Source organism: Carcharodon carcharias, chromosome 6 (genome assembly GCF_017639515.1).
Source record: "Carcharodon carcharias isolate sCarCar2 chromosome 6, sCarCar2.pri, whole genome shotgun sequence".
Classification (NCBI taxonomy): Eukaryota; Metazoa; Chordata; class Chondrichthyes; order Lamniformes; family Lamnidae; genus Carcharodon; species Carcharodon carcharias.
The window spans coordinates 139270388-139381942 of record NC_054472.1 but is presented as its reverse complement, the minus strand read 5'-3'; the positions used below and the strand labels follow the sequence as shown (position 1 = coordinate 139381942).

The window sequence follows — 111555 nt, the reverse complement described above, 5'->3', positions numbered from 1 at the left end:
AACTGATCTGAGTGGTGAAGGCCCAGGTTTCAGCTTCCCACAGAAACTCTGAACAACTCTCAACAGCTTGTGGATGGGCCAGGAAAGATGTGGCAACTTGCTCCACAAGTGGAACATGAGGAATAGCTTTAATTGTGACGGTGGCCATCCGAGTCAGACCATCGTCCAAATACTGAACTTCTTTCCCGAGAGACCCAATCCTGGTGGCATCACAACCATTCACAGTGTCAGCTGAAGCTATTGAATGGATTGTTAACCTCAGCATTAAATTGTAACTCCTTCCCCTGCCATACAAATAATAATAATGTATTGGGGATCTTGATTTTTCATCATAGAATTAATGACTTAGATGAAGGATGACAGTTATGTATCTAAGTTTGCAGATAACACTAAGTTAGGAGGCACAGTTTTACAGATGGGAGTAAGAAATTACAGAGGGACATTGACAGACTAAATGAGTGGACTAAACTGCAGTGAAGTATGAGGTTATTCACTTACGAAAAATAAATTGGAATATTTTCTAAATGGAGAGAGACTTTCAGCTGTGGAGGAACAAACAGATTTAGGTATTTGTATACACAAATCATTAAAAGATAGTGCACAGATTGAAAAAGTATCAAAAAAGCTACTGAAATGTTGTTTTATCTGAAATGGACTGGGATACATAGGGAAGAAAAGTGATGCTTCAGTTGTACAGAGATTTGGTCAGACTCCATTTGGAGTATTGCATTCAGCTTTGGGCACTGCACCTCAGAAAAGATAAACAGGCCTTGGAGATGATACACTGGAGATTCATCAGAATTATACCAGAGATTAAGGGGTTAAATTGTGAAGTTAGATTGCATAAACTTGGTTTGCATTTCCTTGAGTTTAAAAGATTGAGGGGTGATCTAATCGAGGTACTGAAATGCTAAAGGTGTACAAAGACAGACAGAGAAACAATTTCCTCTGGTATAAGAATCCAGAGTCAGAAGAGGGCATAATCTTTAATTTGCTAGGATTTTTAGCAGTGAAATCATGAAGCACTTCTTCCCCAGATAAAGGATAGTGGGAATTTTGGAACTCTATCTTTCAAACATTATGGATGTTGGGCCAATAGAAATGCTCAAGATATTTGTTTAATAAGGAAGTCAAGCAAGAGCGAATAAATTTAGTTTAAGTAAAAACAACCATGATCTATTTGTAATTGAATGGCAAAACAGTCTTGAAAGGATAAATAGCCTAACCCTATCCCAGATACTATCGCCTACACCTTACTATTTTTTCAACTCAGCAGGATTAACTTTCTTACCTACATCAGCCAAAATCCCTCTTAAATGCCTTATCATCATATTCATTTATTTTAATCCACACCATAGAGAGTGTTCTTTGACAAACATGTCATTGAAATAAAAATGTATTTTACAATATAACAAACATAACACAAGCTATAAAAGATATTTCCTAAACCCTCTAATACTCTGGCCTGATTTTAAAAAGCATCTTAAGTGGGTACTCTGCTCTACTTTACTACTGTTTCACCACCAAATGAGACACCAACTTGCAGTTATATTGCACTATATAAAAAAATCAAAAGGATAATTTTTGAGATTTTTTTTCTGCTCATCAAGGTGAGGAATGCTCTGCTGAGGAATGGAACGCTTTCCAGTTGAAGCATCTGGTGGTAGCATCAAGTATTCTCGGGTGAGGTATAGCACAGCCAGGTGAAGAGTAGTCATATTAGACTCAGAACATTAACTCCGTTTCTCTCTCCACAGATGCTGTCAGGCCTGCTGAGTATTTCCAGCACTTTGGTTTTTTTATTGCAGAATATAGCTGTCTCTACACTTTCACTGGCAAAAGATTACTCTCTGCTGTACCAGCGTGTCTCTTTTCCTCCGCTTTCCATACTAGGCATCCTGCGGCCTTTTTGAGTGAGATTACCAATTAGTATCAAAGTTGCTTTGTGTTGAAGGCTTTGAGACTGCACAAACTCATTTATAATGGTCATTAAAGCTATTCATCCCTTCAGTCTGGGCTAGACTTCAACATTGATCCTCAAGGTTAGTGTCTAACCTACTGAAGCATCTCTTTCCACTCAAAAGTTATTTTCTTTTTCAAAGTGAATGTGGTATTTTCCTTCCCTATTTTCCACTGTTACGTTTTTCTCTTCTCAGTAAAGGTGCTGAAATGGAAAAGCCAAATCACTTGCTTCCCACCTTTGTGACTATGGTAGTATTCTCCCCAATACGGGTCTGATAAGTTGAGTTAAAAGCTAGACCACAAAAAGGACATCAACGAGCAGCAAAATACATCACCAGCATTGTCTAAGTAATCTTGAAGTGCAGATGCCTCATTCTAGCTCATCTTGGTTTTTTCCCCTCATCTGATGTTCTGGAAGATGGTTCATGACAGCAGGAGTGTGAGACAATGTGTGAACAATCTTCTATCTCATTATATCACTCTTTAGAAATCAAGATTTTCTTGCAATTTAAAATTAAAAATATGTGGTGCCTAATAATTTGATACAAAATAAAATTCATTCGTAATATACAAGATCAAAGAACAGTTAGTAGTACATGTGGACTGCATGGATGTTAAACAAGACTGTTCTAAAAGATGTTCCCCTTTCAACTTACCAAGCTAGTTATTAAAAGAAACACTAACTTAGTCATACTTAATAACAATTTTTAGTAAGGCCTCAAGGATTCAACGCAAAAGTCCTGTTTCTCTGGGTATCCATAAACAAAAACAGTGAAGTAAATTACCCACTGTAATACTTTAAAAAAATGTTTACAACTGATATAAAAGTTGCTAAGCTTTGGGCAGAGCTCAGGCATGTAGACTAAATGTGCACAATGCTCGAGTATGCTTAAGCTCCACCTAGAGTGCAGTGGTTTTTAAGACCATGTGTAGCTCAGTAGGGTTTGTTCCTTATCCAAACAAGTAAATTCAATACTCTTCTGCAGCTGAATTAATAGATGTGGATTAACTTATTTCAACCTATTGCAAGTTTCTGTTTCAGTCCTCCATTCTGAACAACAATACTTGAGGGTGATTTCAAAAAGCAAGATTTGCCCTCTTTTCGTTTCAGACTAATTTGTAAAAAATAAGTTAAAAAACAACTGTTATTTATATGCTTTTAAAAGTTCCTTTTTAAAAGTCCATCTGTAAAATGAGACATTGCTTCAACACATTAAATATATGCAACACGAATGAGGGTGATGATTGGAAAGGTTTCAATCTTCATTAGTACTGAAATGATATCAGTGTATTGACTCTGTACATGCGATATGACCTATTCCAGTAAACACGAGTGAAATAGTTGACATATGGAGAATAGTCCAGTTTAATCTCATGGCAAAATCGTCCATACAGGGAAAACGCATAGTTTGCATCACTGTCTCCTTCACCATAAAGTATCTGGAAAAGGAAAATAAAATAAAATTGTAGTTGCTAACACAGAGAAAATATTCACATCAAAACACTCAGAAACAGTGGCTTTCACATTCTTAAGCACAGGAGCTTACTAAAGCATTTCACTTGCAAATTATTTACAGTACAGGAAAATTAAGCCCAATGAAGTCTGTAACGGTATTTTTCTCTATGAGCCAAGACCAAAACCAATCTACCACACACTCCTCCTGTTATTTAGATACACTAGAAGGGCAATTTCATTTCAAACAATTATTTGATTCCCTTAGAAATGCTATGAAATCTGTTCTGACAATTTGTGGCAGAGTTCCACACTCTAATCACCCCATGTGTAAATTTTGTTTCTAACCCCTTGAGGTTGTTTACAATTATCTTAACTCCTTCCTGCCCATTCATTGCTATCTGATCTTCTATCGTCACTCTTCAAAATTTTGAAGGATGCTTTTTGGTTAGCTTTTGTCCTCAGCGAAAGTGGAAAAGTGCTAGCTTCTCAAGTTTTTTGAAAACTCTAACCCATCATCCTAAATGATAGTTTAGTGTATCTATGAGTATATTTTTCATTGCTCCTGATAATGGGGCGTCCAAAACATACACAATAATCCAGATGATGTCCAATTTAAGTTCTTGTGCAAGTTCAACACTACTTCCTTGCTTTTTAACTCCATGGTGGGAATTCTCTAACCTTAGTGGAATGACGGGACTGTTTTTGGGTTGGGAACTTGACTCATTGATTTGTGTGCCTGGCCAATTCGGTTTCCCAGAGCAAGCTAATTTTCATCCCACCTCCAGGCTCCCTGACCGATTAGGGAGGACAGGTGGAATAACGCCTTCATTCTGTCAAAGGAAGGGTTTCTAATTAAAGGGATCCTGTCATGGGTTACAGTGGATCAAATAAGCATGGATTCCTAAGCCTGCAGCAACCACAGGAATGGAGGTGAGTCCTTGGAAGGCCACTGCCCAGGTCTCTCACTCTTCTTTGCTGCGGGATCTGAGGAGCTGCAATGAGGTGAGCTCACATGAACACAGGGGGAAGAGGATAATCTCCCCAACAAAGCAGGCCTGGGTGGAAGTGACCGAGGAAGTCAGCAGCAGAAGTATGGTCCCAGATCCAACCTGCAGACAGCACACCAAGAGGATCTGGGACCTCAGGAGGGCAGGACAGGTGAGAGGTGTCAAGCCCACACTGAATTTCTCAGCATTATCCTGCACAGCATTCAAGTCAACATGCCTTGAAGCACCACTCATTTCTCTCTGCAGACACCCAACATCCCCATCTGAACAGACAAAACACACTCACCCAATTTCCCTCTTGCACACATGCCTCCCAGTCACCCTGCATAAATTGTGTCCTTTCTTCCTTTCTACACAAACCTTCACTAGCACTCACATGCCTTCCTTACTTGCAAGAGAGATCATTTGGCGAGAGACAGAGATGAGTGACAACCTAGCAAGAGACTAATGATATCAAGGGATATGGGGATAATGGGGAAAAATGGCATAGAGGTAGATGATCAACTACGATCTGTTTGAATGGTGGAGCAGGCTTGATGGGCTGAATGGCCTATTCCTGCTCCTATGTTCAGAAAGGAGTGCCAGGATAAAGCTGGCAACTACAGACCAGTCAGTCTGACTTCAGTGGTAGGGAAACTTCTGGAAACTATTTTTTTTTTATTCATTCATGGGATATAGGCTTTGCTGACTGGGCCAGCATTTATTGCCATCCCTAATTGCCCTTGGGAAGGTGGTGATGAGCTTCCTTCTTGAATTGCTGCAGTCCATGTGGTATAGGTATACCCACAGTGCTGTTAGGAAGGGGGTTCCAGGATTTTGACCCAGCGAAAATGAATTAACAGTGATATATTTCCAAGTCAGGGTGGTGAGTGACTTGGAAGGGAACTTCCAGGTGGTGGTGTTCCCATCTATATGGTGCCCTTGTCCTTCTAGATGGTAGTGGCCTTGGGTTTGGAAGGTGCTGTTGAAGGAGCCTTGGTGAATTCCTGCAGTGCATCTTGTGGATAGCACATACTGCTGTTACTGTGTGTCGGTGGAGGAGAGAGTGAATGTTTGTAGATGTGGTGCCAATCAAGCAGGTTATTTACCCTGGATGGTGTCAAGTTTCTTGAGTGTTGTGGGAGCTACACTCATCCAGGGAGTGGGGAGTATTCCATCACACTCCTGACTTGTGCCGGTGGGTTACTCGTCGCACAATTCCTAGTCTCTGATGTGCTCTTGTAGTCACAGTATTTATAGAGCTAGTTCAGTTCAGTTTCTGGTCAATTTCTGGTAATGCCCAGGCTGTTGGTAGTGGGGGATTCAGTGATGCCATTGAACAGCAAGGAGCGATGCTTGGATTCTCTCTTGTTGGAGATGATCATTGCCTGACACTTACGTGGCACGAATGCTTCTTGCCACTTGTCAGCCCAAGCCTGGGGATATTGTCAAGGTATTGCTGCATTTGGACATGGACTGCTTCAGTATCTGAGGTGTCGCGAATGGTTCTGAACATTGTGCAATCATCAGTGAACATCCCCATTCTGACCTTATGATGGAAGGAAGGTAATTGATGAAGTAGCTGAAGATAGTTGGATCAAGGACCTTACCCTGAGGAACTCCTGCTTTGATGTCCAGGAGTTGAGATGACTGACCTCCAACAACCACAACCATCTTCCTTTGTGCTAGGTCTGACTCCAACCAGCGGAGAGTTTTCCCCCCCGATTCCCATTGACTCCAGTTTTGCTAGGGCTCCTTGATGCCACACTTTATCAAATGTGGCCTTTATGTCAAGGGCAGTCACTCTCACCTGACCTTGGGAGTTCAGCTCTTTTGTCCATGTTTGAAGCAAGGCTGTAATGAGGTCAGGAGCTGAGTGGCTTTGGCAGAAACCAAACTGGGCATCAATGAGCAGGTTATTGCTAAGCAAGTGCCACTTGATAGCACCGTTGATTACCCATTACTTTATTGATGATGGAGAGTAGACTGATGGGGCGGTAATTGGCCGGGTTCCATTTGTCCTGCTGTTTGTGTACAAGACATACCTGGGCAATTTTCCACATAGCCACTTGGCTAGGGGCACTGCAAGTTCTGCAGGACAGGTCTTCAGTCCTATTGCCAGAATATTGTCAGGGCCCAAAGCCTTTGTACTATCCAGTGCTTTCAGCTGTATCTTGATATCACATGGAGTGCATGGAATTGGCTGAAGACTGGCATCTGTGATGCTGGGGACCTCCAGAGCAGGCAGAGATGGATTGTTCACTCGTCACTTCTGGCTGAAGATTGTAGCAAATGCTTCAGCCTTATCTTTTGCACTGATGTGATGGGCTCCTCCGTCATTGAGGATGGAGATATTTGTGGAGTCTCCTCCTCCAGTGAGTTGTTTAATTATCCACCACCAGTCACGAATGGATGTGGCAGGACTGCAGAGCTTAGATCTGATCCGTTCGTTGTGGGATTGCTTAGCTCTGTCTATCACTTGCTGCTTTTGTTGTTTGGCATGCAAGTAGTTATGAGTTATAGCTTCACCAGGTTGACACCTCATTTTTAGGCATGCCTGATGCTGCCAATGGCCCACAGTACCTCATGGATGCCCAGCCTTGAGTTGCTAGATCTGTTTGAAATCTATCCCATTTAGCACAGTTGTAGTGCTACACAACACGGTGGAGGGTATCCTCAATGTGAAGGCGGGACTTCATCTCCACAATGACAGTGTGGTGGTCACTCCTACTGATACTGTCATGGACAGATGCATCTGTGCAGGCAGGTTGGTGAGGATGAGGTCAAATGTGTTTTTCCCTCTTGTTGGTTCCCTCACCACCTGCTGCAGACCCAGTCTAGCAGTTATGTCATTTGGGACTCGGTCAGTCGTGGTGCTACCAAGCCACTCTTGGTGATGGACATTGAAGTCCCCCACCCACAGTAGATTCTGCGACCTTGCCACCTTCAGTGCTTCCTCCACGTGGTATTCAACATGGAGGAGCACTGATTCATCAGCTGGGGGAGGCCCTCTGCTGGGCCCGTCCAGCCAGTGGGACAGGTGGCGTCTGGGACATTGTCTGTAAGATATGATTCCATGCGGACGACTATGTCAGGCTGTTTCTTGACTCGTCTGTGAGACAGCTCTCCTAATTTTGGCACTAGCCCTTAGATGTTAGTAAGGAGGACTTTGCAGGGTCAACAGGGTTGAGATTGCCATTTTGTTCTTTCCAGTGACTAGGTCGATGCCAAGTGGTCTGTTGTGATTTGGTTTGCTGTTGAAGCGGTTTGTTACAACTGAGTGTCATTGCTGTGGGTCTGGAGTCACATATAGGCCAGGTAATGATGGCAGATTTCCTTCCCTAAAGGGCATTCTTAAACCAGATGGGTTTTTACAACAATCGACTTTTAATTCCAGACTTCTTTTGAACCCGGGTCCCCAGAGCATTACCCCGGGGATTACTCTGGATTACTAGTCCCAGCAACATTACCACTACGCCATCGCCTCCTGGGACAAAATCAATAGTCACTTAGACAAAAGCAGGATAATTACAGAAAACCAACATGGATTCATTAAGGGAATTCATGTTTAACTAACTTGGAGTTTTTTTGTGGAGGTAACAGAGAAGGTTGATAAGGGCAATGCTGTTGATGTGGTGTATATGGATTTTCAAAAGGCATTTGATATAGTGCCACACAACAGACTTGTGAGCAGGATTCTGGCTCACAATGAAACGGAAATAGACACTTGGTTAAGAAATTGGCTGAGTGACAGGAAACAGACAGTGGTGATGAATAGTGGTGTTTCAGATTGGAGGGTGGTTTGTGGTGGAGTTCCCCAGGGATCAGCATTGGGATCCTTGCTCTTCCTAATGTCTATTAATGGCTTAGACTATGGTGTTCAGGGCACGATTTCAAAATTTGCAGATGTTATGAAGATTGGAAACATTGTCGCTTGTGATGAGGATAGTTTTGAACTTCAAAAAGGACAAAGACAGGATTGGGCAGACAAGTGGCAGATGAAGCTCAATGCAGAGAAGTATGAGGTGGTTCATTTTGGCAGGAAGAATATGGTGAGACAGTATAAAATACAGGGAGAAAAGGAGTTGCAGGAACAGAGGGACCTCAATGTATTTGTACATAAGTCACTGAAGATGGCAAGGCATGTTGAGAGAGCAGTTAATAAAGCCTTTAGTATACTAAGCTTCATTAATAAGGGCATTGAGTACAAGAGTAAGGAGGTCATGTTGAACCTGTATAAGAGGAAGCAGGGGCTTAGTGGTATTGTCACTCACTGGTATTACAGAGACCCAGGGTAATGCTCTGGGGACCCAGGTTCGATTCCCACCATGAATTCAATAAAAATCTGGAATTATAGTCTGATGATGACCATGAAATCACTGCCGAGCCCACATGAATGAATAACTTGCCATTTCAATACCCCACCTTGTCTCATGCCCACATGTCCGTCTTTGGCCTGCTGCAATGTTCCAGTGAAGCTCAACGCAAACTGGAGGAACAGCACCTCATCTTCCGACTAGGCACTTTACAGGCTTCAGGACATCATAATGAGTTCAACAATTTTACATCGTGAACTTTCTCCTCCATCCCCATCCTCTTTCTGATCCCCCTTTTTCCAATAATTTATAATTTAAAAAAAAATTATTTTCCACCTATTTTTAAATTTATTTCAATCTATTATTTTATCTCCACCTTTTAGCCCATTTCGATCCCTTGCCCCCATCCCACCCCCACAAGGGCCATCTGCCACTGGCTTGTCCTGGTTGCTACCCCTAATCTCCCCATTAGCACATTCCTTAGATATCACCACCACCATCAACACCCCTTTGTTCTTTTGTCAATGACATCTTTGGCAATCTCTTCTTTGCCTCCACTTATCACTGGCCCCCTACCCAGCTCTACCTGTCCCATCCCCCCCTCTACCAGCTTATATTTCACCTCATTTCTCGATTTCCTTAGTTCTGATGAAGAGTCATATGGACTTGAAATGTCAACTGTATTCCTCTCCGCAGCTGCGGTCAGGCCTGCTGAGTTTTTCCAGGTATTTTTGTTTTTGTGAATGAATAACTACTTCGGCCTCATCTTGAGTACTACGTCTAGTTCTGGGTGCCATATTTGAGGAAGGATGTGAAGGCATTGGAGAGAGTACAGAGGATCTTCACAAGAATGATTCCAAGGACAAAAAGCTGTAGCAATGAGGACTGAGTGGAGAGGTTATGACTGTTTTCCTTAATAGAGGTATTCAAGATCCTGAGGAGTATGGACAGGGTAAAGAGTGAGGAACTGATCTCACTCAAGAGACCACCAAGAACTAGTGGGCACAAATTCAAATAATTGGCAAAAGGAAGAAAGTGATGTGAGGAAACATTTTTTCACCCAGACTTGGAGTCTGGAACGAATTTCCTGAGAGGGTGGTGGAGGCAGGTTCATTCGGATTTCAAAACGGAATTGAAAAGAAAGAACGTGCAAGGCTATGGGGATAAGGCAGGGGAGTGGGACTAGGTAGAATGCTCTATCAGAGAGCCAGTGCAAAATCGATGGGCCAAATGGCCTCCTTCCACATTGTAAAGATTCTGTGATTCTGAGTGGCGAGGGTTGTTCTCCAGTGGCAATAAGTGCTGACCTGTTCGCTGGGAAGGAGGTCTTAGTCCAGGAGTTCCAGATGTCAACAGCAATGAGAGTCTGCACCTCCAGAGGCACAGGTACTCAGACATGTCAACAGAGCTGATCCTCTCTCTGCCTGTAGACCTGTTTTGCGGGGTCTTGCCTCTTTAAGCTCTCTGCCCTGAGGAAGGACATGTGGTTGAGGAAAAAGCAGCTGGTGCTGCTGCTGGTATTGCTCCTGTTAGGGCTGGAGCTGTGGGCGTGGACTCTGCACTTGCTGCTCAATAAAGTGGAAGGCAGAGCTATGTCAGATGATCCCATGCCATGGTGAAGACTGGCAGCAGGAAAATGCGGCTGAAGCAGAGTAAAGTGCTAGACAGGGTGTGGTGCTTTCCAAGATGTTGGCAGGCAGCTATCAAGCAGTGAAAGGAAGTGACGGAAGAAGTGATTTGAAAAGCAGCTTCTCAATGATCACGGCTGCAGCTCTTCTGTTTAACTAATCAGCTTGTCAGTTTCACTGAAGAAGTTCTTCCCACTGTGCACTTGCTTAGTGGCTCCAGTAAAGCACAGAAACAGCATGGAAGCCATTTGCTGTTGGGAAAGGAGGAATTCATGGTTAAAAATACTCTTAATTGCCTTTTTAAATCACCTCACCTTTCCTACCAGACCATGGGCATTTCCCCCTGGACTTGCAGACCATCTGGAGAAAGTCACAAGACAGCGGGATCAGATTGGGTCAACTGCAAGCTGCAAGACCCACTTCCACAAGGCTGAAAATTCTGCCCTTTGTCTGCAGCTACAAATCAAGGATTCCATTTGGCTTTTTTAGCCTTGTCTACTTAAACTGCCATTTTTACAACCTGTGTGTCTGCAGACACAGGCCCCCTGTTCTTCTACCCCACTTAAAATCTTGGCATTTAAGCTGCATTTACTTGACATTTTTTATACAGTGAAATGTGCCCACAGCCTGTCTGCCAATCCTGCAATCCTATTTATTTTGCAAGCTTTCAATTTCGCAGCAATTTGCCTTACTCATCAATTTAGTGTCATCAGAAAACATTGACATCGATCACTCAATTCTTAAATCTGACCATTTACGTACAGAGTAGGTAAGAGTATTTCCAACAAAGACCACTGTGCAATACCACTGTAATGATGACCATGGACCATGAAACCAATGTCGATTGTTGTGGTTTGCTAATAATACGCTTTAGGGAAGGAAATCTGTCGTCCTTACCTGGTCTGGCCTACATGTGACTCCAGACCCACAGCAATGTGGTTGACTCTTAACTGCCTTCTGAAATGGCCTAGCAAGCCACTCAGTTGAAACAAACCACTACAAAGTCACTAAAAAGAAATGAAACCGGACGGGCCACCTAGGCACCGGAAACAACAATGGAAATCGCAGCCCTGTCAACACTGCAAAGTCCTCCTTACTAGCATCTGGGGGCTAGTGCCAAAATTGGGAGAGCTGTCTCACAGGCTAGCCAAGCAACAACCTGACCATAGTCATCCTCACGGAATCATGCCTCACAATGTCCCAGGATCCACCATCACCATCCCTGGGTATGTCCTGTCCCACCGGCAGGACAGACCCACCAGAGGTGGGGGCACAGTGGTACACAATCGGGAGGGAGTTGCTCTGGGAGTCCTCAACATCGACTCCAGACCCCATGAAGTCTAATGGCATCAGGTCAAACATGGGCAGGAAAACCTGCTAATTATCACATACCGCCCTCCCTCAGCTGATGAATCAGTGCTCTTTCATGTTGAACATCACTTGGAGGAAGCACCGAAGGTGGAAAGTGTGCAGAATGCACTCCAGGTGGGGAACTTCAACGTCCATCACCAAGAGTGGCTCGGTAACACCACTACTGACCGAGCTGGCCGAGTCCTAAATGACATAGCTGCTAGACTGGGTCTGCAGCAGGTGGTGAGGGAACCAACAAGAGGGAAAAACATACTTTATCTCACCAACCTGCCTGCTGCAGATGCATCCGTCCATGACAGTATCAGTCATTGTGGAGATGAAGTCCTGATTTCACATTGAGGATACCCCTCCTTTGTGTTATGTGGCACTATCACCGTGCTAAATGGGAGAGATTTCGAACAGATCTAGCAACTCAAGACTGGGCATCCATGAGGCGCTGTGGGCGATCAGCAGCAGCAGAATTGTACTCAAACACAATCTGTAACCTCATGAGGCAGCATATCTCCCACTCTACCATTACCATCAAGCCAGGGGATCCCTGGTTCAATGAAGAGTGCAGGAGGGCATGCCAGGAGCAGCATCAGACAAACCTAAAAATGAGGTGTCAACCTGGTGACACTATAACACGGGACTACTTGCGTGCCAAACAACATAAACAGCAAGTGATAGAAAGAGCTAAGCGATTCCACAACGAACGGATCAGATCTAAGCTCTGCAGTCCTGCCACATCCATTCGTGAATGGTGATGGACAATTAAACAACCCATTGGAGGAGGAGGCACCACAAATATCTCCATCCTCAATGATGGAGGAGCCCATCACATCAGTGCAAAAGATAAGACTGAAGCATTTGCTACAATCTTCAGCCAGAAGTGCTAAGCGGATGATCCATCTTGGCCTCCTCCAGAAGTCCCCAGCATCACAGATGCCAGTCTTCAGCCAATTCGATTCACTTCATGTGATATCAAGAAACGGCTGAAGCATGGATAGCGCAAAGGCTTTGGGCCCTGACAATATCACGACAATAGTACTGAAGACTTGTGCTCCAGAACTTGCCGTGCCCCTAGTCAAGCTGTTTCAGTACAACTACAACATTGGTATCTACCCGGCTATGTGGAAAATTGCCTAGGTATGTCCTGTACACAAAAAGCAGGACAAATCCAACCCGGCCAATCAGTCTTCTCTCCATCATCAGTAAAGTAATGGAATGGGTCATCAGTGCGGCACTTGCTTAGCAATAATTTGCTCACTGACGCCCAGTTTGATTTCCGCCAGGGCCACTCAGCTCCTGGACTCATTACAGCCTTGGTTCAAACATGGACAAAAGAGCTGAACTCCCGAGGTGAGGTGAGAGTGACTACCCTTGACATCAAGGCAGCATTTGACCGAGTGTGGCATCAAGGAGCCCTAGAAAACTGAAGTCGGGGGGAAAACTCTCCGCTGGTTGGAGTCATACCTAGCACAAAGGATAATGGATGCGATTGTTGGAGGTCAGTCATCCATCCCAGGACATCACTGGAGGAGTTCCTCAGTGTAGTTTCTTAGGCCCCACCATCTTCAGCTGCTTCATCAATGACCTTCCTTCCATCATAAGGTCAGAAGTGGGGATATTTGCTGATGATTGCACAATGTTCAGCACCGTTCGCGACTCCTCAGATATTAAAGCAGTCCATGTCCAAATGCAGCAAGACCTGGACAAAATCCAGGCTTGGGCTGACGAGTGACAAGTAACATTTGTATCACCCAAGTGTCAGGCAATGACCATCTCCAACAAGAAAGAATCCAACCATCATCCCTTGATGGTCAGTGGCATTACCATCACTGAATCCTCGATTACCAACATCCTGGGGGTTACCATTGACCAAAAACTGAACTGGACTAGCCATATAAGCCTGTGGCTACAAGAGCAGGTTAGAGGCTAGGAATCGTGTGATGAGCAACTCACCTGCTGACTCCCCGAAGCCTGTCCACCATTTACAAGGCACAAGTCAGGAGTGTGATGGAATACTCCCCACTTGCTTGGATGAGTGCAGATCCCACAACAATGAAGAAGCTGGACACCGTCCAGGACAAAGCAGTCCGCTTGATTGGCACCGCATCCACAAACATTCACTCCCTCCACCACTGGTGCACAGTAGCAGCAGTGTACCATCTACAAGGTGCACTGCAGGAATTCGTCAAGGCTCCTTAGACGGCACCTACCAAACCCACAACCACAACCACTACCACCTAGAAGGACAACGGCAGCAGATAGATGGGAACACTGCAACCTGGAAGTTCCCCTCCAATCACTCACAATCCTGACTTGGAAATATATTGCCGTTCCTTCATTGTCAGTGGGTCAAAATCCTAGAACTCCCTTCCTAACAGCACTGTGGGTGTACCTATACCACATGGACTGCAGTGGTTTAAGAGGGCAGCTCACCACCACCTTCTCAAGGGCAACTAGGGATGGGCAATAAGTGCTGGCCCAGCCAGCGAAGCCCACATCCTGCAACTGAATAAAAAAAACTCATCTCATTCTTCCAATCCAAGAAATTTCCCACACGTTTTGCTTTCCATCTTCCAACTAATTGGTGCCTTTATACAAAAGTACCTGATTTACGCAGGATAACTATTTTTGCAACTGCTGATTAGACTCACTTTGAAATGATTAGCTCCAGATGCACAACCCTCCTCATGTGATAAAAGGCTTACATTATATTTGTCAGAAATACTACACAACAAATGCAATGCTACTTTCAGACAGCAGGGCTGTGATTCACCTTCTCTTCCACTTCGACAAGAAGAGAAAGTATATATTCAATGCTAAAAGGGACATTACAGGTTTAGTTTTTTAAACTGGTATTTAAAATGCAGTACTTAATAAAAAATGAATTAAAATGTTAACAAAGCATTAGCATTTATTTCTAGCTGTATAGAATTCAAGCACAGAGAAATTCTGTTAAATTTGTACAGGATCCTGGTCAGGTTTAGGCTACTGTGTAGAGTTCTGGTCTCCATACTATAAAAAAAGACAGAGAAGCATTGGAGGAAGTTCAGAAAATGTTTACAATGATGATACCAGAACTGAGAGATTACAGCTATCAGGAAATACTGAACAGCCTGAGGCTCTTTTCATCTCGAAAATAGAAGACTCAGAGGTGGAGAGAATATTTCCACTTGTCGGGGAATCCTAAACTATGGGGCATAAATACAGAGTAATTACTAATGAACCACTAAGGAAATAAGGAGAAATTTCTTCACTAAGAGAGTGGTTAGAATGTGGAATGTACTACCACAGAAAATGTTTGAAACAAATAGTTTAGGTCAGTAGATAGACAACTACATGAGAGAAAAGGAATAGAAAGATCTGCTGAGAGACTGAGACAAGGCAGATAGAATGGGAGGAGACGCATGGAGCATTAACAACAGCACAGACTCGTTTGGCCAAGTGGCTTGTTTCTGTGCTGTATATTCTATATACCCATTAATAATGCAGAAACAAAAAAGATATGTGATTGGAGTGCCTCAAGGCTACATAGAAAAGCTTTTACTATCCATCATACAATTATTAGCATTGTAGTATTTGCTTAACATCCAAAAGTCTTCAAAAATCTTTGATGTGATGTGATTGGCCACATGAACTGAAAACTGTGAAGAATGCCTAGTCACTGAATTTTCTACCACTAGATTGTTGTAAAAACACAACTGGTTCACTGATGACCTTTAGGGAGGGAAAGTTGCTGCTCTTACACAGTCTGGCTTACATGTGACTCCAGATCCACAGCAATCTGATTGACTCTCATCTGCCCCCTAAAATGGTTTGGTAATCCACTTAGTTAGGGGCAATTAGGGATGAATAATAAATGCTGGCCTCGTCACAAATGCCCACATGCCATAAATGAATACATTTTTAAAAGTTAGATAGGGAATTTTGTACATTGTAAAACAAAGAATTATATCTTGTGGGATTACATTCTTATGCAATGGCAATCAAAGTCAGAACTGAAACTATTTTCCACCATAAAAATAAAAAATTGCTGGAAATACTCAATAGGTCAGGCAGTATCCGTGGAGAGAAACAGAGTTAATATTTCAAGTTGATGACCTTTCATCAGAAAATGAAAGGGCATCAACCTGAAATGTTAACTCTGTTTCTCTCCACAGATGCTGCCTGACCTGCTAAGTATTTTCAGCATTTTATTTTTATTTCTGATTTCTAACATCCACAGTATTTTGCTTTTGTATTACTATTTTCCACTATCTGTCCATTAGAATATTTTGTAACATAGACCATCTCGGCATACTTAAGTTTTAAAAGTATCTCCTATATCATCGATGCAATTACTAATGCAATAATACTTTAAATTTACATGATACTAGAGCATCATACTCACAGGGTGCTTAGGATTTGAAGAAAAGTATAACCATTTCAGTCATGCAATGGAATAGCAACTGACCATAAGGTTCTACGATTCCATAAGAAAGATTTTAACTGATTCACTGGTCAACTGACCAGTGCTTTGCATTATATAGTAGTTTACTACATAGCTAAGTATACTTCAGAATTTTTTATTCAATTATCTCATTAAAATGCGTGTTGAAGTATGGGTACTATGCTGTCAGAAGCTTGTAAACCTTCAGCTACTGTTAAAAGTATTACCCACCATCTTTATGCATCATTAAACAGTGCGACCAATGTTAAACTTTACAAATCAGTGAAGGGAAAACAAAAAGTGGCCTTACCACTCAAAATGTATTATCTAATATGTCTGAAGCCAAATGAGGGAAAAACACTAGGGCTGAAACTTCCTCCCAATCGCTGTGGCAAATTGGGACTTCTGTTTAAAACGTTCATTCCCACAATTACCCACAGAACCTATCATTAGGCAGATGGAAATTGAGCAGCGAATAGAAGCTAAGAATGTCTCACAAAAAAAGAGGAACAACTAGTGGCCTTTCCTCACCATATAATGTTTCAGCATAACCAAATACAACCTCAGTTTTCTTGCCAAACCAATGCATGAGTACTGGAAAACAGATCTTTAATAAACTTACATGGCCATTTGCAACATCCAGCAAGTCCTTTACACGGCAGCCTTTCACTGGTCCCATGTCATTACAAATTCCTTCTTCAATTATGAAATAATCTGCTTTATATGACATGAGAATCATATAAATATCTTCTGCAGATCTCCTAGAATATACCTGGTAGATCTAATGAAAAAACAATAAAGTGCTGAAACAAAACAGCAAATTGGCATCAGAAGTCCCAAACCATGGACTTGCCACTCTATGAAAAGACAGGCTTTAGCCTGTCAAACTAAAAATCATGTATTCAAATTTACTCTCCTAGTAGCATTAACCTTTAGAACAAAAACATAACCTTTTGCCTTATATGCAATCAGTGCTAATTCATGAGGGAAGATGATTCTAAAGGCATTGGACTCTCAGTATTTTACCCAATTGGTCATTCTTCATGGATGAACATAGAAGGAGTGTAGGCATACTTTAGTACTGTGTAAGCATCATGGTAGATCATGATCATCATCCAATATCTAGCCAGACACTCAGTTCAGAGTGATCGTAATGATCAGGAGCAGCCAGTGGCCCACTCTCCACTTCCTAAACTACAATGTGAAGACCAACTGGAACAGCCCCACATCTGGATCCCAGTTGAGAAGTTAACTGAGCTTACAAATCAAACCTGTGCCCCTGTTTGTCTATTCCACAATGGATGTTGCATCTTCCAGTTGAACCATTGGGTGGGTCCATACAGAGGCAAACACCTAAAACTCGTAATGACTCAGGTCAGTGGTTCAATGCCAAACTAATACAATGTCACTCCAGTAGAACTAGCATATGACATGATGTGCATTTGTTAAGCCAATAAGAAGCACTCACCTCCTCTGTCCGTTTCCGTAGGTCCTTATCTGAATACAGTGGGTGGGTGGTCACTGTTCGGCCAGTACAGAGTTTCACAGTTCCCATTAGTTGCATACTTCCAGCAAACACAGCAGCAGTTGGGGTTTGTCTTCTAGGCAACAAGAGCAATAAGAATTACATCTTTTTAAACAATTGCAAACTTTGAGGTACAGCAATGAAAGGTGTGTTAAACTGAAGGTGGCAGCATCAATAATCTGGCTTGCCAGTATACAAAAGGAGGTTTACACAAAACTGTAAGCTTCTCAATTGAGACAGACAATTGTGGAAGGAAAAAAACCTCATATCTCTAAGCAAAGAATAAATGAGCAAACTTGCATTGAGAAAGCTCCTTATCACTTTAGTCAGGGTATCCTAAAGTGCTTTACATACAATGAATTGCAAAGTTACAAAGCACACGATCCCTTGCCCATTTTTTTGAAAAAGTAATATGATATACAGTACATATGATAAAAGGAGGGAGGGCATCAGCGTCCATTTCTTAAAAAAATGGTAGGGTTTCTCTTTTGTTGGCGTGAAGATCAAAATTATGCAAATAAACAACATTCTTATTTTAAAAAATGGAGCCTGCTGATAGATCCCAACTTTTTTTTAAAATAAGTTTTAAGGCAGAGGACATGCACCTTAAAGAAAAATCAAATACCAGCATCAGGGAAGATGGTGGCATAGCGGTAACGTCACTAGTGATCCAGAGACCCAGGGTAATGCCCTGGGGACACAGGTTCAAATCCTGCCATTGAATTTAAATTCAATAATAAAATAATAATAAATATAATAATAAAGTTGAAAGGCAGTCTCAATAATGGTGACCATGAAGCTTTCATTGATAGTTGTAAAAACCCACCTGGTTCACTAATACTCTGCCTACATGTGACCCCAGAATCTTAGGGCAGAATTTTGCCCTTGGTGGGCGTGCGGGCCCCACCAGCTCGGCGGGGGGCGGACAGCCAACTCCCTCCACCAAAACGGGGCCTGCCACCATTTTGAGTGGGCAGGCCAATTAAGGCCTGCCCAACAGGAAGTGCTGTATGCTTCCTGTATTTGGGAGGGGGGGGGGGTTGTGTGTGTGCGTGTGTGTGAGGGAATCCCCAGCTGTCAAAGTACGACTGTTCCCTGAGACTAAGTGCTGCCTCAGGGAGATTACTGACAGTCCAAAAAACTTTAAAAATAGAAAAATTTAAAAATGATTAACGTGTCCCCCTCATGTGACAATGTCACACGAGATGGGACATGTTGATAAGAAGGACATAAACTTTATTACACTTAATTAGCCTGTCAATGGCCTCAAGATAAAAGCTAAAAACAACGGATGCTGGAAATCCAAAACAAAAACAAAAATACCTGGAAAAACTCAGCAGGTCTGGCAGCATCTCCAGAGAGGAACACAGTTAACGTTTTGAGTCGGCTAACCAGCTTATATTTCACCTCTCTTCTATTTTTACTTAGTTCTGTTGAAGGGTCATTCAGACTCGAAACGTTAACTGTGTTCCTCTCCGCAGATGCTGCCAGACCTGCTGAGTTTTTCCAGGTATTTCTGTTTTTGTCAATGGCCCCAATTGGCCATTGACCAGTCGGTGGGCAGACAGCTGATTTCGCTGTCCGCTCGCCTTCCTAAAAATTTAAAGGGACCGAGATGATATTGGGAGTTCCTCCTAATGCCATCCCGCATCATTTTTCCGTTGGCGAGTGGGCCCTGCCCCCAAATCGCCAACAGGAAAATTCAGGCTGTAATTGCTCTCTGAAATGACCTAGTTAGCCGCTCAGTTGAAGGCTAATTAGGGATGGGCAATAAATGCTGGCCTTACCAAGGGATAAAAATAAATCCTTTACTGCATGGAAAAAATGGGTCTGTGTTCTGCAATGGCTCCATAAAGTAGAGAAACCAAAGTAAAGAACACAGTATTTGAAATTAAATCTGAAACATAATGATAGAAAACAGTTCCAAAGATTAAATATATTTTGAAATAAATGGCTTTCAATAGCCCCTGCAAATTACTTCAGCTATCTCCATTATCAGACAAAAGAAAAAAGTAATATTGTGAATTACAAGAGAAACTACAGTGACTGGAGTTGAATATTGTTTTAAGGGGCTGCCTTTGACCTGTCCAGCTTTTGCTAGGTTTATAGTACGAAAATGCAATTATTTTGCCTCTTAGATATAGTTTGAGGTGAGGTAATGTGCTTTGAAGGTTCACTGATCTGTAACTTCTGTAACAAAGTGGAATGTCAGGCAACAAATTAAAATGCTATTATGCATGAAGCTGGAGTATTCAACTAAAGTTCTCTGGCTCAGCTGTATGCAGAGTAGGAACTGCTGAAGAAGTTCAATTGTGCAGGTTGATGAAACTGCTTCTAGCATGACACGTGCCACACTACTGATAGATAATCTGGTTTCTGTCCCAACCAACTGCTGTCACTTTATCCAACCATGTTCAGATTCCATCTAAATTCGCTAACAAATGGAAGGTTATGGTCTGCCCGGAGAGAACTGTACTAAAACTGAGAGTCCCCAGTTACACTGAAAAGCTGGTAACTAAATGCACATTAGTAGTAAAAGCTAGATCAAATTAGCACTTCTATTGAGTTGAATTGGTTGCATTTGGTTCACACACCATTGTGTATATTTATGTACGAGCATACGAATTAGAAGCTGGAGTAGGGCACTCGGTCCCCTCAAGCCTGCGCCACCATTTAATAAGATCATGGCTGGTCTGAATGTAACCTCAACCCCATTTTCCTGCCTACCCCCGACAATCTTTCACCCCTTTGTTAATCAATAATCTATCTAGCTCTGCCTTAAAAATATTCAGACTCTGCTTCCACCACCTTTTGAGGAAGAGTGTTCCAAAGACTCTCAATCCCCTGAGAGAAAAAAATTTCTCATCTCTGTCTTAAATGAGCAACCCCTTAATTTTAAACAGTGACCCCTAGTTCTAGATTCCCACAAGAGGAAGCATCGTCTCCACATCCACCCCGTCAAGATCCCTCAGGGTCTTAAAGGTTTCAATTTATTCGCCTCTTACTCTTCTAAATTCTGTGGATACAAGCCTAACCTGTCCAGCCTTTCATCATAAAACAACATAGCCATTCCTGGTATTAGTCTGGTAAACCTTTCTGAACTGCTTCTGATACATTTACATCTTTCCTTAAATAAGGAGACCAATACTGTACACAGTACTCCAGATGTGGTCTCGCCAATGCCCTGTACAACTGAAGCATAACCTCCCTGATTTTGTAATCAATTCCCCTCACAATAAACAATAACATTCTATTAACTTTCCTAATTACCTTCTGTACCTGCATACTAAGCTTTTATGATTCATGCACTAGGACACCCAGATCCCTCTGAATCTCAGGGCTCTGCAATCTCTCACTGTTTACATAAGCAGCAGCTTTTTTATTCTTCCTGCCAAAATGAATGATTTCGCATCTGCCCACATTATACTCCATTTGCCAGATCTTTGCACACTCACTTAATCTATCTATATCACTTTGTAGCCTTCTTACGTCCTCTTCACAATTTACTTCCCTACCTATCTTTGTGTTGTCAGCAAATTTAGCAATCACCTTTGGTCCCTTCATTCAAGTTATTTACATAAATTGTAAAAAGTTGAGGCCCCAGCGCTGATCCCTGCGGCACACCACTCGTCACATTCTGCCAACCAGAAAAAGACCCATTTATGCCAACTCTCTGCTTCTTGTTAGCTAGCCAATCTTCTACCCATGCCAATATGTTACCCACACACAAAGAGCTTTTATGTTCTGCTATAACCTTTGATGTGGCACTTTATCAAATGCTTTCTGGAAATCCAAGTACACTACATCCACCAGTTTGCTTTTATCCACACCATATGTGACTCCTTCAAAGAACTCCAATAAATTGGTTATACATGAGGGAGAATTTTCTCCAGGTTGTGCGGGCCGGTTGGGAGCGGGTGTGGGTGGGTGCAGAGTCAATCGTCGCCCGCAATCGGTTGAGCGCTGCCATTTTATGTGGGTGGGCCAATTAAGGCCCGCCCAGCGAGATGCATGGCTGGTAGCAGGGGGAGGAGGGTGAGTTGGGGCCTGCGCTCTTTCACACATACACGCAAAAGAGCACAGAAATCTCCTTGAGCCACGGAGCTGCCACAGGGAGATTAAGTCCATATTGAAATTTTTAAACAAAGAAAGATAAAAATTATTTATTCGTGTCTCCTCATGTGACAGTGTCACATGAGCTGGGACATGTTTATGAATGGTGCAAAAAATATTTATACAGTTTATTAAACCTTCAGGAAACCTCATCCCGCCCGTGGATAAGGTTTCCTGAAAAACGTGAAGGCCGCCTGGGCTCTTCGCTTGCCCACCAACCTTAAGGTTGGACAGGCAGCCCTGTTAATTATCTTTCATAATGGCCTTTGACAGTTCGGCGGCTGTGCAGCCGATTCCGGCGTGCGCCCACTGAACGAAAGATCTAAATGACGCATGATGACATCGGGACACATGCCCAACGTCATCGCACGTTGTTTTGCGCATCAGGCACGGCCCCGCACACCAAAGTCAAAATTCTGACCATGATTTTCCTTTTAGAAAACCATGTTGGCTCTGCCTGATTGCCTTGAACTTTTCTAAGTGCCCTGCTATAACATCTTTAACAATAGCTTGTAACATTTTCCCTATGACAGATTTTGGCTAACTGGCCTATAGTTTCCTGCTTTCTGTCTCCCTCCCTCTTAGAATAAAGGAGCTATATTTGCTATTTTTCAATCTACTGGAACCTTCCCTGAATTTAGGGGCTGAATGATCCCCCCATCAGGGGAGTTGTGTGGGGGCGGACGGGAGCGAGCGTGAACCCAACAGGCACCCTCAATTGGGTGTGCGCCACCATTTTACATGGGCGGGCCAATTAAGGCCCGCCCAGCGTGATGCACACCTGGAAGCACTGTGCGCTCCCAATGTGGGCGGGTGGGACTCCCTGAGTAGGGGCCTGTGCTCTTTCGCGCATGCGAGGTGTCTCATGGAGATTAGTTTAAGTTCTGGAAAATTTAATAAAGGTGATAAAATATTTTAAGGACATTTCCCCTCATGTGAAACCGTCACATGAGCTGGGACATGTTCATTAATTTTTTCAAAAATTTTTATTTAATTAATAAACCCTTCATGCAACCTCATCGCACCCGTGGATGAGGTTTCATGAAAAATGTGAAGACCGCCTGGGCTCTTCACCTGCCCGCCAACCTTAAGGTTGGACGGGCAGCATTCTTAACAACTTTCTTAATGGCCTTAATAGGCCTTTGACAGTTCGGCGGGCACACAGCCATGTCGGCTGCATGCCTGCCGAATTGACAATCTAAATGGTGCACAGTGACATCGGGACGCCCACCGATGTCACCGTGTGTCATTTTACATGTCGGCAAGTGGACCCCGCCCCCGCTCGCCATCGGGAAAATTCTTCTTTGGGGAATTTTGGAAAATTAAAACCAGTGCATCACTATCTTACTAGCCACTTCTTTCAAGACCTTAGAGTGAAGTCCTTCTAGGACCTGGGGATATATACATATTATATCTATAGTGCCTAAATACTTTATATTGTATGTGCATTACAGAAATTTTCCTTAAAAGTGTGGCTTGGTGATGTTTTTTCTCCCTCAGAATGAGGGATATTAACAATGAGAAATGAAACACTTTCCTCTTTCATCCAAAACAAAAACAGAATTACCTGGAAGAAACCAGCAGGTCTGGCAGCATCGGCGGAGAAGATAAGAGTTGACGTTTCGAGTCCTCATGACCCTTCAGCAGAACTTCTGTTGAAGGGTCATGAGGACTCGAAACGTCAACTCTTTTCTTCTCCGCCGATGCTGCCAGACCTGCTGGGTTTTTCCAGGTAATTCTGTTTTTGTTTTGGATTTCCAGCATCCGCAGTTTTTTGTTTTTATATCTTTCATCCATCTTATTTTTCCATTCAAACACTTGATCATCTCTTATATGCCTGTTTATTTTTTCTCACTCCCATTCTCTTTGTTCTATTCTCTAAATGCTGTCTTTCGGTTTTAATTGGAGTGTTTCCCTTCTGCTTCCACAGCGATACCCCAGGGTTCATTTTCCTCTGTCCCTCTCCCAGAAAGTACCCTTGGGCTACCCTCTGTGTCGATGTTGGCTGAATTGTCTATGGTGTCAATGGGTGCACTGCATCAGGATGCCCCAACTGACACCAGAACTCACCATTGGCATCATGTATATGAGGCCTCAGGCCAAATTTCCAGTCAGCCTCAGGTCTTCATCGTCAGCTACACCAGCCCACTTTTCATTGATTTCCAGCATGAAGCTAATTTTCCAGCTACTGACTCTAACAAAGAATACATTCACACACACACACAGACACAAAGGTGCAACTTACTTGATCCAGCTCATCAGCTCTACTGTGTCAGAGTCATAAAATTCCTGAAGTTCAGAGAGTTCAGCCATCACATCTGGAAAGAACTGATGTGCAAGCATTTTAAGTTAAATGCATAATGATCTGCAAAACTAACAGATATGTGAAATGCACTATTATAACAGAATTTGCCATGCTCCTTCTCCCGGAGGCAATGACATCCCAGAGTACAGTTCCACAGTCACTAACCATCCTTCAGCACCTCACTGAACTGGCTATTTCTCAAATATAATCTGAAACAGTTTACTGATAATTCAACTATGACAGGCATTATAGTTGAGCAGCAGAGGATTTTGAGATTGGTGTGGAGAAACATTAGAGAGGAAAATTAGAGGTCCCTCTTCTGTAAACAACTTGGTTGCAGCTGACTTGGGAACACTCAATGTCAGAAATGGTAAATGTTTTCCATTTAATTTTCTGTATTCTTCCTTACAGTTTCCCAGCCTCTTTCTTAGTTTCAGCCAACTTCAATATGATTCTTCTCGTCTTTGATCAAAATGGAAAACAAGAGATTTCCCAGCACAGATCCCTAGAGAACACCGTTAGCCCATGATACTAATCTCAAAAACAATCAATTAATTTCTGCTCTTTGCTTTCAACCTCAGCTCATCACTTTATCCATGTGGCTTTGAGACAATGTTCCTTAATTTATAGTAAGTCTCTTATGCAGCACCTTATCAAATACTTCTGAATATCCAGACACAAAACATATTCAGCGCATTCCCTTTAGATAGATCCCCTACGATTTCCTCAAAAGTAATCAATTAGGTCTGTCAAGCATGACCTGCTTATTACAAATCCATGATTAGTCCATGCTTTGCTATGCATGCACTAATTTCTTCCTAATTTATGGGCTGTAGAAATGTTCTCATAACCAAGACTATTTAACGACCCAAAGTTTCCTGGCTAATCTAGTTCCCCTTTATCGAGCAGGACAACATACACCAGTCTTTTCATGTTATATGAATATATCTGAAAATGAGGTTAATGTCTCTGCTACCTTTAACCCAATCTCCTTAATAATTCTGGGTGCCTATAATCTGAACCTTGTGACTTCTGTTTTATTTTTAGATTCATTACCATTATTAAAACTTTTTTAAAATATTTATCAATATTTATCTTTAGTTGTTTCTCTTCCACAGCTTTTCCAGAACTCCTGCAGCCCTATGTTGTTCTTCACTCATATGTTTGGAATATGATTTTTAGGTTGGAGATTAAAGTATTAAATGTAAGCTAAATAGCAAAAGCAAAATACTATGGATGCTGGAAATCTGAAACAAAAAGAAAAATTGCTGGAAAAACTCAGCAGGTCTGACAGTATCTGTGGAGAGAAAGACAGAGTTAACGTTTCGAGTCTGTATGACTCTTCTTCAGAACTGGCTAAATGAAAAAGTCTGGTTAAGAAACTGATAAACAACCTTAATTTAAAGGCAAATCAAATAAGTCTAAGTTTAATGAACCTGTATTTTTTTATTGCCATAGAGTTGGGGTATAGTTGTTAGACAGTTTCTTTGTTTAATTTATGTATGTGTGTTTGCTGACAGAAGCAGTTCAGTTTGGGAACAAAGGCAGTTGTTGATTTGGTCTTTGGTAGCCTGCAACTCACCGAGTTGGGAAAACCAACAGAATTAAATGTTAGTCCAGCCTACAACTTAAACCTAAATACTAACTTTATTATAAAAACAAAAAAACTGCGGATGCTGGAAATCCAAAACAAAAACAGAATTACCTGGAAAAACTCAGCAGGTCTGGCAGCATCGGCGGAGAAGAAAAGAGTTGACGTTTCGAGTCCTCATGACCCTTCGACAGAACTTGAGTTCGAGTCCAAGAAAGAGTTGAAATATAAACTGGTTTAAGGTGTGTGGGGCGGGGGGCGGAGAGAGAGAGAGAGAAGTGGAGGGGGGGGTGGTGTGGTTGTAGGGACAAACAAGCAGTGATAGAAGCAGATCATCAAAAGATGTCAACATCAATAGAACAAAAGAACACATAGGTGTTAAAGTTGGTGATATTATCTAAACGAATGTGCTAATTAAGAATGGATGGTAGGGCACTCAAGGTATAGCTCTAGTGGGGGTGGGGAGAGCATAAAAGATTTTAAGATATTTAAAAATAATGGAAATAGGTGGGAAAAGAAAAATCTATATAACCTTGAGTGCCCTACCATCCATTCTTAATTAGCACATTCATTTAGATAATATCACCAACTTTAACACCTATGTGTTCTTTTGTTCTATTGTTGTTGACATCTTTTGATGATCTGCTTCTATCACTGCTTGTTTGTCCCTACAACCACACCCCCCCTCCACTTCTCTCTCTCTCTCCTCCCCCCCCCCCCCCACACACACACACACACACACACACACACACACACACACACACACACACACACACCTTAAACCAGCTTATATTTCAACTCTTTCTTGGACTCGAACTCAAGTTCTGTCGAAGGGTCATGAGGACTCGAAACATCAACTCTTTTCTTCTCCGCCGATGCTGCCAGACCTGCTGAGTTTTTCCAGGTAATTCTGTTTTTGTTTACTAACTTTATTGTTCATTGCTCAGAATGCAAATGGGGGCTTGAGCTCAGTTTTGGAATTTGGGAGGGGGAAGGGAGCTGGAAGATTTGTCTGGTTTGAAGCTTGAGGAAGAAATCTACAGTGGTCCTACCAGGGCTTTGGGGCACAGGGCAGTCAGCAGAATTAGTTTGGAAGGCTGTGAGAGGGCAGTTGTATATCTGCCAACAGCCAGGACAAGGATCTGAGAAATGCATAGTCATGGAGTCCTTAAGTAAAAATTGGAGGGTCACTTAGTTAAAAGCCAGGAAGGATCACCATAAATCCTGTACCTTGGAGAAAGCTGGATTACTGAGAAGAGTTGCAGTAAATTCTGAAGGGCTGTGGTATACTTTGGTCTCTAAAGAAGTGAATGAACCTTCAAGATTCTTGTAATTTATTAGGGAACTCTTGGGGGTGAAGTAAAAAGTAGAACTGAGTTCAAAGCATAAGTAGTTATAGACTATAATGTTAAGTTACTTTGCTTAATTGCTTTGCTTAATTGTTTTTATATACAATAAGGTTTGTTTTAGTATAAAATTGAAATCTTGACACATATTTCTGTCAGCTAATCACAGGGTATTCAGATTTCACTTTAAACGTCAACAGTCTCTAACAGGATCATAACAAACATAGTCCAAATACTTAAACATTTCCACATTCCTTCATTCCCAGGAACAATATGCTTCCTTCATCTTTTAATCCCACTCCTTCTTTGATTATTCTTTTACCCATTATGTGCTTATAAAAAATCTGGCTTTTCCTCTGTATGTTGACAGCCATCTTTCATACTTCTCCTTGGCCTTCCTAATCTCCCATTCTACTTCCTTTCTTTTTCTTTTATATTTCTTACTGTTCTTCAACCATGAGGCATTGGACATCCACGGCCCTCAACTATCCTACTTTAAAGCAAGCATGAAAGAGCCACAATTAAGTGAATTAAGGCAGACTATATCATCAGCATTGCTGAAAAAAAAAACATGCTGAAAAAACTTTTGTCTTGCACTCATCAGGACAGAAGCAAGAATACCAAATTTCAAAGGGAACAATAATTTATACTGCATGAATAAAGGGTGCTGATTGGTTGGCAATTCTACTCTGATTGGTTGAGGCGCTGCCATGGAGAATGCACCATCGAGCTGACTTGACAACCAATCAGCACCTGTCCTGATAAGTGCAAGAAGAAAAGCTTTGACAACATGTCTCTTTTTTTCAGCAATATTCAAATTCTATAACATCAAGTAAACTACATTATCAGCTTGGTCAAAAACAGAAAACAGTCATCATCTGCCCAGAAATGCCTTTCCCACATCTTTCTATGGTATGAATTACCCAGCCACTTTTTGTAAGTGATTTTAAAACACAACTGATTCACAAATATGTTTGTTAACACGTCATAATACTGAAACAGAAATTTGCAAATGTACTCACATCCTTCCACATGCTGAACCCTATTATTGTTGGAACTGCAGTACTTAACATAAGTGCCTAAATTAAAAAGAAATACAAAGAATATTACTTCTGCAGAAGAAAATTCTTAAAAAGTTTATGGTCTTCAATGATCTAAAGTAATATTCTGAATTCACCAGCAGCACTGGAGGCACTGTTCTTAGTCGCAACCACTTAAATACAGTCATCCAGATCTCAGGAGAGCAGACACCAAAGGCAGTGAACATACAGGCGTAAGGAGTCCATAAATACTTCAAGCTGTGAAGACATGATGTACAGTAAGAGTTATTACAAGTAATTCTTTAAGTATTTGTAACAAGCATCACAAACAGAAATTAGGCAGGTAAACTTGGCAGGGAATTTCCATTCATGTCAACAAAGTTATGCAATTACATATTGGAAGCTCAAGAGCACCACCATCTGGGTACTGACTGAAATAACCCATCTTTACCACCCAAGAAGGATAAACAATGGCAAAACCTCTTATATGACCGAAAAGTAGAAATGTGCAATTGATTTCCAAAAACTAACCACATAGTATATATATTTATTTTCTGGTCCACCCCTACTGACTTGTTAATAAAAAATGTGTGTGAAATAACAGTTACCTTACCACACATTGCGCCACTTAATCTTTAGGACAGCAATATCTCTTATAACTCGATGATTTAGTGGGGAAAATCACTGTTTGGTGTCAGAGTGAGCTGTACAGACTATGACGGTCCAGCTTCAATTAATGGCAGTGCTAAGTTAACGGATAATGGATCCAAACCAGAGTTGAAATGGGAGTGCTACAACTGGCCATAAGTGCCCTGGGCAAAAGAGGGAGGAAGCTAAAGTTCCTGTGCAGGCTGTTTGTTATCCATGGACTGCCATTGGAAAGTGTTCATATCATTGTCAAGTGACAAAGGGATCAGACTTATTATGTCTTTCTCCCTCACACACAAAATTGCTGTTATCCTTTACAGATGTCACAAAATTAAGGCCACATTAATTTTAAAGTTAATCAGTGTGGAAACAATTAGTGATTTATTTTTATTTCTTTTTAAAATTTTCTAATAGGTCTAACAAAATAACAAAAATTAATTATCCTCTCACCCTACTCGACACTGGTGAGTATTAAACTGAGAGAAGAGGAAGAATAAGCTATTGCATTTTATATATATATATATACATACATACACACAGTTCTCATTAGCTATGGATTTTTTTAAACATGTTTAGTGAGGCCAGTAATGGAATACTAGAATTCTTCCACCTATTTCATAACACCCTGGAGATTCTAAGAACTTGAGTTCTTATTGCTAAGCATCACTTTAAAAGGTGCCCACGGGATCTCCATTAACACACTTACCCTTGGAACATCAGTGCTAATGAACCAAAAAGCACCATGTGGAACATGTGGTAAACCACCTCTGGCCTCTCACCGATCACCACATTCTCGAGCGAGCCATCACTTTTTTGAGGCACATCACTAAAGCAAAACAAATAACTCAGGAGGCAAATTACCACACTAAAATCTACACAACTTCAATAAAAGAAACTAAAAAACATTTTGGGTCATTGAGGCTACAGACAAGCAAAGCTGTAATATTGGCTAATAAGGCCCTCATTGACTTATTTTAGATATAATAGAGAATTCTTCCACCTGTTTTGCCAAAAAGTGCAATGCCTGTACCACAGAAAAAAAGACACAAATGTTACTTACATATTGTAAACATATGTCTATAAAACATGACCTGTCTACGTATTTTTTAAATAATTTTAAACAAATTAGAATACACTGTTAAATTTAACCCACCTTCCTGCATCATCCAATTGCTTCCTGTACCAGAACAGTTCTACATTGGGCTGCATCAGGAAAGGGGTGAGCTCATACATTATGAAGGTGGTGGTGTAGTGGTCCCATTACTGGACTAGTAATCCAGAGGAATGGACCAAGGATGCAAAGAATGAGAGTTCAAACCCATCATGGCAAGCCAAGAATTTGAATTTGTTTTGGAAAAAAATCTGGAGATATAGGGCAGAATCTTCTGGTCAGTGTGTGGGGGCGGGCCCTGCATGCTAACATGTAAAATGACGTGCGGTGACGTTGGGCGTACGTCCCGACATCACCGTGCGTCATTCTGATCTTCCGTCCTGTAGGCGCGCACCGGAGTCAGCCGCACACCCGCCGAACTGTCAAAGGCCTGTTAAGGCCATTAATAAAATAATTAAATTAATTGTCAGGGCTGCCCATCCAACCTTAAGGTTGGCGGCCAGGCGAAGAGCCCAGGCGGCCATCACATTTTTTATGAAACCTCCTCCATGAGCAGGATGAGGTTTCATGAAGGGTTTATAACTTAAATAAAAATTATTAAAATTCATAAGCATGTCCCAGCTCATGTGACACTGTCACATGAGGGGACATGTCCGAACATTTTTTTAATTCAACTTTTCATGATGAAATTAATCTCCCGGAGGCAGCTCCATGCCTCAGGGAGATTTCTGTGTTCTTTTGAGTGTATGCACGAAAGACACAGGCCCCGACTCTCCCTCCTCCCCCCGTCCACACAGGGAGTGCTGAGTGCTTCCAGGTGCACGTCACACTGGGCAGGCTTTAATTGGCCCGCCAAGGTAAAATGGCAGCACGCAGCCGATCGTGGGCAGCGATCAGCACCGCACTCGCTCCTGACCAGCCTGCCTAACAGGGAGAAAATTCTCTCCAAAGAGTTGGTGTCAACAAAATGACTACTGGTTGAATTTTCACTTCAGGGGTGGGAAACTGGAGTCGGGACTGTTACCAGATCCTGAAACCATACTTGGGTGGGGTGGGGTTGTGGGGGAATAGGCGTTCTTTGGAATTTTGATCAGTGTGCCCCCTTAATTGGCATGGAAACAAGTTCCCTGTCGAATTAAAGATGGCAGGTGGACTCTCAAAGCTGGAGGGTCAATCAGAGGCCTTCCAGCTTGAAAAGATTGGCAGGGTGTAGCAAAGGGTAAGTGCTGAGAGGGCACTTCAACATGGAGGCACCCTCTAACCAAATTTTAAAAATTTAAATAAACAGAAAAAGTAGCCAAGCGACCATTGTGGGAGGGGGGAAATCCCTCTACAGATCTGCCTTTGGATGCACCCACACTCAGGCATGGTGGACCTCTAGCTCTGTCTGAAGCACTGACCCCCAACCCCAAGCCCTGGCTTGCCGTTGGGCACACGTCTCCAAGAATCTAACTGCACTCAATCACATTCAGGGAACTAGAAAATCCATTGTTAATAAGGCTCTTAAGGAGCCCTACTGGCTTCCTGCCTCTTTGTGGTGGGTAGCACTGCCAGTCCAGAATACGTTCAACAAACATGGCCGGCACCAGAAATGAGGTAGGGAAACTAGCAAGCTGGCCGGTAGAGGTATTTTCCAGCACACTTCAGCGAGATGTAAAAATTCAGCCCCATGCAGCTGTTGGATTGTCGTTAAAAACCCAACTAGTTCACTGTTATCCTTGAGGGAAAGAAACCAGTCATCCTTATCCGGCGGGGCCAAACGTGACTCCAGTCCAATGCCAATGTGGTTAACTCTTATATGCCCTTTGAAGTGGCTGAGGAAGCCATTTAGTTCTATTAATCCACTACAAAGAATAACAAAAACAGCATTGTGACAGCTGTGGTTCAGTTGGCAGCACTCAGAAGGGTTTGGGTTTAAGTCTCACTACAGGACTTGAGCACAAAAATCTAGGCCGACACTCGACTGCAGCACTGAGGGTCAGCTGCACTGCTGGAGGTGCTGTTTTTCAGGTGAGATACTAAACAGACCCCTGTTTACCCCCTCTACTGGACATAAAAGATCCGATGGCACTGTTTTGAAGAAGAGCAAGGGAATTATCTTTGGTGTCCTGGGCAATATTTATCCCTCTACCAACATCATAAAAACAAAAAAATCATCACCACATTTCTGCTTGAGGGAGCTTGATGTGTGCAATCACTAATGGCACTGGATAGAGGAAAGTCTGTGAGTCCTAATATCATCCAGTAGTGCTGAAGCCTTGTGCCCCAGAACCTGCCAGCCAAGCTGTTCCAGTACAAGTGGAAACTTACCCAGGTATGTCCCATCTACAAAAAGCAGGACAAATCCAATCTGGCCAATTACCGACTCATCAGTCTACTCTTGATTATCAGCAAAAATGATGGAAGATGTAGTCAACAGTGCAATCAAGCGGCACTTACTCAGTAATAACCTGCTCACCAATGCTCAGTTTCGATTTCACCATGGCCACTGGGCTGCTGATCTCATTGCGACTTTGGTCCAAACATGGCCAAAAGAATTGAACTCAAGAGGTCAGGTGAGAGTGACTGCCCTTGACATCAAGGCAGTATTTTTACCAAGTGTGGCAGCAAGGAGTCCGAGCAAAATTGGAGTCAATGAGAACTGGGGGAAATCTCTCTACTGGTTGGAGTTGTACCTAGCACAAAGGAAGATGGTTGTGATCATGGGAGGCCAACCATCTTATCTTCAGGGCATCACTGCAGGAGTTCCTCAGGGTGGTGTCCTGGGCTCAACCATCTTCAACTGCTTCCTCAATGACCTTCCCTGCATCACAAGGTCAGAAGCGGATATGTTCGCGGATGATTGCATAATGTTAAATACCATCCACAACTCCTCAGATACTGAAGCAGTCTATGCCCATGTGCAGCAAGACCTGGACAACATTCAGGCTTCAGCTGATAGGGGGCATAAAATTCATGCCAAACATGTGTCAGGCAATGATCATTTCCAATGAGAGAATCCAACCATCGCCCCTTCACATTCCATGGCATTGCCATCACTGAGTCCCTCACCATCAGCATCCTGGAGGTTAACACTGACCAGAAACCTCACTGTACCCAATAAACGCTGTGGCTACAAGAGCAGGAATTCTGCAGGAAGTAATTCACCTCCTGACTCCCAAAGCCGGTCCATCATCCAAAGGTATAAGCCATGAGTGTGTTGGAATATTCTCCAATTGCCTGGGTGAGTGTGGTCCAACAACACTGAAAGATGTTCAGCAATATCAAGGACAAAGCAGCCTGCTTAAATCGGCACCCCATCCATCACATTCACTCCTTCCACTGCCGAAGAATAGTGGCAGCGTGTGTGTACTATATAAAAGATGCACTGCAGCAACTCACCAAGGCTCCTTCGACAGCACCTTCCAAACCCACAACCTCTACCGCCTCGAAGAACAAGAAAGCAGGTGCATGGAAATACCACCACCTGCAAGTTCTCTTCCAAGTCACATTTCATCCAAACTTGGAACCATACTGCTGTTCCTTCACTGTCGTTGGATCAAAATCCTGGAACACCCTTTCTAACAGTACCTGTGAGTGTACCTTCACCCACATGTACTGCAGTGGTTCAAGGTGACGACTCACCACCAACTTCACAGGGGCAATTAAGAATGGCCAACAAATGCTGACCTAGCCTGCGATGGCCACATCCTGTAAAAGAATGAATAAACTGTGGCTGATGCATTTCCTACATAACAACAGTGACTATTCTTCAAAAGCACTCCATTGGTTATAAAGCGTTTTGAAGTGTCTGATGGTTGTGAAAGTCCTTTTTCCCTTTTCCATTGTGGGGCCGTGGTTCAAGAAGGCTCTCAACTACTTTGTCAATATAATTGGAGATGTGCATTACTACCCTGTCAGTGATGTCCACATCTTGAGAATTAATTAAAAAGTATGATGGTGTATGCAAACATATTCTCACACTTACATTAGAAAAGCTTGATTTAAAAATGTACTATTGAGCCCCCTAGTTAGAGTAGGTAAAAACACAGAACAAGTTATATGAGGTATGGAAGCTTGAAACTACCAATGTTGAACATCAGCAGGTTGCTTATGTATAGTTGATAAATATAAAGAATATAAATATTGTGAAGTATTTGTACAGCGATGATTTAATCTTATTTCAAATTGATTAATAATAGATTGGCTTCACTAGAAGTTATTGCCTTGGGTTAAAACAGATATCGCGTGGTGGAATTTCTCTCCCTTAGCAGCCTTTAAAATATTCATGCAGAATAAATGCTCTATTTTTACCAAAGGTTACAATTGTAGATTAAATCTAACAAAATTTAATCCAAAGATTAATACAGTGCTATAATGAGCTATTCAGAGCTGGCAATGTTAGTAACAGTGAATTTTAAACATCATTAAGCCCTGCCTCAACTGGTTGACAATGTTGCCACAATGACCAAATGCTTCAATTCACTGTTGAAGATATCAGCCCTCCAGCTGCAACCATCTGAAATGAAACACTGGGCAAAATTTTCCCCGCCGGTGGCGGGGGGGGAGTGGGGGGGTGGGGAGGGGAGTGCCAGAGCGGATGTGGGTGGGTGGCCCTATGATCAGCGGCCCCAATTGGTGGGTGTGCCACCATTTTCTGTGGGCAAGCCAATTAAGGCCTGCCCAGCATGATATCTGCAAGGAAGCGGGAGGGGGGAATGGGAAATGCGGAAGTACGTTTCTAAGTACTGAGACTAAGTGCTGCCTCAGGGAGATCGGTTCCCAAAGGGAGAAAATCTTTGGAAAATTTCATTAACCATCCATGTCCCCTCACGTGACAATATCAGATGAGTTGGGACGTGGACATAACTTTAAGTAAAAGTTAATCTTAATTTTTTAATTCAGTCATGAAACCTCATCCTGCCCATGGGTGAGATTTCATGCTTTTTCAGCTAGCCATCAGCGCTCCTGACCTGCCCATCAACCTTAAGGTTGGACGGGCAGATCCACTAATTGCTTTAATTGATTTTTCAATGAACTCAATAGGCTGTTGACAGGTCAGCCGGCGCACAGCTGGCTTGGCTGTGCCCCCGCCGACCTCAAAATGCAAATGACACAGGATGACGTCTGTCCATTTCGCGTCATTTTAAGTGTCGGCGAGCAGATCCCGCCCACCACACCGCACCCCCCCCTCTCCGCACACCAACAGGAAAATTCTTCCCACTAATTCAGCATTAGTTCTCGCAAATGCAAACCTCCCAAAGTTCTTGAGCTTTGTCACAGTTTCTAAGCATCAATGGGTGAGGGCACAGATCCATCCTATGATTAGTTAGTGAAACAAAACGTTACTGGACTTTGAATTTTCTATTAAAGAAATGCACCAGACTGTATAGCTGCCTTGGGCATTCCTTGCTAGAGCTTGTTGCATGTAAAACATTTCCAAAGACAGATCTGGAGAGCAATACCTGGGAATACTTGACACGAAAACAAAGGCCAGAATTCTTAGCTTGATTGGCCTGCCAGCGTGAAATCACAGTTAGGACCCGATTGCGGGTGGAGTCGGCTTCCCAACCGCTCCCGCCCACGTCCGCTGAGCCCACCCAATGAGGGCAAAATCCTGGCCAAAACGTCTGAAATAAACTTCCATCGCTCAGCCCTAGCATCCCTCAAATTAATGAGCATAACGTTCATCAAACAAATTATAAGGTACGTTATCTTAGCATCCAGTTGAATGATTCCTGTGTTACTCAGTCTTTTCCATTCACTGCTTATTCTATTTACTAAATTAATCCTTCAGCCACATGAAACATCTTCTAAAATGATTTTATGCATATAAAATTTAATGGAAGTGCGCTGGGAGACCACGATATTTATTTCTTGTGGGGTTTTTTTTTAGAATTTGAGCTAAATGTTTTGTATGCACACAGTGATACACCTAGACGATTGCCTTTACTTCCTTCCTTACCGAAACTTCCTGGAAACTACTTCCAAGGTTGAGAAAAGGCAGATAAGCAACACAGACATACAGAATGGGAGCAGACAGGTCTGAGTTAGTCGGATAAAGAATTCTGGTGATGGGGTCTGGAAGGTTTCTTGACAGAGCAGCAAATTTGTGTTGAAGTCTCTAAGTTAAAAAAGAAAAAAATGCATATTACTGGAACAGTAAGGAATGCAACAACAGGAGTAGGCCTTACTGCTGATCTTGCCTGCTCATTTTAGTGATCTAAAATTCTCCAACTTCAGAAAGGCTTTACTACAGTACTGCACTATCCACATATCCCAATAAAAAATATAATTTAAACATAAAATGAAAAAAAATCACTAAAGAAATAAACCAACATTTCAACTAGGAAAAAAGATTTATGTGCAAGTCCAGATCTCTATCCAAAACACGCATTACAATGCAATAAATATAATCACAGCACAGCATGCATGTTAAGTTACACAAGAGGCCAAAACTCTGCTAATATACATGTACACAGATACCAACTCCAATTATCCTTAATATTATAGCACTGTCACATTAGTGATTATTTCAATAATTGTTTCTGCTTAGAGTAAAGGGATGGGTATTTTGGGGGACAATTTCTGTTCTGTTCACTTTTTATGCTACCTATGGTATCAAAAATGCACAATCCCTATAGGAAGCACACTGAAGTGAGAATTTTCTACATTGGATAGGACAAGGATGATGTGGGGTTTGGTTGCTGATTGTCCCTAAGCATGGAGGGGTGGGTCCCTGACTGGAACAGGGACAGGGACAGGCAGTGGTGGAGTGAGAGGACTATCTGAGATTTTCTCTTTTCATTTGAAGGGTACAAATGCAGGTAGTCTTTCAATGTGCGGTAACATGTATTTCAGATTCTTCTGGGGGCTGATAGATCTTCAGTTTACTGGTTGGTGGCTGCACATTAATATGAATGCCTTCTAAGGCAATGCGCCATTTTTTGGCAGGTCATGTTAAGCCATACCATAACCCATTTGAACTGATTCTTTAACTGAACTTGCCCTTGATTCTTTAAATTGCATTGATTTTTTGCAACAGCATATTTTACAAACATTTGGGGATTTCTCAAGATGGGTTACATATTCTGGCTTTAGGTAGCCCTGTTATAGAACATATAAACATTATATCGAGAGCACTAAGATAAAAGCAAAAAACTGCGGATGCTGGAAATCCAAAACAAAACAAAAAAGCACTTCCTATTTTGGAATGATCAACCACACATCGTTAATAATATGGATTCTTGCCTCTGCCTATTTTTGCCTCCCACTATGAATATATTGAGTTGTTGTTTTGGCACTGGCCAGATGGTCTAAAGAAGGCCTTTTGCTGTCCTCTACATTCCTATTTTTCTGGTATTATTTTTAATAGATCCTAGTTCTAATTCCTGCACAACTGACTCTTTACCATTGTCAACACTGACAAATGAATGTTGGCAGGCTATTCAATTGTAGGGGCATCATGGCCAAGCAGAAGGGTATCTTTGAACAACATACACATCAAAATGTTCCCAGCGGAGATGCTGGACAGCAGTCAGGAATGGGAGCCCTTAACAACTTTATCCTCCTGAACAAAACAGTGAGGCCAACCGTAGCATCTCCACCAGCACACTGACTAAGACCAACTAATTTATGTCAAGTTCTCTGATCTACTTTGAAGCACAAAGAAACAAATTAGTATCAGTATTCAAACGGTTGAAGCTCGATTTGAAGCTTATCGAATCTATTCTGCAGAACCAAAATATTGTTCCAAAAAAATCTTTAAAAAGTAAAAGGCACAAACATACCTTGTAGTATTCAAGTCAAATTTTGCTTCAAAAAACTTTAATATATGCTCATTTTCTTCTTGGGGGACCATTTTCTGTGAATATTTAAATGAACAGAAATTGTGAATTCCAAGCTTACAGTCACAGTCGTAGTGGCAAACAAACAACTACAAAAAAAGACTAAGATTATAAGACAGACACAGTATCTGCTTTGCATTTGATGGAGAAATTACCTACCAATTTACTTCAACTGGCTTTAATTATCTTTAAATTAATTTTCTAGCATATATATGCTCTTGTAGAGTGTATGATTCCCACCCAGACACCCAGGCAGGGCTGCAGTGTAAAAGGATAAGTGTACAATCAAATTTAATGGTTACTCCACTTCCATGAAACCACAGGGACATCACCTGCAAAATGCAGCCGGTCAGGTGGAATATCATAGGTTATAATATTAGTTTAATGTGCTGCAGTTTTCATTCATATGTTATGGGTTCAAGGAAGTATACCAGTTACATAGATATTTGTCCTCCGAAAACAGATCCCATTAACTGGGAGTAGTATATAATCCAATTGAAGAAGAGGTTCGTATGATAACTTCTGGCTCCATCATTCTGAAATAGATTTGTTTCCTTATATCACTATTTCAGTAATTTTTGCCAGAAATTACACTCAGAAACATTCACGTATCTTAAGCACTCAATTTTCTGGTGAATGAGACGATCTCTTAATAAATAATAATCTCCCTTACATTGTTTCTATGAACAACACAATGGGGAAACAACCCATTGTTTTAAAATTCAAAGCATCACTGTGTTGCAAAATATGAAATAAAAAAAGTAAATGGTAAGTAAAAATTGTTGAAGCGTCACGGAATTGCAAATACAAACTGAAAAAAGTAAATATTTGGTGATGAAAAATAGTTCAAGTAGAAGTTTGCCTATTAATCATTGCACAGCAAAATACTGAGCCATACAGGCTAGAAATCTAGGATTTAATTTCTCATTTGTGATCAGTTGGTTGATCTTGGCTGGAGACCATTTGGGTTGTTATGACTGGCTCTTGGTGCTCTTGAGCTATAGAAACTAAAATCAGACAGCATTTCTATTCATGATTATGGTCCATTGACCTCCTACTGGAAAGTCTGCAAATTTAAACATTGGATTAGGATGGGATTGGGCTTGGCTGAGATGCCCAGCATGGTGGAAACGGCCTATAAGTGCTTACCATCTCAGCCCACCCAGGAATAATGGACACAGTATTCAAGTAAATGAAACCTTGCTTCAGCAATAAGCAGAAAAGGTACAAGAAAGCCAAGATCTCAGTCAGGGTAGGAGCAGCAGGGTCATTACAATTGGCCTTAGTGTAGAGAGCACAAAGATAGTTAACCAATGTTTTTATTCCAGCACAATGCCAAGATGACCCTTGTGTGAATCAAAACTAGATCTTCCGTTTAACCCATGCAGTTTATAAAATAAATTATTTGTGTACAGTCAAGTCCAGGGACACAACCAAACTTTCTTTCAGCAACAAGTTTTAAATAGGGTGTGAAATCACTTAAAACCACACTCAGATACTCTCCAACACAAGAGTCAGCAACATGTTAACATTCCACAGAACAGAAAAACTTTCAAACTCTCAGATGCCACCTTGAGGCTTCAAAAAAAAAATGAATGGAGCATTGGCTGTTAAAATGAGAATGACACAATGAAAATGGAGAGAGATGATATGAGCCAGGATAAGTTTGGGGATGATACAATTGGCCTCGTTGCAGTGATTTAGGGAGGGCAAAAAGAAAGACAGCCCTAACTGCTATTTAGCCATACTTCCTGGAAGGTACAAATGCAGGCACATTTAATGAGCACAGGACTAGGCTTAACTGAATACCAACACTCATTGTCTAGCTTCACAAATAAATAATGGCTCTTTCGATGAAGATCAATGTCATAATAAATGGACCACACATCTTCAGGACACAAGAGAAAATGCGAGACGGGGAAATCCAAATTTTTTTTAAAGTTTAGAAATGTAATGTGTAAAGAAACATAACATTGTGCAATAGTGAAGGATTCATTTTTAATTAAAGCTTATTCCAGATATTTGAAACAAGATTTCTCATAAAGCTTGCCATGCAAATTAACAAAAACTCTTTGGGCAGAATTTTGCCCTCCGATGGCGGGCGGGCCCCACCGGCTCGGCGGCAGGTGGGCAGCCAAACCCTGCCGCTGAAACGGGGCCGGCCGCCATTTTGAGTGGGCGGGCCAATTAAGGCCCGCTCAGTGGCCTTCCCGACAGGAAGCACTATGCGCTTCCTGTGCCGGGGGTGGAGGGAATCCCCATCTGTCAAAGTGCACTCTTTCACGCATGCGCCCGAAAGAGCGCACTGCTCCCTGAGGCAAAGTCCTGTCTCGGGGAGATTCGTGAGAGGTAAGTAAATTCTAAAAATAGATAAATATTAAAATTAACATGTCCCTCTCATGTGACAATGTCACACAAGATGGGACATGTTAATAAGAAACACATAAAGTTTATTAAATTTTTTAAAAACGGACATGAAACTTCATCCCGCCAGTGGATGAAGTTTCATGAATAATCTGGAGCCTGATAGGGCTCCTGGCCTGCCCGCCAGCCTTAAGCTTGGACAGGCAGGGTCTTTAACAAGGTTAATTATCCTGCCAATGGCCTTAATTGACCATTGACAGGTCGGCGGGAGTTCAGCTGATTTCGCTGTCCGCCTGCCTTCCTGAAGGTTTAAATGGACCCGGTTGACGTCGTAGGTTCCTCCTGACGTCATCCCACATCATCTTCCCTTCGGCGAGCGGCCGCGCCCCCAAATCGCCGAGGGGAAAATCCTGGCCTTTATCTGTAAGAGGGGCACGCCGTTAGGAACATAGGACGTAGGGGCAACAATAGGCTGCTCGGCCCACTCTGTCACTGAAATAAAGAGTAATTAATCTCAGTGCAAAATAATAATGACAAAAAATACATACTGAACTTTTAGAGATCATTCTTACCTTAATTACAAGATTTAAAGTGACTGAAACTGTGAAAACCAAGTAGAAATGAAGCAACAATTTCATCAGCCTTGCTACAAAGTGGCCTTTTTTAAGGTTTTGCTGTTAAAGAAAAGGGGAAATTAATCAGTATTAAGAGTTGTGTCACACCCCAGGGCATTTTAAACTAATTCTACTTCATAAAGAAAGTTAACTGCTTCAATCAAACCTATTCAAAATACTGGGCTGATTTTCATGCCTCTGCCACATCAGAATGGAGTTGAGCGGAATATAAAATGGCAGGTGAGACCCAATTGCAAGATTCCGTCCCCTATTCCCATCATTTAGCAATTTTAAGGGTGTAGGATAAGGGTGCAGGGAGCAAGCTTCAATTCTGCCCTTGCCTACTGTATTGCTGGTGTGAAGTGGGGGGAGGGGGTGGTGGTTTGGTCATTTTAGACCCCCCACTAGTTTCATGGAGTCTGGCCTGTGTTGGTAGTTGCTGTGGTTCACGGCACCTCATAGGTGTCATGAACCATTGGGAAGCCCTATTCTGGAGTTGGGAACCTTTTCATGGGTAAGTTCAAAAGCCATTGACAACCTCATATGACGTTATTAGATGTTGTATGATAAATTATGTATCTTTTATATGCAGTGATTGATGATAGGGCTTGGTTTAGAAAAGGATATTGACTAGTATTATGAAAGCCAAAAGCCTTCAGGTGCATTGATTTATCCAATGGATAAAGTAATTTGCTGCATTCAACAGTACTGAGATTCAGATTCCAATGCATCAGCTGTGTCATGTGATTATATTTTTACATTGATTGACCAAGAAGCCATCTGTTCAGCTTTTGAAATGGTTGGACAGATTGTTGACTTACTTGATTGACAGCCCAGTCACCTAATCAGCCTTTGAAGCAATGGAACAGATGGTTCAGTTCCTTGATTAACAGCTCAGCTGTTCCACTATTTTTAATGTATTAAAGTTTTGCTGCCACAGTTGTGCAATGGACTCTCATTATAAATACTTGGCTGTGCTCCAAACCTCACCAATGGATTCAGCTCTGTAGAGTTGTCGATAGAGCTGTCAAGAGTACTGTGATCTTTGTTTGAATTGGCAGCTTTATGAGCTCCTAAAAGGTTTATGTTTTTGAATAAGTTTTTTAAATGGATATATGTTTATTTTGACAGTTTAATGCGCATCTTAAAAACTTTCCAATGATACTGTAGGGATCATGAGTTCTGTCTATACTGGGTGAATAGGCAAGGGGAATGGGGTTGGGTGAGGAGGGGTAAGGAGGGGAAGAGGGCTATGGTGCCTAACACTCATGTACAGAACTGGGCCGAAATCACAGTGAACGGAGGCAAGCCTTCTAACCTGCCCGCCTTAGCAGGAATCTCCATTCCTGCCTCAGGCCTGCTTCCAGAGGCGGTGGCTCTGACTCTAGCCCGCACCTGCCACCCTGCCATGAAAATAGCGTGGGTGGGCACTGCCAGGCAGGTGGCGAGATAGTGACATTGGAAAATGGTCCAACTTGCGATTCCCACCTTGAAGATGAAAATCCGGGCCAATGCATCAAAAGCAACATAGTTAATTTTTTTGTGATATTTTGTTTTTATTAAATTGGCCAATATGAAGTCAGCTCTGCTCAAAATATTAAAACTAAATGATGAAGCTTCAAAGCCATATTCTGCTACCTGAATGTACTTTGCAAGATGCGTGCCACAAATGAAGCTTAGCAACGGGGAAGCCAGCAAGGCAGAATTTCTGAACTGTATAAAATATCCCAGTACAAGGCATAGTAGATACATCCTGTATACATCAGTCACCTGCAAGAGAAAACAAGGATAATCCTTAACCATTTCACAACTGCAACAGCATTCCTACAGCAAAATAAAAGAACAAAAAAACTACACACACAGAACACAGAAATTTAAATGACTTGTTATTGTGTTCAGTACATTTTTAAATTTATGATCAGGCAGATGACGAAAATAATTATTCTGTACTGCACTGGTTTTATAATTTATTAAAAAACATGTATTTTGCTTTCTGCCACCTGCTTTCCAAAGATAATTAGTAAGAATCAGAGAGACAGCCTTATGAATATAGCTTGTTCTATTTGAAGGAATACTTTTCCATATTAGTTTACAGACATAAATCTTTCAAAGACTTGCATTAATGATCCAAACTGATTGTAGAGAAATCAAAGTCCATCATTTTAGCCTTCTGTTTCATAGATCAGCAATATTAACACCTTTTGGGATGCAGTTCTGATTCAGCTACTTTTTACTGCCAACTTCTACATCAAATATAGGAATATCATGATAGAAAATCAGAGTGCAAGCATGGTTATCACCAAGCACATTCCACACACACAAGATTTTCCTTCAATACATTTGTAACAATTTGCAATGACTTAACCTTGACCACCACTGCTACCAAAATATGACACGGTCAAAATGTGATCAGCTCCAATTAACTTAATTTGGTCTTGTCCTCTCTTTCTCCTCTAATGAGAATTTATGTTCTATTTTCCACATACCTTGCGGCTTTGAGTTAGATCCAGGCAATCCAACAGGAAAACACTGAAGGCTTGGACAAATAATACATAGTGACTAATCTCCCACATCATTATAAAGGCAAAAGTAGATGCACACATCAGGAGATATGAAAACATCTAGGGGAGGAGGAAACAGCAATATTAGCTTTGCTACCAAAAGTCCTATACACAAATCTCAATTTCAGATGTACATTATTACACAATTTACATTGGGAAAATACCATACAATGTTGTTATGTGAAGAAAAAACATTGCGCAGGATTTTGCCCTTGGCGGGGGTGGCTGGAAAGCCTCCCGCAATTGGCTCCGCACCGCGATTTCAGGCGAGTGGGCCAATTAAGGTGCAGCAGCGCTGAGCCCAGGCTGTGCGGGCAGGGGGAGGAGGGGGAGCCGGGCCTAACGCGCAGTTCGAGAAAGAGCGTTTCAATCTCCCTGGGACATGGAGCTGCGTCAGGGAGATTGAAGCGCTGTGTAAAAAAAAATGAAGAGATTAAAAATTTAATAAAACATGTCTCCTCATGTGACTCTGTCACATGAGTTGGGACATGTTTTTAAAATCAAAAATAAAGTTTTTATTTAATGTTTATTTGCTTTAGGAAACCTCATCCCGCTCGTGGATGAGGTTTTCTAAAAAATATAAAGGCCGCTTGGCTCTTTTGCCTGCGGACAGCATAAATTTGAATTTAATTAGATTGTTAATGGCCTTAATAGGCCTTTTAATTATCAGCAGGCGCGCAGCCCACTCCAGCGCGTGCCCGCTGAACAAAATATTGCGAGACTGTGCAATGACGTCAGCTCACACACCCAACATCATGGCGTGTCATTTTACATTCGGGTGTGTCTGGCGTGTGCCCACATGCCGAGTGTAATATTCTGCCCATAGATACCAATTGTAAGGGAAGTATAGCTAGATAGAATTAGGGAATGAGGCTGAAAGGAAGTGACAGAAAAAAGTTCAAGAAACCAATTGAAGAATTAAGGGCGTAAAATGGAAGTGATTTAGGTGGAGAGTTTCAGAGGGGAAGGATGGGTGGCAGAGGTAGAGCAGAGATAGCAATACATTGAAAATGAAAATCAGTACCTGGTCAGCAAAAGGAGCGAAGAATGTGCTAGATGTCAGAATTGGAGGAATGCTGAGCTTCTGGAGAGCTGTAGGGGGTTATCAAGATACGGCGGAGTAAGGACATGGAGGGATTTGAACACCAGGATGAGAACTTCAATCTGAGGCATTGCTGGACCGAAAGCCAAATTAGGTTGGCAAGCACAAGGATGATGAGCGACCAGGATTGGTATGCAACAGAGTTTTACATCAGGTCCCCATGTGCATCTGTGATTTTAGTAGCTCCTCCATTGGCAGCTGCCTAGTCCGAAGCTCTGGAATACACTACCTAAAACTCTTTGCCTCTCAACCTTCTTAAAACCTCCCTCTTTGGCCAAGCTTTTGTCATCTGTCCTACTACCTTTTTTGTGGCTCAAATTTTGTTTCATAATGTTCCTTTGAAGCACACTAGGATGTTTTATTTTACTAAAGACACTATATAAATGCAAAGCTGAAGCAGTCCATGTCCAAATTCAGCAAGATCTGGACAATATCCAGGCTTGGGCTGACAAGTGGCGAGTAACATTTGTGCCACTGACATTCAATGGCATTACCATCATTGATTCCCTCACTATCAACATCCTGGGGGTTACCATTGATCAGAAACTGAACTGGACCAGCCATATAAATACTGTGGCTACAAGAGCAGGTCAGAGGCAGGGAATCCTGTGGCGAGTAACTCACCTCCTGACTCCCCAAAGCCTGTCCATCACCTACAAGGCACAAGTCAGGAGTGTGATGGAATACTCCCCACTTGCCTGGGTGAGTGCAGCTCCCAAAACACTCAAGAAGCTTGACACCGCCCAGGACAAAGCAGCCTGTTTGATTTGCACCACATCAACAAACACTCACTCCATCCACCACTGATACACTGTAGCAAGATACACTGCAGGAATTCACCAAGGCTCCTTCAACAGCACCTTGCAAACCCACGACTACTACCAACTAGGACAAGGGGAGCAGGTAGATGGGAACACCACCACCTGGAAGTTCCCCTCCAAGTCACTCATCATCCCGACTTGGAAATATATCACCGTTCCTTCACTGTCGCTGGGTCAAAATCCTGGAACTCCCTTCCTAACAGCACTGTAGGTGTACCTACACCAGATGGACTGCAGCAGTTCAAGCAGGCTGCTCACTGCCACCTTCTCAAGGGCAACTTGGGATGGGCAATAAATGCTGGCCCAGCTAGCGAAGCCCACATCCCGTGAATGAATTAAAAAATATTGTTATTGTTGAAGCTGGAACAGAGATGATGGAGTTCATTATTTTGTATGCCTGTCAAATCTAATGAGGTACAAGCTACACTGAATGTGAAAAGCCATCCTAGTTCAAAATGAACACCAGAAAATATATGCCACATTCTTCCTCAGAATTCTGCTGACATTTCAAAATGGCAAGGAACACAGCAGTAATGCAAAGGCTTGACAATTTCCTTTACTGTATAAAGGGGAAATGAAAGAATTATAGGCCAGAATCTTCGGGTTGGCGTGCAGGGGCAGGCCCTGCTTGCCGATGGGTAAAATGATGTGCGGTGACTTCGCGCGTGCGTCCCGACATCACCAGGCGTCATTCTGATTTTCAGTTCGGCAGGCACGCACCGGAGTGGGCTGCATGCCCGCCGAACTGTCAAAGGCCTATTATGGCCATTTACCTAACAATTAACGGAGCTGCCCATCCAAACCTAAGGTTGGTGGTCAGGCGAAGAGCCCAGGTGGCCTTCGCATTTATCATGAAACCTCATCTATGGGCAGGATGAGGTTTCATGAAGGATTTAGAAATCCAATAATTTTTAAAATTAAAATTCATTGGCATGTCCTAGCTCATGTGGTGCGCAAAAGAGTGCAGGACCCAACTCAGCCTACTTGCCCGCCCGCACAGGGAGCGCTCAGTGCTTCCGGTGTGCATGATGCTGGGTGGGCCTTAATTGGCCCACCCACATAAAATGGCAGCACGCAGCCAATTGGCTGCACGCCCGCTTGTGCCTGCTCCCGCTCAGCACCCCCCAACGGGGAGAAAATTCTCCTCATAATGTTTCTCTGCGCGTAATCTTAGTATTTAAGTATCTCAGTTTTTCCAGAGGTGAGTTTCTTAGAAGTTTACAAGTTAGTGTCTCAGGTCTTAGATGCCAGTTTCTTTATAGGGCAAAATGTGTTAGCCTCTTAAAACAGGCATCTCATTGCACGATTAATCCATTTACACTGGCTCCATTATAGAGACCATGTCAAGTTTGTGCTGTCTGTCAATGCACATGATTGCTTTGATCAGCCAATGTGCCCATATTTGTGAGAGGCTAGCATCATACATAGCCAGCACCTCTTAAAAGGTAGGTGCATTTTGGTTGAATCAGATGCTAGAACTAGCTGGGGAAGAGTGCCTGACCTGCAAGAAGAGTGACTGATGTTGCAATGGGGAGGTAGCACGTTCCAAGATTCTCTGGCACTGCATTGGACACCTTGGTGGAGGATGGGGAGAGGAGGAAAGATTGTCATCTATCCATAAGGGGCAAGGAGGACCCCCAAACAAACTTTGCAAAGATAGTGGAACCAGATATCCATGGTGGTCAATGCCAGCAGTCAAGTCTCGAGTACCTGGATGCAATGCTGCTAAAGCTCAATGACCACACGAGTGGTCAAGATCAGTGAATGTAAATGCCATGTCTTACCAACTGCACCGTTAGCCTCACACACTTCTCAATGCACCATACTTCCATCACACAGCTACTAACAACTTTTATTAATCATGACTCATACCCAACATTCAGCTCCACTAAAATAAAAGCAAAATATTGCAGTTGCTGGAGATCTGAAATAAAAATAGTAAGATTCTTCTTCAGAGTCATAGTGGGCTCAAAACATTAACTCTGTTTCTCTCTCCACTGATGCTGTCAGACCTGCTGAGCTTTTCCAGCACTTTCTGTTTTTCATTTACAGCTTCACCTCACCCTCACACACATATGCACATCTCATAGCCAGTTATTCAACCATGAGAACCACTGCACCACAGTTACTGACACTCTTCCCTTGCTCGGGCAGGACATGTAGGCACATTAAAAAGTGGAAAGACAAAGGAGAATGAATTTGCAAGGAAAATACAAAGAGGTGCAAAAATATAGAGTGGTTATAATGGAGGATTTAAATTATCCTAATATAGGCTGGGTTAGTAATAGCGCAAATGGCCTAGCAAGCGATTCAGTTGTAGGTGGCTTGCAACCACCTACTCAAGGGCAATTAGAGGTGGACAATAAATGCTGACATTGCCAATGACTCTCACATCCCAAGAACAAGTTAGAAAAAAAAGGGGGGATTTACACATAGAAGCAGAAGGCATGAAAGAGAAGGCATTTGAAACACTGGATGGGTTGAGAATTGATAAAGAGTAAGTATAAAAAGGTTTGACACAATTTGATAAATCACTAGGAATGGATTAGATGCATCTAAGGATACTGAGGGAAGTAAAGGTGGAAATTGCAGAGGCACTGGCAATAATCTTCCAATCCTCCTCAGTTACAGGGTGATGCCAGAGGACTGGAAAATTGCAAATGTTATACCCTTGCTCAAAAAGGGTGAAAGGATCAGCCCAGCAACTACAGTTTATCCTCAGTGGTGGGACATCTCTTAGGTATGATAATCCAGGACAACGATAACAGTCACTTCAACAAATGTGAATTAATTAAGAAAAGCCAGCACACAGATTTGTTAAAGGGAAATGGTGCTTAACTAACTTCATTGATTTTTTGATGAGGTAACAAGTTGATGAGGACAATGCAGTTGATGTTATGTAAATTGGCTTCCAAAAGGTGTTTGATTAAAGTGCAACATAACAGGTTTGTCAGCAAAGTCAAATTCCATGGTATAAAAAGTGGCTGCATAGATACAAAGTGGCTGAGTAACAGGAAACAGAGTAGTGGTGAGCCATTGTTTTTCAGACTAGATGAAAGAATTCCCCGGGGGGAGCTGCAAGTATCAGGGACGCTGCTTTTCTTGATCTTATATTAAAGACTTAGACTTGGGTGCACAGGGCACAATTTCAAAATTTTCAGATGCCACAAAGCTTGGTAGTATTGTGAACTGTGAGGAGGGTAGTGATAGATTTAAGAGGACATAGGCTGATGGAATGGGCAGACAAGTTGCAGATGAAATTTAATGAAGAGAAGTGTGAATTGATACATTTTTGGTAGAAACCACAAGGAGAGGCAATATATACTGAAGGGCACAATTCTAAAGTGGGTGCAGGAACAGTGATCTGGACGTATATGTGCACAAACCATTGAAGGAGGCAGGGCAGGTTCATACAGTGGTTAATAAGGCATACAGGATTCTGGGCTTTATAAATAGAGGTACAGAGTACAAAACCAAGGAAGCCATGATGAACCTTTATAAATCATTGGTATAATCACTGGAGTATTATGTCCAGTTCCGTGCACCATAATATAGGAAGGATTTTTTTTTATTTGTTTATGGGATGTGGGTGTCGCTGGACAGCATTTATTGCCCATCCCTAATTGCCCTCATTCAGAGAGCATTTAAGAGTCAACCACATTGCTGTGGGTTTGGAGTCACATGTAGGCCAGACCAGGTAAAGGCAGCAGATTTCCTTCCATAAAGGACGTTAGTGAACCAGATGGGTAAAGGCATCAGAGATACTGCCACAAAGATTCACAAGAATGAAGGCAGGGATGAGGAATTTCAAGTTATGGAGATAGACTTTCGAAGCCGAGGCAGGGAAATGAGGATTGAGAGGAGATTTGGTAAAGGCGTTCAAAATCATGAGGGGCCGGAGAGCGGAGATGAGGAGCAACTGTTCATATTGGTGGACATGTCAAGAACCAGAGGTCACCAATTTAAAGTGAACAGCAAAAGAACCAAAGGCAAAATGAGGAAAATCATTTCTATGCAGCAAGTTGTCAGGACCTGGAATGTATTACCTAAGAATGCAGTGGAGGCAGGTTCAATCATATCTTTCAAAAGGGAATCATATAATTATCTGAAGAGAAAATAATGGCAGGGTTATGGGAAAAGGGCTGAAGGGAATGGGACTAGGTGGGTTGCTCAGGCAGAAAGCTGACACTGACACAAGCTGAATGGATCTCTTCTTTGTTGTAACCATTCTACGATAAGTGAAGTCAGCAGCAGCTGACTGCTAGGGGTCAGGCATGTTTTTATCCCAATGGAGGAGAGGGTGATCACCACCATTAGAGTGACTGCCGATGGCCAGCAGCTGGATTGAAACTATAGAGGATGATGGAATCTTTATTCCTAACACTCCTCCTCATACAACAATCTCTTTTGATTTTCAACATGCAGATGTTGTAAGCGTTCACCTCTCGCTTTATCTATTCATCGCAATCCTACCCTTGTGCCTTTCTCCTTTCAACTCTCCAAGAAATGCACCTTGGTGAGGCAGTGGTGGAAGAACAGGGAGTAGGAGAGAAAGAAGGCAGTGATGAAGAAGAAACACTCACAGTTGCAACAACCAGTTCAGAAACTGACACTGTGTTACAAATATGAAGTTTGTAAGGCTGTTATGTTTTGCAGTGTCTCTTTAATTTAGGGTAAAATGGAGGAACGAAGGGGGCCAAGTGACTTCTTCTGAATTCTGCCCAACAACAAGCTTGGATTGGTTTGGTTGTTAAAGGGGGACCCAGGTTGTCTTACTGGGAAGGAGTTGTGATATATTCACACCTTAAACAATGGGCAAGGCAACTGTGCAGACTGTGGATAGACTGTTTGGCTCCAAGTCACAGGGAGGTATTCATCAACTTGTGGTTGTACAGTCAAAGGTACTTGAGTCATTGGCATGTAGCCCCTCAGTTCTGATGTGAACAACCTGTTACTCCAGGGTGTTGCTGCTGTCAGAACTTTGCTGCTATGTGGACACGTTTATCAAAATCCATCTGGTTTAAATATTGCAATGAAGTTGCAATCATTATACTTTAAAATGTCTATTTAATTCCAAGATAGAATGGAGTTTGGGGTCTAGAGGATAGCTAATCAGCATTTCTACCTGGATAGAAGGCCCATAGGATTCACTTTGCCATGGAGATTGGCTAAGAGGGGAAGAGTCCATTGCAAGCCATTGTAGTATCAGCTTACAGGTTTCTTAAGATATCACTGAACCTCACTGAGAAGACAGCTTGCGAGAATCTGAGAGAAAGGGACAGCAGAGTTAGCCCTATACCTTAAACAGAGAAAATACTGGCCCTGTCAGTGAGCAGATGGGTGGGAGCTCATGCTCAGATTGAAGAGACTAATTTTGAGAGGATTTAGACAAGGCTGAAAGATTCACCTAGCTTGGCTAGAGGTTTGAATCTCCAAATTCATCCCTCACTGTGAAAGCCAGCTTGGGGATTAGAAGGTATCCAGCTGGACAAGGAAAAAAGAAGCATGCCATCAGGAGCTGAGAATATCTTAGGACTGGTTCTTGGAGAATGAAATGTCCACTTAAGGGACAGAGCAAAGTATAACCATGCAGGAGGTTTTTTTGTCATTTTAAAAGTTAAATGGGGGATCTTTTCTGTTGCCCCTGAATAGTGTGTAGACAATGTTGTTTTTAGTTTGTTTATTACAGAAGTCTTAAAACTTGAAATCCTGTCATGTGATCCTTCTAGTCAGCCACTGGAAATTTGAACATCATTCGAAAAGCTTTCGGTCTCTACCGGGATGGTAACAACTAAATGCAATTTAGAGGACAGCTTAAAGGTGGGACCTACATGAGTGGCCTGCAGCCAAGGCAAGGTTAGCACAGTTGCCAGCTTGTCTGAGGGCAAGGGCACACACAGGTTCTGCTGCAGAGGACACAGATGAGTGTCTCAACGGGGTGGGCTCCATAAGAAGTCTGATAGGTTTGCATAATGAAAGGTTTGGTGCACTGGCAAGCCTGCAAGAAAACCTGGGCTGAATTTAATCAGGGTGACAGTAGCCCCAACAACAGGCTATATAGTCAGAAGCAACCCCATCTTGGCCATTTAGGGATCCCCGGCTGCACTTTGGACCAGTCTAGCATCGAATTTGCTGTGTGGGGACTCAGAGGACCGGCAGCTCTTCAGTTTCAGCAGTGCCACTGGAGCAATGGTCACTGCTGAGACTGCACTAGCTGAGAGGATGCAGTGTTGGACACTGTTCTGGCAATGAGGTAAGAGAGGTCTGGGGTCATTGGAGCCAGTTAGGCAAGGCCCCAATGAGGGGAACGAGAGGGGAAGAAGAGGGGAAGGCATTTGTGAGGGCGGGTTTGGGGGTGCTGTGCTGCAGGGTGGCTACTACCACAGAGTGCCCGATTATGAAAGCACTCCTCTCCAAGCCCGCAGGGAGGCCACCAGGGTTTACCAGGATTTATCCTAGCATTTGTCCTCCAACTAGACACTCCGCCAAAGCCCATGCTGTTGCCATCAGCCAGTCAACCTGCTATTGCCCATGCTACTTACTCTATAAATGTCATACTTAGAAAAGTGTAGATGTGCAGAAAGTTTGATGTTCTTATACACCAATCCTTAAAGATGGCAGGACAAGTTAATAAGGGTTAAAAAAGTACATAGGTTACTAGTGTTTATAAATTGTAGATTAGAACATAAAAGCAAAGTGATCATGCTAGAATTTTATTAATCATTGGTTAGGTCTCAGCTAGAGTACTGTGGCAATTCTGGGCACTACACTTCAGGAAAAATGTGAAGGTAAGAGGAACAGTAGAGAGGTTTAACAGTGGCCAGAATTTTCCCGTCGGCGTTTTGGGGGCGGGGCCCGCTCACCAACAGGAAAAAGACGCAGAATGACATCGGGAAGAAACCCCGACATCATCCCGGTCCCTTTAAATTTTTAGGAAGGCAGGCAGACAGCGAAATCAGCTGTTCGCCCACCGACCTGTCAATGGCCAATTAAGGGCAACGACAGGCTAATTAAGATCATTAAAGACCTGCCCGTCCAACCTTAAGGCTGGTGGGCAAGCCAGGAGCCCCAGTGGGCTCCTGATAATACATGAAACCTCATCCACTGGTGGGATGAGGTTTCATGTCCATTTTTAAAAAGTTTATGTTGTTTTTATTAACATGTCCCATCTCGTGTGACATTGTCACATAAGGGGGACATGTTAATAATATTTTTATTTTTCTATTTTTTAATTTTAGTGCACTGTCACTAATCTCCCTGAGACAGCACTTAAGTCGCAGGGAGAAGTGCGCTCTTTAGCGAGCGTATGTGAAAGAGCGCACTTTGACAGTTGGGGAATCCCTCCCCCCACCCCCGCACAGGAAGCGCATAGTGCTTACCATCGGGCAGCCCGCTGGGCGGGCCTTAATTGGCCCACCCACTCAAAATGGCGGCGGGCCTCGTTTTGGTGGTGGGGATCGGCTGTCCACCCACCGACGAGCCGGTGGGGCCCGCACGCCCACCAGGGGCAAAATTCTGCCCAGTATGTTACCAGGGATGAGGGACTTCAGGTATCCGGAGACGTTGGAAAAATTAGGACAGTTCCCTTGGAACAGGGAAACTTAACAGTGTACCTAGTAGAGGTTTTCAAGATGATAAGCGATTTTTATGGAATGAATAGGGTAAAAATATTCCCTTTGGCGAGTGAGTCAACAACTAGAGGTCATGGATTCAAAATCAATAGCAGAAGATCTAGAGAGGAGGTGATGAGAATTTTGATCATTTAGGGCTGTCAGGACCTGGAACTCTCTACTTGAAAAGGTTCCGGAAGCTGATTCCATAAACAATTTTTAAAAAGGAGTTGGATAGATACTTGAGGATGAGGGACTTATAGGGTTATAAACAAAAAGCAGGGATGCAAAGCTAAGCAAGATTGTTCTTTAAATGAGCCAGCACAATTGGCCTAATGTTTCCTTCTTGGTATTGTAATTTTCAATGGTTCAATGAGAATTGATAATTTGGTCATGTGTTTTTAATTGCCCTATTCTGCCAATACAGGCAGTAGCATTTAGTGGAAAGTTAGATAAGTACATGAGGAAAAAAGGAAAAGGTAGGATATATTGACAGGGTGAGATGAAGTAAGATGGGAGAAGCCTCATGTGGGACATAAATGCCAGCATAGCCCTGCTGGGCCAAATAGCCTGCTTCGATGCTGAAAAGTATGTGGTAGTCAACATCAAAATTAGACGTGGTACTACTAGAAGTTAACAGCTGAAAGTCAAAGACAGGAATTGAAAATACATACAGCAAGCATATGCAGGCTTTCCATTTAGAAACTAAGCATCACACAAAACATTTAATCTAAATTTGGATTACTATGGTTCACCACACTCACCTCCAAAGTAGAATTAATGTTGGTCTTCAGATAGCCTGTGAGTGCTCCAACTTGTAATGCAAAATATGGTAAAGCCCAATTTTCCCTTAAAGGAATGGTATATTCCACTCTGGTTGTATCAATCCTAAAATAGATAATTAAATCAGAAGTACATTAGATAAGACACATGCAATTCTGAAGTCTAAGTGTAGGTGCCAGGCTTGGCTCAGTGGTAGTCAGAAGGTTGGATCCAAGGCCTACTTCAGAAATTGGAGCATCTAGTCTAGGCAGATACAACAGTGAGGGAGTGTTACACTATTGGAGGCGCCATCTTTTGGATAAGAGGTTAAACTGAATGGAATCCATATAAAAGAACCAACGGCACAGCAGGCTCAATACGCCGAATGACGTAACTCAAACTCCTATTTCTTATGATCTAATGATTGATGGTAAAGCAAGGAATTTCTCAGAGTTCTGGTTAATACTTATTTCTGATTCAACATCAGTAGAGACAGTTTATCCATCAGCTACCTCATGTGTGCAAAATGGCTGCAGTGTTTCCCTACATTACATTTCAAAAGTACTTCAGTGGCTGTAAAACTTTGGGACATCCTGTAGTTGTAGGTGTCAGTGGAAGGTCTTGTAATCAAACAGTCATAATAAATCAATATCTGTAATGATAATTTTGATTGGGTAATGCATGTTCAAGTAGTTAAAGAAAAAACTTGAGTGTATTAAAACCCTGAATTCCTGCACCGTTTATATTATAAAAGAAACTACACCATCTTGAAGAAGTTCTTCAGTCATGACTACTAATACTTTGAAATATCTACTTTAGATTGGCATCTAGATTCTAGAATGTTTCTAGTGGGTTAGAGGTTAGCAAGTGTAACACCACTATTCAAGAAAAGAGGGAGAGAAGATGGGAGCTGCAGGGCAGTTAGCCTGGCATCAGTCATAGGGAAAATGCTGGGATATATTATCAAGGAAGTCTTAACAACGTACTTAGAAAATCATAGTATGGTCAATCAAGGTTGACATGGGTCTTACTAAAGGTTTATCTACCTACTAGTTACAACCTCAGAAAAGGTGCTGAACAAATGGTTAATACACAAAATAAGGGCTCGCGGGGCAATATGTTAACATAAATAGCAAAGGACAGGAAGCAGAAAGTAGCGATATTTTCAAGTTGGCAGGCAGTGCATAGTGGAGTGCCGCAAAGATCAGTGCTGGAGCCTCAGCTATTTACAATCTATATTAATCACTTAGACAAAGACTCAGAAACATACCTAAGTTTTCTGATGAAACAAAGCTAGGCAAGAATGCAAGCTGTGGAGGACACAAAGAGCTGCAAAGAGATATAGACAGGTTAAGTGAGTCGGCAACAAGATAGCAGATGGAGGGTCGTGTGGGCAAGCGTGTTCATTTTGATTGTAATAAGAGAAAAATAAGAATATTTCTTAAAAGGTGTGAAATTTTGATGTTCAGAGGGACTTGAGTGTACTCGTACAAGGAACACAAAAAGTTAGCATACAGATACACCCAGGAATTAGGAAGGCAAATGACATATTAGTCTTTATTGCAAGGGGATTGGGGTACATGAATAAACAAATCTTGGTGCAATTGTCCAGGCTTTGATGAGACCACACCTGGAGTAGAATATGCAGTTTTGGTCCCCATATTTAGGAAGTACAGTGAAGATTCACTAGATTGGTTCCTGGAAAGACAGGGTTGTCCTACGAGAGGCTGAGTAAACTGGTCTATATTTTCTAGAGTTAAGAAGAATGAGAGGTGATCTGATTGAAATACAGAAGATTCTGAAGGGGCTTGGCAGGATAGGTTACTTCCCCTGGCTGAGGAGTCTCAGGATATGGGGGCCATCATTTAGGGCTGAGATGAGGAGAAATGTCTTTACTCAAGGGGTTGTAAATCTTTGGATTTCTTTACCAGAGGGTTGTGGATGGTCCATTGTTGAATATATGTAAGCTTGAGATAGACAGATTTTTATTTTCTCAGGGAATCAGAGGATACGGAGTACAGGCAAGAAAGTGAAGTTGAGGCCAAAGGTCTGTGATCATATTGAATTGTGGAAGCAGATTCGACAAGCCACATGGTTTACTCCTTCTTCAATTTCTTATGTTCTTATCTCTTAGGAATTTGATTCCACAATATTTATAAACACAGACAAATTAGATCAACTTTTTAAAGGGTGACTTTGCCATTAGAAATAAGTGGGCAGTGGCTTTTGCTGGGAATGAGGGAACAGAGGGTCAAATATTTGAGATATTGAAACAAAGACTGGCATTTATATAGAGTCTTTGATGATCACAGGACATCCCAAAGCGGTATACAGCCAATTAAGTATTTTTGAAGTTAAGTCATGTTTGTAATGTAGGAAATGCAATGGCCAATTTCCATACAGCAAATGCCCCCAATTTCCACGCAGCAAACTCCCCCAAACAGTAATCACCAGATAATCTGATATTATGATGTTGATTGAGGGATAAATATTGACCAGGACACGGAATAACTTGTCTGCACTTCGTTAAAAAAGATTGCTGGATCTTTTACATCCACCTAAGAGGGCAAAAGGGGACTCAGTTTAATATCTCATCCGAAAAATGGCACCTTTAACATTGCAGCACTCTGCCGTACGCACTGGAGTGTCAGCTTTGATTTTTGTGCTTAAGTCCTGTTATGAGACTTGAACTCACAGTCTTCTGACTCAAGAGGTGAGAGTGCTACCAACTCAGTCACAGCTGACATTCAAACTTAGAGTGGTAAATGGATGCAGCTCAGACATGTGTGAAGTTGACTTATTTAAATATAGTGTCCTTAGTGCATAGGTTAGGAAATACTTAATAAAAATCCTTCATAAATTTGAACAAATCTATTAAGTAGGTCAAGGTCAAAGTATTTCCAGGTAGCGGGTGAATCAGTAACCAAAGACAACTGGCAATTAAAACTGAGGAGAGATTAGGATAATTCTCTTTTTTTTAAATACGCAGCGAGTTGTTAAGATATGGAATGAATTACCTGAAAAGGTGGGAGAAGAAGCATCAGTAACTTTCAAAGGAAACTGGATATATTCATGAAAAGGTGACATTTGGAGGGCTGTGTGGGAAACAGCAGGGAAGTGTGGCTAATTGTACGATTCTATGGAATACAGTACTGTGATTAGAGAGTGATCCCAGTACAGACTGGGCCATGGACTTGAGATATCGGGCTGAGGGTTGGATATCAGCTCAGAAACAGATTTAATGAGCTGTTGCTGCACTGTACTTTAAGACAATGACAATTACTCCAAGCAATGTGTTAGCAGAAGCAAAGTGATAATTTTGATGCAGTGAAAGTGACAAATAAGAATTCCACCAAAACTCCTTTATCAGGAGATGTCTGGAGGCGATGCTGAAGGAGATGCAGTAAAACTAGGCTCTCATTTTTGAATTCAACAGGTGCCCTCCTAAGGAATCTGCAATTTCAGCTGCAAATAAAGATGCAAACAAACAGATGATAGCTATATTGCATATGAAGAAACTATGAGCACAGGAGAGAAAAAAAAATGATAATAGTGCAGAAGTTTGCCTAACATATCTTGTAAGCTGCACCACCTTGAAGAGAACAAAGCCCCCTTCCTGCTGCTGGTCACTTTTCTTTGAGCAAGTGGTAATCGTTCACTGTGGTAAATAAGTCGTCAGTAGCCTGATGCATGGGGTTTGGTTTGACAAATGTCACCTGCCACAGCTTCAAAAAAAATCCCAGTTGCATGGAGGTTAAAGCCACTAGTTATTTTCATCACCAGGACCAGAGCCATCCCAGCTGTGGGTGGAATTTGAAGGTCAAATTTGAAGAAGGCAAAGCTCTGGGCTTGCTTCTCCGATGCTGTGTATCATGGTTCTTATTTGGACATGCCCAAGTAACTCTGACAGGGTTTGCAGACACCTGTTAGGGCAAGGGTGGGATGGATCAGGGCTGGACACCTCCAATGTAGTCCTGCACAACTCATCCTCCAGCTCCTTGAAGGCAAGCAGAACTCCCAGACAAATGTCTACCCTATGAGCATAGAGGTTCTGAATTAATTAAATGTAGAAACTAAGCGTATGAAGAAAAAATTCAGTACAGAATGGGCAATGAAAAACATGCACAGAATAAAATGCAACAAAAGGAAACAAAGTAGAAAAGCACCAGCTTATCATCACTCCCAAAGCAGTAGTGCAGCTTTAAAAGAATGACGGTGAATAGCCGGAAATTAGCACACAAATGTGCTTGTTTGAAAGAGGTCACATCATGTTACATTTAAGCAGGAAATGGCAAAAGAATTAGCACAATTTTTATCTCCTTAATTAGGCCCATGGATGCTCTATAATGCACTTTCATACAACTAAGGAGCACTCCACTAGGGTGTTGTTACATACCTTGTTTGTGAAGATACAACAAAAGAAAATCTGATTTCTACACGAAGCAAGGCTTACCGGTTGATAATGTACCACACTACGGTAAGCATGCCTGCCATCCATGTCCCACTCAGCATCCAGCTTGTGACATATAGCGCAGTCAAATAAACTGCTTGCAACCCAAATATTATGCCAATGTAAAAATACACTGGTTCAATTGCTTCCTACAGAAAAAGAAAATGAAAGAAATAAGACTTGATAATGCCAGTTCCTGCAAAGTAAGTTTACACAGAATGTATGAAGGTATATGAAGCAGAATCTCTAGAACACTCCCTTTAGGTAATTACATAAGTTGAAACCGTAGCTCTGACCAACGCTGCCTAAAAGCCAAGCTTCCTTCTGGGTACCAAGGGACCAGCTTTTACAAAGGGATTTACTTTACATTAGTTAGGAATTAACGAAGAGTGGTATTATTAATGTTGCAGCACAGACACCCACAAAATTAATACAGATGTGAAAAAATACTCCAGAATAAGATTATACAATAACCTTAATAAATATTCATTAACAATGTTTCCGTTCCATAACCCATCGTGCAAAAAATTAAATCACATTGCGACAAGCATCTGTTATTTTTGGGCATTTGTTACTGAAATCCAATGTTTCTTTCCCTACCCATTGCAGTTTGCAGAGGCGACTGGTACTGCAAATAGAACACAGCGGAGCAATGTGTACATTATGGGTTTAAAGGATATTAAATTCAGTATTTAAAGTGGAGAGCATGGTTTTCTGTAGGTTTGACTGAATTTGCTGTCTTGTGTACCAGTGCTGCTTTTCCCAGCTGTGATGGTTAATTTTACTCGTCCTAATTTAAAGTTGGAACTTCCTGAAAATCCGTGAAGATGTTAGTGCATTTATTCTTTAATTTAAGAAAAACATAAACGGCAAATTATTTTTCTGATCAGTTGATGGCAAGGCCACTGTTTGATCCTCATCCTGTTTTCACTAGCAGCACATTTACAGAGTCAGATTCTGTATCGATTTTCAAATCAGCGGCTTCACTGAGATCAGTGCTTTCAATAGACGCTGTTTACAGGAACACTGGAGGTGACTATTAAATATGCTTAGCCCTCTGTAGTTGGGGGCTGGTGGTTGGCACAAGGGCAGTCCTTATGGCAGTCTCTCATGGGTTAAGGAACTGGAGTCATGGGCAGGTACATTTTTTTAAATTCATTCATGGGATTTGGGTGTCTCTGGCTGGGTCAGCATTTATTGCTCTTCACTAATTGCTCTGTTCACAAAACATTTAAGTGTCAACTACATTGCTGTGGGTCTGGAGTCACATATAGGCCAGGTAAGGAGGCAGGTTTGCTTCCCTAAAGGGATTATTTAATCAGAGACCTAGAGCATTAACCTGGGTCTCTGGAATACCTCTAGTGACAATACCTCTATGCCACTGCCTCCCCAGCATAGAAGAGCTGCAAGCCAACATAATACCAGCAGGAATTCTGGAGATGACTATTGTGATGTTGGACAGATGCAGCAGAGAGTGGGGAGAAGCAGAGCAATCAATAATGAGAAAAACTATTCACAAATGCTGTTACTCCACTATGGAAGATTATAAGGTTCCCTCAAGCACCTACATTAGTGGTGGTTTTATTGCTTTTAAATATTGACTCTTCTGACACACATTTAACTGCAGCTCTCTTAATGCCTTTATTTTCAGAATAAAAATGTTAAAATATATTGCATTCAAAGAAAGGTGTCTATAGATACACTACATATGGGCTACCAGTACATACATACTTGACTACCAGTAATGCGGTACAGTATGCCAGCGAAGACTTCTGGATACAGATTGATTTGTTGCACAGAATTAAGGGTCCTCAACGATAATGTCTTGTTATCGTGTGTCAATTCAAAAAGGCCTAATGGTAAAATAAAATACTTCCCATTATGGAGGGATATTGAAATAACATAATATATAGAAAGAAAAATATAGCTCTAAGCTGGTTTAAACATACTGAGTAAATCATTTTATACGACATTATGATGTAACTACATTCCTTGACTGATAGGCTTTCTCCACGAAAGGTGGCTTGTTTACCCAAGAAAATGACCACACCAGTGAGGTGATCATCAGCAGTTGAAGCACAGCAAGAATGAAACATCGGAGGTCCAACAGCCCAATGAGTTGCAAACATACAATAAACTAATGTACATGTCCCAAAGTAAATGAATGCAGTTTACATTACAGAACACAAAGTGAAATACTTAACACTTCTGGTATAAGCTTTAAAAATTTGAGACAATGTTGGAGCAAAAGTCTAGTCATGCTGCACACCCAGAGAGAAAAAAACAGAATGGCATCCACCTATGGTAAAATAAGAAGTTCTACTAAAAATTGTGAGTGGCTTCAAGTATTGCAGCTTGTGGGGGAAAAGTAAACTACCAAACAAAGATATATCACAAACTTTTTAAAATACCTTCTTGGATTGATGTCGCCTGCAACATCTTTTTATAATAGTAGTAGTACAAGCCACTGTTCTCTTGAAAAGAGATTTCTCGTTCAAGATCCTAAAGGGCACAGAAATGAGCAAGGTTACTGAGGGCAATCAACCTTGTTCCTGTGCAACAATGAATCTAACAGTGAAAACCCCAAAATGTATGTTTCAATGATTTTCATGTGTTAAAATATCACATACCAGCAAACAAAAATAAACTATACAGAAACATACAATCTCTGCAGAGGACATACACTGGCAATGGGTAGGGTGGAGGCAATATATATACTAATATAAAAACAAAAAACTGTGGATGCTGGAAATCCAAAACAAAAACAGAATTACCTGGAAAAACTCAGCAGGTCTGGCAGCATCGGCGGAGAAGAAAAAAGTTGATGTTTTGAGTCCTCATGACCCTTCAACAGAACTGAGTGAAATTAGGAGGGGGGTGAAATATAAGCTGGTTTAAGGTGTGGGGGGGGAGAGAGAAGTGGGGGGGGGTGTGGTTGTAGGGACAAGCAAGCAGTGACAGGAGCAGATAATCAAAAGATGTCACAGATAAAGAACAAAGAGGTGTTGAAGGTGGTGATATTATCTAAATGAATGTGCTAATTAAGAATGGATGGCAGGACACACAAGGTACAGCTCTAGTGGGGGTGGGGTGGAATAAGACTAACCGGGCATAAAAGGTATAGATTTAAAAATAATGGAAATAGGTGGGAAAAGAAAAATCTATATAAATTATTGGAAAAAACAAAAGGGAGGGGTAAGAAACGGAAAGGGGGTGGGGATGGAGGAGGGAGTTCAAGATCTAAAGTTGTTGAATTCAATATTCAGTCCGGAAGGCTGTGAAGTGCCTAGTCGGAAGATGAGGTGCTGTTCCTCCAGCTTGTGTTGGGCTTCACTGGAACAATGCAGCAAGCCAAGGACAGACATGTGGGCAAGAGAGCAGGGTGGAGTGTTAAAATGGCAAGCGACAGGGAGGTTTGGGTCTTTCTTGCGGACAGACCGAAGGTGTTCTGCAAAGCGGTCGCCCAGTTTGTGTTTGGTCTCTCCAATGTAGAGGACACCGCATTGGGAGCAACGAATGCAGTAGACTAAGTTGGGGGAAATGCAAGTGAAAGGCTGCTTCACTTGAAAGGAGTTTTGGGCCCTTGGACGGTGAGGAGAGAGGAAGTGAAGTGGCAGTTGTTGCATCTTTTGCGTTTGCATAGGGAGGTGCTGTAGGTGGGGGTTGAGGAGTAGGGGGTGATGGAGGAGTGGACCAGGATGTCACAGAGGGAACGATCCCTACAGAATGCTGCCGGTGGGGGGTGAAGGGAAGATGTGTTTGGTGGTGGCATCATGCTGGAGTTGGCGGAAATGGTGGAGGATGATCCTTTGAATGCGGAGGCTGGTGGGGGGATAAGTGAGGACAAGGGGGACCCTATCATGTTTCTGGGAGGGAGGAGAAGGCATGAGGGCAGATGCAATATATCTACTCTTCATTAATGTTTTTGTTAGTTCCGAAATAAATGAGAGAAGATATATCTGGGTGCGCACCCAGGTGCACTGATCACCTGTGTGCAGTGAATTCTGGGAATTTAAGGGGTTTCAAGCACACCTGTAAAGGAACTCAGCTGATTTTCCTTAATTTACTCATAGGTTCATTCACAGGTTTCAGCTCTTACCCACCTATTTTTCAATATTCACCACACACAGGCACAGACTCAGGACAATCCCCCCCCCCCCCGCCACATTCTCATATTTCTCCTCATCAGGAAAGGTGGCAAGTTACTCATTTAATAAAAAGGATGACAAATGATAAAAACCTGGAACTGTAGTAGAAAATGTTAGAAATACATGGATTAGTCAGTGTGTCAGCAAAACACTTGGGGGGGGGTTAAAAGCTTTGTTATAAGTGAATTTTAGTAGAGTTGTGAGAGGGAAACTGCACATGGAGAAGGTTTAAAATGAAAATACAAATCATTAGTAATAAACTGTAGGCCCATCCTTGCCAATAAAGAGGCGAAAAAAAGGACAATGCCTTGGACACAGAACCCTGCTAGAATTTTGTACTATACTGAAATGTCAACTTTTTAATCTGTAACCTCGTGGCCTGGCATATCCCTCACTCTACCACTATCATCAAGCCAGGGGACCAATCCTGTTTGAATGAGGAGTGTAGGGGAATATGCCAGGAGCAGCATCAGGTATACCTAAAAATGAGATGCCAACTTGGTGAAGTTACAACAAAGCACTACATGCTAAACAACGGAAACAGTATTCTATGTGCTGAGCTAAACAATCCCATAACCAACAGATCAAATCAAAGCTCTGCAGTCCTGCCAAATCCCATCATGATTGGTAGTAAACAACTATCCAGAGCAGAAAGCTCCACAAACATCCTCATCTTCAATGATCGGGAGCCTAACACGTCAGTGTAAAAGAAGCATCTGCAACCACCTTTAACAAGAAGTGTTGAGTTGATAATCCATTTCATCCTCCTCCTGACGTCCCCAGCATCACAGGTGCCAGTCTTCGACCAATTCAGTTCATTCCCAATCATATCAAGGAATGAAAGAAGGCACTGGATACAGCAAGAGTCATGGGCCCTGAAACATTCTGACCATAGCACTGCATGCTCCACCCCTAGACAAGCTGTTCCAGTAAAGTTACATTGGCTTCTACTCAACAATGTGGAAAATTGCCCAAGTATGTCCTGTCTACAAAAACCACAACAAAACCAATCTGGTCAATTTTCACCCACCAGTCTACACTCAATCATCAAAGTGATGGGAGAATGACAGTGCTATTATTATTATTATAGCCTTCAGCAATAACCTGATTACCACTGCTCAGTTTGGGTTCCATTAAGAACACTCAACTCCAGATCTCATTACAGCCTTGGCACAAATACGGACAAAAGAGCTGAATTCTAGAGGTGAAGTGAGAGTGACTGCCTTTGACATCAAGGCAGTATTTGACTGAAAGTGGCATCAAGGACGTTTTAGTGAAATTGAAATCAGTGGAAATCAGGGCAAAAACTCTCCACTGGTGGAGATCATATCTAACACAAAAGGAAGTTGGATTGATTGTTGCAGGCCAATCATCTCAGCATAGGCCATCACTGCAGAAATTCTTTAGGGTAGTGGCCTAGGCCCAACCACTAACACCTGTTTCATCAATTACCTCCTTCCAACATGTTGGTTAAGTGGAGATGTTCGCTGATGATCACACAATATTTAGTGCATTCGCAATTCCTCAGATACTGAAGCAGTCCATGCCTGCATGCAGTAAGGCCTGGACAACATTCAGGCATGGGCTGAAAAATGGCAAGTAACATTCACGCCACACAAGTGCAAGGTATTAACTATTTCCAACTAGAGAGACTCTAACCGTGTTCTCTTGATGCTCAACGGCATTACCATTGCTGAATCTCCCACCATCAAAATCTGGATGTCACTACTCACCAGAAATCTGCCCTATAAATTCTGTGGCTACAAGAGCAGGTCAGAGGTTGGGAATTCTCTGGGGCGGAACTCATCTCCAGATTCCACAAAGCCTATCCATCATCTATAAGGCACAAATCAGGAGTGCAATGAAATACTCTCCACCTGCCTGGATGAGTGCAGCTTCAACAACACTCAAGAAGCTCAACAGAAAGCAGCCTTCTTGATCAGCACCCCATGCATCACCTTAAACATTCATTCCATCCACCACCAGTACACAGTGACAGAGGTATTTAATATCTACAAGATGCACTGCATCTACACACCTAGGTTCTTTCAACAGTACCTTGGAAACCTGTGACCTCTGCCACCTAGAAGAACAAGGGCAACAGACACATGAGAACACCACACCTATAAGTTCCCTTCCAAGTATTACACTATCCAGACTTGGAACTAGATCACTCTTTTTTCACTGTCGCTGGGTCAAAATCTTGGAAGTCCTTTTCTAACAGCACTGCTGGTGAAGATATGCCACATGGACTGCCATGGTTCAAGAAGGCAGCTCACCACCACTTCCTCAAGGACAATTAGGGAAGGGCAATAAACGTTGGCCTTGCCAAAAATGCTCATGAATGAATTAAAAAAACTTGCTTCTTCTCCCCTGAGATGCTGAAAGACCCACCACTACATTAACAGCATACCTTGTTGTAAAGAAAATGAAAATATAGCTCAGCTCTGAAGTTACTAGTTTCATCTTTCTCATGGACTGCTGAGTGCCCAGAACAAAGCTTATGTTGAATTGGAGTTGAAACAGTTTAGGAGGCAAAAGATGGAGAGGAATTGAATGTGGAAGTGGAAGTTAAGTAACAAGCTTCAGGAAGGTCAGGGCTAAGTTTGCAGGTGAAACTCAATGTTTAGCAAAGATGTCATTGGTTCCCAATGTGGGAAAGACCACATAAGTAACAAAATACAGTCTAGTAGATTAGAGAAAATAAATTGCTGTCACTCATGGGAGGATTGTTAAATGCTCCAGCCAATGCCTCTGAGAAACAGAATTAGGACAGGAAGTGGAGATCTGCCAAGTGACAGGGTCATGAAATGGGTGATTGAAATAGCAGATGATGATCTGTTAAATGCAGAGGCTTGTAGTGGGGCAATGCAGACAAGGGGACCATGTCCTTGTTGTATAAGAAAAGGGGCAGACCTGATCAAAAGCTCTGCCGATCACCATTGAGAGGAAGAGGAAGTTTAGAAGAAGCTCTGCTATGGAAAATGGAATAATCACAAAAAATGTAACAGGGGCAGAAAAATTGGGAGAATGCAGTAGAGATTTAAGAGGCATTGAGATGAGAAATTATCCATAGAGTTATGAGAGTCAGTGGGCTTCTAATATATTTCTATTGAAAGCCAGTCACAAGAGATGAAGAAATAGAAATCCAAGAAGGAAAAGGATGAGTCAGGAATGGATTATATAAAAATGAGGAATTCGAAGCATAATAAATACATTTTCAAGATCAAAGCAGGCAGGAGGCAGGACCAAAACAATGGTCATTGTAACGGAGGAAGGGGTCAGCAAAGGGATCCAAACAGGATTGGAACAAAGAGTGTTCCACATATCCAATAAAAAAAAACAGGTATAGCTGGAACCTTTACTGTCACTGGGTCAAAATCCTGGAACTCCTTCCCTAACACCACTTTGGGCGTACCTACTCCACATGGACTGCAGCGGTTCAAGAAGGCAGCTCACCACCATCTTCTCAAGGGCAACTAGGGATTGGCAATAAATGCTGGCTGAGACAGTGACGGCCACATCCCACGAAAGGTTTTTTTTATTCAAAGTTGGTTACAATAACAACACCCATTATCTGAAGGAAATTAATGGAGTTAAAAAAGTTGTTCAAGGAAAGAAAATATTGAGCCAGGTGAAGGCTGGTAGTGGTGGATGGAAACTATTTGAGCCACTGTTCAACTATTTATTTACCTTCTATTAAACAAGAAATGAATAATGGCTCAAACAGATGCTGTAAAACACTAGAACAGAATTACCTGGAAAAACTCAGCAGGTCTGGCAGCATCGGCGGAGAAGAAAAGAGTTGACGTTTCGAGTCCTCATGACCCTTCGACAGAACTTGAGTTCGAGTCCAAGAAAGAGTTGAAATATAAGCTGGTTTAAGGTGTGTGTGTGGGGGGCGGAGAGAGAGAGAGAGAGAGAGAAGTGGAGGGGGGGTGTGGTTGTAGGGACAAACAAGCTGTGATAGAAGCAGATCATCAAAAGATGTCACAGACAAAAGAACACATAGGTGTTAAAGTTGGTGATATTATCTAAACGAATGTGCTAATTAAGAATGGATGGTAGGGCACTCAAGGTGTGGCTCTAGTGGGGGTGGGGAGAGCATAAAAGATTTAAAAATATTTAAAAATAATGGAAATAGGTGGGAAAAGAAAAATCTATATAATTTATTGGAAAAAAAAGGAAGGGGGAAACAGAAAGGGGGTGGGGATGGGGGAGGGAGCTCACAACCTAAAGTTGTTGAATTCAATATTCAGTCCGGAAGGCTGTAAAGTGCCTAGTCGGAAGATGAGGTGCTGTTCCTCCAGTTTGCGTTGGGCTTCACTGGAACAATGCAGCAAGCCAAGGACAGACATGTGGGCAAGAGAGCAGGGTGGAGTGTTAAAATGGCAAGCGACAGGGAGGTTTGGGTCATTCTTGCGGACAGACCGCAAGTGTTCTGCAAAGCAGTCGCCCAGTTTACGTTTGGTCTCTCCAATGTAGAGGAGACCACATTGGGAGCAACAAATGCAGTAGACTAAGTTGGGGGAAATGCAAGTGAAATGCTGCTTCACTTGAAAGGAGTGTTTGGGCCCTTGGACGGTGAGGAGAGAGGAAGTGAAGGGGCAGGTGTTGCATCTTTTGCGTGGGCATAGGGTGGTGCCATAGGAGGGGGTTGAGGAGTAGGGGGTGATGGAGGAGTGGACCAGGGTGTCCCGGAGGGAGCGATCCCTACGGAATGCCGATAGGGGGGGTGAAGGGAAGATGTGTTTGGTGGTGGAATCATGCTGGAGTTGGCGGAAATGGCGGAGGATGATCCTTTGAATGCGGAGGCTGGTGGGGTGATAAGTGAGGACAAGGGGGACCCTATCATGTTTCTGGGAGGGAGGAGAAGGCGTGAGGGCGGATGCGCGGGAGATGGGCCGGACACGGTTGAGGGCCCTGTCAACGACCGTGGGTGGAAAACCTCGGTTAAGGAAGAAGGAGGACATGTCAGAGGAAATGTTTTTGAAGGTAGCATCATCGGAACAGATGCAACGGAGGCGAAGGAACTGAGAGAATGGGATGGAGTCCTTACAGGAAGCGGGGTGTGAGGAGCTGTAGTCGAGGTAGCTGTGGGAGTCGGTGGGTTTGTAATGGATATTGGTGGACAGTCTATCATCAGAGATTGAGACAGAGAGGTCAAGGAAGGGAAGGGAAGTGTCAGAGATGGACCACGTGAAAATGATGGAGGGGTGGAGATTGGAAGCAAAATTAATAAATTTTTCCAAGTCCCAACGAGAGCTACCTCCTTGAAGAAGTTCTGTTCTTTTCTGCGACAAGATTTCCGTTCCTCTCTTTTGCCTTGCTCACCTTCATTGCTTTCCATTTCCCTCCTGGTGTTTGCAACTCTTTTCTTCTCCGCCGATGCTGCCAGACCTGCTGAGTTTTTCCAGGTAATTCTGTTTTGGTTTTGGATTTCCAGCATCCGCAGTTTTTTTGTTTTTATCTCTGTGTTTAATTGACTGCCACTGCTCTTCAAGAAATGCCTACCTCCTTGAAGAAGTACTGTTCTTTTCTGCGACAAGATTTCCGTTCCTCTCTTTTGCCTTGCTCACCTTCATTGCTTTCCATTTCCCTCCTGGTGTTTGAAACTCTTTTCTTCTCCGCCGATGCTGCCAGACTTGCTGAGTTTTTCCAGGTAATTCTGTTTTGGTTTTGGATTTCCAGCATCCGCAGTTTTTTTGTTTTTATCTCTGTGTTTAATTGACTGCCACTGCTCTTCAAGAAATGCCTACCTCCTTGAAGAAGTTCTGTTCTTTTCTGCGACAAGATTTCCGTTCCTCTCTTTTGCCTTGCTCACCTTCATTGCTTTCCATTTCCCTCCTAGTGTTTGCAACTCTTTTCTTCTCCGCCGATGCTGCCAGACCTGCTGAGTTTTTCCAGGTAATTCTGTTTTTGTTTTGGATTTCCAGCATCCGCAGTTTTTTTTTGTTTTTATAGCTGTAAAACACTGGCTTTTATATTTTTGCATTTCTGTTACAACTAGAAGGAGTACCAAAAGCTACACTCCGGAAAGGTAAATCAAGTTCACTGTGGTAATGGATTCACATAATGCATCATTATTAAATCTGCCATTCAATGATTCCCAAGCACGACCATCTTACGCTAAATTGGTAACCCTGACTGCATATGGTCTACCGCCAGTGTTTGATCTCCAGTTTACTACTGGAATATACTTAATTTACTTAATTTTCATTCAAACAACAATAACAACTTGACCCAGCACCTTTAACATTTTAAAAAGTCCCAAGGTGCTTCACAGGAATGTTACCAAACAAAATTTGAATGGTAGGTTTAAGAAGCGTCATCAAAGAGATAAGAGAGGGACAGAGGCAGAGGGGATATGGGAGGGAATTCTAGAAATTAGGGCCTTGGTAGCTGAAGGCCGACAATGGTGGAATGATTAAGACCAGGCATGTTGAGAGGCCATAACTGGAGGAGCTCAGATATCCTAGAGGGTTGCAGAGCTGGAGGCAATTACAGAGATAGTGAATGGTAAGAGGAGGGTGAGGTGATAGTCAGACAAGAGGAATGGGGGTGAGGGATGGGTGGGTGAGTTGTTGATGAAGCCAAAGGAGCAGGGGGGATGACTGGACGGGGGGGGTGGGGTTGTGGCGGGGAGGAAAGAGGGCTGTCATGGCCCAACATCTCTCCCCGGACACACAGAATTCTGTCGCCCAACCCACCTACTCCCTCCTCACTCTCAAGTCCCCTCACTCCAAACCATGCTTCCCCCCAGGCCTGTCTGTCAACCCCCACACCACCCCCTATCCCTGGACATGCCTGGATCCTCCTTCGGCCCACCCTGACTCCTTCCCACCCCTCCCTCCCCCCTCAGGTCTGCCGGGATACCCATTCCCACAGGGCCAGCCCAGACTCCTCCTCCCCCTCAGGCCTGCCCAGTCACTCCCTTCCACTCAGGCCTGCCTGGACACCTCCACCCGCCACCCCCATCAGGCCTGTCTGAACTCCTCTGACAGATGTAGTGTACTGTCTCCTTTGACTGTCGGAGCCTCCTTCGGCACTGCACCTCTGTCACATTGAGGTAGCTGCTTCGCTGCCTGTATACCGTGGCAGCAGGATGGTGGCGTCTTCTGCGGCCCCTTCCACCTTGGACTATCTCTTGGCCCTGCGCCCCTTTTGCCTGCACCTGGCCTCCCAAAGGTGGCTCCCCTGGAGGCTGATTGTCCACTCCTGGTCATCTTCTCATTCTATCCCTCCCTTCCTCCTCAGAGGAGCTGCCTCTAGTAGACATGTCAGAACCCAAACCCAGGCGAAAGGGAGGCCTTCGGAAAGCTGCGGGCCTGATAAAGATTCCTGACTGAAGAGTGCTGAACTGAAGGTTAAAAGTACACAGAAAACTGCTGGAATTCGTTCTGAACTGCTGCAGATCACACAGGCAAGTTTAAAAATACTTTCTGCAATAAATACTTCACAGACCAGATTGACAATCCCACTGAGCCCTCTTATCCTGCCCATGGACGAGTTTTATTAAAAAGTCTCTTACCCATCTGCCCATTGCGCCCGTGCACCGAGCCGAAGATCGCACGGGCGCCTGAGAATTGCATGGTTTTCAGAGATTTTCAAAGAGATGTCTCTCGAATTGCACGAAAGTATTCTTGAAGTAGTTCCACAAATGCCAGTCCTCTCCAAACTTCACACAAGAACCCATTCTGAGTGTGGAGACTTTGGGAGTGCTAGGAGCAACTGTATGGGACATTGGTCCCATGTCTAAAAATTGACTCCAATATCTTAAATGTGTACTTTACTGTACGCATATTTTATGTTCACTTCTCACTTCTAAACATGACAGAAACCAAGGGAAAGAAAAAATTTGGCTTGTAATCCCAAACTGTGTTGATTTCAGATAAAGTCAGGCAGCTTCAATCAGCTATTCACACCATGTTAAAATATAATTTTACTCGTGATGAGATTCCGGATGCAACTGCTAACAGTTAGGACTTTCTATTTTTAAAAAAATGTTGGTAATTTACCTTCTTAGTTTTGCCAGCCTTTGCATCATTGAATCACAGAATTGTTACAACACAGAAAGAGACTATTCAGCCCATCGTGTCTGCACCGACTCTCCAAATGAGCTTTATGACTTAGTGTCATTCTCCTGCCTTTTCCTGTATATTGTTTCTACTTAAATAATCATCTAATGCCCTCTTGAATGCCTCGATTGAACTTGCCTTCACTTCCAGGCAGAGCATTGCAGACCCAAACCACTCGTGTGAAACAGCTTTTCCTCACATGCATGTAACAGAAAAATCACTTTAACACAAATGCACCCACTACACGTGATGGGCACTACACATTTTTGCCCTTTCATGCTCCCCATCATTCCTCTGTTCCTTTCTTGAAGGAAGTGGCTATTACAACAATGAACTGGGTTTTACATTGAAGGCAGACTCCCCACATCCTAGTGTAAATTTTGGGGCGAGCTCTGCTTAAATTTTTGGGGTGACGGCTCTATAATTACTATGAGGCAGGACTTCCTTCCATTTCTAGGAGGACTCATAGAGCTGCCAGCCAATTGCAGGCCAACAGCTCTGCACATCGGCAGCACTAAGCAGGAGTGGTGGCCACTGCTGGTGCCACAGGTAGACCAAGGAGGTGATGTTCAGCAACGTAGCTGGATAGTCAAGTAACTCCAAGATGTTGGCTGACAGGTCCCAGGGGTGGGGCAATAGGCATAGTGGTCAGGGCAATGAGAGAGGGTGAATATGGGGAGGCAAAGCTGTGGGAGAGAGTGCCTACAGTTGGCACAGGGGGCCCAGGAAAGAAGCATCCCCCCCTGCCTATTCACTGACCAGCAGCCCACAGGTTTAAACTTGCCAGGCTATATCTTGGGTACAGGCCTCTCCTGCCGCTAGTTATATTGGAGCGGTGGTGGGATGACGCCCTAAATTGGGCATTAATTACCCACTTAAGGGCCTCAATTGGGCCAATGGCAGGCAACCACCCGACGTCTCCCCCGCGCCCATAAAATCGTGGAGGGGGCAGAGACAGGTGGACTAGTCGCGGGTATGCTGCTGATAGCCCAGCACCCTAATTTACAGATCAACCCCGCATGTTTTCCCTCCCACAAGTTACCCATAAAATTTAACCCAATGATTACACTTTAAAAGAACTCAATTGGCTTTTAAGCAGCTTGGGTTTTCCTAGGGTTATGAAAGGTGCTACATAAGTGCAACTTTGCTCTTTCTTTCTGTTCGTCTACGTTTTTGTTTGCCATATCTTCCTTTATCCAAATGTCTTTTCTACACATTTTGTCATGCTATTCAATTATGGAGGCATCATGTCTAAGCCCATATGCGCACTTTCTACCAGATCAAGGACACTGGTTGATTTTATTTTGCATATTACAAGTGGTTTCCCCATAAACACACACTGTTAGTGTAGCATAAAGTAATAGAGATTAGGAAGGCATTTGATTCAACACCCGAACTGGTTTAAGCTAGATGAACTAATGGGAGCACATCAGTTCGTCTCGGTGTTCCTTCTCCAGTGAAGCAAAAAATAAAATCAGCCAGAGACCATGATCTGCTGAAAAGTGTACATATGGACAGTTGGTGAGTAAAGGATTGGGCCTGGACATGATTACCCCAGACAGACAGGCAGGCATTTCTGCAGCTGCAGCCGTGAGCACAGGATGGTAAATGGCATCCCTGGTGCCAGGGTCAAGAATGTCACTGAACAGCTGCAGAACACTCTGAGGTGGGAAGTTGAACTGCCAGCAGTCATGGCCATGGTCCACATCGGTACCACTGACATACATAAAAAGGGGGATGTGCTCATGCAGTCAGAACTTAGGGAGCTAGGTAGGTAATTAGCAAGCAGGACCTCAAAAGTAGTAATCACCGATTACTCCCGGTACCACATGCAAGTGTGTAGAGAAATCACTGGGTCAAAATCCTGCAATTTCCTTCCTAAAACACTATGGGTGTATCTAAACCACATTGGATTGCAGCAGTTCAAGAAACCACCTTCTCAAACCTTATTAGGGATGGGCAATAAATGCTGACCTAGCCAGCAAGGCCCACATCCCGTGAAAGAATTTTAAAAAATGTTAGAGCAAATAAACGTGTGGCTGGAGATATGGTGCAGGAGGAAGGGTTTTAGACTCTTGGAACACTGGGATCAGTTCTTGAAGAAATGGGGCCTGTACAAACTAGATGGGTTGTTCCTAAACAAAGCGAGGACCAATTTCCTTGTGGATCAATCTGCTAGCACTAATGAACTAACTTGACAGAGGCATAGGGGCCAGGAGGTAATACTGGAGAGGAATACCAAAAGTGCAAAGAATATTGGGACAAGACAGACAGAGTAGAAAATAGTAAGATATTAGGTAGGTTAAAGAGAGAAAATAATAAAGACTAAATTAGGGTTACAGTGCATGTATGTGAATGCATGGAGTACTGTAAATAAGATTGGCGAGCTGAAGACCCAGATATTCATGTGGAAATATGATGTTGTGGCGATAATGGAAACCTGGCTCAAAGAACGGCATGACTGGGTATTAAATATTCCTGGATACATTAGGAAAGGAAGGAAAAGATTAGAGGTGGCTGTATTGACCAAAGAGAACATTGCAGTACTGGAGAGTGAGGATGTCCAAGAAGGACTAGAACTAGAGCTAAGGTGTAGTCAGAGAATTCCAGGAATTATAGAGTAATTATAATGGGGAACTTAAATTATCCAGAAATAGACTGTGATAATAGTAGAGCAAAGGGCAAAGAGGAGCAAGGGTTCAGGACATCTGCTCAGGATTGGAGAAGAACCTGCAGTGGAAGGGGGAGGATCCAGTTGTTGTGGTCCATGTAGGTACCAACATCATAGGGAGAACTTGGAAAGAGGCTCTGCGATGAGGGTATGAGGAGTTAGGCTCTAAATTGAAAAGCAGAACCTCAAAAGTTATAATCTTTAGATTATTACTTGAGCCGTGTGCTAATTGGCATAAGGGATTAGAATTAGAGAGATGAATACATGGCTCACAGGTTGGTGTAGGAGAAGTGGGCTCTGGTTTGTGGGGCACTAGCATCAGTACTGGGGAAAGTGGGGCTGTACTGCTGGGACGGCTACACCTGAACCAGGCTGGGACCAGTGTTCTTGCGAACCACATAACTTGGGAAGTAGGGAAGGTTTTAAACTAAATAGAAACATAGAAACTAGGAGCAGGAGTAAGCTGTTCAGCCTTTCGAGCCTGCTCCGCCATTCATTATGATCATGACTGATCATCCAGCTCAATAGCCTGCTCCCGCTTTCTCCCCATACTCTTTGATCCCTTTCTCCCCAAGAGCTATATCTAACTCCTTCTTGAAAGCATACAATATTTTGGTCTCAACTACTTTGTGGTAACGAATTCCACAGGCTCACCACTCTTTGGGTGAAGAAATTTCTCCTCATCTCAGTCCTAAATGGTTTACCCCATATCCTCAGACTGTGACCCCTGGTTCTGGACTTTCCCACCATCGGGAACATCCTTCCTATAGTGGGGACAAGGGATCAAATATGGAAAGATATGGTATATCAAAGAGCAGAGACAAATTAAGAGAGGAAAAGAATAATATGGGAAATGAGAGTCAGAGAATGGCACAAAGGGAAAGAGAGCAAAAACCTTAAAAATGCACAAGGAATCCAGGCTAGACGTTACAAAGATAACAAGACAACTAAACTAAAGGCTCTGTATCTGAATGTGCGTAGCAATCAAAACTAAGTAAACAAGTTGATAGTGCGCATTGAAGTGACTAAATATGATCTGACAGCCATTACAGAGGCCTGGCTGCAAAATGATAAGGATTGGGTCCTGAATATTAAGGGGTATATGACCTTCAAGAAGAATAGGAAGCTAGGTAAAGGTGGAGGGGTAGCACTGTTAATCAAGGATGCCATTTGTGCAATAGTTAGAGATGACCTCCGTTCAAGAGATCAGGATGCAGAATCAATTTGGGTGGAGATGAGGAATAGTAGGGGGAAAAAATCACTAGTGGGAGTAGTGTATGGCCACCTAACAGTAACCACAATGTAGGACAAAGTATACAAGAAGAAATATTGGGTGCTTGTGATAAAAGGGCAGTAACAATCATGGGAGATTTTAATCTACATGTAAGCTGGAAAAATCAGATTGGCAGTTGTAGTCTGCTTAAGGAGTTCATAGAATGCTTTCGAGCTAGTTTCTTAGAGCAGCATGTTCTGGAACCAACCAGAGAGCAGGTTAGATTAGTCTTGGTATTGTGTACCGTGACAGGATTAATTAATGACCTCAGAGTAAAGGCATCCCTAGGTAGCAGCAACCACAATATGATTGAATTTTATATCCAGTTTGAAAAGGAAAAGACTGGGTCTAAGACTAGCATCTTAAACTTAAATAAGGGCAATTTTGTGGGCATGAAAGCTGAGCTAGCCGAAGTGAACTGGGATACTAAGCTAAGGGATAGATCAAGAGAAGCAGTGGCTGACATTTAAGGGGATATTCAGAATAAGTATATTCCTACTAGAAAGAAAAATTCTAAAGGGAGGACCCATTATCCATGCTTAACTAAAGAAGCTAGGGAAACCATCAAACTTAAGGAAAAAGCACTTAACTGCGCAAAAATTTGTGGCAAGTCAGATGATTGGTCAGAATATAAAGAATGGCAGAGAATGATGAAGAGGTTAATCAGGAGAAAGAAATTAGAATATGAGAGGAAGCTAGCTAGAAATGTAAAAACAGATAGCAAGAGTTTCTACAGGTATTTAAACAGGAAATTATTAGGTAAAATGAGTGTTAGTCCTCTGGAGAGTGACAATGGGGAATTAATAGTAGATACTAAGGAAATGGCAAATTAAATGAACAACTATTTTCTTCTGTCTTCATTATAGAGGATACAAAAAACATTCCAGTAATAGCTGGAAATCAGGAGGTGGAAGGGAGAGGGGAACTTGGTGAAATTACAATCACTAGGGAAGTAGTACTGCGCAAACTGTTGGAGCTGCGGGCTGACGCATCTTAGTGTCTTCGTTGTGCGTCTTAAAAGAAGTGGCTAAGGAGATAGTAGATGCATTGGTGTTAATTTTCCAAAATTCCCTAGATTCTGGAAAGGTTCCATCAGACTGGAAAGCAGCAAATATAATCCCCATATTCAAGAAGGGAGGGAGGCACAAAATAGGAAACTATAGGCCAGTTAGCTTGATATCTGTCTTGGAGAAGGTATCATAATCGATCATTAAAGAGATTGTAGCTGGGAACTTAGAAAAACTCAAGGTAATCAGGAAGAGTCCTCATGGTTTTATAAAAGGGAAATCACATTTAACCAATTTATTAGAGTTCTTTGAAGGAGTAAACGTGTGGTGGATAGAGGGGAGCCTGCAGACATACTGTACTTGGATTTCCAGAAAGCATTTGATAAGTGCCACATTAAAGGTTATTGTGGAAAATAAAAGCTCATGATGTAGGGTGTAACATATTAGCCTTGATATAAGGTTGGCTGGCTGGCAGAAAACAGAGTATGCATAAGTGGGTCTTTGTCCTTTTCAAATCCCTCTTCTGTTTCTCCATAAACTACTTTTTTGTATATTTCAAGAAACCAAACATTACAAACAAACCAAAAGCACCCTACTTCCATTTAAAATTCAGAAAAATGGTACAGTGGTTTTCTATTCTCAATGTAACACACTATTTCACACTATCTTTACAGTGCAGAAGGAGGCCATTCTGCTCATCGAGTCTGCACTGGCTCTATGAAAGAGCATTCCACCTGGTCCCATAACCTTGCACGTTCTCTCTTTTCAGGTACCAATCCAATTCCCTTTTGAATACCTCAATCAAACCTGCCTCCACCATCCTTTCTGGAAGTTTGTTCCAAGCTCCAACCGCCCTCTGGGTGAAAATTTTTTTCCTCACATCACTTTTACTCCTTTTGCAAATTATTTTGAATCTGTACCCTCTAGTTCTTGATGTTCTCTTGAGTGGGCACAGTTTCTCACTATTTACCCTGTTCATACCCCTCAGGATCTTGTATACCCCTATCAAGTCTCTCTTAGCCTTCTTTTCTCCAAGGAAAACAGTCCCAACCTCTCCTCATAGCTACAGCTCTTCATCCCAGGAATCATTCTTGTCAATCTCCTCTGTACTCTCTACAATGCCTTCGCACCCTTCCTCAAGTACTGCGCCCAGAACTGGACACAGTACTCCAGATGAGGCCTAACTAGTGACTTATACTATGCTTTCATGGCCTCCTTACTCTTGTACTCAATGCCCCGTTAATAAAGCCTAAGATACTATATGCACTATTAACTGCTCTCTCAACATGCCCTGCCTTCTTCAATGACCCATGTACATCTACACCGAGGTCCCTCTGTTCCTGCACCTTCTTTAGAGGCTCTCCCTTTATTTATACTGTCCCACCATATTTTTCCTGCCAAAACAAATCACCTCACGCTTCTCTGCATTGAACTTCATCTGCCACTTGTCTGCCCAATCCACCAACATGTCTATGTCATTTTGAAGTTCAAGATTATCCCCATCACAGTTGACAACATTTCCAATCTTCATATCATCTGCAAATTTTGAAATCATGCCCTGCACACCACAGTCTCCACACTTACTTCCCTCAGCACTCTTGGATTCATCTCATCCAGTCCTGGTACCTTATCTATTTTATTCAGTGTTATCATTCCTGAAATGAACCCCCATGTTTTTGTTTACTTTTTTTAATGACCATATTACCAGCATTATTACTTGTAGTTATTTGTTTATCTGTACCCCTTCTTTTCCTCAATCACAATTATTTAAAACACTTAATCTTCCAAGGAGTATACAGTTCGCTTATTCTTCCCACCAAAACATACTATCTCAAGCTTATCAATATTTAGGACTCTATGCCATTCTCCCAGCTCCTCCGTTGCCATTGCATCTGGTCCAATGATACAACCATCCACACCAGTGTTTCTGAAATGTTTTCTATTTTTCCTAAGCTGATGATTTCCCCCACCTTCATTGATAGGGGCCTTGACCATGTCCATCACATTCCCTGCGCTTCTGCTCTCACCCATTCCCCTTCCTCTCAGAATCACAATATGATTCCCCTTGTTCTCAACTTCCACCCACCAGCCTCCACAAGCACAGGTCATTTTCGCCACCTCCAGCATAATGCTACCACCAAACATCTTCCCATCTTCTCCTTTTCAGCACACCAAAGGGACTGTTTCCTCTATGATATCCTGGTCCACTCCTCAATCACTCCCAACACCCCATCTCTTTCCTATAGCACCTTTCCTTGCAAACAGGGTAGATGATGGTGTAGTGGTAATGTCACATTTGCAGGAGGGTACAGTTAACTAGAAACTTAAATAGACCAGTCATATAAATACTGTAGCTACAGGAGGTCAGAGCTGTGAATTCTGAGGTGAGTAACTCACCTCCTGACTTGCCAAATCCTATCCACCACAAGGCAAAGTCAGGAGTGTGATGAAATGCATTCCATTTGCCTGGATGAGTGAAGTTCCAACTACACCCAAGAAACTCAACACCATCTCACCTGATCAGCACACCATCGACCAACTTAAATATTCATTCTCTCTACGACTGCCGGCGTTCTGTGTCTGCAGTGTGTACCATTCACAAGATGCACTGCAGCAACTTGCCAAGCCTTCTTTGACAGCATCTTCCAAACACACGACCTCTTCCAACTAGAAGGACAAGGGCAGCAGACATATGGAAACAGCACCACGTGCAAGTTTTCCTCCAAGCTACACACCATCCTGACTTGGAACTGTATCAACAGTCCATCACTGTCGCTGGGTAAAATCCTGGACTCCCTTGCTAACAGATGCGGATTCTACCTACACCACATGAACAGCAGTGGTTCATAAAGGCCTTCCCAATTAGGGCAACAAATGCTGGCTATACCAATGACATTCACATCCCATGAATGAATAAAAAAAAAAGCATTGATGGTAGGGTGGAAGACCTCCCTCAACCCCTCCACTGCCTGATCTGTCACACTGTTTGTCTGACCTCAAGTATCGGTTGAGTAGAAATAGCTTTCAATTAAATATTGGGACCAAAGCCCTTGTCCTCCCTATTCACTAGCAATCAACTTCATCCCTCTCCCTGCCCACTCTCTGAGGCTGGACTGAGCCATTGCAACTTTGATGACCTTGAACTTCATCCTGAACCAAGCTTCTGATTCTATATTTGCACAAACACCAAGCTCGCCTGCCTCAATCTCTGTGACATGAACTGTATCCGCCCCAACCTCAGTTCATCTGCTCCTGAAACCCTCATCCATGCCTTTGTTAGCTTCCCACCAAACTATTCCACTGCTCTCCTAACTAGACTCCCACCATGCACTGTAAACTTGAGCTCATCCAAAACTCTCTCCCCAAATCCTAAATCACATGAAGCCATTCGCTCAACACCCCTGTGCTCACTGCTTATATAATCTCTCAGGTCAACAAAGACTCCACTTCAAAATTCTCAACCTTGTTTACAAATCTCTCATCACCCTGCCTGGCCCCTCTTGTTGCCAGAACCCTTGCCCTCCCCCCAACCCCCTGGTCAATGGTTTCACCCCCCAGTCGTAGTGTCCCTTATTTTCCACCCCTCCCCATTGTTGGTCACCCTGAGCCCGTCAAAGTGTGTTGAATAGACATTTAGATATGGTACTGTATGAGTATCTAAAATGCATGCCAACAGAGAGAAAGAGCAAAGTTGCATTTATGTAGCACCTTACATAACCTCAGGACAAGCCAAAGTGTTTCACAGCCAATTAAGTTATTTTGAAATGTAGTTATTGTTGTAATAGCCACTGCCTTCAAAAGAGGAACTGTGGAATGAAGGGTAGAGTTAAAGAGGAAAAGAGTACAGTGCGTAGTGTGTGCATTGGTGTTAATGTAATTTTTCTATAACATGCAATGGCTGGTAAAACTGAAAAGGCAAATTACTAACATTTTTTTAAAACCACAGAAAATCCTGTTAGCAGTTGCATCCAGAATCTCATCACCAATAAATTTACATTTTAACATGGTGTGAACAGCTCATTGAAACTGCCCAAAGGCCTGGCTTTATCTGAAATCAACATAGCCTATTAAACCAATAAATACAGCACAAGAGAATAACAAGGTGTGAATGGTTGATTGAAACTGCTGTAAATATGAATGTGGCTGGAACCAGTACACCCTTTTAAATTGGTAAGTACGTTTGAATTGTCTGAAATATTCACCATGCCACATTACAAGCTGCTCCTCCACAAAAGACTCCAAATGATGAGGCACCATTTGCATGATATATATAACTGCCCATGTGAATGACAGTGCCTGTTAGGGGACAGTTACTGTCAGCCTGTGGCTTCAGAAAGATACATATTGAAAACAACGTAAAAATACTCAAACGTCTGCTGGTAACCATTATACTGGAATTTTTGATCACATATTCAAAGTAAAACTCAATATTAGAGTGCCAAGCTTGGAGGACTTTGTGGATAGAGTAGGATTTTTGTTTTTTCTCCTTTCCATCTCAATCATGCACATCTGATCCTTCCCACTTGCATCTTCTCCCACCACCCCCCCAAAAAAAACTATGCTATAGGTAATACAGCATATCCACATGATGTTGCCATTTCTTGGAAGCCAGTCACAGGCCTGAGAATTCAATTTTCTAAATATTAACAAATCGACAATCTATATTAGCAAAGTGCTGCTTTTAAACAGGACTTGCAATCATCTGGTTCGAAGATCATTAACAAACCCTGACGCTTGCCTTTATTTACATGTGAAGTATAGCCATTGAACAAGGTACCAGAGAACCACAACTGCTTGTTATTCTGAGTTACCACTTCCAGAAAAGGAGGGTGGGAGAAGGAAAAAAAAATACCTTTGCATTATCATGAACAGCAAATTAGGTAAAACTCAAAATACACAATCTCACCTGTTTGCTAGAAAACCAGAATTTTCTTTCATGAAAGGTAGAAAGATACACAGCATATAACATTCCACTTGCAACTGCTGCCCAGCTGCCAAAGAAAACCTTTACCCATTGATGAAATGCAGCTGTAAAACATTAAAGAAATGGTCAACTCGCAAACAAATACAAAACACAAAAACTTCCCATACAAACTTTTAAGTTTTTAAATACAGACTAGAAAACAATAATTTGTGGGTGTACTTGAATTGGAGCTGTTGAAAACAGTATTGATCAATGTAGTTAACTTTTACAATTAATTGTGCCTCTTTCCCTTTTAAGGTCAAGTTCAAAACGGGTACAATTTTGCTCAGTGAGGCACATTAATTCATTATTCCTGAGTCTACCATCATTTATAACTTGATGTTTAACAAAAGTATAACCCAGTCCTGCTTGAACTGTTTATTTATAAAACCATAGTCTGTCTTTGTGCAACTCTATCCTGCCAATGATCTGTGCAGAAGGAATACAGTGTGGAAATTTATCAAGTTATTTTCTCAGGTTACATAATGTTCTAGCTAATTTACAGCTGAGTTTGACTAGCCCTAATTAACAGTTAGGTACAACAGTTCTTCCAACATGCAAGATTTGTTTTTTCTTATATTGAAAATTAGACTCCCACAATTATTCCAAACAGCAGAAATGTAATTGTTTTTCAGTACAAGGAGGGGAATGCCACCTTGTTCAAATTCAATCTAGGAGAAACCAAAGTAGATGTGCTGCATGTGAATCATTGAACAAAACTGGCTCACAAGTAAAAAAAAAGGTACATGCCATTGTGAAACTGAAAATGCGCATTTGTTTCCAGTCATGCATTCAGGAAATACGTTTAAGAAGTGACTCCAGTTTAAGGCCCCTCCCGATAAGAAGGTATTACAGCAGACAATTACAAGTTTGGTCAAAGGTGGAGGTTTTAACAAGTGTCTTAAAGGAAGAAAGCAAGGTGAAGAGACAGAGAGGTTTAAATCCAGAATTCCAGAGCTCAGGGTCTAACCATTGAAGGTGCAATATCAATGGTGGAGTGATTAAAATCAGGGATGCTCAAGTGACCAGAATTAGAGCAGCACAGATATCTCGGAGGGTTGTAGGGCTAGAAGGAGGGGGGATGTCATGTAAGGATTTTAAAACAAGGATGAGAGTTTTAAAACAAAGATGTTGCCAGGGATCAGTGCATGGGATGGTGAAAGAACAGAATTTTGGTGCAAGTAAGGACACAAGCAGCAGAGTTTTGAATGATCTCCAGTTTACAGAGGGTAGAATGTGAGAGACTAGTGAGGAGTGCCTCAAATCTGAATAGTCAAATCAAATAGCTAAATCTGAAGTAACAAAGGCATAGATGAAGGTTTCACCAACAATGCTGAGGCAGGACTCAGGTAATGTTATGGAGGTGGAAATAGGAGGTCTTAGTGACAGCATGGATTTGTGACTGAAAGCTCAGCCCGCAATGACATATCACACAAAGATTGCAGACTATCTGGTTCAGCCTCAAACAGAGGGGGGTGGTTGGTGGTGAGGGAGGCTTTGTTTAATGCATAATTTGCGCCACTAACAGCTAAAGAGGAATAGTGAAACATAGGAAGCGGGTAACCATCAGCTGGGAAAGGGGCATGGAGAAGAGGAAAAGAACTCAGGTAGTGACATTATGGAGAACTCCTGAGGTTCTGAAGTTGTTTGACAGGCTTAGAGTGTTGGATAGCTATGATCAGGAGGAGGGCTGGCTGTGGCAAGTCTTTTCTTAAACAACGTAAATTGGTTTATGCGCTGATAGTATAGTGGAAATTCAATTAGGCTCTTGGGGATCATTTCTATAGTTTTTTTTGAGAAATGTGTTTCTAGAGTGTTTGTTCTCACATACTTACCCAGCAGGGGAGAGACCATGATCATGGTTCTGCCAGGGCAAGGTCGTGAAGCAAATGCTATAACCAATCGAACCCCATACCATGGGGTACCTAACACTGTCTGAGTCACAGTGAAGGACAGTGAAGGAGGAGCACCTATGGATCGAGCCTTCTTCACCAAGAGGATCCTGTTAAAGGCGTGTGGATTCGAAGCTGCGGAGATCTACTGCCTACAAGACTTCCCCAGCGCTGGATATTTTGACGTGACGTTCAAACAAGTGGCAGCCTGCATCAAGTTCCTGAAGGTGGTCGAGGAGAAGAGAGACCTGCCGGAGATGAAGATCCTGACGGTGGAGCCACCCTTTGCTCTGCCGTTGCAACGGGACCGGGTGGTGACGGTGCATCTTTATAATCCCTACGTCCCTGTCGCCAACGTGCTCACCTTCCGCACCAGGTACTTCGACAAAGCTGGGAGCTGCACCGAGGTTAGAGACGATTTGGGGATCTAGACATGCAAATGCCAGGTTAAGGTTACGGTCAAGACCGAAGGTAAGGGAGCCATCTTCCACCCTCCTTCCAGATTCGCTATCGGGGGAAGCCGTGGCTACCTTGTCTACGCTGGGCAACCCAAACTTTGTCGCTCATGCGGCAAGGCTGGTCATGTGGTGGCCAACTGCAGCGCTGTCCTCTGCAAGAACTGCAAACAGGAAGGGCACCAGACAAAAGACTGCAAACAGGCTAAGTGCTGCAACCTGTGTGGCGAGGCAGGTCACCTCTACAGGACCTGCCCCAAATGCTGCCTCACTTATGCACAGGCAGCCAAAGCCAACAAGGGGGAAGCAGAAGAAATGCTTTGTGTCACTCCAACCACCAAGGCCCCCAGGGAGAACAACGGGACAAAGGAGGACACAGAGAGAGACAAGGTGGAGGAAAAGATTGAGGCAACAGACAGCCAATCAACTGCACTGCCCTCTGAACCTCCCACTCCTCAGGAGAGCGAATCAATGGAGGAGGAGGAGGCAGCAGTGGAAAAGCAGCAGGGGGAGTGGCAGACGGTGAAGAGAGCCAAAAGGAAGAAGGGGCTAAGAAGGAACCAAGCCATTTCCCAGGCAAGTGGCAAGAGGCATCTCCCATCCAACACAGATAACAAGGGCAGCAGCTCTTCGGACGAAGAAGTGCCAGGGCGGCGCCAACAGAAGAAACGGCAAAGCTCTAGGGAGTTGGCGGACGAGACACCCAAGCTCCAGAACATTGGAGCCAATGAGGAGACCAGCGCACCCCAACTTTGCCCACAACCCGAAGAGGCCAGTGCACCAAAACCCCAGGAATCTGGGAACAGTGAGGCGCTCAGCGCACCCCAGCTCCGGGAAGCCGGGAGCAGCAACGCCCCAGAGGGGGAGAGGATTGGAGAAGCTTCCCCAACACAGGGCATTTCAAACCCTGCCCACTGCACGGACCCCCAGATGCCACCCGAGCAGAACATTGCCAATGGGGAGTTTCAGGACAGTTTCCTCAGCCCATCCAAAGTGAGGCAATTTGAGCACACTACGAAGGAGCAGACCAAAGGTCTGGGACTCTCAGAGACAACAGGTTTGGTAAGAGAATAAATGCTTTAAAATGGTTTTAAAGATTGTATCTATAAATGTGCGTAGCATTAAATCTACTATGCAATGTGTTGCGACCTTGGATTACCTTGCCAAAGTCAAAGCTGACCTGTTGTTTCTGCAGGAGTGTGCGATACCGCACCTCAGCTCCTACAGGCAATGGTCACAATGGTGGTCCCTTGGGCCATTGATCTGGTCGGGTGGAAATGACTCTCGTTCCTCCGGCCTGGGTATTCTGCTGCGGGGAGGCAACTTCACCGTCTCTGAGGTTTAGGAGGTGGTGGGCGGGCGCCTCCTCGTAACAGACATAATGTACAAGAACGCTCCACTCTGGTTAATTAACGTGTACGCCCCTTCGCAAGGGGCCGAGCGGCTGGAGGTTTTTCAGCAGCTCCCACTGCTACTGGCAACCTCCAGGCAGGTTATTCTGGGCGGTGACTTCGACTGCATCATCCATGCGGCTGGACGATCCGGCAGGGCCGACAGCAGATTGGACACTACGTCCAGATCCCTGATGGAAACAGTTAAGGATGCCAAGCTGCATGACGTCTTCAGCAACCCTGCAGACGGAGCGCAGCGTAGATACACCTGATCGCGGCCAGACAGGTCCATCTGTCCCAGGATAGACTTCCTGTTTGTGTCCCATGCATTCACAGTCAGATCCACTGATGTCAAGCCAGTATTTTTCTCTGACCACTGCCACCTACTGGATGACTGCCACTTAGAGAAGGACCAGAGGGAGGGCAGGGGAGCATGGAAGCTAAACGTGCAACTGCTGACTGCAGAGAATATTGAGGAGCTCAAAAGGGATTACAAAGGTTGGAGAACCGTGAAACCCCTCTTTGAGTCCCTGACACACTGGTGAGAAGCGATCAAGGGAAACATCAAGAGGTTTTTCATTCTCAAAGGCACCCAGAAAGCTAGAAAGGAACAGAGGGAAATGTCCCCACTCCAGAAAAACATGCAGAATCTGCTCCAGCTGCAGTCGATGGGGGTCGATGTCAAGGAGGAACTCCAAAAGGTGAAGAGCCAACAAGCCTCGCTCTTTGCCTCGGAGGCCTCCAAGATCATCTTCCGTTCCAGAGTCCGCTCCGTGGAGCAGGATGAGACAGGCTCACGTTTCTTCTTTCAAAAGGTACACAGAGAGAGCTCTGTGATCAGCAGCCTGAGGGAAGAAGACAGCTCAGTAAAGTCATCGCAGTCCGACATTTTGAGGATCAGCAAATCCTTTTATGCCGGATTGTATGACATGAAGCCCACAGACAGCACAGCCTCCCAGTCCTTCCTGTCCTCTATCACGGAGGTCTTAGACGACAGTACACAGGAGGGCCTGGACAAACCACTAACTTCTGACGATCCGACTAAGGCCCTTGAGTACTTCAAGAAGAGTAAAACTCCCGAAAGCGACGGCTTGCCGGCAGAGTTGTATTCGGCTCTGTGGGACTGGATCGGCCCAGACCTGCTAGAATGTACAAGAGTATGCTCCTGGCCGGCAGTATGTCAGAATCCATGAGGAAAGGAATTATCACCCTCATCTATAAGCACAAGGGGGAAAGGGAGGAAATTAGAAATTGACGACCGACATCACTGTTGAATGTGGACTATAAGATTCTGTCCAAGCTCATCACCAATCGGGTCAAACCCGCTCTGGAATTGGTGATCCACCCCGACCACACCTGCACTGTGCCGGGCAGGAAGGTCTCGGACAGCCTCGCGCTGCTCAGGGATACGATTGCCTATGTACAGGAGAGGTGTGTGGACACCTGCCTCATCAGCTTGGATCAGTCAGAAGAAGGCCTTTGACAGAATATCACACACCTTCATGGTGGATGTGCTCTCCAAAATGGGGTTTGGGGAGGGGATTCGCAATTGGATCCAACTGCCCTACACTAACATCAGTAGCGCAGTCTCAATCAATGGGTGGGAATCAGATAGCTTTCCGATTAAATCTGGAGTGAGGCAGGGCTGTCCTCTCTCGCCTGTTCTTTTCGTGTGTTGCATAGAACCCTTTGCTGAGTCCATCAGGAATGATCTGGGCATAAGAGGAGTGACGATCCCAGGCAGTGGAGGCACTCAGATCAAAACCTCCCTGTACATGGACGATGTCGCCATCCTCTGCTCGGATCCACTGTCGGTGCGCAGACTGATCCACATCTGTGACCAGTTCGAACTGGCCTCGGGAGCCAAGGTAAATCGTGGGAAGAGCGAGGCCATGTTCTTCAGGAACTGGGCTGACTGATCCTTTGTCCCCTTCACCGTCAGGGCTGATGGCCTGAAGGTGCTGGGGATATGGTTCGGAGGGACCAGGGCACGCGTTAGAAACTGGAAGGAGCGAGTGTCTATGGTGAAAGGGAAACTGGGCATGTGGGAGCAACGCTCCCTCTCCATTACGGGTAAGAACCTGGTCATCAGGTGTGAGGCACTCTCGCTGTTGCTGTACATGGCGCAGGTCTGGCCCATTCCACACTCCTGCATGGTGGCGATCACCCGAGCCATCTTCTGCTTTATCTGGAGGTCGAAAATGGATTGTGTCTGCAGGGACACGATGTACAAGCCTCTAGATAAAGGGGGAAAAAACGTGCCCAACATCGCCCTCATACTGATGGCCACCTTTGCATATGGCTGCATCAAGCGGTGCGTAGACCCTCAGTATGCAAACACCAAGTAACACTACATGCTGAGGTTCTACCTGTCCCCGGTGTTGTGAAGGATGGGTCTGGCCACGATGCCGCGGAACACTCCAAGTAGTTGGACCGTGCCGTACCAGCTGTCCCTCGTGGAAAAATTTATGCAAAGAAACACCTTTGACCACAAATCCATCAGGCAGTGGTCAGCAGTAAATTCTTAGAGGCCCTGAGGGAAAAGGAGGGTGGATCCAGTGGGATGGTTCCCCGAGCAGACTGTCAAAGTCATTTGGCAGAATGCCTCATTGCCAGAACTTTCCAACAAGCACCAAGACGTAGCTTGGCTGGCGGTGAGAAAGGTCCTCCCCGTCAGATCCTTCCTACATGCCAGGAGTCTCACCCCCTCAGCACGTTGCCCTCGAGATGGCTGTGGTGGGGAAGAGACCGTTGTTCACCTCCTTGTAGATTGTGCCTTTGCAAAGAAGGTCTGGAGAGAGATGCAGTGGTTTCTGTCGAGGTTCATCCCAAGCAGTTCTGTGACACAGGACTCTGTGCTCGACTGGCTATTCCCAGGGACACACACCGAGACAAACATCAACTGCAGCTGGAGGATCATCAACTCGGTGAAAGACGCTCTTTGGTCTGCCCGAAAATTGTTGGTCTTCCAGCGCAAAAAGTTGTCCCCGACCGACTGTTGCAGACTGGCACATTCCAAAGTCCAGGACTACGTGCTGGGGGATGCACTAAAAGGCGCAATGGGGAAGGTTCGCTGCCTAAGACCTTTCTGCCACAGTGCACTGAGGGGCTGGGAACTGTAAAGGGCCCCTCAGACTGTACAGCTCAAAATGAATGTCTGCCAATGATTGTAATATTCATTGTCTGTACTGATGCACCTTGTGATACATGTTGTAAAAGTTGAACCTGATTGTACTTTTGTAATGGTGATTTTGAAATGGTTTGGAATGTGGTTGAAGATATTTTATGAATAAAGTATATTTTTGCAAAAAAAAAAATTGAATTTCCAATTCTGTTCTTCCCGAGTATTTCTCAATCCACGGAATAATTTCTGCATTGCTTGCAGTAGCATCTACTTGGAATAAAACTGAGAATGTGTCTTAGGTAAAAAAAATTATTTGTAGCAATTGTGTTGTTACTACAGCAGTCTTTAGACAGCAAACTTTTAAATGTCATTGTAGGTAAAAGTAAAGAAAAAGGAATCAGGAAGTATAATGATTATGTTACTGGACAAGTAATCCAGAGAGCTGGACTATTGATCTGGAAACATAAGTTCAAATCTCACCATGGCAGCTCAAGAATTTAATTAATTAATTTAAATTTTAAAAAGCTAAAAGGCTGGTAGTATCAGTGATGGTGACCATGAAACCACCAGACTGCTGCAAAAACCCATCTGGTTCACTAATATCTTTTCGGAAAGTTGTCCTTACACAATCTAGCCAGTATGTTTCTTCAGACCCATAGCAAAGTGGTTGAATCTTAACTGCCCTCTGAAATGACCTAGCAAGCTAGTTGTATTCATGAAAGCAGATCATCACTATCTTCTCAAGGGCAATTAGGGATGGGCAATAAATTCTGGCCTTGTCAGCGACACCCACATTCCACAAATGAATACAAGAGGAAAAATACAGGTGCTTACACTTGCTCTTTGCATCCTTACTTCCTGTGCTGACCATTTTGTCTTTCAGTGTCAGCTTTTCTCTGTGTGCCTCCTCATTTTCTCCCCCCTCCTTTGAGGCGATCTCCTCTGCACATACTTGTTCACGCTCAGCCTTCGGAACAGACTCTGCATCTGCCATCAAGTTGGCCTCCTCCTGAACAGCAGGTTCTTCTAGACATTTCTGTGTTCTCTTTCTCAGTTCTGTCATTTCACCTATAGTGTAAAAGCTATAACATTAGTAAGAATATTAAAATGTTTGTTAACTTTCAGAAAAATTAAAAAATACTATTATTCCCCACTGGCATCTCAGACATGAAACTAACTTTGACGAAGTGATTACTGTTCAACTGTCCTGCAGTATCTCCCACCTATAGATTTTAACTTTCAGCAATAAACTTACACAAAAACTTGAAAAATAATATTACTGGTACTCCCTCAAAGTATTTACTACTCCCATTAAATAACTTATTCCCACTTGGCACTATTTAACAGTATAGCAAATTAAAAAATCAAATAATATGGTAATAATTCATATTTCATAACTAACGTGCATTCCCTTGAGGAGTAAAATCCCCACAGAAAATATGGTCCAAGAGGGGCTAATGAGAGAAGTTAAAGTTAGTACATCATTACCTCTCCAGTCTGGAATGCTTGGGAGCAAGTCATTTCTGGATTTCCGAATTTTCTAGATAATAGAGTGACATCAGGATGCCGAACCACAAGTGTGTGAACCATAAAACACCATAGAAATATATACTTCTGCAGAAATAGGAAGGTGCAATGCACTGTGCTCACGAGCTCCTTTAACAATCACTACAAATATTTAATAAGTTTTCAATATAACAAAATTGGACAGCTTGAGACCCAAAGTATAAGTCCCAGGACCCAAGGATCAGCTATGTTTTCTTTATCATTTTGTGTATTGCTGAAAAAAGGCATTTGGTCAAAGCTTTTCGTCTTGCACTCTTCAAGACAATTGCAAGAATACCATTGTCAAGGGAAGGAACAACTTTATATTGTATGAGAAGAGAGTGCTGATTGGTTGACAAGTGGACTCTGATTGTTAGAGGTATTGCCAAGGAGAATGCACCAGTTAATGGTGTCTGACAGTTAACTGCCAAGCATTGTTTGAAATTTAAACCAGGCAGCTTGACTCTGATTGGTCATGGCATTGCCTTGAGGAATGAACCAGCGAATGGCGATTACTTATTTTGTTTAGCTGAAACAGGCACAATGCGTGCGCGTTCTGTCTACAAAGTACAGGGCCCTCTGTATTAATAATCCAGTACTCACAAATGCGCCACACCACGAGCCTGACTGACAATCTTAACTTGGTTGTCAGTATAATCTATAGCACACTGAGGGTTATTTAGATGTGTATTTAGCATAGTAAACTGAGGAAAAGGAAAAAAACTTGCATTTACATAATGCCTTTCATCACCAGACGTCTCAAAGTGCTTCACAGCCAATGAAATGCTATTGAAGTGTAATCACTGTTGTAATGTAGGAGGATGGAAGGAGGGTACAAAGAGATATAGACAGGTTAAGTGAGTAGGCAAAAGCAAGGCAGATGGAATATAATGTGAAAAAATGTGAAGTTATCCATTTTGGTTGGAAGAATAGAAAAATAAAATATATTTGAAAAGATGAGAGATAAGAAAATTTTGGTATTCAGAGGGACCTAGGTGCCCTTGTACGCAAATCATAAAAAAGGTAACATACAGGTATATCAAGGAAAGCATATGATATGTTCGCCTTTATCACAAAGGGAATCAAGTTTAAGACTGAGCGATAGAGTCTGACTGCAATTGCACAGGGCCTTAGCGAAACCACACCTGGAGTAGTGTGTACGGTTTAAGTCTCCTTACCAAAGGAAAGATATATTTGCTTTAGAGGGACAGCAATGAAAGTTTATTAGTCTGATTCCTAGAATGAAGGGGTTTTCCTATGAGAAGATATTGAATAGGCTAGGCCTATAATCCCGAGAGTTTAGAAGAATGAGAGGTGATCTTATTGAAACATACACAATTCTTAAGGAGCTTGGCAGGGTTGGGAACGTGCTTCCACTGACAGGGGAATCTAAAACTAGGGATCAATCTCTCAGAATAAAGGGTCAGCCATTTAAGGCTGAAATGAGGAGAAATTTATTCACCGAAAGGGTTCTGAATCTTTGAAATTCTCTACCTCTGACAGCTGTGGTGTTGAGTTATTAAGTATATTCGAGACAGAGATCAACAGATTTTTGAATGCAAAGAGAATCAAGGGATACAGGGATAATTCCACAACTTTAACACAAATACAGATTCAATAACAGCATATACTATACGCAGGTGCATTTGCAATACCACCCCCCCATTTGTGTCATTAATCAAGAAATAATAGCAGGTCTGATATCAGAAGCTTTAGTTCTGGCCAAAGAATTGAACACTGTGGATGAATTGAGTTTCACATTTTGCAGGTATGACTCTGGATCTGAAAAGCCTCCCAACAGACAAAAAGATTTCATACAGGTCTATCAGGCTCCATAAAATGTACATTCTAATATGAGTGTTTCAACTAATTCTAAACTTGTTAAAATATTCCAATATTTGTATCATACTGTGTTTTACTCTGTTTCTGTATAGGAGGAAATTTAAGTCTGTACAAAATAAAAGTTATTATATAGTGCATCATGTATGATCTCCAATATTGAAAGGAGGGGGTAATTACTATCCCTAAACACATTGGGATGGATTTGTAGCCCCCATCAAAGGCATAATGTAAGGGGGGGTGCGTACTGCAGGAGAGCCAATTGCCACAATTAAAGGCCTATTGAGATCTGTTAATGAAGACTGACTGGAGTTTTCTGGGGACAGCTTAGTTGCCTGGAGGCTGCTGGGGCTGGCAGGAGAGGCAGTGCTCCGGCCTACCTGCCCTGTACAGGGAATCTGCTCTCCAACAGTGCTGGCCCAACCGCAAAGGCCATTTTTAATTTAAAGTTTGAAAAGAGTTGGAGAGAAGGTGCCTCCAATTTGAAGTACCCTCTGTCTCACTTACCTGCCATTGCATTCTGCTGCTAAAGCTGTTTTCATGCTAGAAAACCTGTGATTGGTTCTCCGGTTTTGACAGTCAACCCACTGGCCATTAATTGGTCACTCCAGGAAAAATCACATTGAATGGCTGTTTCCCCACAGAGTACAGGCATCTGAACACATCTTAGCATGATGATGGGGTTTAAACGTCCACAGAGAAAATGCTGCCCAATATCTCAGACACAGCAATGGTGAATTTCTGAAGTGGTGCTCCCACTTAACTATTGTAAATTTGACAGAAGATCCACAGAAATCTCAAAGAAACCACATATTTCCATGGTTTCCACAGCTTTTCCACCAAAGTTACAATGAACAAACAGGAAACTCTCTGCAGAAATAATGTCCCTACCACATACGGGGGCAGTGTTCAGATCAAAGACTTAGTCAACTTACTGAAGCAATCTTCTTGCTCAGAGTGGAAGACAAAAATGTCATCAAGTGGAGTGTCATTTCAGCAGAACACGAATAACTTATACATTCAGAGTTTTAACCAAGGGAGAGATTGAACTATGGTTTGTATGGGGCTAGTAGGAAATTAATTACAGATATATTTACTTATTAAACTTCAATGCACAGGTGAAACACTTACTTTATGTTACTACATTGTGTCACCTGCACAGATTTATTCATCTGATATACAAAAGGTAAAAATACATCCATTTACCTGTCTGCAGTAGGTGAAAAGCAAATTTAAGTACTTTAAAGAATTCTGTGAAATTGACAAATTAGCTGAGACGAGCATATCTGAAGCAAGTGTGTCCCACTGAGATTATTTGAGCTCAAGATTTCAGAAACTGAGCTGACAATAAAGACAATGTGGCACATCAGCGAACAAGAGAGGATTCTGGATTAAGTGTTTCACAGGGCAGTCGCCTAGCAGAATGATAGGAAGCAGACAATGGTAGAGGAAGAAGCGATGACTACTGATAGTTCAGGGAAAGCATAGAGGAATGCCCAGAGAAAATTATTCTCTCTGACAAGTTTGAAGCAGTGGCCTCCAATAGTGAGGATTGTGTATTTTCAAGATAATGAATGAGAGGTAATGTAAACTAAATGTTACAATTGTAAAAGAGTTGCAGAAACAGAGAAACCTTGGAGTTTGCATACAGAACTCTTGAAAGGTGGCAGGACAAGTCAGTAACCAGAAAACACGGATTTAAGGCAATCGTCAAAAGAACCAGAGAGGAGATGAGGAGAATTTAAAAAGAAATTGCAGCAAATTGTTATGAACCGGAATGCAGAGCCTGAAAGGGTGCAGAAAGTAAATTCAATAGTAACTTTAATACCTGAAGGATGAAAAATTACAGGGTTACAGCGGAAGAACAATTCAGTGGGACAAACTCTTTCAAAGAGTCAACACAGTCACGATGGGCTAAATAGCCTCTTTCTGTGCTGTATGATTCTACGAATCCATGAGAGTAGGACAATCAACATTCCATACCAAGTGCTCCAGGATGGATAGGGTGAAATGAGCAATAGGTGGCCTCATAATGGACTCTACTTTTACAATCCAGTTCTAGTTTCCTGAATACTTTTGTCGCTCCCAGATGCTAGGATAAGAGACATTTTAAGAAGACCAAAAAAATATACATCGAGTGAAAATGCAGTCAGTCATTGTGGTCCATGTGGGATCTAGGATTGAAAAAACACTTTGTAAAAGCAATTTGGCAGATTAAAAAACAGGAATTCATGGATAATAATCACTGGTTAATTACGCCTCCATACATATGCTGATAAAGTTAAGGTATGAAGATTAAGGTCTGGAGATAAGTGGGAAGAATGTCAGCGCCATTGACATGATCTCATTGACCATTGACAGATCCCTTTAGGATTCCAGTAGTGAAGCAAGTTAACGGGCTAAATATCGCTCATGCTCTGGAGCATTGCAATCTGCCTAGATAAATGATTTTATTGACAACTCCATCACAAAAGATAAATTTAAGTTTGGTTCTGAACATCTATTGTGAAGCAAGATATCTTGAAACTATCTCAAATCTGGAGATGCTTGTTGACTTCCCCCGCCACAACCATCTCAAGGAATCACTAATTGGACATTGTACGTTACACAACTGAACACACACAGCAGTGTTTGCTTTGCAGGGTCTTCTGCAGGTTCAGTTTGGAGCAACTGCATTTTATTTATAGGGTTTAAGAACTTAATTTTGCCTTCTCCTTCTCCCAACTAAGCAATTACTGCAGAGGGGAAAGTGAGATAGGTGAGAATTTAATTACTGAGGTCAGAGCTCAATGCAGGCAACTGTGTGTTCTCTTGATCACAACTCTTATTATAGGAGAGCTGCAAATTCTCCACATGGGTCCCCATGCAATTGCACAAGTTGCACGGCTGTTACACCATCTCTCGGCACACCATTCTTAACTTAGTCTTGGACGAGCACAGCTTCAGTAATAGCTGCTTGCTTTTCTGCTGGGTTGTATCAAGTACGAACGTATGAGCTGTGCTGCTGAGCGTAAATAGCTAAAGTGACATTGCTTGTTATCATACCAGTCTCCAGCAGCTGCCTTCCAAAATTAAAATTTTTTCATCAGTTAATTGAAAAATATCTGGCTTCAGTGAGGTGGTCAGCTTGCTTCATTAAAGTCAACTTATTCTAGATTGCCAAGTCCAAGATTTAATCGTTCCAATTCTTTATCTGCATATGTCCCAAATCTTCTGTTATTTTCAGCATGTTCTACGACTTCTTTACTTATGATCATAGAACAATTAAAACTTGTGTTTAGAAAAAAAAAGACTTACAGATATATGGCACCCTTAAAGTAGTAAAACGTTCCAGGAACTTCATCAAACAAAATTTCTCACTGAACCATATGAGATGTTCCAACAGGGGACCAAAAGATTGGTCAAAGTGGTAGATTTTAAGGAGTGTCTTAAAGAAAGACAGAGAGGTAGAGATTCAGAGAGCCTTAATGAAGTGAATTAAAATATTAAGGTTCTGGGCAGCTGAAGACATGGCTGCACTGGTGCAGCAAGGAAAATCAGGAATGCGCACAAGACCAGAACTAGAAAAGGACGGAGATATCAGAGGGCTGCAGAAGCTAAGAGATATAGAGGGCAGGGCCATGTAGGATTTAAGAACAAGAATATTAAAATGGATATTTTGCAGACCAGAAGCCAACATAGGCTAACAAGTACCGGTGAATAGAACTTGGTAGGAGTTAGAAGTTAGTTAGCATTGTTTATGGAGAGTGCAAGATGGGAGGTTGGCTAGTGAAGTATAGAAATAGTCAGGTATTGAGGGTTTCAGATGGATTGAGTGGCATAGACAGGTGATGTTGCAGAGCTGGACATAATGATGATGGAGAGCGAGTTCCAAGTCACCATCCTGACTTGGAACTATATCACTGTTCCTTCACAACCACTGAGTCAAAATCCTGGAAATCCCTCCCTAACAGCACTGTAGGTATTCCTACAACAGACTGCAGCAGTTCAAGTAGGCAGCTCGCCACCACCTTCTCAAGGGCAATTAGGGATGGGCAATAAATGCTGGCCTAGCCAGCAACGCCCACATCCCATAAACGAATAATAAAAAAAATGGCTAAGCTCAGAGTCAAACACTCTGGGTTCAGCCTCAAGCAATGGCCAGGGAGAGGTTTGGATTCACTAGGTAGAAAACAAGAGTTTGTGGCAGGGACAGAAGACAATGGCTTCTGTCTTCCTAGTTTTTAAAAGGTATGTCAGCAAACTGACGGTGGAAGACGTCACAACCTAGCCCAGTAATGGTCCCATCTGCAGTCCACATATACTTCACAGAGTCACAATGATAATCAGAAGTGAAAACCTTGGCTGATTCTCTAGCTCAGCAGTGCTGACACCTACTACAAAGTCCCAACTTAGATCAGATAACTCAGATAAATAAATAAACTCAGATTTGTAATTGAAAAGCAGGAACTTTTGGTCTGCATGGCTTAATACTATCCTGGCACATTCCTCCCCAACTTGCTCAAAATTATCCCAAACGAAATGTGAAAGTATATTTTATGTTTCAAATGTTGATGGGTCTTTTGAGTATTTTAATTATTTTATTTCACATTTCTGGTATTTGATTTTCTTTTAAATTCTGTATTTAACTGTTGTTTCTCATCTCAGCAAAGTATACATTGTTCTACCTACATATCACATACAGACGAACTGAGCCATTGCCAATCTTCATCTAGAGATTTTTTTTTCCCCCATCTGATCTCACACTCTAGCTTTAATAGTGAATCACAACGCTTCCAGATTCCATGCCTCCAGAGCCTAGATTTATTTACACCCAAGCAGGAAGGAACATGGTATAACGATCAGTCTGTCTTCCTGTTTTAAAACCCCGTGATTTAATTTGCAACTATGGAAACCTTACTACGACTCAAGCGCGACTGCGCGGGTGTAGCCAATCCGGCTAAAAGGAAAAAAAAGCGAACTAAATGCAACCCAAGTATTATTTCAGTCATTCATTTTTGAAAGATATATTCATGAAGACAGATACAAACCTGATACATTCATAGCCCGGGCCAACCAGTGAGCATGCGCGCGCCGACCCCGAGGAAGCGCGAGCAGCCTTGGAGTGCACGCGCTGCCCAGACAATTGCACCTTTGCAGATAAAACAGCAGCCAAGCAGCCACGGCTGGCCAAAGAATAACAAGGATGGATAGTTATATATATATTAAATAAAAACAATCTAATGATGCTAACATTACCGACCAACAAATTACCAATCAACCCCGCTCTCCAGCCAGAATTCCCCGCGCGGGTGCTGCAAATAATTGTGTCCGACTTGTTTAAAACATGGTTCCCAGGAATCAACAAATCGCCTTTTTTTTAACTCGAAGTTTCGGTCTTGTAACAATCTCTAATTTTCTCCTTTGGGGAGGAGGGAATATATTTATTGAAAGGAGTAAGCGCACAGTGTTTAACCTACCGTTGTAAATCTACAGCAATCAAAAGGGACCATAGCACGTTGGTTATTATTTATTCCTAGGAATACAGAAAAGCGATGAATTGTCAGAGTTTTAGCATATATATTTTTTTCTTTTCCCACCTATTTCCATTATCTTTAAATGTATTTCCATCCATTGTTTTATCCCTAGCTTTTAGCCTATTTCAATCCCTTCCCCCCACCCCCACTAGGGCTATCTGTCCCTTGATCGTCCTGCTTTCTGCCCTTAATGTCACCATTAGCACATTTCTTAGCTAATACCACCAGCGTCAACACCTCTTTGTCCTTTTGTCTATGACATCTTTTGGCAATCTCCACCTATCACTGGCCTCTATCCAGCACGATCTGTCCCACCCCCTACCCCCCCCACCCCCCACCATTAAACCAGCTTATATTTCACCTCTTTTCTATTTTTCCTTAGTTTTGAAGAGTCATACGGACTTGAAACGTTAACTATGTTCCTCTCCGCAGATGCTGTCAGACCTCCTGAGTTTTTCCACGTATTTTTGTTTTAGTTTCAGATTTCCAGCATCCGCAGTTTTTTTGCTTTTACTTACTTGTTATGAAAACCATTGAGGGGTGGAATCAATCACACAAGAACAGTTTCCTTACTTGATTTTCCAAAACTGCTTTTTAACTTTTTTTGGAACAAACTTCATTGTGTATTTAACAGTAGTATTTCAGTCAAAATAAATCCACACAACTCATATTTAATTTATAATGTCTAAAGCCAATTTTCAAACATGCTTTCCTTTTCCTAAAATCACTACCTTAACTCTCCCATATTCTGGTGCCACAATCCTAAATTTTTAATAGATTTCTTTCACAATATCTGTCTATTTTGAAAGGCTTGATATTAACTCTGCGTCCTCCTATACAATCTATTTTTAAAAAATTCTCAGAGGCAGTATCCATGACCTGCACCTGACCCACTGCATTCCAACAGAATTTTATCTGTATCCAGAGTAATCCATTTCCCATTTGGAATTTTCCAATATATAACCACAGCTTGGCCACATCATTTGTGGTTCTCTCTGCAGAGATGTGAGCAACATGGCACAACGGTTTACACCCTTTCTCAACAGAAAACTCTTTATTTTTCATTGTTTTAAACAACTCTTCTCCATCCATCAGGAACAAGAGTTCCCCAATTCCTTAATCAAATACAAATATTTCTGGATTCCCTCTTTTTCGTACAACAATTCCACACCCGCTTTTCTCATCTTTCCAGCAAAATTGAGTCACAAACATCAACAATTTACAGATTGCCTTGAGCATCTTTTTTACATTAAAGGTCATGTATAAGTTGCATGTTGTTCTTAAGTGTTATATAAAAGAATTAAGGAGCATGAGGTTGCACTTGGGAAATTTCTGGTTAAGTAATATAGTGTTTATTTCCTTTAATATTTACTTGCAGTACATTAAATTCAACATTGTAACTCAATCTAAATTGCAACATTTATGTCTGTTTTAAATAAATACTTCCAAGACTCTATCTCTTGCCTTATTCAAAATTCACTTTCTTTTGCTGGGCTCCACGGTCTTTCTCTCTCATGTGGCAAAGAAGAGCATTGCCTGCCAGGGGCCCTCCAACAAGCGATCTGAACTTCCTTTTTTTTAATGAGGCTATAAATCTCAATAATTATGCATTTTAGTGTCTCTGGAAATCCCCAGATTATGAGTAAAATCTGTTTTATGTCTAAATCCACCTTGAGGTTAGTCATTCAATCTCATTACCTATAACTGAGGATTTTTTATACCTCAGTTTTCACCACTTCTTAAATATATAGCCAGTCAGTTTCCAATTTTCTCTCTTTCTCTCTCTCTCTCTCTCTATATATATATAATATATAAAACCAGCTGGAAAAATTGTTGTTCTCTCAACTCTAAACTGTATTACTTTCTTGCTGATTTGAAGAAAGATCCTTTACCTAAAGTGTTAACTCTGCTTCTCTCTCCGCAGATGCTGTCAGACCTGCTGAGTATTTCTAGCATTTTCTGTTTTTATTTCAGATTTCCAGCATCTACAGTATTTTGCTTTTGTGTTACTAATTTGCTGTCCTGACTTTCACTTATTAGACTTTTTAAATTTAATTTTGAGACAGAGGGAAACAAAGACTCAAAGGTACAATTGAAAATATTAGGAAACAGTGATGATGATTCCAAAAGAACAGACACTTGGCACGTGAAGTTTAATGCCGTGAAGTTGTGCATTTTGGAAGACAAATTAGGAGAGGCAGCATAAACTAAATAATAAAATTTTAATGGGGTGCATGGAGGGACTGAGTATGCATTCACATATCTTTGAAGTTGGTAGGACAAGTTGATAAATCTATTTAAAAAAATACTGGATCCTTGGCATTATAAGTAAGAGACGTTGAGTACAAAAGCAAGGAAGTTATACTAAAACTCTATCAATCACTAGTTAGACCTCAACCTAAGTAGTATGTACAATGAGCACCAAAATTTAGCAATTATGTCAAGGCTACGGGAGGCTGCATACAAGATTCACCAGAATAGAACCAAGGATAAGGGAATTTGGTTATGAGTAAGAAGTAGAGACCATAAGACCATAAGACATAGGAGCAGAAATTAGGCCATTCGGCCCATCGAGTCTGCTCTGCCATTCAATCATGGCTGATAAGTTTCTCAATCCCATTCTCCCGCCTTCTGCCCGTAACCTTTGATCCCCTTACCAGTCAAGAACCTATCTAACTCGGTCTTAAATACATTCAATCAGATACCCCCACTCTCTGGCTAAAGAAGTTTCTCCTCATCTCTGTTCTAAAAGGTCTTCCCTTTACTCTGAGGCTGTGCCCTCAGGTCCTAGTCTCTCCTACTAACGTAAACATCTACCCCATGTCCACTCTATCCAGGCCTTCCAGTATTCTGTAAGTTTCAATCAGATCCCCCCCTCATCCTTCTAAACTCCATTGAGTATAGACCCAGAGTCCTCAAACGTTCCTCATATGTTAAGCCTTTCATTACTGGGATCGTTCTCGTGAACCTCCTCTGGACCCTCTCCAGGGCCAGAACATCCTTCCTGAGATACGAGGCCCAAAATTGCTCACAATATTCTAAATGTGGTCTGACCAGAGCCTTATAAAGCCTCAGCAGCACATCCCTGCTTTTATATTCTAGTCCTCTCGAAATAAATGCCAACATTGCATTTGCCTTCCTAACTACCACATCAACCAGCAAGTTAACCTTAAGAGAATCCTGGACTAGGACTCCCAAGTCCCTTTGCACTCCAGATTTCTGAATTCTCTCCCCATTTAGAAAATAGTCTATGCCTCTATTCTTCCTACCAAAGTACATGACCTCACACTTCCCCACGTTGTATTCCATCTGCCACTTCTTTGCCTATTCTCCTAACCTGTCCAAATCCTCCTGCAGCCTTGTCCCCTCCTCAATACTATCTGTCCCTCCACCTAGCTTTGTATCATCTGCAAACTTAGCCAGGATGCTCTCAGTTCCTTCATTTAGATCATTAATGTATAAAGTGAAAAGTTGTGGTCCCAACACTGACCCCTGCGGAACTCCACTAGTCACCGGCTGCCATCCTGGGAAGGACCCCCTTATCCCCATTCTCTGCCTCCTGATGGGCAGCCAATCTTCTATCCATGCTAGTACCTTGCGTCTAACACCATGGGCTCTTATCTTACTGAGCATCCTCCCGTGCGGCACCTCGTCAAAGGCCTTCTGGAAGTCCAAGTAGATAACATCCATTGGCTTTGCTTTGTCTAACCTACTCATTAGCTCCTCAAATAATTCTAACAGATTTGTCAGGCATGACCTTCCCTTGATGAAACCTTGCTGACTTTACCCGATTTTACTATGCACTTCCAAGTATTCTGAAATCTCATCCTTAACAATGGACTCTAAAATCTCAGCAACGACCGAGGTCAGGCTAATTGGCCTGTAATTTCCCGTCTTTTGCCTCACTTCCTTCTTAAACAGGGGGGTTACATTAGCGATTTTCCAGTCCTCTGGGACCCTCCCTAACTCCAGTGATTCTTGAAAGATCACCACTAACGCCTCCACTGTCTCTTCAGTTATCTCCTTCAGAACTCTGGGGTGCAATCCATCTGGTCCAGGTGATTTATCCACCTTCAGACCTTTTAGTTTTCCTAGCACCTTCTCCTTGGTAATGGCCACCATACTCACCTCTGCCCCCCGACTCTCATGAACTTTGGGGATGTCACTCGTGTATTCCACTGTGAAGACAGACGCAAAGTACCTATTCAGTTCCTCCGCCATTTCTTTGATCCCCACTACTACTTCTCCAGCGTCATTTTCCAGCGGCCTAATGTCCCCTTTTGCCTCTCTCTTACCCTTTATATATCTAAAAAACTCTTGTAATTTTCTTTTATATTACTGGCTAGTTTACCCTCATATTTAATCTTCTCCCTCCTTATTTCTTTTTTAGTTGTCCTCTGTTGGTCTTCCCAATCCCCTGGTTTCCCACTGCTCTTCGCTGCATTGTATGCTTTCTTTTTAGCTTTTATGCTGTCCCTGATTTCCTTTGTCAGCCCTGGTTGCCTCATCCTCCCTTTGGTATGCTTCTTCTTCCTAGGGATGAATTTTTGCTGTGTTTCCCAAATTACTCCCAGAAACTCCTGCCATTGCTGTTCCACTGTCTTTCCTGCTAGGTTCATCTCCCAGTCATTTCTGGCCAGCTCCTCCTTCATGCCTCTGTAGTTGACTTTATTCAACTGTAATACCGTTACATCTGATTCCAGATTTTTCCTCTCAAATTGCAGGGTAAATTCTATCACTTCGTCCTAAGGGTTCCTTCACCTTAAGCTCCCTTGTCAAATCTGCCTCATTACACATCACTGAATCTAGAATTGCCTGTTCCCTAGTGGGCTCCACCACAAGCTGCTCCAAAAAGCCATCTCATAGACATTTCACAAATTCCTTTTCTTGGGATCCACTACCAACCTGATTTTCCCATTCTACCTGCATATTGAAATCCCCCATGATCACTGTAACCTTGCCTTTCTTACATGCCTTTTCTATCTCCTGGTGTATCTTGTGTCCCGCATCCTGACTACTGTTTGGAGGCCTGTACATAACTCCCATTATGGTATTTTTACCTTTGTGGTTCCTCAATTCTACCCACACAGATTCTACATCATCTGACCCTACATCATTTCTTGCTATTGGTTTAATTTCATTTCTTACTAACAAAGCAACCCCACCCCCTCTGCCAATCTGCCTGTCTTTTCGATAGGATGTAAATCCTTGGATATTTAGCTCCTGATCCCCTTGCAGCCATGTCTCCGTAATGCCCACCACATCATACCCGCCAATTTCAATCTGCGCCACAAGCTCATTTACCTTATTTCGTATATTGCGTGCATTTAGATACAACACCTTCAGTCCTGTATTTCCCGTCCCCTTTCTCATTGTTGTCCCTTTATCTGATGTGCTTGAAGTTAGATTCCTAGCCCTTTCCAAACACTCTGCCCTATTTTGTGTTCTGGAGACTTTAATAGCCTCTCTTGGGCTCTCCTTTTCAGTTTTTCATAATTTTCCATGAAGTTGAATCCACCCCCCACACACTAACCTGCTGCTTTTTTTCCCATTAGTCATACTTCTTGGAGTTTTACCCTCCCCCCCCAACTTTCTAGTTTAAAGTCCTGTTGACCACCCTACTTACCCTTTTTGCTAGAACATTGGTCCCAGATCGGTTCAGGTGGAGACCGTCTCAACGGTACAGAGCCCTCCTGTTCCAATATTGATGCCAGTACCCCATGTAATGGAACCCCTCTTTCCCGCACCACTCCTTTAGCCATGTGTTTACTTCCCTTATTCTCACGTCCCTGTGCCAATTTGCACGTGGCTCGGGTAGTAATCCGGAGATTATAACTCTTGAGGACCTGTTCTTTAATTTAGTTCCTAGTTCCTGATAATCCTCAAATGGGTCCTAGTCTTATCTATGTTATTTGTCCCGACGTGGACCACAACAACTGGATCCTCCCCCTCCCTCTCCAATATCCTTTCAAGCCTGACAAAGATGTCCTTCACCCTGGTAGTGGGCAGGCAACATACCATGCGGGACTCTCAATCCTGTTTACAAAGTAAGCTATCAATTCCCCTAATTACAGAATCCCCTACAACTACCACTTGTCTTTTTGCTCCCCCCTCTTGAATGGCCTCCTGTGTCACGGTGCTGTGGTCAGCTGGGTCATCCTCCCTACAGCCCTGTTCCTCATCCACACAGGGAGCAAATACCTCGTACCTGTTGGACAAGGCCAAGAGCTGAGGCTCCTCTGTTCCTGAACACAGGATCCCTCTACCTGCCTCACTTGCAGTCACACCCTGCTGATCCGGACTTGAGGTACTTAATCTACCAGGTGTGACCGCCTCCTTATACAAAGCATCCAGGTAACTCTCCCCCTCCCAGATGTGCTGTAGCGTCCGGAGCTCGGACTCCAGCTGATCAATTCTGAGCTGGAGTTCCTCCAGCAACCAACACTTGCTGCAGATGTGGTCACTGCAGCTCACAATGGGATCTGCCAGCTCCCACATCATACAGCTACAGCACATAAACTGAGATTGAAGCTGAGGTTGAAGCTCAGAAGCTGAGATTGATCTCCTTGGAAAATGTTAAGAGGAGATTCAATAAATGTATGATGGGTTTTCAAAGAGTAGATTGGGAGAAACTATTTTCACTGGCAGGAAGTCTTTTAACCAGGGGACAAGGAGTTATGATAATTGGCAAAAAGCCAAAAGGGAAATGAGAAGAACTTTTTAAACTCAGCGAGTGTTATGATCTGTGGCGCACTATCCGAAAGGAAGCTGCAAATGTCATAGTAACTTTCAAGAGGAATTTGGGTAGATGCTTAAAAAGAAAATAAATAGTGAAAGAACAGGGAAGTGAGACCAAATGGGTAGTTCTTTCAGTCAGAACAGCCTCCTTCTGTGTTGTATGATTGATTATTGGACAAGGAAGTGAAACAAAAAAGAAATAACACTTTGTGCACATATATGGTGTTTCCATGTATTAAAATATTCCAAGACGTTTTACTAAAGGGATTATCAAACAAATTTGACAGCAAGCCACAGAGGAGATAATAGAATAAGTGACAAATGGCTTGTCATGGAGCTAGGTTTTAAGGGGTGTATTAAAGGAGGAGTGAGAATTAAAATACAGTGTGGAGGTTTAGGGATGGATTTCCAGTTTAGGGCCTATATGAATGCGTGGCCACCAATCGCTGTGCAAAGAACATTGGGAATGCACAAGAAGCCCAAATTGACAGATCATGGAGGTTTAGGGCTGGAGGAGGTTACAGAGATAGCGAGGGATGAGGCCAGGGAGGGATTTGAAAAGAAGGATCAGGATTTTAAAACTGAGGTATTGTTTGGCCATAATTCAACATAAGTCAGCAAGCACAGAAGTAATGGATGAACAGAGTTCTGAAATACAGCCAGTAGAATTATGGATGAGCTGAAATCTATGGAGTTTACAAGCTGAGAGTTCAGCCTGGAGAGCATTAGAATGATCAAGTCTAGAGGTAACAAAAGCAAGGGTCAGCAAGACCAATGAAAAGTGAAGGATAATCATATTTTCTTGATACCTCATACCACAACATTAATTTCCAAATATAGTGCAAATAAAATAGCAGTTGGGAATCTGTGTGCATGATTATATTTTTAAAGTTGTATCTCTATATTATATTCTTTTGGCATTTCCTTTTTCCTCTCTTGTTAAGATTTTGACCGTTTCACTTGTGTACTTTTCTGATGAAACATTATTGACCCGAAATGTTATTTCCCTCCACAGATGCTGCCAGACCTGCTGAGCATTTTCTATTTTTATTTCAAATCCCAGATGCCCTTCAGTATTTTATCTATGTTTGAATCTGTTGCTGATTGTAAAGGAAGAACAAAACGAGGAAATTGGATTAAATGTAAAACAAGAAAGACTAGATTTTCTATTTTGTAAACATATTTTAAAAGTTGACAGTAAGCCCTCATATGGTGCTTTATTATTCAATCGAAAAACAGGAGGCATTGGCAGAAATTCTTTATGACTAAGAAGAACCTCTGACTTGTTTATTTAGGTCGGTTATTTTATTGATAATTAGCAGTGCCTAGTTTCGATTTGAGTTATTCGTTGAACCACATAGGCCAATTACGAGAAGGAGTAAAAAAAACCTTTAACCGATCGCTATCTATTTCTGACTAAGCCGCAGTTCCGTCTACTGACCATAAATATTGCATAAATTGCTGGAGCAACAGTATTTATTTCTTGCATCTGTGTGTGTGTGTGCGTGCAAAACTCTTCCAAATTTTGTTTTCGTTCTCCTTTATATATGTTTGTGCATTAGAGAGAGAGGAATAAACGCTTTTTCTGCACCCATACGCACATATTGGTGTTGCGCACACGTATGTGGATTCCAACGGTCCAAGTCTTCGAATAAATACAATCGCAGCCCATTCGTTGCTATTTCCCAATCATGCTCTCTGTGTTGGTAAGCTCAGTGCCAGACGCCTCCCCATGCTCTAGTGTAACATGTGGCACATTATTGTTTCAAACGTAGTGACGTAGGCTGCCATTCATTCTCTTCCACTGAGCCGAATCCACTATGGAGGGAGGGAGGGGGGAAGGTGGAAGCCTAGAGAAGTAATCGTTCAATTGCAAATAAGATCACAGAGACCACGAGCTCTCTTTAATTAAATGGCAAGTTGATCAAATTCCAAATTTAAATAAACAGTCGAATGTGAACAAACTCCACAGAATTAACTATTTATAAAGAGGGTGATATCTGGTTTCCCCCATGCTATGGAATGGGTGTTTCTGAGTTGATGTCATCCTTTGTTTACACCTGAAAGGCTGGGTGTGTGTGTGTGTGTGTGTGTGAGATCGGGACTTGGAGCGAAGGGTGTTTTCCTGCTTAACACAATTACCGTCCTTCCGCAGCCTCAGTGCCTTCCTTTACAATTTGTTTTTTTTTGAGATTGGCAGTTTTATTTACCTATCCCCACAAAAAAAACACCAATGTTTTCAGATACAGTATAAGCTAATGTGTTCGACTAGCTACTGTAAGAGAAACGACAGAGAGAGAGAAGGGAATTACAACCGCCAGCAGCAGGGAAAAAACAAAGCGCAGATAAGATGCCGCGACGGGGCGAAAGCTTCCTGCTCCTCGAACAGGCCGTCACCGTCGACTCGAAGGAGATCGACGCTCTGGTGGCTAAAATTGGGGAGACTTTGCAGTTCCAGCGGATCCCCAACGGCAGCAACGGCGGAGGCGTGAAGCAGCAGCAGCAGCAACAACAATATCAGCAGCAGTACCCACAACAACAACAGCAGGAGCCGCGTGTCTCGGCCAAATGTGGAATGTGTGGTATCGAGCGCTGGAAGGTTCCCAGCCGCAACAAACCGTACAGCGTTCCGAGCCGAGCCCGGGAACCGGCACCGCCAGCAAACAGCAAGAGCAAACACCTCATGAGGCCATCCCCAGAGTGCGCCCCGCGATACCAACAGCACCCCCACCAGAAACTCGAACAGCTCCTGTCGTCCGGCAACCTGATCAAAGAGGCAGTGAGGCGCCTCCATACCCGACACCACTATGCACACATCTACTCCGAGAAGCTGACCCTGTAGCTGAGACGTTTATTCACCATAACACTGGAGATCGCAACGAAGATTTAAAAAAGAGTGAAGAGAAAAAAGAAGACCCCAATAATATCTTTATTAGTGTAGGTGGCTGACTGTGGGAAACCGTTGAAACGATCACCACTCCAATTGACGTAGGGCTACCGAATATCCCTGTGAAATTTAAAAGCATATTTTTTGAAAAGATGATTTGTTTTAACGCACTGTACGATATTCTTAGGAAGGTTAATAAAACCTGAGGGATCCACTTTTGCACCAGTCCTATGACTATAGAGTTTTTTTCAAACAAACGATGCAAAAACAAAAGGTAATCTTTTGGATGTTGACTTTATTTTTTGAACGGGTATTCCTGAGGTTACACAACACACCATGTTTACAGCAGAGAATCGCACCGCCTGGTGCTTGTTTTTGAAGTCGGACACCACAAGGTCGTTATCACGTCGACCTTGATTTGTTTTTTCGTTTCTGTTTGGACTCCGTGTTTTGACTGACCCTTTCCACAAATGTTTGAATTCCCCAAACCGTTTTTTCAGCGGTGAACTGAATAACACATGGCAGCTGAGCCGAAACAACCCCGCATTCCGACTCTAGACACAGTACACCAGGAATTCCGCGAACTGTTTACAGTACGTGTCGTAACCCACTGGCTTTGGGACCTGGTTTAATGGAAAAGTAGGGTTAAGTTCGCTGTTATTTAATAGCCAGTTATATATTTTAGCTACAGTAAATACAAGTGTATACTTCGTAACGGAGTACTCTGTTGTTCCTGTTATCCAGGAATTGATGTGTTGAATAAAATAATTCAGTTAAACCAGTTTTTATTTGTTTCCTTTAAATATAGTTTGTATTAGTTCTAATTTGCATGGGTTTCTTCAGTTAGAACGGAAACATGTGGTTTGGTACATGATACCATACCACAGGGACTGATTTTCTAATGCTTTCTGTACTAATTAGGAAGTCGTGAATGAGTCGCGAGTGTGTAATATATATTCTGATGTGTGGAGCAGTCTTCACCCATTTGTATTTAGGTCAGGTCCACGCAGCATTGTTAACTGTAGTGAATATTTGCATGAAGAGGGGTCTTGGTAAATAGAGGGAAGCCTCAGGCTTAAAAATATGCAAGTTCTTTTAATGAACCACACACGTACCTTTAAGTATTTAAATATTTTGCCATTTCTTGAAGCTTTCAGTGGATGTTGTGCATCACAATTTGCTGTAAATTTCTAGTAATGGCTATGGAATAGTAGAATTAGTGCTGGAATGGCTGAAACTTAATTTGTTATTGCACTTCAGGTAGATAAATCTACAATCTAGTGCAGATTACTGGAAGAGGAATTTACTAAAACAGCAAACTTCAATGCTCCTGATGTACTTTAAACATTAAAAATAACAAAATTAATTAGTATTAACAATTTTCTATGTGCTGTAATTACAAACATTGTGCAAATGGCCTATTGGAAAAAAAGGCCAAACAAATATTCAAATTTCTAAGGAGTGCTATCAATGGGTTATATTATTGGTGTTCTGCTTGAATCTTCATAAGCCTACAATCAGGTTATTCTGAGTAAATTACATAAATTAACATATTGAAGAAAAATTGTGTATTTGATAAATCATTTTTATCTTTGGAGAAGTTCCTTTTGTCTCAAAGATTTGTCAAGAAATTAGCTCAAAAAAGCATTGAATTTAATAATTAGAGAGGAAACTATAGTCCAATTTTACATTGCTTCTAACTCTCTATGGCCTTTCAGTGCTTTTCAAAGACTGAAGTTGCTCACAAATCTGACTGGGTCTGCCATTTTGATGCAATAGTATGAATCGCCACTTTTCCAACACTCCAGTACAATTGAAATTGGTAAATTTAGTTAATGGGATACGTACAGTGAGAATAGTTTCATCCTTTGTCCAATTCCCTGAAGTTAGTTTTCAGAAGTTAAATCATCAGTTTCAGGAAAAGGAAGGAACTGAATTAGCATCGAGACCTTGAAAACAGGGCCAGTTTCAGGATGGCCATGTAGTTATTCTTAGCTATTGAAAAACAAATGACTAATGGGTTACAGGAAGACACAAGAGAAATAGAAAGCATATATGAAGATTAGACAATAAATCAAATAAATGTAGAACAGGCTGGGGGATCATAAAGTCAAGAGAAAATAATGAGAAGACAAATGAAATTAAGTTATAGAATGAGTATTCAAAATTCAGACAGTATAGCAAAATTTAAGAGAGTGATGAGAAAACACAAGTGAAACAGGAACAAATAAAGTAAAAATAAATTTTATTTCATTGCCCCTATATTTTTGCCCCAGTCCTGCATTACACATACTCACCTCTCAGGATTGAATAATTGCTGTGGATAAATTGCTTCCACTTCAGGGCGTGGAGTTTAAGGTATCTAAGCCTTCCTGTGGGGGAGGAGTTTGTTGCCCCAAACATATTCACATTTGTCAGTGTTTATATATCTTTATTGTATAAACTATACTACATTTAGTATATGTTTATTGTGTTCCAGGAAATAAGTTATTAATATATTGCAGGTTCTTGCATGCTGAATAATATGGTGCCTTGTCTTATCCCAGAGGTTTGTGGGGCAAAAGTATCATGACTGATTCAAATAGCTACTCACCTATCAATCAAATGTACAAAATGTGAACATATAAACCCAATAGGGAACAAATAAACAAAAGACGAAGCCTTCATCTGCTGGTACAATTAGATAACCAAGGGTGTAACAGGAAAACACCCCCTACCTGGACTGCAGCTCTGTGTGTTTTGCACATGTATTTCTTCAATATCTATAAAGATAGACTGAACAAACAGTAGAGCAAGCCTTGGTTTGAATTGTTAACCTTTTATTCCATGCCACGCCAATTTAAGCAGGTCATCTGGCTTGGCTTAAACAGGAGGTCTTCTAACTATCCTCTAGCATTTTAAATTCCTTCCCTCAGTGAAGGCACTCACAGCATTTTCCTGAACTAAAGAAAATTTGACTGTCATTTCAGCTATCTTGTTTTAAAACTCTGTTTTACTTTCACATCTTTATCCTCACTCAAAGACAGACAAAAAATAACAAGGTGAGGAGGTGTCCTCTGAATTACCCAGACATGCTATTGAATTGCATCTTTTTAACTCATGATGAACATTTTAATCAAATTCCATCTGACTACAAACATGCATCCCATATGGGATGGTCCTTAGAAATTCCTTCAAAGCAAACCTTAACCTAAAAACAAATTTTGAAAAATAAATCATATCTAGATGCTTTCTGTAGAAACAAATGGTCAAAAAGTCCAGAAACATAGATGTAATAGCGTGCATTATGTCACATTACGCTCAGATAGAACAGGACCAGCGCGTTCCCATAGAGAAATTGTGTGAGAGAAATGTATCTTGGGAATTGTAGTTTTCCATTGCTAAATAACAACACCCAGGAATGTATTGAACATCAGATTTACACAAATAACAGCTGAAAAAAAATCGTAAGTAAAGGATTAATATAATTCTGCGTTTTAATTGGTTTCGATGATTACATAAAAACCATGCGCTTGTTCGTGATGAGATTTGTTTTGCATTGTTAAAGAAAACAAGTGCTTGTGCTGAAGCTATAAAGTGTTGACAAAGTGGTTCGATGTTAACCTTGGATGTTGCAGTCAGTAAGTCAACAAGACTCAGACTATAGAAAATTACAGAGATAAATACAAAAAACAAAAAAACTGCGGATGCTGGAAATCCAAAACAAAAACAGAATTACCTGGAAAAACTCAGCAGGTCTGGCAGCATCGGCGGAGAAGAAAAGAGTTGACGTTTCGAGTCCTCATGACCCTTCGACAAATTACTGCCTGTTCAGATGCCAATCATTGGAGACTCGGCTATGCAAACCACCGGCATCACCCCCCACCCCCCATCCCCACCCCCTCCTCTCTGTACTGCTACACCAACAAGAACTAGAAATCCTCCATGAGAGATAGAGAAAAGTGTGAATGTTTGTAATGTAAATAATTGGGAATAAGATGTTTGGGGAAGAAAAGTTTGCTATCATAAAGTTTGGTCTGAATATCAGTAATATATTTAATACATTTAACTCAAATCAGTGATATGATATATTCCTATTACTCTATTGCAGTGATAGGCAAACAGCTGTCACATTTAGTCTGCAGCGAGACATGTTAAAGGTCATAAGCCACACTCCAGGTCCCATACTGCTTGTAAGCAATGCCATAGGAATAGGATTGCCAACTCTGAATGCATTCCTGAAGGTTCCATCTCATGACATCCTGCTTGCAATTGCCCAGCCTAGTCAACCTTTTTCCCCAAATCACTAACGGTTTTAAAACAAACAAGGTGAAAATGTTCAAAGAAAATGAAAAGAATTCTGCTATGATTTTCCTCCAAGGTTGCTTGCATCAGTGTCCTGGAGACTAATCTTTATCTTTTGGCTAGCACAGACACCATGGGCCAAATGGCCTCCCTCTGCACTGTAAATTTCCATGATTCCTGGAGATTCCAGGGCATACTTAGTAAAGTCGACAACTCCATGTGGGAAATCCAGTTGGATATTAAACATTAATTACACATTTTAAATAATGTTCCTTTTAATTATGTGAATCCTTCATTGTATGTTTTTGTCCTTTCTGATCTCACAATTGATTGAAAGAAGTATGTAGGTTATTTAACATCATGCAAATGAAGGTTCTTATTCAGATTGAAAAGAGCAATGCAGAGCAGTTTGTATGTCACCATGTTCTTCATTTCATTAGTAACCTTTGCTGCTTTCTGGGCTTTTTAATATAATGTTTATGCGTGTTGTCAGGTGTGGTGTTCTATGAATTGGCTAAGGGGTTGCATCAAACCCTATGTGGCATAGCAGAGCAATTTAAACAGTTCAATCATCTGGTAACCCTGTGTGGCAGAATCAGTTTGTAAATGGAAATTATGGAAAAGGGTAGCTTCTGGGGAAATGCTTTTGTTGCCTTCTTTATGATAACCAATTTTACAGCTGTCAAGCTTTTAAGCATTGCAGTAAGAGTCATCTTTTCTTAAGCAGTAAACGAAAAATACTACCCTAGACAGGATAATCTAATGCAGGGAAAGACCAAGGGTCTGTAAATTATTTTTGCGTGCTCATTGCCTTTTAAGAACATTTATCTAATGATTTAAACTCACTTTGTGTCACGTCTCCAATTCAGAGTGGTATTATTTATGACATAGAATTATAATGCTTGTAAAAGTCCTTGTTATTCTATAAATATATGGTACAACTAATAAAACTACTGTGGGTTAGAGGAGTGATACATTTGAATGTATAATATAGTCAATTTTACATGCCACATAGAGTCAATAACAAGTGAAGTCTTCAGGTGAAATAGGGTAGAGGGTAAGAGATAGCTGCACCAGGGAGTGAGGATATAATTTGACTCCCATTTTAAAGATACACCGGGGTTTCTTTTGGTGAAAGGGTAAAAGTAGGCTGTAAACAGGTGCTGTGCTAATAAGACATTCCTGTTTCAGGGATCAAGTGAAAGGGTGCACAAAACCTTGAATGCAGCATTCTGAGTCCAGGTGGAGGAGGTCCAGAGGAGGAGGGATGTCCTATACTTGCATGGGAGAGGGGAGGGAACTGTTTACTTCTCTCTTCCTGTCCTTCTCTCCTGCAGCAGCTGATGTTTCTTTGCCTGGTCTCATCTCTTCTTCCCATGTCTCCTGCAGACCAAAAAGAACCGCTAGAAAGATGCAGTGACCCTTCCTCCTGATGATTCCGATGAATTGTCCAATAAAGTAGAGTAGCACAGCACTATTTTTAGATGAAGTCCTCGGAGAACTTCCAGAATAAATATTGACAGGCTGTTGATGAAGTCTTGACAAAGTGTCCCAGGAAGTCTCCAGCTGTGGTTAAAGGTCCCCTTCAAGCCTCCAGCAATAACTGAGCAGCAAAAGTTGGATATACTTTTAGTACTTGAAATTCTCAGCAGTGACCTGTTTACTTAGCTGGTCACAGTTAGGAAATGTTCTTAAACGATGTGCAGCCTCTTTAATGAGCTCTAGCAGATAATTTACTTGTCTCTCAGCCCGTCTCCTTTACCAAGATGGCATCTTGCGCTAACCACCGGCTAAACCTGTGTTGCAGCTGAAGGGCACG

General features: G+C 42.4%; 2 protein-coding genes across 5 annotated transcripts; one reads left to right on the top strand and one right to left on the bottom strand.

The window, feature by feature from the left end:
- Positions 1–1321: 1321 nt before the first annotated feature.
- Positions 1322–95826, bottom strand: LOC121279419 (probable C-mannosyltransferase DPY19L4). 4 transcript variants are annotated; one of them, XM_041190650.1, is made up of 19 exons: positions 95771–95826; positions 87762–87995; positions 80009–80130; positions 60337–60427; positions 59657–59778; positions 57929–58074; positions 53478–53601; positions 43106–43240; positions 42258–42389; positions 40578–40679; positions 37585–37658; positions 35760–35918; positions 29411–29530; positions 28194–28314; positions 28039–28095; positions 24020–24102; positions 17605–17737; positions 16759–16917; positions 1322–3402 (listed from the first exon to the last, which is right to left on the bottom strand). In XM_041190650.1, the coding sequence occupies exons 2-19, from the start codon at positions 87988–87990 to the stop codon at positions 3229–3231; spliced, it is 2283 nt and encodes a 760-aa protein (XP_041046584.1). In that variant the 5' UTR covers positions 87991–87995; positions 95771–95826; the 3' UTR covers positions 1322–3228. The 4 variants fall into 4 exon arrangements, with proteins under 4 accessions (XP_041046584.1, XP_041046583.1, XP_041046581.1 ...); XM_041190649.1 differs by lacking the exon at positions 95771–95826 and adding an exon at positions 95554–95595; XM_041190647.1 differs by lacking the exon at positions 95771–95826 and adding an exon at positions 95342–95425.
- Positions 95827–104650: 8824 nt separating this feature from the next.
- Positions 104651–106230, top strand: LOC121279114 (glycogen synthase kinase binding protein). Its single transcript, XM_041190061.1, has one exon. It carries the CDS (start codon positions 104916–104918, stop codon positions 105405–105407), a length of 492 nt encoding a protein of 163 aa, XP_041045995.1. The 5' UTR covers positions 104651–104915; the 3' UTR covers positions 105408–106230.
- Positions 106231–111555: the final 5325 nt, after the last annotated feature.

Bases quoted from the DNA above. Each gene is read 5' to 3' on its own strand.
- LOC121279419 (XM_041190647.1), bottom strand. The intron at 35,919-37,584 runs GTATGTTTGTGC...TTTTTAACTTAG, and splicing joins TTTGACTTGAATACTACAAG to AGACTTCAACACAAATTTGC. The intron at 28,315-29,410 runs GTAAGTGTGTTA...ATGTCTTCACAG, and splicing joins TTAGCACTGATGTTCCAAGG to CTTGAAGTATTTATGGACTC.
- LOC121279114 (XM_041190061.1), top strand. From the start codon at position 104,916: ATGCCGCGACGGGGCGAAAGCTTCCTGCTCCTCGAACAGGCCGTCACC.